This window comes from Python bivittatus, unplaced genomic scaffold (assembly GCF_059951505.1).
Source record: "Python bivittatus isolate LINGU-HERP-01145 unplaced genomic scaffold, Pbiv_v1 ctg000020_np1212, whole genome shotgun sequence".
Taxonomy (NCBI): Eukaryota; Metazoa; Chordata; class Lepidosauria; order Squamata; family Pythonidae; genus Python; species Python bivittatus.
This window is the reverse complement of record NW_028277030.1, coordinates 5,324,056-5,468,234: the sequence shown is the minus strand read 5'-3', so window position 1 is coordinate 5,468,234 and position 144,179 is coordinate 5,324,056. Positions and strand designations below refer to the sequence as shown.

General features: G+C 39.4%; 4 protein-coding genes and 1 long non-coding RNA gene across 7 annotated transcripts; 4 read left to right on the top strand and 1 right to left on the bottom strand.

Annotated features, from left to right (window-relative positions):
- The first annotated feature begins 30,159 nt into the window (after positions 1 to 30,159).
- Positions 30,160 to 49,154, top strand: RHAG (Rh associated glycoprotein). Its single transcript, XM_007430750.4, has 10 exons — positions 30,160 to 30,399; positions 33,847 to 34,030; positions 37,063 to 37,213; positions 40,320 to 40,467; positions 41,423 to 41,589; positions 43,894 to 44,031; positions 44,801 to 44,922; positions 45,672 to 45,745; positions 46,142 to 46,215; positions 48,657 to 49,154. The coding sequence occupies exons 1-10, from the start codon at positions 30,240 to 30,242 to the stop codon at positions 48,735 to 48,737; spliced, it is 1,299 nt and encodes a 432-aa protein (XP_007430812.1). The 5' UTR covers positions 30,160 to 30,239; the 3' UTR covers positions 48,738 to 49,154.
- A 225-nt stretch (positions 49,155 to 49,379) lies between these two features.
- LOC103060627 (cytochrome P450 2K1-like) lies at positions 49,380 to 71,356 on the top strand. Of its 2 annotated transcripts, XM_007430754.4 has the most exons (10): positions 49,380 to 51,774; positions 54,474 to 54,687; positions 56,465 to 56,627; positions 60,630 to 60,779; positions 62,477 to 62,637; positions 63,587 to 63,760; positions 66,995 to 67,139; positions 68,145 to 68,329; positions 69,570 to 69,711; positions 70,082 to 71,356. In XM_007430754.4, exons 2-10 carry the CDS (start codon positions 54,505 to 54,507, stop codon positions 70,273 to 70,275), a joined length of 1,497 nt encoding a protein of 498 aa, XP_007430816.2. In that variant the 5' UTR covers positions 49,380 to 51,774; positions 54,474 to 54,504; the 3' UTR covers positions 70,276 to 71,356. The 2 variants fall into 2 exon arrangements, with proteins under 2 accessions (XP_007430816.2, XP_087989944.1); XM_088133818.1 differs by lacking the exon at positions 49,380 to 51,774 and having other exon boundaries at positions 53,100 to 54,687.
- A 1,491-nt stretch (positions 71,357 to 72,847) lies between these two features.
- Positions 72,848 to 77,381, bottom strand: LOC112540944 (uncharacterized). Its single transcript, XR_003084976.2, has 3 exons — positions 77,259 to 77,381; positions 76,915 to 77,014; positions 72,848 to 73,704 (listed from the first exon to the last, which is right to left on the bottom strand). It is a non-coding gene; the product is annotated as an uncharacterized LOC112540944 (long non-coding RNA).
- A 257-nt stretch (positions 77,382 to 77,638) lies between these two features.
- On the top strand, positions 77,639 to 88,686 carry LOC148216972 (cytochrome P450 2K4-like). Of its 2 annotated transcripts, XM_088133876.1 has the most exons (9): positions 77,642 to 77,963; positions 80,065 to 80,227; positions 80,717 to 80,866; positions 81,179 to 81,339; positions 81,606 to 81,779; positions 83,069 to 83,213; positions 86,592 to 86,776; positions 87,065 to 87,206; positions 87,575 to 88,422. In XM_088133876.1, the coding sequence occupies exons 1-9, from the start codon at positions 77,781 to 77,783 to the stop codon at positions 87,760 to 87,762; spliced, it is 1,491 nt and encodes a 496-aa protein (XP_087990002.1). In that variant the 5' UTR covers positions 77,642 to 77,780; the 3' UTR covers positions 87,763 to 88,422. The 2 variants fall into 2 exon arrangements, with proteins under 2 accessions (XP_087990003.1, XP_087990002.1); XM_088133877.1 differs by lacking the exons at positions 80,065 to 80,227; positions 80,717 to 80,866; positions 81,179 to 81,339 and having other exon boundaries at positions 77,639 to 77,963; positions 87,575 to 88,686.
- Positions 88,687 to 121,486: 32,800 nt separating this feature from the next.
- On the top strand, positions 121,487 to 140,610 carry LOC148216971 (cytochrome P450 2K1-like). The gene is made up of 9 exons (XM_088133859.1): positions 121,487 to 121,786; positions 122,565 to 122,727; positions 123,582 to 123,731; positions 127,028 to 127,188; positions 128,794 to 128,967; positions 129,540 to 129,684; positions 134,346 to 134,530; positions 134,833 to 134,974; positions 136,850 to 140,610. Exons 1-9 carry the CDS (start codon positions 121,604 to 121,606, stop codon positions 137,035 to 137,037), a joined length of 1,491 nt encoding a protein of 496 aa, XP_087989985.1. The 5' UTR covers positions 121,487 to 121,603; the 3' UTR covers positions 137,038 to 140,610.
- Positions 140,611 to 144,179: the final 3,569 nt, after the last annotated feature.

Below are 144,179 nucleotides of genomic sequence, written 5' to 3'. Positions count from 1 at the left end.
AACCACAGTTTCTATTAGCCTCTGTATATGAAAAGGTGAGGGAGATTACCTTGACCTTCAGCACAAGAAGCAAAATGTCCTATTTTTGATGGCCCCATACACTAACCTTCAGTTTGGTTTGAGTAATATGTTGTTGAATAGAAACTTTGGTTGGTTATCACAGTTTTGGAATTAAGCAGCTACAACTATCATAGGGTGGAGAAAACCACTGCTGAGGTTGGACAGCACACAAATAACTGATTCAGTTACTTCTGATGAAATAACTAAAAGTCACAGGCTAATGGAAACTTGGAAGTTTAAAAACTTATACATTAGTACCTGAGGCCTACTTTTAAATTGGTCAATGGAACTTCCTTTTTAATAGCTTTTTGGTTACAATAACTACCAGTTGATTATTTAATCCATGGTACTGTTGATGAACTACAACTCCCAGAATCCTTTACCACTGGCTATGGTAGTCCCTATGTTGCCAAGGTCTGCTCTAATTCGGGAACATTTGGAAGGCCACAAATTCTCCACCCTGGTTTAATGTCATCATGGGAAAATCTCCCATACAAAAAATATGTGAAATGACCAGTCAAGCTGGCAATCCTTTAGAGGCTGCATCATGCTACTGATGGCTTAGCACAATGCCCTTTGTATGTGCTGAACTTCAGCTCACAGAATTCCCAGCCAACACAGCCTTTAATAGTGAGATCTGAAGTCCTTTCAAGGGCACCAGGCTGGGGAAGACTGGTTTAAATATACAGAGGTTCTTGCTGTCCTTGGTTCTGAGGGTATGCCAGCATGTTTTCAAAGGAAATATTACTCATGAAGCAAGAGCTTGTTTGTGGGAACTTGTTTCAACAAAGTGGCTTAGTAGGAATGTCTCAGCTGGCTTCCAGATTACTTAGACTGAAGTATATGACAGAATGTATGCCTATGGATATACATCTGTTGATGAAATAAGGTAAAACTTGATTCATGGAAAAAGAAATATACAATTGTGGAGAGATTCAAAAATATTCTTTTTCAGCCATTGGAAAGTAGGAAAATGGGGAGTGAACATTCTAGAACAAATGAGTGACTGCTTGTAACTAAGTGTGAAAGTGTCCTTTATGAATTTTATTGATAAATAAAAAGCAACTTATTTCACATATGACAAAATCTCTTTTCTTGTATTTCCTTTCTACCTCTCTTCCTGTATTTGGTGATTATACAGCCAAGTCCTCTTTATTTCTACTCACTAGTAAGTCCCAATGAATTTAGTGGGACCTCCTCACAAATAGCTTCTCAGCAGATTTCACTGACTAAATAGCTTCTAACAGTTGGAAAATTGTGGTGGGTAATTTCCAGTTTGGTTTGCACCCAACATAGTCATTCCCTATATCCAGATCATAGCAAGCACACACACCACTCAGTTCAGCTAGCAAAAGATATAACTTGATATTTATTTATTTTTATTTTAATAAAATTATTTATTAAATATCAGCAAACATTAAAAACAGTTAATTGACAAAACCTAAAGGCAGGTGAAAACAGGGAGAGACAAGAACAACAGGCAACAATTTACATTATTCTATCTACCTATCTCTGTATATCAAAAGGCTTTGCAGAGTAGCTTTTGGTTGTTCCAACTTTAAGTACATAGCAGTAGCAGAACAGAGATGGAAAGTAGGACACCAGGTCATCTCTCCTATATTCTATACCATTAAAGAAAGAATTTGATGGATGGACATGAAATATCCAACACCAAATGTATTAGGAGTACAATTCTCATCATCCCGTTCATCAAGGCCAACTATGCTAGCTTATAATGATGGCACTTATAATCCAGTGTATCTGAGAATCCTAAAACATCTTTGGACAATTCCTAAGGAGCACCATCAAAAGCAATTAAATTCAGTGGGGTAATACCTTATTTATTTATGAATCTTTACCTGGTTTTTTTCGTTTTCTTTTTTTCCTTGATGATGAGTCTATAATAATAGGCTGTTCCCCAGCAACATGGAATTGGAGTCGTTGTGGTATTTATAAAAATATATTCCCACCCTTCAACAGCAGCCACCAGCTTCTGCCACTAGCCTGTTTGGCCTCCGCTGGGTACAGAATAGAACCCTCATACAGCAGCCCTGTGACGTCATCATTTGTGACATTCCAGCCGAGGCTTTAAAGTCTCTCTCTGGCTACTCTCACTAGTGGCTTTGCTCATCTGAATGTTATATATTTAACCTTTATTTATAATGCAAAGGACATGGAAAATAGCTAGTAATTATTCTAACAGATAGAGGATACTATAGAGGGAGATCCCCTAAGGAAACCATCTTCTACAATATTCAGTTGTACTTGGCTTTGGACCAAATATAATTACCCATGATGGTGTTCCCATAGACCCTGGGAATATTATCAGATGCGCCTTTCCTTTTGTGCTTCTAGTTTTGGAGGTCAACCAGGATATTGTAAGCATTGGGCTTTATTAGAAATGTCCATGGGGAGCTTGAAACTTCAGATGTTTGATGAATGAGAACTTCCAAACTCTGTCATTATTGGTCATATTGGCTACAGCTGCCAAATTTTGTAATACTACAGTATCTGATAGGTTAGAGATTGCCCCTGCTTAGGGAGGGGTTTCATTCCCTTCCCTTGTCTCTGCAGCATCACTGGTGGAAGAGGTACTGTACAGCAGTAGTCTTGTCAGGCCTAGCCCAAGGAACTCCAAGAGACCATGTAGATTCAGTTCAGCAATGTTTATTAGCTACAACCTCTAGCAAGAATCTTCCCAGACTGAAACCCCAGTTCCCAAAGTCAGCCAGTCACAACAGTGTGAATTCCTCAGGGAGGTGCCAGCCTCATCCTCTTATCTCTCCCTCGTTCCTCAGGAGATGAAAGAGCATGTTTTCCTCCCGGAGTTTGACCTTCATAATTCCATTCCATCACAAGTCTGGAGAATAGGAGAAATAGTCCTTGTGTCCTTGCAGAGACCGTGTTATCTAAAACATCTAATCAAAGAAAGCCAAGATATTTGATTTTGCTACATCACTTCCTCTAGGTATGTTAAGTATGATGCATTAGAAAAAGGGGAAGTGTAAAAGAAATGGTAAAGGCTGAGACAGGCCCCAGGATAAAGATAATCAGAGAAGAGGCTTTAATAGCTTTCTTCTCAGCCTGGGGTGGGGGGAGGGCTTGCTCCTCCAGAGATCTCTTTGCTTAGTGGTGGAATATAAACGTACTTGCTCCCTTCCTATGATCAGATGAAAGGAGGCCACTGGAGCAAGAAGAAGCCAAGCACCATGTTCTTTGCATTAAAAAGGCTTGCAGGCTTTGTCAGCCTTGAGTGAGCCAAAGGAAGAAATTGCTATGAACCTTTAATGAAAACAGTCCACCTGGAATTTACATTAAATTTAACATTACGACGACAATTTGAAATGGTAAAATATGATAAAAATTCTTTTAACCTCAGTACATAGGTAGTCGGGTGGGGGGTGGGTTGTAAAGCAAAAGCCTCTAGCATCACCTTTAGTTGCAACTATGGTTTGTGGTCTCAGCATTGTGAGGAGCATTGTGAGCATTGTGGGGAATGAACTCACCTCTAGCAAATGGAAATTTTATCATTGGCCATGCCTCCCATGAAAACCATTTTGTGAGTATGCCCACTACAAGCTTTCTAACTACAGATGTGGCCCCAGCCATGGCCCCCTTCCCCCAGTTCTTCATTCAGAACTATTCAGCACTTTTGCTAGAAAGTTTGCAGTAATCAGTATACAATTACAGCTAGGTTGCAGTTTGTGTGAGTTCGAATAATGTGATATTCGATTTAGTGCGAATTGTAAATTGATACCAGGTTGCATTTAATGCGACCCAAAATTCAGTTAATGCGAGGCTAGAGCATGGGCAATTGAGGCTAGTCCACGCACAGTTCGGTTGGGGTTTTAGGTGCTGCTAATCTTTGTGTGTACAAAATGGAGAAGAGGAAATTCCATCAGAGGAAAACTACAAGTTTAAAAAAGAAGTTTTTATTATCTTAGAGCAGAAACTGATATAATTGAAAAACATGAATGTGTCGTTAGCAATGCTAAAATAGGAGCAGATGTTGGAATGCCTGAATCTATGGTAGAATTTATTTGTTTTTATTTTGCTTTCTATAACTACTCTGTGACTTTGTTAACCATGAATTTAAATTATAAGTATATTCTTTTTATCCTTTACTCTAATATTTCATTAATATACATATAAACATTTATATTTAAAATTTTTCTTTGCCTATTTCCATTGAGCTGCAACCAATTAGCATATTTTCCATAGAAATATTACTTGGAATATTGTGAATTTGAATAATGTGACCATTAAGTGGGATTCATTAACTGCACTACTCAAGACCTACCTGTACATAGTAATTGGCAAGGTGGTTGTAATCTTCCATAAACCAAAGGAAGAATTATGTCTCAATAAGGAGTGAAAGCTAACACCCTAAGCAGGGTTTGGTACCCTAAGAACAGTTTTTCTCCAGGCTATATAATATATTGAAATAATAAATGAGAGGTTATTCATCCATGTGCTTGATTTTATTTTATGTTTCTTTTAAAAAATACTGTCCTGGTGGAGGGCTCCTAACATTTCCAATCAGGAGATGCTACAGTATATTTTTTCAACTAATTTTTTGTGGTAAGAAAAAAGATGAAAAATGTCATAAGAAATGTACAAATGAAAGACGGTACCCATCACATTTTGATTAGCACACTAATTAAATGTGGGTTGGATGCCATGATAATTAAGAGGATACATAACTGGTGTAAAAACTCTACTCAAAGAGTACTCATTAATGGTTCCTTATAGTGAAGGAAAGTATCAAGTGGGTAGCTTAAGTTTTAGTTCTGGGACCTATTTTCCTCAACATTTTTGTTACAGTAGTATCTTCAACAAGGAGGAAGAAGTAATGCTGCTGAGATTTACACATGGCACAAGACCACCAGAACATCCCAGACTATGCAGTATGACACAAAATTGGGTGGGATAGCCAATATCCTGGAATACATAAATAAAATTCAAAAGTTTTTTGATAGGTTGGAGAAATGGGCTGTAAACAACCAAATGAAATTTAACAGCGATACAAACATACAAAAAATTATCATTATATCAGAAATGTGATAGTGCTTATGACTAACATGTTCTGATCTTTCCAAGACTACCTCAGTTTTCACATGGATTTTCCCATGGGATGGATGGCCTCAGTTTAGAAGGAGGCAACTGTGGTGTTAAGCTTTATTTCCTTCTAGCAACCTATGAAGCTTAAAGATGGGGAGAAGAGGGTAAACCAAAAAGGAAATACGTTTCTAATCATTCTCAGGCAAACCAACACTGTGGTCTTTATTATAGAGGGTTTGATTGCATGTCAGGTGATTGGCTGATCTTTCATCCTTCTCTTCTGACTTCTCCCAGATGGCCTGATTTCCCCTAGAGAACTACCTAGCAAGAGTTCTACCTCCCCAGCCAGGGAGCACTATCTGTGGAAATGCCCAGGCTTGACAAAGTTTTTTCCAACAAGAAGTCCAAAATCTTTGGTTCTTTCCTGAATATGCATGCCTCTGAGCTGGAATGCAAATCCATGGAACGTCCTCCAAGTTAAGCAGAAGTCATGGGTTTTGCTTCTTTTCCTTAAAGCACTGTTGTCCAAACTTGGCCACTTTAAGATGAGTGGACTTCAACTCCCAGAATTCCCCAGCCAGCCATGCTGGCTGGGGAATTCTGGGAGTTGAAGTCCACTTATCTTAAAGTGGCAAAGTTTGGACAACAGTGCCTTAAAGGACTATTGTTCTTAAAGGAAATCAATAGTCCTAAGGCAAACATTGGACTAGCTTCTCTGGAAGGGGGACTTGGTTTCCCTCAGAGCTCTCCATGCCATACATTCAGAAGAGTAATCAGTGGTTGGTTTTTCCACTGGGTGGTGAGGCTGGCTGGGAGGGTAAAGGATGGCACAGAATCCACCAACCACTGAGATAAAAACCTTACACTTTTCTAGGCTGGGTCCTGAATCAGAGAGGTTTTTGATGGCCTTTCCAATATTTTCATAATCTATATGATTTCCTCTGGGACTACAGCATGTAATTGAATCTTTCTGAGAATCTTCAAGGATGACAAATGCAGTGCAGAACCTGCCATTTTTATCATGTTCTCAACAAATCACCTGAAATTTCTGAGCACAGCTCTTTTGGAAAGCATCTGTGGTCTCTTTTCCAATGACATGGATACAGTTTTTTGTGTGTGGGCATGCATGTGTTGTAACTGTTTCAACTGTTCAGCAACAATCTGCTTACAAGTTTATTAAAGTTATTATTCACCGCAAATGGCAAATGGTACAGTGTTAAAAAATGTTCTGCATTCACTACTCTATCCTTGGGTTCTGTGAACTGGATGAAGAACTCATCAGTGCTCAGGAGGACTTTAAACTCATTTGGCTTTCTACATTAGTCCTCTATGCCCCTTTTTCGATTCCTTTCATAGGATATTGAGAAATCACAAGCACATGTTTCACGGAAGACATAGACATTTCCTTTCTGGAATTGCAAATCTTATACTTTTTCTGGAATATGAGGAACTGGGGGTAGTTCTTCTGGAACCTCTGATTAGGCATAGTGGAATAGTATGTTCTGATTTTTCTTTCTTTTTTCCTATATAAAGGTGGACCATGCTACTGACTTCCATAATTGTTTCAGTCCCAGTTGTTTGTTTGACTTATATCTCATCTTTAATTCAAGAGTATGACAACAGCCCTTGAGATAGGGTGGACTGAGAGGGAGAGTGACTGACTGTCCCAAAGGTAGCCAATGAGTTTTCATCACTGACTAGGGTGGACTAGAATCAGTTACTAATGACCTAATCTGTTGGACCTATCTCTATCTTTGTGTCTTAGGAGACCAACAGCAGCCTGGAGGATGGGGGTGGGGTGGGGGAAAGGAACAGAAAGAAAAGCAAAATCTTCGGGTGTTGCCTGCATACTGAAAGAACCGTCTCCCTATTTCTAAATTTAAATTTGCCAGCTTAGAGTCCCTAAAACAATGTGACTTCTCCTCCCAGGCTGCAAATTCCTTTCCCCCCTTTTCCCATCATTTTATTTTATAAAAAGATTAGAAAAGATAAAGATTACAAAAAGTAAACAAACAATGAAATACAGAAAACAAGTAATTAACTTGTTAAAAACTCTAAATGAATAAAGGATAGAAGAAAAAAATATATAAAACTTCTAAATATATCATATATTAGACATTGTATCGCTGGTTTACAAAAAATACCTTATACAGTGGTACCTCGGTTCATGAACTTAATTCGTTCCACAATTCTGGTCGCGAACCGAATTGGTCGTGAACCGAATCAAATTTCCCCATAAGGTTCAATGTAAATAAGGTTAATCCATTCTGACCCCTACGAATGTGGTCGCCAACTGATTTTGGTCGCCAACTGAATCAAATTTTCCCATAAGGTTCAGTGTAAATAAGGTTAATCCGTTCTGAACCATATGTATTTTTTTAAAAAACCACAAAAATATGACACAAAGTACAGTACTGTACAGTATGAAGAGAGAGAACACTAACCTTGCTTGAGGTGACTTCTGGCGTGGAGGACAGGAAGGCGGGTGGGGAGGCGGTTATTGTTTGGAGGGAGAGTCCCCCTCCAAAAGGACATCGGGGAGATCTCCTTCAGGGGTTTCCTCTCTTCTTTGTCTCTTAGCTGCAGGCTGAGTTTTGGTGAAAAATCTGTCTAATGTCACTTGTTTTTTCCTGCGCTGCATAACCCTCTGGAAATGAAAGACCAGTAGTGGCTTAATCTTCAGCTCGGCGCTTGTGTTCACACACAGCAAAAGGGTCGATCTGTCCTTCATGGGCTTGTGCCCCGGCAGTGCGTGATATAGATTCTGTTCGGCATCTTCTTCCAGAAGAGCCCTGTTTCATCGCAGTTGAACACTTGCTGAGCGACGTATCCTTCCGCCTTCATGAATTCCGCGAATTCTTTCTTGTAGGCTTCTGCAGCGGCCTTGTCAGAATTGGAAGCCTCACCATGTCTTGTCACACTGTGGATGCCACTTCTCTTGCGGAATTTATCAAACCAGCCTCTACTGGCTTTAAATTCTTCACTTGCTGCGCTTGTAGACGAGTTTTTTTTGCAGTAAATCACTGTGCAATTTCCTGGCTTTTTCACAGATCATAGCTTCACTAACGCTATCACCTGCCAGCTGTTTCTCATTCAACCACACTAACAAAAGTTTTCCCACCTCTTCCAGCACTTGTGTCCTCTGCTTGGTTAACATCGTTACTCCTTTTGTCACATCAGCTCCTTTGATGGCATTTTTATTCTTCAAAATAGTGGAGATTGTCGACTTCGCCATCTTGTACTCCGAGGCCAGATCAGTCACACGAATACCACGCTCATGCTTTTCTACAATTTCCTTCTTCAGTTCAATGGTTATTTTCTTCAAAACCTTATTCTTACCATTCTTGCTCTGCACTTTCTTTTTACCACCATGCTTGCTCTGCACTTTCTTTGGAGCCATGCTAAAAAGGACACCAAAAAGCTTCACAGCCAGTGTCTGTCTGCGACCACGATCTCGCCTACAGGAAGCCATGACCACGTGTCAGAGCAGGGAAGATGGCTGCGGGTCGTGTTTGTCACCCGATGCGGAGTTCGCGAACGGAAGCAAAATTTTGTGAATGCTGCTGTTCGTGAACCAAATTGTTCGTGAACAGAAGCATTTGTGAACCGAGGTATTACTGTAATACTCTATGCTCGAATAGAAAAAAAATGAACATGATGATGACTATTGTCTTACTGTAAAATATCATGAAATCTATGCCAAAGAAAAATACATTGTTTCATCTTCTGAAAAAGATGCCTTTCCAAAAACAGATAAATTAGACATTTCCAAAATCCAGTCCTTAATACGTGGAATAATGTCATTTTTCCAATTTCTCAAAATAATTCTGCTGTGAATTCCTTTTAGAATTTGGAACCATAATCATTCAGGACTGCTCTGCTTCCATTTTCTCTCCTTCTTCATCAGAAGGGTAACATCACAACGGGGCTATCCTTTGACACAGCTCTAGGTATAATTACAGTACATACTGGAGTACTTTAGTCCATGGTTGTTAAACGTTAGACGTTTGCATTATATTGGAAAGAACATTAAAGTTTGTGGTTATCATTAGATTGGCCATTAGATGGTGGTATCACTTCTCACTTTGATGATCAAAACAGTCAAGATGGAGTACAACGCATTGGCAAAATTGCCTGATTGTACATACTGACCCACCAGACAGAGAAGCTCAACTAATGGATTTGAGCCAGGCATTCTGATCAAACGTGACTATCTCCTAATTTAAAAAGGAGATGAAGCATTTGCGAGAGTGAAGACGTGGGAGAAAACAAAACTGACAGTGCAAATCTGCCCCTTGAGAGCTTGCTTTGTCCCTGTGTGTTATGCAGCTGTGCCTGAGGAGCTGGAGTGAGGCAGTGGTGTCTCTTTTTTTCAGTAGCCTTTTTCAGACTTAACAGATTCAGGTAAACATGGCCTAAAACCAGAGCAATTCTTATTGAGTCTGGCCACTGCAGATTGGTAAGAATATTTGTTGGTTTGAGTTTTTAAAGTGTACATTTTCCCAAGTCCACAACATACCTTAGAAACAAGATTTTAAAAAGTGTTCTGAGATTTGAAAACATGAATCTGGAGGAAAGCAAAATTGATAGATTTGGCCATTTCTAACTTACTCTTTCTTCCCACTGAAGTCACTGTTTCCATGCTAGGCAGACGAAGAGTTGACTCCTTCCTTGTCTTCTTGGAGCCCATCAATCACCTGCTACTTGACAGAAAAGACGTAGAAAAGGAGCTCATTTTATTGATCTGCTTTCTCCTGTTTCTTATTCCTTTTCTTAGTCTGTTGAAATTCTTGCAAAAGGCAGGTGAAATAAAAGAGGGAGTTTGGATCCTTTGGGAAACATGTCCCAGTAGCCCTGCAATCTCTTTCCCTGCTGCTTTGCTGAATATTCTTCAGTGAAGCCAAACTGATGGGTGGAAATGCACTGAATACCACATTTTCATGGTGCAATACTTCAGCTTATCTTCCTAATTGTTGCACTCATTAGTCTTTGGTCATTTTTAATTCCATTGGCTGTGGTCGGTCATACGAACATTAATGATGTCATTCAAACAGATGTAACACCATGAACACCCAGTTAGGTGGACACAGCTAGCCAACATTGGCTGATCTCAGAAAGCTAAGCAGAATCAGGCCTGGTTAATTTGTAGTTCGAAGATGACCAGGAAATTCCAAGTCTGTAGGCTAGACTGGGAAGTCAAAACAATATTGCAGAAGATAGTCACAAACTGTACATGGTCAAGAAGACTACATGGATTTCTATAAAGTCACCATGAACTTTAAAGAAGTTTTTTTTTCACTGTGACATCATCAACAAAAACCATGTCAGCTTCCATAAACCAGAGTTATAATTTGGCCAAATAAGAACAAGGTCTAAGAGTATGGAGGAAGAGAAAATAATGTCAGAAGAGCCGCATCAACCTCTTATAATTCTTTTACACAGAATTAGTAGGAAAGAGTTGTTTGTTCCTTAACAGAGGAACTCAACTTGGCTTTGAGAAGCAATCAGGGATCAGTTGTGGAACAAGCAAACATGGTGAAGCCCTCACTAGTCAACAGAAATAAATTTAAATCAGACTTTCCTTACATGGACAAGGAGGGAGGGTTAGATGCTTGGTTATTGCAAATAACAGTAACCCACCACCTGGGACTTTGCATTCTAGAATAGCCTAAAATTACGATTATGATTATTGTTAATAAGCATTAGCCTTATTATCAATAGGAGAAAGTGGACAAGTTTGAAATCAAAACAATTTGTGGCATAACTATTTTTTTTTTAATTTCTCAAATACCCAGGCTTAGCAAGCAATCACTCAGAAGAGCTACAAAAAGAAATAATTTATAATAACTAATAATTTATTTTACTGACAGATTTAATAACTTTAGGAGGAAGATAGAACCAAATGCCAGCAATATGCTGAAAATGGTAAGATAATATAAATGTTGTTAGTAGATATTGCTAAAGGTGTCCCCTTCAACAAACCTGTTTCCTTCATAACTCTCAAGATCACAATGTTTGGGACATTTGGACAGTGTAGGCTGCAGTCTTATAGCATCTAGGGCAGTATCCCCAACTTCAGAAGGCAGTCAGGTTGCTCTTCTTGCTTTCCCTCTTGGCTTCTAAGGGTACTACTTTAATCAGAAAATTTGGACTTCCAAAAGCCTTAAAACAGATGTGCAGCAGGGCTTGGGACAAAGAAGAGGCTGGAAGGCCCAAGAGGCTTGAACTCCCAATACTTGGCAGTTCAAGCCCACCCACCCCCACCCCCCGATACCAATTAGAAGAAGTTTTGTACCAGCTCTTCAGCATAATGAAATGAAAGCTGTTTTGAAAAGCAGGAAGTGGGTGGAGAGCTACACATATCTCATATTTCATTCTTCCAGTCTGCAGCTGACAGGATTTTGAATTATTTGCAATGCTATGATGTCAATGCTAGAACTGAAGATTTGTTCTTAGCTTGGCATTCCTATATTTTATCTGATTTATATCTCATTATACTTTAAGGGATCACTGCAGCTTTGGGTAGATCTTTTGTGGGCCTTTCTGAACTGCTGAGTTGAAGTGTTCTCTACCCATCCTTGAATCCGCAAAAAAATATACTGCCATGAAATCTGCTGCTGCCTCTATGGCCTCTGTTTTGATCCATTACCGAGTGGTGCTGTCTTAATTATGTATGTGCAGTTCATAATAAGCAAACCAACTAATGGATTCCTGCTGCCCTTCCTCTTTAACATGTCACCCGCTGGTGGGAAAAACAGACCACAGCACCTCAGCAGGAATGGGGTGAATCTGTCAGCAGGACTCCACCCACCATTTCCAGGTTCCTTCCTGGGCCTCTTCATTTACACCCCATTTGGTTGTAACCCAGTTGAATAAAATAGTATTTTTAAGAAGCAGTTTGGAGTCAGAGTCACATTCACAAGGAGCACTTTCATTTAGAATGTATCTTTTTTTCTTTATATATGCATCAAATGCTGACATACAGATACTTCAGTGTTCTGGTACGTAGGTAGGGAATGGGTCCTATCATGTCGTGCTATTTCACTATTATGCCATTTAAATGTTACACTATCTCATATCCTGGCAAATAGTTTCACATGCCAATGTCCAGCTCTTTAGATAGACCAGAGTAGAATGGGAGCAGAGAAGGCTGTCCAAGGGCCAGAGCGGGTTTGGGGGTCCACATCAGCTTGAAACTCCCTGAATTCCCTGGCCAACGGTGACCATTGCTAAGAATTCTAAGAGTTGAGATTCACAAATCTGCAGGATGGTGCAAACTGGTTCAAGGGATAAAGGAGGCTAAACAAATAGAATGTATATTATAAATAGACCTCTGTTTAAAAAATACATCACAAATAACTTGTCCAAAAAGCCACCCAAGAATCAGTGCTTATTTCACGTTTCATACAGAAATCTCTCCCACTGAAAAGATTGAGAACTTATTAAATGTATTATAAAGTAGAACAGATGAAGCAATATATATCTAAAATACAGACCCTGTGTGTGTGTATACACACACACACGCACACACACATTCAATTATCTGTTTAATTGATGGAAATGTGCATGAGGCTATCATACCTGAAACCATAATATAACATGCAACCATGCATATCAATAAATGTTATCAATATAGTATCCCTCTTAGCTGTTGAAACTGGGGTTCTAGAGCCTTTTCTTGAAAGTTAAACTCATGTCAGTTGCCGTAGGAAGGGAAAATAAGGACCTAAATTTAGACTCCTGCCAAATATCTGGTGGCATGTTATTTATTTATTTATTTACATTCAGGGCTAGGGTTTTAGTTGTTGTTTGTGAACTTCATTGTATAGTTCTATCATGACTTAGCTAAAGCGTTAATCCTTTCCCTTTTGTTTGCTTTAAAAAAATATAGTGGGAAATCTTCCCATAACACTAAAAAAGAAGCTCTAAAAATGTAGGCCAAAAACCAGTCACAGAGAAAAGTGAGCAATGAATAGTAAGTGAAGAACAGATAAACAGATGTTGCACACATGATACAGTAAGATGTGGACGACTAACCAGGCAGAAAAGTACCGTACATGCTGGATGTTGAAAAGGAAAATAGTTTGAAGCAGGGAAACAGATACTGTAATTACTCTGTCCTGTTTGTTCAAGTGACTGATTTATTTATTATTAACATTTTGGTAGCCTGTGATCCTATGTACAACAGAGCACTAGTTCTCAAATACCTCTGGATCCATAGATGTCCTCTTTAAGAGGGGCTGCCCCATTGCCTTTTTCAAGAAAGAAAAAAAACCCTTGAATGGGGTAACCTGAACTCACCCTGTCAACCTCCCTTATCTTAATTAATTAATTAATATCTTAATACAGTAGCCAAGATGGACAAGGACTAAGCCTATGTGCAGTTGACCAAATACATTTTATTTCTCAAGCCCACATCCTCAGGTTTGAGAAATAAAAACTGATCTGCAAAAACATAACCAGACAATACTTTGAACCAGGTATTGCAACAAGTCTGGCATCACGCTCAACATGGATGTGAGTGATTTTCCCTTTGAAGTGCTTAGCAAATTCTTCATAGGAGATGTTTGAGGGCTCAGGAATAAACATTTCTGGGCCACTACCCAGGATGATCTTCCTACCCAGAACAATTCTTATGCTTAACTCACGGACTTTTCAACTTTTCAATTCAGAACAGAACAAAATAAGAACTTTTCTGTCATATTGTAGGTATTTTAACCCACACCAAATGTTAAAATAAAATAACTGATTGTGGTTAACTGGTATTGAGAACATTGGGACATGCTTTTGAACAGGACAGTGCCAACCAGACCCTGAAACAAACCCAGATGTCTACTTTGCCCCCGCAATCTACACCCACAGCACCACCATAGGCCCCAACAAGCACATATACAAGATTAGAGATGCCTTCACACACTCTTCTAATGTGATATATGCCATCATCTGCCACCAATGCCCTTCTGGATTCTATGTAGAACAAACAAGACAAACTCTGCAAAATAATTAATGGGCACAAGTTTGACATCAGGACTCAGAACAAGGACAAAGTAATATAAGAACATTTTAACCTTCCATTTTAACCTCTATGGCAGAAATTTGTTTTGGAAAAATGCGACTTCAACAGCACTATTAAGTGACAAATTGTTAAATTCACATATATTGAAGTATTTTCAGACAATATCCAAAGGTCTCAAAAAACAAAAACACAATGGGTTTAAAAAAATTATAATGGTTAATTAATAAGGCACAGTACTTGTAATTTGTCTCACATGTAACCTGCATCTGTATAACCAGCCTGTCTACCCTGCCCTTCACCCCTTCCACCTCACCCCAGTTTAAATCCTACATCAGTCTAGTCTGGGTCTCTGATGAAGTGAGCTGCTGCTCACAAAGTTTTATGGTTTTAAATAAAATTTGTAATTTGGAAAAGGTGCTACCAGACTCCTGATTTTTTGACAATATAGACTGACATGGCTTTCCTCTTACAATGCTTTTGAAATTTCTTTGATTTACACTCTTAATAGTATTTAATTACGTATCTAACTTTCACTTAAAAAGAGGTTATTTTGTTTAATTCTGAGACAGCAAGGGCACCACCATTTCTACCACAATAACTCTTTTGGATGGTTAATTGTCTTTCCTACAGGAATTCATTTAAATATGATTGGGGCTCAAAAGCTTGCTCTATAGCCAATTTGTACTTTACATTTGTTGTAGTTGCCTTATTTATGAGTAATGGAGATGATTGGAACTTCTGTCACTATGAAGCATTTCAGCTATATTGTAATTATCTCCAGACTAGAGTTCTACAACGTATTTTTTATGGAGCTGCCTCTGAAAGTAATTCATACAGTAAATATTAACTCAGTTGGTACAGAATGAAGCCACCCAGATGGTACCCGGAACTAGAAAGTCTGATTTTTGTGACATAATTTGTCCTGGTTATCATTGCATTCCAAGGTCAAAATGCAATACTGGATCAACCTTTAAGTCCTAAAAGCGTATTACTTTAAATATTTTTCACATCTACCCATAAGCTTTGTCAGAAGTCTTTCTTACTGTCTGCCAATAAAGTAAGGATGAGTAGTGGAGGCTGAGTCCCTTCCCTGGGGGCCCGGGGGCCTAGAGTTCTGGGACTCTCTTTTACTTAACATTTGCTTAACCTTTTTAATGCTAGAAACCAAGAAGACCTTCAAAATTTACCTTTCTACTCTTGCATTTCAAATCCACCCCTCACATGCACACACTTTTGGGATGCCTATACATAATGGTCAAGAGTGTGAGAACATATTCCAGGTAAGAGACAATAAATATTAGCACCCTGTTTTAGTTCATTCTTCATGCATATAACTGCAAATCTAAATGCAATATTTGATCAAGTGATAACGGTGTAATATTGTTCCACTGCAGTGGTAAAATTGTTTATATTGGTGAGCTCCATAAGTACCACAACAAAAAAATAAGGATGATGACTTCAGTGAATCAAGTGCATGAATTCAGATCATCCTGAACCTGGATATTTTACAAACAGTGTAATTTATTTTGAATCCAGAGTAGATTTCACATACTTCATCCCTTTACAGGTTACTGTTGAAATGTTCTACTACTAAATTGCAGTTCTGCTTGCATCAAAAACACTCTTTGACTTCTTTACCCAACAAGTAGATTAGTAGAAATGTCTTAGTTAACACCATAAATGCCTCTCTGAGGAAGGGCTTTAATTGTCCACTCACAACCACCATCCTGACCCTGTTGATCTCTTCATGTGGATGCTGCTGGCAGGGGTATTACCAAATACCTGCCTTAGTATTAGCATATATTTTCATTTTCCTTCCTTTCAGGCATACCTGAAATCTCTAAGATGTCTTGGCTTGACCCTGCCTGAGATCTCTCAGTATGGAATCAAGAGTTTCTTATTTTGTCTTGTGCCGCATTAACCTGGCCCAGGTTGCCTACTCATTTTATTGGTCACTGTACAAGGGGATAAGCAGCACTATTGTTGTGTAGTTTTGATAAATCCTGTATGGCTTAATTCCTGAGACAATGATACCTTTGTATGGAATGGAATATTATTTGTATAGAATGGAATACTATTGTCATTTAGGGCTTTCATATCATTATGTGGTCCTTATTATAGGCAACAATGCTTGTATTTAGGATTCATTTTAGAAGTGATTCCTAGTTCTTCACCAAGACAAGACAATAGAAGAGCTGCTTCTGGGTGTGTACTTTATTCCAAATGGGTTTACAGAACAGCAAACTGTTTATAAAATTGGAATGAGGGTCATCAGATATAATATCAGTTGTTCTTGCAGTTTCTAGAGGATAAGTGGCACCATATTAATCTATTGTGTCAAAACCTATAAACTTCTGACATCTGAAAGACTAACATTTTTATGATAATGTGAGTTTTGGTGGACTGAAGATTGTGGTCAAAAGCTAACACATGCTTCACCTGTTCTTTTTTCCAAAATAGGATTCAGCTTTTCAAGTCTCCAATGGAATTTATTTTATCCCATAGCAATACAGGGCTGCCGAATACTGGCAGGTCATTAAATTACATGGAGTCTTGCATTCCACTTCGGTTGTTCATAGAAACATGAGAAAGTAGCTGGGATATGCATTCACCCATAAGGATCTTTAACTCTGAGATGCTGTAAATAAAATGTAATAATCATGGAGCAATATCCAATACTCTCTTACCCAGCTTGTGTATATAATAGCAAGAGTAACCGAGCAATCCAATTCTCTTAAAGCACTCAGTTTTGAAGGCTGTAATGTATAAATTGGTGCCTTTGAATCAGTGTTGACTCCTGATGACTGTCTGGACAAGTCCCTGCAGTTTTCTTGGCAAGATTTCAGGAGTGGCTTATCACTACCTTCTTCCTAGGGCTGAGAGAGAGTGACCCGCCCAAGGTCACCCAGCTGGCTTTGTGCCCAAGGCAGGATTAGAACTCACAGTCTCCCGGTTTCTAACCTGATACCTTAACTGTTGGCCTTTTTATGCCATTAGGACTGCCAGTTTGAAAGTAGCTCTAAATCTTTGAGAGCCCATGATACTGTTCAGCAAGTGAGCAGATTTCTTTTTGGCTCAGCTGAAAGAACTCACTTTAAGACTCCTCCGTTGTTGTTGTTGTTGTTAATGCTGTAGCTTTAGGGGAACATGTAAGTGGTCCATTTCTCCATTTTTGCTCCACTAGTTTCCCAGTTCTTGGGCTTCTGATTTTTCAAGTGGAAAGGTCACTTGATGGCTTTTCAGCTCCCCCACACAGCAACAAATCTAATGGGTGGGTGAGTTAATTAGTTATTTACTTATTTTTTTATTTGCCTGCCAGACAAATGCCCACAATGTGAAGTAAGGTTGTGTGTGGGCTGTGTGTGTCTGTGCATACAAGCAATGTACAGGTAGCCTCTGGGTTAAGAACGCCCGGGTTGCAGACAATCCATAGTTAATAATGGAGCTTATTGTAGCAAAATCCGAGTTAAATACACAATGATTCAAGTTAAATACACAATGGTTCAAGTTCATTACACAATACTACTTATAAGTATTATACAATAATACTCTTCCAGCTTATGTACAAATTCGACTTAAGGAAAACCCTGGGAATGGAACTCATCCTTAAACTGGGGACTATTTGTGTTTCATTTTCCTTTTAATGAAGTTGAGGAGAGGGGATTTTTGTCACTGCAGGACCTGGGGCAGCTCAGGGCAGGGCAGTGATATTTGCTCTTTGTTCTCAGCATTTTGTGGTTGGTTCTCTTCAAAATGCTTTTAAGAAATTGGGGAGTAAAAGCAATGGCAGTGTAGAGGTAGCGCCGGTGGCTTCTAATGGAGCAAGGTCAGATGGAGGCTGGATCACTTGCATCAGGTTTATACACATTTGCTAAGACAAGCTGCATTTGCTACTCCAGTCTTCACCTCTCACGTTAGTGATAGGCCATTTTTATCTATTAAGATGCAGCCAAAGCCATCTGTATGCAAAACTGATTGGCTAGCTTTCTCCTCCCTCCTTGAAATAGTTTCTGAACTTTTTATTTTTAATATTGTATATGCATGTGTGTGTTTAATAAATCAAGAACAAAACAGTAAACTGAGAGACTGTATACTCGGCTTTTAAGAATTCTATAAAAGGCCGACAGCCTGACTGAATTATGAGGAAGCAAGACAATGCACCCAGTCAGCATTCAATTTGGCAATTAATATGCCTGTCATGGGGAGGAAGTTGACTTAATGCCACAGGGGAAATTCTGCTTTGTTTTGTGGCATATTTGTACACAGCCTAAATATTCTTTCATCTTCCTATCATTATACCATTACTTGCAGAAGCCCTCCTGAATAATAAAACTGACCTGAAGAGGGGACTAATCCCACTGGGTGTAGTCACAATAGTGAGTGGAATATCTCTTTCATTGTCGAACACAAACTTTTGAAAGTGAGAACCAAACTGTACACACACACACATTTATATATAACATGGACTAAAGTGTATTCGGATATTGTTACTGATTAAGCATGGCTGTGATCTGGTAATGTTGCTTGGTTACCTTGGGCTGTCCATAGACCGGGAAGTCCACAGAAGCTGGAGGTTCCATTAGAACGACAAAGCAGGCATTATGACATCACAAGGCAATTTCCACCCTTTAGGTCTGCGCGTGCAACTTCTCAACGCAGGTACAAAAGTCTTGGAGTTTGTGTTAATGTCTCAATGCACATCTTGCTGTTTCTTCCCCTTGTCTCCTCATGGATGCCAATGCCTGTATCTGTTGTGATTCTTGCAGACTCCATGGAGTTAGTTCTTCCTGAAATTTCAGTCATGCAGAAAAACCTGCTCCTGACTCAAGTATCTTTTATTTGATCAGTAAAAAGACCACAACACTAATCAAGGATGTAAAGGTAACATTTTATTAGCTATGTTTAAAATCAAACCATGTTAGCTTGCCAAACACCAAAAAAGCATGTTTAAAATTACTTTTAAGTTAAAATCTAAAACTATTTACTTTTAATTCAACCAACATTAAATTGAAATGAAATGTCAATGCGTCACTTTATTCTTTATTTAAATTAATTCGCCCAAGCTTTTGAATAATTTTCAAAGATGCTTACACTTATCAGAAAATAGTAAGAACTTGGGTAAAATATTGGCTGAAAGACAGAGACTCTTCTCTGCAAAATGTTTCCAGTGAGTATAATGCCTCAGAAGGTGACAGCACCTAACTGACTTGTGCTGATTTCAGAAGATCATCTGTCCCTAGGTGATACATCTAGGACTGCCTTCTTCTAAGATTTTATTTTATTTTATTCCCTGTCTAGCCAATTGCCCTGGAATTCCCAGATGGTTTCCCCATGCAAGTATTTAATAGGGCCTACCTGCTTAGGGCTGCCAGTTTGGTCTAGTGGTTAAGGTACCAGGCTAGAACCCAGGAGACCGTGAGTTCCAGTCCCGCCTTGGGCATGAAGACAGCTGGGTGACTTTGAGCCAGTCTCTCTCTCTCAACCCTAGGAAGAGGAAGACAGTGACAAACTATTTCTGAAATCTTGCCAAGAAAACTGCAGGGACTTATCCCGGCAGTTGCCAGGAGTCAACACTGACTTGAAAACACAACAAACAAACAAACAAACAAACAAACCCTCCCCCAACCTTGCTTAGATTCTGGATCAGCGAAATTTGGGAATTGCTGTCAAGGGAGTCTTTACCTTTTATGGGATATTTTAAAAATAGTGATTTGTTTTAAAATGTTGTTGAAATGAATACGGCTAGGTAATATGTGTGAACATTTTTAAAATACATTGTGAAAGAAATGGCTCAGATATGGCACAAATTCCAGCAATGAATGAAACTAACTAGCATATTTTATTCCCCTGCACCAGAACATATATATTGAAGAAATGTTTATCCCCCCAAAGCATGAATTTTGCGGGGAAAAAAATACACACTTGAAAACTTACTAGGAATGGTTATATTTAAAAAGTATATATTATGGGTAGCTATGTCTTAAAAAATCTACATTGGTTATATACAAAACTCTATAGATGAGGCAAAATTGCAAACAATAGTAAAATACAGGCTTTCAACATATTTTTAAAAAACAACAAAATTTGATAGAACAAAATAATACATAGTATTGTGTTCAGAACATATTTAGACATCTTCAGATTCTTCATCCTAATTAATAACACTTCAGTCTTGTCTTAATTATTTCATGTATGCCTTTCAGTACATTCTAAATGAAACCAGATGTTAGAAAGAATATGTAATCCTAAAGGCAATTTTTTTTTCTGTTGTTCAAATACCCTCAGAAAACAAAACCGGCTGCGAGAAAGGAGGCAGCCTGGATTCCCAGCTCCAGTTTTCACTGAAACAGCCTACCGTTTCAGAATACACTTTTTTCTACAAACTTTAGCTGTGACCAACAGAGCGAGGAAGGAATTTCTGTGTTCACAGTTGCTTTCAGCAGTGTGGTTCCCCCCACCTCTTGGCCTTCTGTAGACAGATAAGAAAGACTGGCAGCTCTTCAGTTTGCTCACAGCAATGTTTGTGAGCAAACACAAAGTTTGTGTGCTTTAAACCCACCATAATGTTTGTAGTGCCAGAGTCATTTGGTTAAATGTATAGGAAAAGAAGGCCTATCATTGAGAGTTTTCTGTGACAGACTTGGTTTTAAAGCCCTACCACAATTCAGGAGCTGGCACACATCCAAACCACACTCCCGGGTCACATGAAGTGACTACAATTGGTGTGTAATATGGAAGTCCCAAGACTCTTGTCAGTCCTTTCAGTGTCGTGCCAGCATGTACAGTAGGAAGACAGTATATACTTCCTGGATCCTTCTCATTTTAAACTCTTTAACCAGTAACCAACAAACATTTTGGCCATTTGTAACCCACTTCAGCTTACATATACTGTATATAGGTTCTGTGTTCTCTTACTGTGTGATACTAAGTAGTATGTTGCCTATTCTGTTAATATCCAGTTGGTTCAATTAAATCTTTCTTAGTCCAGGAAACCTTATTTATTTGTTTGTTTGCAGTATTTTCATGTCATCAAAACCTCACATCTCTAGGGTGTTAATAAAACAAAAACCAGAAAAGCCACCATCATCATAACTTCCATGAAACAATAGTAAAATCAAAATGAGTTCCCTCCCTATCTGATAAGAAGTAAAGTCTAGATGCTAGTCTCCAGTTGGAAAAGCCACATATTAACTGCTTTCCAAAAGGGGATTAAAGTTGGGGCAAGCTGGACCCTGGAGGGAACCATTCCAGAAAGTCAGGGCAGCACCGGAGTTCTGGCCCCAACTCCCTTCACCTCCTGAACCAAAGGAATGTGGAGGATCCTGTCTCAAGCACAATGGGTAGGCCAGCCAGATTCAGATTGGAAGAAATGGTCCATAGGTATCTTGGGTCCATACTCATGTAGACAGAAAAAAAAAAAGGAGGGGTGGGGGAGATTTAATAAATAAATAACTTTATCTAGATTTGAATGTTTCATGGCCTTCCATAGACCCTGAGCTTGTGCATCCTTCTTCTACGTTTTTCCCATTCCTGCCTTTATCCCTACTCTGCTTTCTTTCACATTTTCTATTATGCTCCACTTTCTTTGGCATATAGGCTAAATTCAAATTTCATAAAAGGAAAACTGCCAATATCATAAGTTTCTGATAGTTTCCAAGTCACATTTCTGCCCATTGCTTTAGACAGGAATACCCTGTAAGAAGTTTTCAATCATTTTTTCTTTCAAAATTGCATATATGGCAAGACTGAAAGCATAGCAATTCAGCTTTCATCCTGGCTTCTGGAAAAGGAGGTTGCAAAAAATGAAACTACTCCTGCCAAAATCCCACCCAATCTAACAGTTCTGGGAGTTACTCTCCCCACATGTCAAAGTTGGTGAAGTTGTCCTAGAAGTGATGTCTTCTCTAGCTCTGTGAAGCAGAGGAAGAATGCCCTTATCAGCCCAGAGCAGCTCTCTGTGGGTTGTTCAATCATGATGCTGTGCAGTAGGAGGAGTACTGGCACAATCATCACAAAATTGTTGCAGACATTCTCCTTTGCAGTACACATCTGACCTTTCTATTTAATATTGTTTGAGAGGTAGGACACTCCTGTGGACAGTTCTGAAAGTTCATCAGAGCAACCTGGGTTTCAAACTCTTAAGTATCCACTGAATGCTTTCCAGAACTAAGTGAGTTAGACTGGATTATTTTTATCTAGGTTTTATCTAGTTTTATGTAGCTGCCAGTTCCCTCCCAGAAAATGAGAAAAATGCCCAAATAACAGATTTCACTTTCCTGAGATGGACCTTTCATCCTGAAACACCACTACCACCACTGTCACACCTTTTTTTTTTGGTCTTCTCTGGATGAGAACTGTACATGGCCTATAGAAATCTGGGGATTTAATTTAATTATGATGGTTTACACCAGAAACAAATGTGTTTATCATAAATGCATTTTTGTTACCTTTCTATCAATGATGCCCAAGAAGGCTGTCAACAGTTCAATACTAACAGGTTAAAAGCTAGTAGCAAGAAAAGAAATAACAATAAAAACAGACTTGCTTCTGCCTGGATTCAAACCAGAAAACGTTTGCTACTTGTGCTCCTGGAACCTCCAAAGGCAATGGGCTACAGCAGAGATTAGGGAGCCAAAGCTGGGAAAAAGCAAGAAAGGAACTGTGGCTGTAAAGCTGGTTATTGTGTCTGCATATAACTTCACTTCAATGCTTTAACTTGGTACACAGCATTAAGTTTTTGAAAAATTATATATAAGAAATAAAAGTAAAAGTTTATTTTGACAATAAGTAACCACCAGTATGAAGAAGAGGCTGTATTCATTCCATATGCATAACCAGGTCAGTTAACCATCTAGCAAGTTATGTGAACTTGTTTACCTTGGGTAGTTAGTGGTTCAACGGTTCAGTGCATTTCTTCCAAGGAGGGTAATCGATGGAACAGCCCAAAATAAAACAGCTATGGAGGGCAATGACCAAGGACTGAAAGGAAGGGGTTGTTCCTACCGCAGTGCATACTTGCCAGTTGGAGCAGAGGCATTTACCAACAATGCCATGAAGCACAGTAGGCAAACTAGTTGCCATCTATTCTTCCACCACAAAGTGGAAAACCATTAGCTTTGAGGCAATGCAAGAAAATACAGGTGGAGGTTGCATTTGCTGCAGGCTGGGGAAGAGCTGAGGATGTTGTGCATTCCTGCTATCCAGAAAGGGTAAGTGACTTGTGCTCATGCTGGAGCAAGCAACAAGTGCCACCCAGCCTGCTATGAGGACTAGAATGTGGAAGCATCCCTGAAAACAGGACTGAAAAGAAACTATAAATAGAATTAACTCAAAAGTAGCTTTGGGATTTAGAGCTAGTTTGGTGATGTGATGGAATAGGAGTGAGGAGGTCTGAGTTCTAGTCCTACCTTAGGCATGGAAGCCAGTGGGGTGACTTTGGGCCAGTCCCTCTCTCTCAGCCCTAAGAAGGCAAGAGCAAACTACTTTCAAAAATGTTGCCAGGAAAATCACATGAACCTTTCCATATAGTCACTAGGAATGAAGATTGATTTGAAAGGGAGAGGTGGGAGGGAAACCTTTGGGATTATTACACAAATAGCAGCAGAAAAGCCCTTGACCTGGTATTTCATTCAGCTTCTGCTAGCCTGTGGATGAACTGGCAGACAAAGAAGTCTTGTGAAATATATGAAGGATTAGAATGTGAATTCAGTTATTATATGCCACTCCCAAGGCAGCTGCAAGCTTTGCAGTTTTATTGATCCTATTAAAAGAGAAGCTGAAGCCAAGAGGCCTATGTAACTGGCAAGTCATTAAATGTGTGGGTCTTCAGACAAGGAATGCAGAAAACAGGTGAATCCAGAGAGTTATGTTATATTTCAGTTCTCCATTAATTCATTTCACAAGAGTAAGTGTACCCCTTTCAAAGCAGTAGAAACCTTGGTTGGTCAGTCAAAGATGAGGCTTTATTTTTGACCCATCCACACTCCAGAGATATAAGACTTGTTAGTTACTCTGAGCTTTAGCAAAGATCACCTATCAGAATGGGGCTTAGTGGTTGGCTATGTGAAATTGAAAGCCCATGGTGCAAAAACCCTCTACATACACATCCCGCATTTGAATTCAATCATCCCAGATTGAGGCTAATGTTACTACTCCTTACTCTCCTACCCAATTGGTGGTAGTGGTGGAAATCTTTACTCTGGGGAGGTGGAAGAATATTAGAAGCCAATTGGCAAAAGAGATCTCAACAACATTTGTGAGAAATGACAGGTTTTGCAAACAAATCATTTCATTTCCTGAGGCTTTAATTCATTGCTATCAAGAAATTATGTATAGCGTATACATAGCACATCATTGACTGTTTGGTTACAAATAATTGTCTAGATATGGATGTCTTTGGTGAGAGCAATGCGTTACAATGCAAATTCTGCCCCTTTTGTATGGGTGTTGCAACATTGCATGCAAGCACATAAAGATTGGAGCTTGCATCACAATGTTACGTTGAACATTTTGTCACTGTGATGAAACATCCAGATTTAGTGCATGTCTCTGTGCCTAGATGCAGGTTTGGTAATATAATATGAGTAAGAATGCAAGCAACAGACAGCTTGCTAATAAGGAAGAATACTCCACCCTTTCTAATGCCGTCTGTGACCCACCTTTCTTTTCTCTGAGGAAGGAGGGTTTTCAGAGACGAAGTGAAACGAATGAGGACAGTTGGAGAAGGAAGGGAACTGGCTTCTAAATTCTGACAAAACAAAGAGTGATCAGGAAAAAAGTGTATAGAATTATAACTTGAGAAGTTAGAACAAGGAGAAAATACCAAGGGCCTAAGAAGAGGAGCACAGGTCCTCTAGGCCTGGAACAGAACCAAATGTTAGTTATTGGCTACATCAACAGATAATGCAAAAGCATAATTTAGCACTGCATGCTTTAGCAGAAAGGAGACTGAGCTGATCCTGCTTTGTCATGAAATGTGCACCAGGAATTGCACTTTACAATAAATTCTAATTGTAAAGCACCCCCACAAAACAATACATGTTTTTTTTAATAGCTAGTCAAACATTTGACTAGAGTCCCTTTTAAACTACAATTCCTAGATTGCATATAATTTCAAGCCAGAAATCTGCTATAACAAAATTAAAGTTTATTCTGCTGCCCCCTCTCATGGAAGTAAGAGATAGGGGCCCTTAACCTCGACTTCTTATAACCTTCTTTCATGTACATAGCTACTTCTTTGTGTAGAAAACATTTATACTTTGGAATAGACTCCCAGATGAATTTGAAGGATCCCTACCCTTTTAGCCTTTCAGAAGGCTGTGAAGACTTGACTCTTCCCCCACATATTGGGCTAGGATGGGGGGTTGAGTCAGGAGTCTGATTGGTCTGGTACCTGGTGGGAAGGTTGGTTTAGTATTTGTTCCTGTTTTTATGGGTTGTGAGCCACCAAAGATGATTATATGAAGTAGGCAGCCATACAAGTTCTTTTATTTCTTTTATTTCTTTTATTTATTTATTGGATTTCTCTCCCGCCCATCTCCCCTACAGTATGTACATACATACATACATACCTGGTGCTGTTCAGAGGTGTTGGACTATAGCTCCCAGTGTTCTGACCCATATTGGCTGGAAATTCCATGTGTTGAAATATTTGAATTCGTCTGGAGGGCAACAGGTCAGGGAAAGCTAGCTTAAAGTTATACCTGAGGACTTTCTCTTAGCAGGCTTCCTGTCCCGAACAGAAAGGTGAGATAGAATTCATCTGGATGGCCTGGAAAATTACTAAAAGGGGCATACGGTTATAATCATGTCACAAAGTTCCCAATAGAATTCACACTTCAGCAAGACATGCTCAGGTGTGCTCTTCATAAGATGTCCTAGTAAGCCTATGCTCCAGCAAAGCAGATGGGAGGATTATTAAGCTTGAGAGAAGGCTCTGCAATCATTAGACAGTTCCAAGGTGGCAAGATATTCTGTTGGCTGCGGACTCAGATTCAGGGCATATCCTCACTGCACCCTTAAGGTGCTATTGTCCTGTGTTCATGACCGCTCGACTGTAAGGTGACGTAAGAAAATCTTGTTTGGACTGAGATACTTTGCAACCAGGCAGAGTCTCCAGGACCTTATTTATTTTGCTATTCAGAACTCACTGATTAAGAAGCATCCTAGTCTGAACATAGCCCATAGACAGCAAAAAATCTGGGAGAGGCCATAACTCATCTGTTCATCCAGTAGGGTCTGCTTCCAGGTCAATTTAAATTTAGCAAGAATATTAAAGAACCCATTGCAGACTCCACCTTAGTTACACCAACCTCCAGCTGCAAAGCAGCTTTAGAGATGCACTCAAGAATCTGAAATACAGTACTGCTTTCAGGAATGTAGGTTGTCTTGTTTCTGAAGATATAGCTGGGGTATGGCCCTGAGCTCCATATAAAATTGAGCCTATGACTTAGGCTCTAATAGTTCGATGGCAGTAGGCACAAAACTGTTTCCTTTTGAATAGAAGACAATAAAATATTTGCAGCACTTCTCTCTCAGACCTTAATTAGGGGTACAACTCAGATTCAGCTATCCCAAACAGTTCTGGATGACTGAATTGATTTAGTGTTGGCCTGAATCAAAGTGGGATTCCTTTCAAACAGGCTAATTATCAGTTTTCCTGAAACCGCAGTAGTGTTTTGTTGAATTGTATGAAAGCAAAGATGAAGGAAAGGAGGTTTTTCCATATATGTCACAGGAGTATTCTAGAGTTAGTTCACTTTTTGTTAGTTTTGTTTGCCTGAGTCTGTGAGGATCCGTGAAAGTGTAGCACTGGCTGCTTAGCTAGGAAGTACTGTATGTTCACATTCTTTTTTCTTTGCCAAAGTATGTTCCACATCTGTTTTCCACTTAGGTCCTATTGTAATTCTATGAAGAAATAAATTAAGAAAACAGTTTTACACTGTTTTCATTACTCATCAATCTGTAACCTCTTTACCTGTTTTTCTGAAAACACACAAGTTTCTTATTTATGATGTGGATCATTTTCCAAAAGACTCCCTTCACAAAACCATCACTTTTGCTAAGCATTGAAATGTTGTTGGCAGCAGCAAAATGGTCTCCTTTTCAGTGGAAGACTACAACTTATAGCTGCAGCACTGTTGACTTCTATTTATGACAATTTATTACTAACATTATTTTCTGTTCATTCTGACTTTATTCCCTATGCCTCATTCCCAATGCTTTATTCCAGAATTCAAAAACAATTAAGGGATAGAATAAATATGGAAAACCTTTGTATTGTTTCATAAATTCCAATCCAAGATCCTAAGAGTCTTTCCATTCACTTGAACAGGAACTGATTTGTCCAGGCTGTTCTTGCAACACTCATGAATCATTAAAAAATGGAAAGGTTGACCCTCCAAATTATGTTCTAGGTCAAAGGGAAGCACTAGAATTGGCCTTGAGACTTTACATGTAGCATTTATTGTGTCATTCTGCCAACAACTATGCAACTTATATTTGGGGTATCTAGAGACTCATATCCTGTCAGTTGTGTGTGTGTGTGTGTAAAAATTACTAACAACTGGACAACTTATATATTTTTAAAAAATATTTAAAGCCCAACTATACTGACAGATCCACAACGGCCCTACAACATTAGGTAGAATCATTTTCTCATCCTATGTCTACTAGAGAGATTGCTGCTCCTCATCTCTAGATCTTACTGTTAAAATGTAGAAACCAAGAATGGGTTCTTGTGTGGCAAGACTATGAAAGCCATTCATTGTGATAATCAAAACAAATTCTTATATTTTCAGGATCACATCAATTGATTTCATAGATATTTAAGAAAGGTACCACCTCGTATTAAGAGCAGTAGATATGGAACTCATGCAAGAGGCTCTCTTACATAAAACAGATTAAGATTTGTAGTTTTAGTGTTTACCATTACAGTTTGAAAATCCTTCTTATTTTCCTTGTGAATGAAACAGCTCCGACGTTCAGTACACTTTGGGTCCCATCAATTAAAAAATAACATCTAGCAGGACCCAGGAAGTGTGCCTTCTCTGTCATGGCACTTCCCCTCAGAGATCCAGATGACTCCTACCCTGATGGCATTCAGGAAGCTATTGAAGATCTGGTTGTTCTCTTAAGCCTTGGGGCAAGTTGTTAGTTGAAACCCTGTTGGATTTTTTGTTTCTTTTTTTATATATCTATTTGTGGGCCACTGATGAATTCTTTTTCTTTTACCATATTGTTCTTACTTTTTAACTGTAAGTTGCTCAGAGTCATTAGGACTCAGGTAGCCTCTAAATTGATTAAATAAATAAATAACCACATTTTAATTCAAATTTGGTAATCCTACCAGCATGATGAAAGGTGCACATCAAATTCAGCTAAATTGTTAACCATTCTGGATGGCTTTGGATAGATTTGGTGCTGGCCTGAAACAATGAGTTTCCTTTGAAAATACAAGTATTATGAATCTTTTTGAAACTACATTAATGATTTGTAAAGGTATAGGAAGACCAAGATGGAGAGTTCTCCATATATATTACAGGACTGTTCTAAACTTAGTTTGCTTTTTATTCAATTTGTCTTCCAGGAGTAGAAATATTAAAAGAGTGTTGCTTGAGTTATAGAGATCTGTGACAGTGTAACACTGATTGTTTAAGGTAGGAAATGGGAATATTCAAATCCTTGTTTCTCTGCCAATGTTCATTCCACATCTGAATTCTACTCTTGTTCTGTATTAATTTCTATAAAGAAATAAATTAAGAAAACTGCCTTACACTGCTTTCCATCATTGTAGCCATGTTGTCAGGAAACATGCAAATTTCTTACTTAAAGTGTGTGTCATTTCCAAAGTAATTCTCTTTACTTGCTAACACTCTGAAATTGTACAGGCTTTTTAGCTTTGGGCAACTTTTTATGCAGTGTGCCATTTTCATAATAATTAACCCTCCCGTGTTGAAACAAAGAGGTTTTATTTGGGACCCCCCCCCCATAAATACTGTTCTTGTGTAGTCCCACATTTGACCCATTAATCTGAACCTTCATCTCTTGAGATAAGTCAGCTGTATGAAAAAAAGGAAACTTATCAACACTTGTTTTAAAACAAAGGAATTTGAATACCTAGAACAGCGTTTCTCAACCTCTGCAACTTTAAGCTGTGCGGACTTCAACTCCCAGAATTCCCCCAGCCAGCATGGTTAAAGTTGCAGAGGCTGAGAAACGCTGACCTAGAATAAAAAAATCCCACCTCCTATTTATTTGAAATTTATCATGTTTCATCCATAAGGCTACTTGATTTCCAGTTACTATCTATTTGAGAACTAGACTTCTGATTCTAACTGAATTCAGACCTGTCAAATGGGGCAGCTTCAAAATAACCCGAGTTAAAGCAGGGTGCTATTCAAATTGAATAAATTCATAGAGTCTTTGCTCAGCTATATTATAAAAGCTTATTTTATTCTAAAACATTTCATAAAATATTTTTTAAAAATTTGCTCAAAAATTATTTCCACTTTAATAAGTCTTGTTTTATATTTATGAGTATATTTCTATACACTTGTATATTAGAAAGTAAAAAGAGGGAAGCCTAAATTTTTAAAAAGTGTTATCTGTCATTTGTAGTGCTTCTAATTTGGAAAAAACAACAACTTATTTTTGTCTTATCTGTGAAAACATACGGTTGTGGATAAAATGTGTAGCTTTAACACTGTGGGAAAACCTTTTGGACCTTGCACTTAGACACAAATCCATAAATTAATTTACTTCAATTTGTTATATATTTTAAACCAAATGCATGAGAAAGTAGTCAGACATAATATGATATTAAAACAATACAAGTAGGAGTCATTTGATTTCTCTGATCATTTCCTTGTATTATATAGCTATAAAAATTGCTTTCCTGGGAAAGTTTTGAAGGAATGGATATAAATCTTAAAGATGAATAAAAGGGAGGTTTCTAAGCAGAAACCATTTAGTAAAGTTAAGTACCTCCTTCAGTAGGCTTGACGTTTAACAAGCCAGACCTTATGCTATGTCATTATGATGCAACACAACTTAGAGCAAACAACGAGTTGTCATTATCATTCTTTGACAAACTCCTGCAAGGATGCCCAGCTCAAATTCTTTCTCCACCAATATGCGGATCAGATTCCCTGTACTTGCCATTCTTTTGCAGGTGATCATTATCATTTTATTTGGAATATTTGTAAGATATGAGACAAAGAGCAACTGGAGCAATCCATCAGATGGTATGGAGTTATACCCAAGTAAGTACTGTTATTTGGTTAATAAACTATAGCTTTCTGGTGAAAGTTAGCTCTTCTTTGGCTTGCTGTAACATTGTGCATAATTTAATTAGGAAGCATCTTGCACTCTCTTCCACTGTGTACTTTGTACATCATAAACTGGAGGCACAAGTCTCATTCAAGCGCCAAAGTTTCCTTCTAAAGGAAGTACCTTGTTCTGAATATGGGGCATAGTACAAAATAATGCATAGATGCAAACATGAAATGCTCTAATGGGGAAAATTCGGGGAAAGATGTAATGCTTCTAATAATTACTGTTGTTAGCCAGCTAGCCACTTGACATATTCTGTCTGAATATGGCTTAACTTCCCATTTCTAGGAAGTTTCCCAAGTTTGGAGAGTATGTATCTCTTGGAATTTGAATTTCTCTGACTTCTCATAAACTGCCAGACTCCTATCTTCTACCTACTCAGACATCTGCTGACTTGCAGATTAAAACAGCAAAGATATCTTACAATGAAGTGAGTGTCCCACGGGTTTCTGGCATTATTGGAGAGGGGACTTTTTTTTTTTCTGAAACTGTAAAATCCACAGATGTATTATGAAAAATTATAGTGAAGGAGCTTCATTTTACTGTAGCCTGGTAACATGTCTATGTATTATCATAAGCCATTAGTCATTAAATATGGTAGGACATATATGTACCCACATTTTAATATTTTGGGCTAATGTTCCAGGATGCTGTCAGGTTCAGCCCAAGAACTACAATGAGGTAATCCAGTACAGTTCAGATACTTTATTAGCTTGTACCTAATAGACAGAATCTTGCCAGACTAAAGTTATCTACAGCTATTATAGAATACACTCCATGAGGCTCTATGGAGGAGCCAGCCTCATCCTCTTCGTTTTCCCAAAGTCTTCTTGCAGGATGAGGCGGTGCTTGCCCTGGAATGTCTCTCCCCCCTCCTGACAACCTCTAAGCTCCATTCCAGAATCTTCCCTGCTCATGCTATCCATCACAGATGCTTTGCAAATGTTTCATAAACTATTATTTCATTGTTGTTGGTTGCACAGTCAGTCAGATGTTTAGACTGGATTTGGCATTTCTATCCACCTATCGAGTCCTTCCCAAGGACCTGGGATAGGCAGATGTTGTTGTCTGATGGTGTTAAAGGTATCGTCCCAGGATATAAGCTGTTCCAAGTAAAGCTGCCTTTTGCAATTGACTGATGGTGATTTTGTCAATGCCGATGGTGTTCAAGTGGTGCTCCAGATGTTTTGGGATTGCATCCAAGGCACCTATTACTATTGGTACTATATTTGCTTTATTGTTGTTGTTGTTGTTCGCACAGTCAGCTAGATGTTTAGACTGGATTTGGGATTTTTATCCATTTATCAAGTCTTTTCCAAGGACCTGAGATAGGTAGATGTTGTTGTTTGATGATGATAATGATGATGATGATTCCCTTTGTGAATGGGGATTCATCATGTGAAGAAATGTGAATCTACTTATGGTTGGTACAATTCTCTTTTGAAGGAACAGCACTTAAGCCATATGTAGGTAAATTGTCCTTCGAGTCAAGCTACATGGCCATGTAGTTTGCTTGGTAGCAGGGCATAAATAGTTTGCCACTATCTTCATCTAAGATGTTTTTTCAGTTTCCCAGTCTAGCCCACAATCATAGGATGTCCTAGTGGTTTGTATTATTTATTTATTTATTTATATTTATCAAATTCGTCACCGCCCATCTCATTGAAACGACTCTGGGCGGTTTACAACAGAGATAAAATTCATTAAAATACAATATAAAAACAGTCCTAATAATAAATAGCTTCTAAGAAAGATGGAGGGTTGGCAAATAATTCAAGGGAGCGTCATCAGGGCGCTAACCACCCCTTAGGATGGTTAGAGCCCATATTGCCCCAATTTGCTTTGAATTTGGTTTCCCATTCAAATTCTAAGCAAGTCTGACCCTGCTTAGTTTTTCGGCCAAAGTTGGCCAAGTTTAATTAATTAAACCAAAGCATTAGTGTAGCTAGGACATTTATCCTGAACATGCTCTCATTGACCCAGGAACACAGAAAAAACTATCATATTTTTAGAGGAATATTTCTCAACTCCCCCACCCTCACATGTGATACGGTAGCTTCAGACATCCCTAGTCAACACTGGAATAATAAGGCTTATGCATCTAACACACCTAGATAGAGACATTAGGTTGCAATTTTTCTAAGAAGCTACCTTATATGAAGTGAGCATTTCATGTATCAAACCCAGAACTATTTTTTTTCCGACTGATAGTGGATGACCAGGATTTCAAGCCCAAACCTTTTTTTAAATCTCTTGCTCTTTGATCCTTCTAATTGGAGAAGCCAAAGACAGAACCTAGGCTCTTCTGTTTTCAAAACACATGTTCTGTCATTGATTTATAGACCTCTCTAATTCACCATTTTTTAAAAAAAGTTGTTACATCATGGAAGGGTTATTTTTGCATTAATGTATTATGACTCTTACAAGAACCAGATGGCCTCAGATCTGGATGAGTTTCCCTATATGTGGTAACTATTTCTTAAGACTTGCCTTTTCATCAAAACTTTATCTACAAAACATCTTGTAATTTCCTGAAATATTATCACACACACACACACACACACACACACAAACACACACACATCACCATTTGCTACTTTCTGATAGAGAAAACTCCCATAAACGTTTTGCACAAGAGGTCATGAAATAGTATTAAGGCATATTCTGCTTCCATTCATGGTTCTTTAAACTGAATCCATTGCATCCATCTCCCTCTCTTTCTCTTTCTCTTTAAATATAATAAACTTTGCTTGTTCTTCTGTGGTGTTTACAATATACATAGTAGTCTCTTCAATTAGCTTATTTGCCAAGGGAGAGGGGAGAGTTGGATTGTTTAAACATATACTGGCCTTTAAAAATGTTCTGCTCTTTAATAACTTAAGTAAAAGCTGTAAAAAGTTCTCACTTGGAGGTGGGATTTTTTTTTTTCTTACTCAGTACCCCCAGAAGGTGGAGAAATTGTTCTTGTTGGTGAAAAGTTTCTGCCAGCTAAGAACACCTACCCTTTTCCAGGATAATCCATTCCATTCTATTCCCCTTTCCTTTGCCCCTGAAACCATCAGCACTTCATGGCCACTGAATGTATCTGTTTCTCATGAGGGTTTTTTTTTCTTAATGGATGAGGGAAAGGGCTTTATGAAAATTTGAGCTACATAAGCAACAAGTCCATTCATTCATTCATTCATTCATTCATTCATTCATTCATTCATTCATTCATTCATTATAGAGGAGAGGACATGTGATAATGTTTCCAGAAATAATTAACTGTTCCTTTTAAAACTTGCCTTGGGAAGGAAAAATTGGAACTAACTTGAGAAGAGGATCTTCTTTACTGATGCTGCCTATCACATACCTTTTTGTTTTAATTGTCTTTTTAGTGTTTCAGGATGTTCATGTGATGATATTTATTGGGTTTGGTTTCCTGATGACTTTCCTGAAAAAATATGGCTTCAGCAGCGTTGGCATCAACTTGCTCATTGCTGCCTTGGGCATCCAGTGGGGCATCCTCTTACAAGGATTTTGGCACATGAAATCAAATACTATCTATAATAGCATTGAAAGGTAAGGAGAACACCCTGACAAGCACCAGTGACTTTAGATGTGAAGACTGGTTACCAAGAGCTTCTTCCAAGTGAATTCCTACTAGAATTCCCAGAAAGTGCTGTGTTAAAGGTAATACTGTGGTATAAACCATAGTGAGCTAGAGATGGTGAATGGTGGTAAGACTGGCCAATATATTTGCCTTAAAAAACACTATGTCCCATACCAACTTCTTCAGACGTTCAGACCTTTTAAGGATTTTTAGACCCATTTCCTCCATCTGAGATAAAGCCTGTGGCACCTAGAGAAGCTTAGGCACCCTAGTTAAGGAATACATTCTCTAAAGAAACGTTCCTTCAACTTCTTGGCTTTTAGCAAGGGTAGGAACCTCTGACTCCACAGACATAGAAGGATCACTGTGAGTTATATCTCTGTAATATCTGAAAGGCCTTAAAATTCACCATCCTTGATTTAAATGCTAAGTCAGTCAGTCAGTCAGTCAGTCAGTCAGTCAGTCAGTCAGTCAATAAATAAATACATAAATAAATACATAAATAAATAAATAAATAAATCCTTTAAAAACAATGCTAGCATTGTGTAGCACATTTTAAGACTTTCATTGGTTTGGCTATGGCTCAATTGTTTCACTGGACTTTATTGTTTAGAAATTTCAATGGTGAATGAAACCACCTATATCCTGAGTATGCCCATGGGCAGAGAATTTCTATTGGCAATTTGGCAGCTGATGTCTTACTGATTTCAGCTTATCCTTCCTCCTTCTTAAGTCAATGCCCGCCCCGCACTAGGCCCATCATCCCAACCTTTCACTTTTGTGGGGTGGACAAATTATTCTGTTAAAATCTGTAATGGTCTGTGGGAATGACTTGGGAGATGGGAGGAAGGGCCGCAGACTAGACAACTGTTATTCAAGAGGTATCTCAGCCCACAGAATCTTGCAAGTCTGAAAGTCTTTCTCCCTTCTACTTTTATTTTCCAGAAGATGAGGGAGGGTCCCTCCTGAAACACTTCCCGTGCCTCTTTTGTTTCTGTGGGCTGGGATACCTCTTGCATGACAGTTGTCTAGACTGTAGCTCTTCCTTCTGCCTCCCAAGGTCATTCCCACAGACCATTAGGGGAGGTGGTTCAGTCCGCAGTGTGGCTTTTAAGTCCTGTAATGTTTTGGAAAAAATCAAAATGTTTTTCCATCATTTTACATGAGCCTTCACAATAACCTTAGAGAGTAAATAGGTCTCCCAGCATTGGTTCATATGTTAATTCTTTATAATGGTCTAAGCATAGTTTTGTGCAATAGCATGGAATTCTATTTTTTTAAAGTATAAAATATATGAGAGAGTATATTTTTTCAAACTGCAGGTAAAATTAGCTTCACTCGGGGGTATCTATTATGTATTTTAACTTGATTTCCAGAACTTCCTGAAATGTTGGTCCTTTTTTATTTTTGCTGTCCAAATCTATCACTGTTGAAAGGAGTCTAAGTGGTATCGTTCCACAAGGGGGTGCTATGTTCATTGAATTGCTGAAGTGAATTCAGTGTTTTTGCTAAAAGAGAAGCAAATCTGTTGCCAGGAAAAATTATTTTCCCAAACTGAAAATGCAGGGTGCAGTTCCCTCTAGCTATTAATTTCATTGTTATGACTACCACAAACATTAGCAACGGGCATTGATACACACCAATTTCTTATCTATAGTTATTTTGTGCACTTTTTAAAAGCAAGATATTAACGTTATTTTCTAAATTTAGAAATAAAGTGTTGTATTGTAATCATCAAATGTAGTAATGATATTGTCACATCAGATATGAACAAACTTGTCTAATTTTCTAAATTAAAAACATCAGCCAAGCCTTTCTTCATGTTCAGATGAGTGCCTCCTTACTTTATACAAAACCTCTCCTGAAGTTAATTGTTAGAAGATACTGCACACTATTTTCTATACAGTATTCTGCAGTAAATTTCCAGTGAATAAAAGGAGTTGCAGACATTAAAGGGTCCCATTTTTAGAAGAAGAAAATGAAATTGAGAAGCTTCTGCACCAGATTCTGCAGGATTATCAAAAAGCGGTTTTGATAAAGCATTAGAGTCCTGTCATCACTCATTGATAAGCCAGTATATATATTTTAATCTATATTCACTGCTTTTCTTTCAAGACATTCAGGAGCAGGTTTTGTTTTGTTTTCCCCTGCTGCTACTCCCCTTCATTTGTTTTCCAAGTCTTCCTGTAACATATTCTGCAGTACAGTACTCAGATGTAAATTCTGATGCAATGAAGCACTTTATTTTACTGATTATAAGAACAATACAGAAAGAGAATAAAAAGAGAAAGAAAGCAATTCTTTACTTCTTATAACAACTAGCTTGGCATTCAAAGCCTCTTAGGGTCAAGCTACACATAATATTATCCAGAAGGTACAGTACGTTTTACACATTTTCTCATGGCCTGGCCTGAAGAGCACCTCTCTGATGACGAATAGGAGCAAGAGCGCTCATCCTCTGCTCCTTACCCAGCAACGAGTCAACAACTGCTTTCAACCCGGATCCAGACTAGGAACCTCCTTCATCTAGTTCTTGAGAAAGACAAACCAGTATAGAGCCAGCTTGAGCCAGCAAGGCTCTACTTAAGAGTATCCTGCTAATTGAAGTCACAGCAGATATTTAGGATGTAACCTCGGCTTGGTAAAGTAACTAGAATAGTGCTGTCCCATCAAAGTTTTCATGATTTCCTGTCTTAGAACCCACAACTGCAAACCTTTTGTGAAAGCTGACTCCATTCATTATGTTTTAGCTCCTCTACTCTCTCCTTCTGTCTCCTGTTGAGTTTGCTTATCTGAAATTTATGACTTTGAGAAAATACTAATGGATTTACTATGACCTTAACACAGATAAAAGCTGTAATTCATGAAGCCAGGATAACTTCTTTTTTTAAAAAAAACCATGAATAAATAACATTTATTTTACATCATTATGTGCTTTATTGATTTCACTATCCTAATGCATGTATAATTTAGTTTTTATTTTCCTTCATTAAATCAAAAGTATGATAAATGCAGACTTCAGCACAGCAGCTGTCCTTATCACATTTGGAGCTGTCCTGGGGAAAACAAGTCCAGTTCAGATGCTGATTCTGACAATTTTTGAAATTGCTATCTTTGTTTGCAATGAACATCTTGTGGTGAATGTGCTAAAGGTAGGAATGTTTTGGCTTCTATTTATTAAGATCTTCATGCCATTTTATAGGGGATCCTGTCTTCTAGATCACTTTTATATTTTTGGTTTGTTGAGCTTCAAGACCTTCTGTGACAATGACTACTTTCTTGTCTATCTTGCTTCTGAAGAACATTTTTATTTCAGTGCTGCATTATAGTTCCCTGTAAAGGAAATACTTAATTCTGAGAAATTATTTGGGTCTTGTGTTTTTTTCCCCATGGAGAAAAAATCAACTTTAGTGAAAAAACACTGGGTAAAAGATAATCAGCAAGAGGGAGAAAAAGATTAAAAGCCCACCAGATCTGTTCCACTCTGGATTAGGGATCACCAGACAGATTTTATATCCAGGTTCTATTCCCATACCATAATGGAATGCATTAAAAATCAATCAAGCATTTCTGCAGCTAAATTAAAGAAACAGATGAGTGCCAATCTCTTCTTTAGAAATCTGCTCTATCCATGCCAAGTAAGTGTTTTCAGCAGGAGAAGGCACTTCCAACAAATGGAAGTGATGGAAGATCTAGAGCTTGCTAAGTAATTCCTAGCCCACCTTCTCTCAGGAATAGCCAACCAATACTTCTCCCAGTTTATTTGCTTATCAAATGTATATAGCTGTCCATTTCACAAAAGTGACTCTAGGGAGCATAGAATAAAACAAACAATTAAAACAAATCTATAATAACCATTTAAAACAATTAAACATAAATATAAATAAGACCACAGGAGAATGGACCAACATCCTATACATAATACAACAATCTCATGGTTGCCAGTTGCCAGTTCCATCCATGAAAACCCCTCCTGTTTGGTTTTCCAATTCTAAATGGAAATATCAAGTTCAGAAGTAATGTGTGACTGAACACCCAAAGCTATATACAGGCAGAATTTGATTGCCCTCCTGTCTACTTTGTAACTTTTCAGAGGGCATTCAGGTGACCATCTTTAAAACAGAATGCAACAGGAGATTGGGACAAATGTTTGCCCAAGTCCATGAACCAAACAAAAATCAGAGACTTGGGATTTGAGTTCCAGACACCAAACACGATCATCACATCTATATTACCACACTGTATTCTTCTCCTCAAACTCACAACTTCCCATGACTATAAAGATAGGATACTCTAAAGATGGCTGTTTACAATAATATTAGAAAGAATGCCTGTTTGGAAGAATTTGATTCTCTTTGCAGTTTTGAGCGGTAGAAGACCTGAAAAAAAAATTAAAGCTTGTACTGTTTTTAAAGAGTACAATTTATCTAATTTAAGTTACACATTTTACATCTTGTAATTTATATATTATAAGATTCATATACATGTTAAAATTGACAGTTGAGAGAAAAATATGATTAAATGCCATGCCAAGGAAACCCATGAGATTAAAGTCATATTTAGAATAAGGAATCAGCTGGAGTTTTTAAGTAAATTAGTGCTGAATTTTAAAATTATCTGGCCAAGATTTATATTTACTAGAGGAAGTAGAGTAAAGTAGTAGTAAATTTATATTTACTAGATTACTAGTAAATTTATTTTAGTAAATTTATAATTACTAGTAAATTTATATTTAGTATATTTACTAGTAGTAAATGTATATCTACTAGAGGAAGTAAAGTTAAACAATAAAAAAGTAGAGGAAGTTGTATGTAGCTGTTGTCTCCAGAAAGCTAAACTGCATCAGAAAGTAGTGAGTAGATTTTTCCCATGGAGAGTTCTTTTAATGCTGAGTAAATTAAATGAATTGCTTCAATGTGGAAAGCCAAATCAAATATTTCAAAATCATTTCAGTTTGATTTCAATTAATCTCCAATATGATAATTTCTGGCTAATTTATATCCACTCGAAGTAGAAATGAAGGTCTGAGGTTTAAGGTATTCCAGTAATTTCAGTAGTGACCCGAAGATGGCGCCAGTGTTTCTATCATGAATCCACTCAGGACGTTTTTGGGACTACAACTCCCAGACTTCCCAGGCATTATGGATCACCCATTCATCTGGCAAACACCGAATTGGGCAAAGCTATATGTAATAGATGGATCTTAATGAAAAAGAATGAAGGCTTATAGGAGGCTCTGAGTGATTCAGCAGGCGCTCTCGTGGTCTTCTAATGCAACAACCAAACTTTGAGTTATCATCATATCAATTTGTCATAAATATTTTCCCCATTTCCCCAAATCCTCCTTTTCATGATTTATTTAATTTTACTACCTAAAATTACTTTTGCTTTCTGTTTCCATACACGCTTTGCTTTTCTAATCCATTCCATTCTTCCAGGAAATGCACACACACATACACACACACACTTATTTTTCCTCACTCAAATCTAGGTGTTTTTCAACTTTTAATTTCAGAAGCCCAATATAACAAAACATAAATGCCTCTCAGTTGCTCCGCTTAAACAACAAAAAAAGTATTCACTGTACAAAAGGGAAGTAAGTAAGAAGGGAAAAAAAGTCCTGGAAATTATGTTATTAATAGAACAACTCCAGAAACATGGATCATACTGCTCAGAACTCTGTCTGTATGGTAGTTAGAAAAGAACTCTGAAATCTCAAGAATCTATTCCTGCAAATCAGGTATTGATTTCTCCTTCTAATATTGTATAATACTTACTTTAACCAATTGCCATGCCTGAAAAGTCCATCATTCTTGAGATCATGATAGACTCCAAATACTGAGAGAAGAACATATTACATGCCTTTAAGATGCAGGGACTGATCCAGAAAAAAATTCCCAATTGAACAGATTAAAGAAGACAACTGTAAACAGTATACATATAATCTAATATTCACAATCAGCCCCTTGGCGTTAAGCACAGGAACAGAAAGAGAAGCAAATTCTGCAGACCTTTTGTATAATTCCTCTGGTACAGTGGCATCGCTGCTTCAGACATGGACACACAGATAAAAAGACACGTCTGTTTATTAAAATCCATATATGCTTTAATTTGCATTTATTTATTTGTTTTAAATTAAAATCTGAATTGCTGTTTGCCTGTTTGTTTGAAAGGGTATGGTGGAATGCCCCTAAGAGAGTGATTCATTTTGCTACCTGTTTGTAGCTAAGTGTTGAAGCTCACACTGACATTTTGCAGGCCACAGATATTGGGGCATCCATGACCATTCATGCTTTCGGAGCTTATTTTGGTTTGGCTGTGGCCAGAATCCTCTACCGGCCAGGCCTGAAAAATGGACATCTTAACGAAGGTTCTGTTTACCATTCAGACTTATTTGCTATGATTGGTGAGTGAGCACATCATTGTACACTAAAGGTTTTTATTCATTTTATTTATTTATTATTAAATTTGTATGCCGCCCATCTCCCCCAACGGGTGACTCTGGGCGGCTAGATAATAAATCTAAAGATAAATTCCATGGAGCTTTTTAATTAATTAACTTGTTTTTAATAACATTTCTAATGTAATCATCTTGAACTAATTGACAAATAACAAAATAAAAACGACTGCAATATAAATGATCAAACGTCAAGTGGAATATACAGCCCCTTGTGTTCAAAAGCAGGTAGAAAGGAGGGAAGAGGGAAGGAGAACTCCACATCCATCCACTGGCCTCAGATGCTACTTCTGTGGAGTATTGCCTCCTTGTGAGGATGACCAAGCACTCTGTACATTTGTGTATATAGGTCATGTTTTTCTGAGCTTTATCTGTTTTCTGACAGGTTCTTCATTCTTCTAGTAGATGCTTTTTGACCTAAATGAGACATCAGCACTTAATAAGTGATCTCACAGTAACTTTGACTCAGATTCATTATTCTTTTCACATGGATGTTGTATTAAAGATAAAAAGAATGACTTATACTGTATGCAGCAAAATCTCCCCCAAAGCTGTAAAAGTTAAATACTACCCTGAATGTTTATATTTATAGCAGGAACTGAAAGCTGGTTCACCTCTCCATCTAACCCTGACATGCCCAATTCCAATACAGATATATGAACCTGTAGCATCAGCCAGAGAGCCAGTCTGGTGTAGTGGTTAAGGCATCAGGCTAGAAACCAGGAGACTGTGAATTCTGGTCCCACCTTAGGCAGGAAGCCAGCTGGGTGACCTCGGACCAGTCCCTCTCTCTCAGCTCTAGGAAGCAGGCAAGACAAACCACTTCTGAAATCTTGCCCAAAAAACTGCAGGGACTTGTCCAGGCAGTCACCAGGAATCAACACTGACAAATTTCCTTTTCCAGGTACTCTTTTCCTTTGGCTCTTTTGGCCCAGTTTTAACTCAGCCATTGCGAAACCAGGAGAGGACCAACAGAGGGCAATCATGAACACATACTTCTCTTTAGCAGCATGCACCCTCACCACATTTGCTTTCTCTATTCTGCTTGAACACCGAGGCAAACTGGACATGGTAAGCATTGTCTTAGACTCTGGTGATCCACTTAATTGATGGACATTTACCTGAACTAACCAAAATGTTTTACAGCAGTATAACAGAGTTTCTCAAAAGATCACTACATCTTATTAATCCAAGCCAGGACTGTTCCATGAATTTTGTATATATGTCTTCTACAAAAGAACCGTTCATGAGGACACAGTAGACTCAAAAGGTAATTAGCTATATAGTAAAGATGTGCTACTGTGTGATAGAGCTCTGTGCACTTGGAAGATTATTTGGAAGAAGTGCTACAGATCTCGCCCACGGACAGCACCTCTCTTCTTGTCAGCCTGAAAATAAAGGTGGCTGCTCTAAACGTGGCCTTAGTGATGCGTTATTTTAATAATTTGAACAATTAAAGCAGCACTATTTTTTCACACTTCGTGCAAGCTTGGGGGAAAAAGCGTGCTTTAACAACTAGCAGACAGGTACTCAGCTTGCATGTGGTTTAAAGCATTTCTTCTGAAACATTTTTGCAGTGTGCCCAGCTTGTGGGCTGTGCCTCTGAGGTTTTAGCCCCAACTGGATAATCATATGTATTTGTAGATATTCTAGATTACAAATATCTAGGATGAAATTCTGCAGGAGGTTATTTTAAAGATAATTTAGAAACTCCAATTTAAAAACTTCTCTCTGGATGCTGGTAGGAGGAGGGTGACAGTGAATTTTACACTGATCAAGGTGACTAGTATTTTTCCAGGTTCCATTAAAAAAAAATAGTGTTAGTTTGTGAAAACCATAAAAAACTGGAGATCGAGGAGTGATCATTTCTTGTTTGTGGCATTTTGCACAAGTCACGTTTAAACAACTTTTCACTCCCTCACCTCCACCCCAAGATCTCTTTCTAAATATATTTTCTCTCAAAACACTAATTTCTGGAAGCATCATCTTCAAAATAGGCTAACTTGAGGCTGAATATTTGAGAAGTGCGAGAAAACAACAAAAACAAACCAAAAAACCTGCCTGAGCAAGTAAGTTTCAGTCTGCACATTGGATCAGGATGTGCATTACAAAATCATAATGACAAAACTCCTTAAGGATCCTTATTGAGGATCAATTTTTGTAAAAGATTGCCATTGCCAATATGAATCTACTCAGTCCTTAAGATTGGCCTATGGGGATGCTTCTGTAGTACATCACGTGCAGGGTCTTTGTGATGGCACCTTAATTCTTGAATGCTTTCTGAATGAAGTTTGAGAAGCTCTTTGTGCTCTTGCTTTGAGATTCCTGAACTTCAAGTTGAAGATATTTTCTGCTGTTTTAATTTGTCATTTCTGATTTTATTGCTACTATATTTTTGCATTTGTTTTCTATGCTATTTATTTGAACCAGTGTTTTTATTGCTATTTTATGGTGGTCCTTTTGTTTTCAAGCCCCTTTGGAAAAGAATGAGCTTATAGAATATAAATAACTAAAAAGGAAAGGATTTAGCCACATTTTGGATATCTCACCATGTAGTGCTCTTGTACTGTAATAACAGGGATCATAGTAGTAGCTACCCTGCAATTACCTACATTTGATTGATTGATTGATTGATTGATTGATTGATTGATTATGTGCCATCAAGTCTGGGTCAACTCTTAGTGACCACATAGATATCACAGGCATAGGAATATTTGATGTGTGATATCACAGGCATAGGAATAACCAAATTCCAACACCACAGATTCCAAATTGACAGGCATGTTATTATGATAGTGTCATTTGGATGACAAAATTTCCAAAATATAGGGTTTTTGTCCATTCCACTGTTATTTGGCAAGCATTTCTTGTCATGGAGGAATGAGAAACACTGAACAGGGTGAAATTATTTCTTTACCCAACAATTAAAAGTGTAGTGGCGCTGCCTTTCATTATAGTGTGCATATCTAACATATATGAAGCTCCCAAGTTTCAGTTATAAAAGTTAAATCACAAAACAAACAGTATGAACTTGGTGGACCACTGCCAAGAAGAGATATGTGTTCATGGATTTTAAATTAGTGGCAGGTCATATATCTTGTATAGATAAGTTCCAGATTGTTTCTCTAATAAATGAATCCTGGTTAGTAGAAACACAGATTTTTGTTCTGGAGACCTGTGGGATGGTCTGGTTCTTGTAAGGCAGCTTTTTAAATGTATCTTATTTCACAGGTCATGTGCAGATGCCACCATGAGCCGCTACGCAATTCCTCTCAGATAATTTAATGCAAATAGATATCCTTTGCTTCAACAGAAAGCCCTGTCTCTTGGTGTTAGAGATATCCTCTCACTTGTCATATTTTATGCCTCAAACAGGTACACATTCAAAATGCTACCTTGGCAGGCGGTGTTGCTGTGGGTTCATGTGCTGACCTGAACATCTTGCCCTTTGGGGCTATGTTAATTGGTAGCATAGCAGGAATCATCTCAGTTATTGGATACAAATACTTATCTGTGAGTATTTTTTGTAAGGAAAAGTAATTCTAATACAGCCTAGCAACCTCCATATTCTATAATTCCAGTATTCTAAGCCATGTTCATTAGAATTCTGAGAGTTGTAGTTTAGTACTAGGACACCTTCTTAGAGAAGGCTTACCTAATGGATACTAGCATTGATATTTCTTGTTGCACATGGTACTAAGGAATCTGTCCTGCAACTTCATTTCTCCCTCCTCCCAGTTCCCAGGGTCTGCCAGACTTCCATCACAGGAAGTGACCTTGCCTCCTGAGGTTGCTTCTTCAGCAAGCATTCTCTGCACCCTTGGCTTGGATGGGCAAAAACTATATAGGATCGGCAATCTAAAATGGTACCCAGGCCCTGAGTTACATAGGGCTTTGTAGATAATAATCTGCAGCTGGAATTGCATTCAGAAACATACTAGTAGCCAGTGCAGCCGGTATCCTTGTATTACAGATATTCAGAATTATACTATGTGCTTTCAATCAGAAGGAGGCCTGTGGAAAGCCATGAATCATATCTGTTCAAGTGAGACTGTATTGGGTTCTGAGTCTGCTCTATTATTCCAGTGAAAGTCAGAATACTTGCACCCCATCCCATCTGTTTGCAGGACAGCAGACTCAAATGAATCTTTAAAGGAGCTATATCACAGAATACATATGTTTTATAAAGCATGCTATGTAGAATGGAAAGGGAAAAAGAAGAACAAGCAAACTTCATTTTCTTTTTAAAGCAATTCCAAAATAACCTTTTGTTCTCTTCTAGCCACTTCTGGCCTCCAACTTGAAAATTCAAGACACCTGTGGCGTCCATAATCTACATGGCTTACCTGGACTATTGGGAGGCATTGCAAGTATCATTGCAGCTGCTGTGCAGGTTAACAGCACGTGAGTTTTTGCTGTTGTATTTTACTATCATTTAATTTACTGGACAGATTTATAGACCACCTTTAAGAGGTAAGCTCTGACCAAGTAGATTGCAAAAATATTTCACCTGGCAATAGGATCTTAGACAGTTTTTCTCTGCTGGTAAAACCATCCTTTTAACAAGACCGATAGCGATGACTTGCCAGAACCAAAGACAAAAGCCCAAAGTATCCAACCTCTTCAACGACAAAAGAATAAATAATTTATTGTTCAAGCTGATCTGCCAGTCAGGGATAGTGGCGGCTGACCATGGATTAAGCCCTAGGCCATTAATTATTCGGTAATATCAGCACAGCAGTGGCTGACAGTCCTTCTGGTATGAGGGTAATAGGGGAACTGCAACCACATGAGGCCCTGGGGAATAAAAATAATAGGAAGGGGAAAGTAGAGATGGAAGCAAGTCGTTTGGGATTTGCATTCTCTGCCTTGCTCATTCAGCATGCTCTTAGAGGAGTACAAAGCATTTGAATGGGCTGCTTTGCAAAACACACTAGCACAAGCAAAGCACCCCTCTGCAAGGTGTTGAAGCAGCTGCATCCTCAAAGGCTTTCACCAGTTGTCTGCATGTGGTAGGCACGTTCACAACTGCTTCGCTGGTGGGCCAGCTAAACTTTGTGTGTGTGTGTGTACACATACATTTTGACAACCAGAAATAGTCTTCCAAGAAGCCTGCTTCCAGATGACACGGAGTTCATTTGTTCTTTTCACAGAATATCTGCTGGGATGCAGGCTGCTGCTCTAGGATGCTCTGTTGCAATTGCTCTGGTAGGAGGAGCATTCACAGGTCAGTAAAAGAAAGCCACCTCCAGGAAACTGTGAACTTCACGCAGATGACAAACTCTGGTAGATGAATGGATGGATGGATGGATGGATGGATACAGTATAGACAGATAGAAATGCAGATGTATAACGCCTTTTAAAAAACTGAATAATAATTTGCAAAACATTCCTTCTTAGGTGTTTACTTAATGAAATAACATGCTGTTGCAATCAATGTAGGAGGCCTTTTTTTTTTTTTAAATAGAAAAATTCAGTCTGCTTTGGCAGTGGAACACCATTTGCAAGAATAGGAGAATACAATTGCTCCTCTGTTCTCAGTATTCTATTCAATCTTTATGTCTCTTATTATAGGAAATGTTCCCATTGATAACCTATGCTCTGTTTTCTCCTCATGATACAGGATTAATTCTCAATTTGCCCTTCCTGGGACAGCCACCTGATCAGAACTGCTATGATGACTCTGTATATTGGGAGGTAGGATACATTTCAGACACAGAGAAGAACTGCAATTTGTGGGAACATATACCCATTTTTTTTCCGTCAGGACAAATCCTGTTAGCTTCTGATTTTTAACACGTAGACCTGATTCTTAGTATCTATTCCACATTTCATTCTGCTGAATGGAGAATTGAAAAGTTAAAGAGGATCGACTGTGTGGTTCTATTCACTTCACAGCTTTGTTAAGGTTACTCTGTCTGGGCTGAAAAAAATCCAGATGAGTTGATTTTTTTTTTATGTCTGCTGTAATCTCATGTTCATCCAGACTTTGGCAGCCCAGATGTGGTAGATCTATTCTAATCTATGCTTTTCTTTTTCTATCTCTCTCTTTTTCTCTGCTCTGGAACATGTTTTCACCCAATCTCCCAGTCTTTTTTTTATTTTCATTATTATTCTGTCCCGCTTGGCACTTCATAGTTATTGCAATGATGTTCTCCTCTCTTTCCCATTGTCTTTCTTTTTTCCCTTTTCTCTCTGAAGCCCATTTCTTAATATACTTTTTCTTAAGTCCATTTCTCACAGAACTCTACTTCAGAGCAGGTGCATAATCTCATTTGTAGACACGCATACAAAGGCAGGAATAAACAAACACGCTGGATTCCCTACACCACAATTTACCACTTTTACATTTCAAATGTAGCATGTAAGGGAATTGAACTTTCCTTCTCTTTACACCAAGTGCCATGTCAGATACTTTTTCCCCCCCCTACTGCTGCTAGTATTCTTCTCCCTCCTTCTCCTTCTTCTTAGATACAGAGACATCAAATGAAATGATGTGGATAACAGGATATGGAGTTTGTTGTCTTTCAGCCTTCTTGCTCTCCTTTTTCCCCCTCCCTCCCTCCCTCCCTCCCTCCCTCCCTCCCTCCATCTATCTTTCTTGACCTTGCTGAATTTAGCAGCGATGGCACATGAGGCTTGATCAGGGGTTCTGGGAATTTTTTTTTTAACTAATAGGTTCTGTGGCATGAAAAGGTTTGAAAAACCCTGCTCTAGATGTTAGCCAGCTGTTTTTCTCTAGATGGAACAGTCTTACAACACCAGTAGTGTGATATTACCAGACATTGGGATGGGGGAAAATTTTAGCCTGTTTTTTAATAAATATTTTGGAAATTGGGCTGTATCTATCTATATACAGAAAATAGCTTAATTATATCTCCTGGGGACTTAACATATCTGTTTGCAGTTTAAACTGTACGTGTATGTGTGTTTTAAATCACAGCTTTTCAACAATGTGATCTTGACAGACCCACGAAGATGTAAACATGAGCCAGGGGACTGGTGCATGTAGTACAACAATTGTCCATCTCTTCTTGAGATGTTTCCAAAAATTGTTTAAGTTAATTTATATTTCTAATGCTAACAATGTTCCTACAGATGGATGGAAAAGGGGGAAAATACAGCAGGTATTTGGAAAAGAAATAGTCAAAGAGGGGGTGATTATTAGTTTATTCCATCACTGTGGGAGACACTTCTATATGTTATATATACAAAAGGAAACTAAATAATACTAGAAGTCCATGGGAGTGGGAAGCTTGATTATGAAAGATCCTCCTCCTATTGAGAGTTGTAAGTACATATCCAAACATAACTACCATATGGAGAAGGTGAAAGACTATAGCATCTGCCACTCTCTTGCATTTTAAAAACTCCTCTAGAAGGCCTTTATTCCACTGAAGTTAAGGAAATACAGTCTAATGCATTTATTTCATTGGTTGACAAACGATCAAAACGTATACAGCAGAAAAGTATATATATATTCAAACTATTCATATATATATATATGAATAAAATTCCCCTCTCACCCCTATGGGTGGTATGTGTCTTCCTCAATCTCGGGTCCTCTACCAGAGGCCTGGAAGTTTGAGGGTTCTGCGCAGTATCTTAGCTGTTCCTAGCACTTCACTCTTCTGCACAGAGAGCTCTGATGTTGTTCCTGGGATCTGTTGGAGCCACTCTCCCAGCTTAGGAGTCACGGCCCGAGTGCTCCTACCACCACTGGGACCACTTTGGCCTTTACTTTCCACATCCTCTCTATTTCCTCCTTCAGGCCCTGGTACTTCTCCAGCTTCTCATGCTCCTTCTTCCTGATGTTGCTGTCACTTGGCATTATATATATAATGCTGGAACTATGGTTACTTTGATATAGAAACCTATTAAACCAATAACTTGGTATAAAGAGAGGTACAATCCTACTGGGACATCTGGGACATTTCCTCTGCAAATTCCCATTCAGTTAATTTGGGTTTATAAGATAGGAGAATGCCAATTCCCAATGGATTATGCCCAGAGATTTAGTAATGCATCGAGAGAGGGACTCAAAAGCCTCAGTTAAATTCAGCTGGGGTGAAATCAAGTCAAGTAGGTTAAAAGTCACCTACTTGAATAAATCTCTATTTGTGTGCTATTCCTTCTAGATTCCCACTGAAGGAGGAGCACCTCTGGAAGGCAATATGCATTACGAAGAAGATTCCAACAAACTCAATGTAGAAGTATAGAAAGAATTATACACATGCACTTTTTTCCATATGATGTTTTCAATTTCTGATGACATATCCATCACATATGTTGTTTTTTCCTACCTATTTCTATTATCCTGCTGAAAAATAAAGCCAGAACAAACCCTTTGTGGACTTTTTGATGAAAACAGAAAAAATGTACTTGTGATTTATGAGTTTGATGATTAGAAAGGGTAGATTATGGAAAGAAGGGAGCCACAATGTAATCTTAGAGAGAGAGAGGATAAAATTTGAATGCATTTATAACTGCTGTAAAGAAGATCGGAAGTCATTTCTTTATATTTTGTCTTTTTCTCTTTTTCTCTTTCCTTTCTCTTTCCTTTATTCTTTTCTCACCACTTTTCTTTTCTTTTCTTTTCTTTTCTTTTCTTTTCTTTTCTTTTCTTTTCTTTTCTTTTCTTTTCTTTTCCTTTCCTTTATTTTATTTTTCCTTTAAATGTTTTTATTAAGTAAAAATTTCTTCAATAAAAATAAAAAAGAAAGAAAGAAAACTAAAGCCAGAACAAACTGTAATCCTGTTTTTTTCCATGCAAACATTCTGAAAATTATTTTGCAGGTCACAGTGCATAACTCACTTGATGTATATTGTGCTAATGTATTCATATCCAGAGTGTAAAATCCAGTTTTATTGCTAGGAAACTTTCTGCACCACCTTCCATTTCAAAACCTGACCTTTAATCCATAGGAGTTACAATGGCACTGAACAAATGGTACTTATGAGTCCTCGTAGTTCCGGCTGTCACAGTGTCCCTGTGGTTACATGATTGCAATTTGCCTGTTGGCTTCCCACAGGGTCAATGGGGAAGCCAACAGGAAATTGGAAATCATGGTCACGAGAGGTTCTCACTTAACAACCCTCATGGTCCTCACTTAATAAGGGCAACCAGGATGCGACATCATGCTTTATGACCACATCAGTTAGCAATGGCAATTCTGGGCCCAACTGTCATTGTAAGCTGAGGATAACCTGTATGGTACAATCTTCAGCAGCATGGCAAAGTGGGAACTGAGTGGAAGGAAAAATCTCTCCACCATCCCTCACTTTTGCGGCTATCACTACCATAGGGAAGTGAATTCCAAATACTTTATTCATCAGTTATGCTACCCAGTGAAATGTAGATAGGAGGAGAGAGAAAAACCAGTCCTATCACTCTTCTGAACAAAGTTTACTTCCTATGATTCCTTGAAGGAACCCATGTCAATTTTAACTGGTAGAAAGCCAGCAGGATTGTGGCATTGAACTGTCTTTAGAATTAAATATTACACTACCTGTAACAAGGAAGCAGGAGAGTTTGCATAAATATCTTTGGACTTATTCAAATAGAAATAGACAGTTTTTAAGAAGTTATGCAACAGTAAGCAGAATATTAAAAAGTTTGGGATAAACAGAGTAAAAAAATCACTCCATACTTATCACCTCTTGCCTTGTTATTAAGCATTTGTTTTCATGAAGAGGAAAGCAGAGAGAAATTTACTCAGTGGATAGAGAAACATTTATAGGCTGCAAGATTTAATTAATAAGATGAAGATAAATTATGTTGAGCTCCTTTCTTTGAAATGGCCAGAACTACCTGACCAGTTGAAATATTTTCAAATAAGTAGTATATTTTTAAAAGAATTGCAAAAAACAAAGAGTTAGAGAATTGACTGAAATTGAAAACGTCATGTCACAAAATCTGCAGTATTTGCTAAGCCATATTTATAAACTATTGGTGAAATATGACTCAGCAAGTGAACAAGTTAAAGATTGTATGATTAAATGGATGCAGAATGTAGACACAATAATTGATATGCAACAACAGAAATTTCAAGAGCAGAATAAATTAAATTCTGTAAATAATGTACTGTGTTCTTACAGAAAACTGGTATGTTCTACTGCTGGTATATTACTTCACTATTGATGGTTATAATGGACAGTTCACGTACCAAAAATTGTTGGAAATGTAATGATTGGGTTGGATCATTTTTCATATTTGGTAGCAATGTTGCAAAGCCCAACAATTGTGCAAACTGATTTATAATAGAATGAAATAAATTCTAAAACCTTAATTTCAACCTATTTTTTAAAAAAATAAATATTACTAAAGTTGACATCCACACAAAGTAACTAGTTTTGTGCATGAAATAAATAGAAACTTTCCAACAAAACCCACAAAATTTGATATTCTGCTAAATGTTCATTCCACATCAATGTAGCCAATAAAATATATGTCCAATAATATTTTTGAACATCTGGTAAATGAAAACCACCATCCTCAAAAGATAATCTCAGTTTAGCTAATAAAAACCTAGGTGGTCTATTTTTCCTTATAACTTTCCTCAATAACTTAGCTATCAAGAGAAAATAATCATTTGGGATTAACACTGAGATGCCTCTTAAAACATAAATTAACTGTGGAGGGTTATTCATTTTAATAACATTAATTTTACTCCACCAAGTTAATGGAATTATAATCCATCTATTAATATCTAAGGCAACCTCCTCTAGAATTTTGACACATTTAATTTCATATATTTAAACATAAAATATAGATATATTTTAGGCATAGACATATTTAGACACATATCTAAAAATACATATTTTCTAAAATATAGATAAAATATATAAAATACGTATTTTATATAGGTATTTTACATAAATACATATTTTACCTAAAAAGTCCTAAATAATATAATCTGTAACAATTGCAAGTCCTAAACCTTTACATCGTGCTATTGATACTTCAGAACCTAAAGGAAATAAAAAAGGCTTATCCCAATTAATTTTGTATCCTTATATCTTCTTGGCATTGATATTTATATATTACTTTATGGCTTATTTTTCTTTTTTCTTTTCCTCTTTTCTCGTTTGCCTTTTTCTTTTCCTTTTTCAAAAACGTTTAATAAAAAATATTAAAGGGGGAAAAAAAGTATGTGCACGAGACAGAGCTGAATCAAGCAACCATTCTCTGAGTTTTCCTGACAGCCACCCATGCTGCTCTTCAAATCTCAAATTAGCATTGAAATATCAGTACAGGTAGGTTGCGAGTGCAAGTTCGAATAATGCGATATTTGATTTAGTGTGAATTGTAAACTGATACCAGGTTGTGTTTAATGCAACCCAAAATTAAGCTAATATGAGGCTAGCACATGCGCAATTGAGGTTGGGGCTTTAGATGCTGCTAATTTTCGTGTGTGCAAAATGGAGAAAAGGAAGATCCCATCAGAGGAAAATAGTAAAAATGTAAAAAAGAACAGGCTTGTTATTACATTAGAGCAAAAATTTGATGTAGTTGAACCATATGAACATGGTCACAGCATAGAACGTGGTCGTTAAAATAGGACCAGATGTTGGAATGCCTGAACCTATGATAGAATTTTTTTTTGCTTTTGTTTTGCTTTCTATAACTACTCTGTGAATTTGTTACCCATAAATTTAAATTGTAAGTATATTATTTTTATCCTTTACTGTAATATTTCATTAACATATACATAAAAATTTATAATTAATTTTTAATCGCTTATTTCCATTAAGCTTGGACCAATTACCGTATTTTTTATAGAAATATCCCTTTGAATAGTGTGAATTTGAATAAAGCAACCATTTTGTGGGATTCATTAACCACACTAATCAAAACCTACCTGTGCCTTTAATACTCTTTATTTGGCTCTGTTGACAAGGGCTGCTAGAACATTTGCTGAGCAAGCCAACTAACCTGAAGGATCCTTGCTGCTTTTTAAGCTGATGAATCAATGATTATCCTGGCTGAATACTGCATTTACAGTTCTCTGCCCTCTTGCATCTGACCATATGCAAATGCTGGGCTAACATTTAAAACCTTTTTGGCTCCCTCCTCAGAAATAACATTTTAAAAAAGTTGAATAAGTGACTGAATTTATTCTACCACATAGAAGCCTGCTGAACCCAGCTGAGTTGGGGATTTTAAGGGATAGCGGATAAATCTGATCAGTTGAGTGACTGAGTGAATAAACTCTTTGGAGGTCAGAAATGAGATGACAAGGACTCATAGGGGTCTAAAGAAACTTAGAGGGACATTGAAAATCTCCCCTAGAAGAATATATGAATGATATGTGAATGATGTTCTACTAGGGGAGCATTTTCAATGTCTCTCTAATTTTCTTTAGACCTCTTATGAGCCCTTGCTAACTTATTTGTGGTGAGGCTGATTATATATATACATACATACATACATACATACATACACACACACACACACACACACACACACACACACACATATATATATATATATATATATATATATATATATATATTTCAATCTGCACTATATATATGGAGAAGTGTGGTGAATGGTCAATGGATTTGAATGATAAAAGCAGGTTTTTTGCAGAATGATAAAACAGTAACACTCTCATCAGGATGAGCAGTAAAAAATTATATAAATAGGCCATTCTGTTGCTATGGTAAAATAAGAATCCAAAAGCCTCCCAAGGCAAAACAGGATTACTTACCAATTTAAAATATTTGTATACTGCCTATGATACAATACATCCCAGACAGTTTGAATTCTTTTAAAAAACACATTAAATATAGAATAAAGTGCAACAAAGTAAAAGTACATAAAATACAATAACAAACTGTACAAATTAGTATTAAATGGCCATCTGGTATTGAGACTAATTCAAGGGGCGGCACATTTTGACATTTTGAGGGTGTGTCACAGAAGACTAAAAAATGGCTGCCACTGAGGACATGACTGATTGTGACTGTGCTCTCCTGGCGTCCAGGATGCTTCTTACTGTCCAAATTTGCCTTGGTCTTTTTCCTGGGCAAGTGCCAATGAAAGCAAAGAATTTCAGTCATCCACCATTTTTATATTAAACCATGTTTATGGAGCTCATGTGCGGCCCAGGGGCCTTTACATAAATATGTATAATTGGACAGTTTTCTCTAACACCCCACCTCTGATAATTCTGTGGTAATTCTGGTTAGGAGACTCTGGAAACTGAAGACTAAACACATGGAGAGTGACTAAATTGGACCACCAATGAGATCCATAGATACCTTCCTCTCAGCAGGCACTAAACTGGCAATCTCTTGTATAAGGGAAGGGATCTTTATTGGATAAACCAAGTAGCTACTAAAGATATATGCAGCAAAGTTGAGTTGTTACTGGGTAACTCTGAAGTTTATGTGAAAATATATAGCCACACAGAGAGCATGTGAGTGCCTATGTGTCTAGGAATAAATCAGAGAAAGTTAACTGCAGAGGAAATGGGTTTAAAATGGCTCAAGTACAAAAATATTTTTCCCCCTCATCCCTTTCCCTGGACTTAGTGGTGAGGAGAAAACTCCATGCATTCTCAGTTCCATACCTGTAAAGAGTCCAATGAGGGAAATTCTCAGAAACTTCTGATAAGTGTTCAAAATTCCTTACTAACTACAGTTTCAATCATTGCCCAAGGATAACTGTGAAAGACCCTTTCTGCCTTTCTGACAGTCTTGCAATTAATCTTAGCCTTCAACTAGGTTAAAGAGTTTAAACTTGTTTTGAAAAGAAAAATGATTCTCTCTCCCTCCCTCCCTCCCTCCCTCCCTCAGGAGGAGGACAATGGACAAATTCCATAAATTGGATGGCTCAGGGATAGGCTTGACACATCACCTAGACCCTGCCTAATGCTTCTGTCCTTTTTAGATCTTTTCAATTGGCAGACATTGTCCTTGATCAAATTGTGTTGCAAACTTTTCATTAGAACCACCAAAGAACCTGCCTACTAAAAAGAAATGGATTGGATCGTTCCTATTTCAATACTGTTCCTATATTCTCTTATGATTATGCTCCTTTTGAAAATGGGCAACATCTGGAAGAACAGCTCTAAAGATTTTCCACCAGGACCTAGGCCTTTACCTGTTGTTGGAAACCTCCACATAATGGATCTGAAGAAACTTTACCATACAATGTTAAAGGTAACATTTCTCATTCTTTCCATTGCAAGGCAAAGATTGCAGCATTTGATTACTTTGTAGACTAGCGAAATGACAGTTGGCTCCAACCAAAGAGATGCAGAAGAAGAATGGAACGCTCTCAAGCTAGATGACTCACATCATTCCCTACAGATATATCCTAGATCAGGGACAGTGAACCTGAGTCTGCCACTTTTTTGGTAATCAAATGCATATGGTAATCAAATGTAACAATAATAAAGCAAAGCATAGTTTTCATAAAATCTCGCATTTGTTGCCCTCCTAGTTTGTTTTTAAGCAAAATTTTATTGTAAACTGCCCAGTAAGTCCATAGTTTTTTCATTTGATAAGCTTATACTGAAAATAGCTGGGTGTGTTGAGAGATTTTATTTGGAAGGGTCATAAAAATGTCTTGTAAGTGATTTTTTTTATTTTTTTTTTTTGGTACCTTCAAGTCATTATTGACTCCTGGCAGCTGCCTGGACTACTATAGTCCCTGCAGTTTTCTTGGTAAGGTGTTTTTTTGTTTTTGTTTTTGTTTTTGTTTTTTTGAAGCGGCTTGCTCTTGCCTGCTGCCTAGGACTGAGAGAGAGTCTGGCTCAAGGTCACCCAGCTGGCTTTGAGCCTAAGGTGGGACTAGAACTCACGGTCTCCCAGTTTCTAGCCTGGTGCCTTAACCGCTACACCAAACTGGCTCTTTCAATCCTTTGAAGTACTTGTTCAAAATTTGCAGTTCACTAGTCAAAAAATAAAAGTATATTAGAAAGATTTCTGTAAACAACTGCATATATTCATATAAATAATGTGTAAATACATTATAAGGAAAAAAACATGTTTCCCAAAGTGTTTATTAGGGGTAAACCTAAACAAAAATGCATCTGTTTGGAGAAAGATACACAAAAATGAACTGCACTGAGAATATAGTTGGACATGAAAACTTTAAGACTGGTCAAATGAGAGAAACCCAAATGAATCCATTTATTCATTCTTCAGAGGAATAAAAGAGTCGCATAAATGAAGGCAAGTGATCAAATCCTACCCTCTGCCTTAGCTTTCTAAAAGAAGGGGGGGTAACAAAAGGGGTCAGCAGCCCTGCCCACTAGAATTCAAGCACAACATTTCAAATACTTGTAACTCCCCAGTCCTCTCCTCTTTACCCTTGGCTTTCTTGTACTCTCTTTAGTATCACCCACAATCCTCCCTCCCTCCCTCTCTCTCCCTCTCTCCTTCTCATTTTACATAGAAAATTCCATCCTCTCTTCTCAGTCATTCTCCCACCACCTTCTTGGCCTCACTCTCCCTCATTCTTGGCTTCCAAAGTAGTGATTTTCTGGAAGCAGATATTTCTCTGTTGAGTAAACTAGTGGGAAACTTTCATCAAAGAACTGCAGGGAAAAGGTTGAAGGTACTGATGCATTATTTCAACATTTACTGCTGATAGAAGGAAATGAATATGGTGCTGAACTACAATGGCCCACTAATATTCCAGTTCTGTTTTCCTTACTAATTTAGAACATATTTTTAATAACATATTTTCAGTTCAGTTCAAGGCACAGTTACTTGGTATTGTATATTACTGAAATCTAGAATCTGCAACCATGTCTTACTACTTGGCCGTGTACATTTCATAAATGGTCTTTTCTCTTAGGTAAATATGTTTATTATTATAAATTTGTATCTTAGATCTCTGAGGTGTAAGTTACATACTCCTTACTCTTTGTAAATGGTCAATTTTTGTCCAGAACTGTCTCTCTCTCTCTCTCTCTTTCTTTTTTTTCAGCTATCAAAACAGTATGGACCTGTCTTCAAAATCCAGCTGGGAACCCAGAAAATAGTGGTGCTAGCAGGATATGAGACTGTAAAAGAAGCTCTGGTGAATAAGGCTGATGTGTTTGCTGAGAGGGCCCATGTCCCCATATTTGAGGAGTTTTCAAAGGGTTTTGGTGAGGATCTTTATTCCATGTCAATATAATTTGCAAATGTGTAACTGTACAATGGAGAGTCTGTAACAAATTTATCACAGGAGCAATACAGATTAGAATTGATGGAAACTATATAACTAGCTTCTCATTTAGAAATAACTTAGAAATGTCTTTTCCTGAAACTTGTTTTGATTTGCACTACAGAAAAATTGTAAAGATCAGTCTAAATGCCTTCCATTTCAGATTGGTATCTATTCAATCTAAGTCCATTGTGTCAAACCTCCCTATATTCTGCATTAATGTAAGATATATTTGCATCTGACACACACATACACACACACACACACACACACACACACAAATCCCCTCTCGCCCCTATGTATGGTATGTGTCTTCTTCAATCTCAGGTCCTCTACCAGAGGCCTGGGAGTTTGAGGGTTCTGTGCAATATTTCAGCTGTTCCTAACACTGCACTCTTCTGGACAGAGAGCTCTGATGTTATTTCTGGGATCTTTGGAGCCACTCTCCCAGCTTAGGAGTCACAGCCCCAAGTGCTTCTACCACCACCAGGACCATTTTGGCCTTTATTTTCCACATTCTCCTTCAGGCCCTGGTACTTCTCCAGGTTCTCATGCTCCTTCTTCCTGCTGTTGCTGTCACTTGGCACTGCTACATCTATCACTACTGATGTCTTCGGGTCCTTGTCTACTATGATGATGTCTGGTTGATTGGCCAGTACCTGCCTGTCTCTCTGGATCTGGAAGTCCCACAGGATCTTAGCCCTGTTATTCTCCACCACCTTCTGTGAATCTCCCATCTGAACTTGGGAGGGTCTAGCCCATACACTGTGCAGATGTTCCTGTACACAGTGCCCGCTATTTGGTTGTGCTGTTCAGTATATGCTGTTCCTGCCTGCATCTTACACCCAGCCACTATGTGTTGGACTGTCTCTGAGGCCTCTCTGCACAGCCTGTACCTGGGTCCTCTCTAGTGTGGTAGACCCCTGCTTTTATGGATCTGGTCTTAGTGCTTGTTCTTGTGCTGCTATGATCAGTGCCTCAGTGCTGTCTTCTAGTCCAGCCCTTTCCAGCCGCTGACAGGATTTCCCAAGGTCAGCCACCTCAGCTATTTGTCAGTGGTATATCCCATGCAGGGTCTTGTCTTGCCATGGTATTTCCTCTGCTTGTGCTGCCTCCCACGTCTGCTGCTGCCTCAGGCATCCTCTCAGCCACTCATCTTTGGGTGCCATCTTACTGATGTATTCCTGGATGCAGCTTTTTATTTCTGTACACCACTGTATTAAGCCAGGGAAAGAAAACCCTTTAGATAGAATGGCACTAATGTTAATTACACAGAATTTGACCTCAGTGGCTCTCTCACACCCTGCTGCATGCTTAAGAAAGAATTTAGAATGCTTTGTGGTACACAAGAAGATTCCAATCCATTTTGAGAGATTCCAAGATTATGGTAACACCTAAATGAGAAACAAAGAAATAGCTTTTATTAATTATACCTTACCCACTGATCTGCATGGGAGCACTTAGTACCCTGATATGTGGGCTGCTCGGGCCAGGCAACATCCACTATAGAGCCTTTGCGTGAGTCCCAGTATCCCAAAGACTGGAGTAGAATTGTATAGGTCTATGTGACCCCAAACCGTATTTCTTATAATCACTATTTATAAGACATATCTAACATACGCAGACTCTGTGATTACCTGTGTGTGTGTGTGTGCCTGAGATGTTGATAGTTTGCTCCCAATCCTCCAGGAATCATATTTTCGGGAGAGTTCCCTAACACTACAACAATTTTTCCCAGTATACCCAAGACTTGCAACCCAAAGTCAGGGAAATATGGAAACTAATTGACAACGACATACCTTTTAACAAAATAAACTAAGAAGGGCATATTACATCTGTTTGCTTTAAAATGTGGATCAAATAAAATTATGCAATATCCGAAAATAAGATTTTAGTTAAGATAAGATTTTACTGGGTTTATCAGAACAATTATCAGAACAATTGCTTCTCCAGACTGCTTTCAAAGTCTCAGCTAAGTATGATTACAATTCACTAATTATTATTACAATAAATTAGCTCGGATATGAAGGTAGCAGAAACAAGTCCGCTAGGTGGGAAAGGGAAGTGCCATTATTTATTTAAATATGGTTTAGGTTGCCTTGCAGTCCAAGCCCTCCCTAGGGACTTTCACATAAAAATGCAAATTTGCTATAGCTTGTTCCATAATAACAACTGAGACGTTTGAGGGAATGCCAGAAAGAGTGAAAGCTGGAAAAAAAAGAGCTGTGGGTAGCAACTGAAAAAACAAAAAACATGACAGAAGGTAAATATTTATTTATTTATTTATTTATTTATTTATTTATTTATTCGGCTTGTATGCCGCCCATCTCCCCCACGGGTGACTCTGGGCGGCTCACAATAAAAAAGAAGAAATACAATTCTCTCCAAGATGGCTAAAAACTATAAATAATTAAAAAACATATTAAAAATACCCTAAAAAACCTCCTCTAATTTTGGCCCTATAAAAATCTGTAAGATGCTGGGGGGGGGGCAACCCATCACCCCACCAGCCATCTCCACAGGCGCGGGCCCCCCTCTGGCCCCCAGGCCTTCTGGCAGAGCCAGGATTTGATCCCTTTCCTGAAGGCCATGCGGGAGGGGGCACACCGGACCTCGGGAGGCAAGATGTTCCATAGGGCGGGCGCTGCAGCAGAAAAGGCTCTCTGCCTAGACCCCACCAATCGAAATTCCCTGACCGGAATTTAGGAAGAAACTACAGAAAAAGAAAGGGAAGATCATTCTTACTAAGATTTAATGCTGTTAGTTAGTTAATTGAATATTCTGGAATGAATGATCCCATGGGATGGGTTTTTTAAAGGTAAGATATATTTCTTCACTTTCTTTAAAAAGTGACAAGCCAGTTCTCTGCATTGGGAGAGTCTTTGTAATTGTTCTGTTAAGTGGGGCCATAAGCTTTCCTCTAATGTTTATCAACATACTTTTGTGCAGAGATACTTGGCTCTCTCCCATGCATAATTTAGAATTGGCCCCCATGCATGATTTGGAATTGGCTGGGGAATTCTGGGAGTTGACTGAGAAATTCTGGGAGGTGAAGTCCATATATCTTAAAATTGCTAAGTTTGAGAAGCACTGATTTAGACAAACACTGAGGCAGCAAAACTAGGAAATTCAACTGAATGTTTAAGAAATGTTCTTTTGTATGATGGAAGAGCCAAAGGGATGATCACAGAGAGTGCCTTTCTTCTCTGTAGATGCCATTGAGTTCTATGTGACAAAGTAAACCTACTATAATTTGGAACAGAGGGCAAAATCCCAATCCTTTAAGAATTAAAAAAAAAAATTCAGGAATAAACAACCTCTTAGCGATTAAGCCTGTACTGTGAAAGATCATGAAGAATATCTAAAGCAGCTTTCCCCAATGACCATGTTCACTAGGAAATTCTAGAACTTGAAGTCCACACATCTGAAGGGCAGCAAGGTTGGGAAGGCTGGCATAATGGGTGTTAGCACATAAATTATACCAAAATGCACTGGATTGCTTTTTCAAGGCATTTGCAACCATTTAAGCATTAGACAGAGATTTATAAAATATAAATGCTTTATTTAAACTAGATTTTTTTCACCACTACATGCAGTATTGCCTGTGTTTTTATGTTATATGCTAAGTCACTTTCCAAGTAGTATTTTCTCCAATCTAAGAGGCTGAACTGTCCTTCTTATCTGCTATCCTAACTCTCTTACTTAATTCTGTATGCATTGTAGAAGTCTCTTTATTGGGGTATCTCAAATATACAAGACCTTCCCTTACAGATATCCAAGCCGCTGTAATGAGTCTGATGGCATGTATAGTTAGATAGTATCTAATCAAGGCATGGTCTAAAAATAGCAAGGTCTATCCTTAGGCTCATGGAATAAATAAATAAATAAATACATCATAAACAGTCACAATCAGTTGAAATTTTGCTTACTGTTTTTTTTTTAGGAGTAGCTTTTTCCCATGGTGAGAACTGGAAGGTGATGAGGCGATTTATGTTAACCACATTACGGGACTATGGAATGGGTAAGCGGTCTATGGAGAGCAGAATAGCTGAAGAGTGCAGTTTCCTGATAAAGAAGTTTGAATCCTATAGAGGTGAGTTGGTGTTTCTTCTAGGGGTTCAAGAGCTTATCTATCCTATGGTACCTTGAAGGGTTGAGATTCCTTTGTGACATATTCCAGACTTTCAGAACTGTAGTTATCTTTTTTATAAGAAATACTTTTTATTAAAGAGTTTTACAATGCTAAAAGATAATACAAATTGAATTCAGAAAAAAAGAAAGGAACAGAAAAAAGAAGAAAAAAGAAGAGAGAGATATTTTTTTAAAAAAAAGAATAAAGAAGCAACTCCCGATCTTCCTTGCAACCAGTACAGGCAAATTAATAGTTCCCCATTCCCTATGAGATTAGATACATGGTTCACTTCTTCCCATACCCCTCCCATCTACCCACAAATCCAAAAATTGTTTCAAATTGTCCAAATGTTGGCAAAATTTCCATAAAGGTTTTCCAGAATTTTATAAAAATATTCCATATTTTAGCCCTGATCAAACAAGTCAGCTTTATATTCCTTTCTTTTGCTTCTACAGTCTTAATCTTTAATTCATCAAGTTGCTGTTGTAGGACTGAATCTCCATTCAGACTTTCTTTCTCCCATCTCAAAGATTTTTTCAAGGTTCTAGAAACCCTCTTTTGTAAATCCAAAAATAAGTCCTTGCCCAGGTCCTTTTTCATTTCTTGGTTTGTCATTTGTCTTTCCACTCTGACTATCATCTCTGTTTTATAATCCTCAATTTCTTTATTTTCCAATATTTCTCTATCAGCTAGGATTTGTATCTCCTCTTCATCCTGTCTATCCATAAATTACTCCATATTTTTGTTTGTCACATCTTTCAATTCTTAATAATTGTCTTCAAAAATTACATTTGTAGGTGCAGAGATTATTGCTGTCAAATTGGTTATAGATTTCTCTTCCAGTTCTTCAAAAATCATTTGAAATGTCTCAAGTGTTATACCTTTATTTGTCATTTTGCAGATTGCATGTTTCTTTTTCCTGTCTGGAACTTTAGACCCCTTTAGTGGCCCATTCCTATATTCACAAATTCTCAGGTTTTATCATTGCTTTGTTTTCAACTTTCAGCCAATGATCTCTTTCCTGATAGACTAAACAATTTGTATTCCCACGAAAATATTGTTTTGTTTACTCAATTTTTCAAAAATCTTAGCAATATTCCAAATTCCAATATTCCTAATATTCCAAATTTGCTTAGTCCCTTAATTGACTCAAAACTTTCTTAAATTAAATTCTTATTCAGCTTTTTGCCATTTATTTTATATTCGTATATTTATGTAAGTTCTTTAAGTTGCTAGTTAGCCTTTCTTCTATTTTGGGATGAAGTTTTACTCACCAGGTAGTTTTTAAAACTTGTTGTTTGGAAGACCTGCTTTAACTGTAAAATAATTGTAAATCCAAAGGTGATTAGAAAATGAGGTGATAGAACCCAGTGTCCTTAAAGGCTCTGCCATGATTGACAGCCTGATGGCTTTCCTCATCTCCTGGCACTCAGTGCAGGCAATTTAATAATTCCCTGCCCCCTATGAAATTATATACACAGTTCGCTTCTTCCTATCCCCCCTTATCCATTCACATAAACCAATGCAAAGCACTGATTTCTAAGACAATATACTCTACAATTCAGTGCTAGAATCAGGGCAATGAAATACAACTTTAATACTTATGGTAATTTTATATTATATTAATATTTTGATGAAATTCCATATTTGTTGTCTAGGAAAACCATTTGAATTCAGAGCAATTATGACTGCAGCTGTTGGCAATATCATTGTATCCATTTTACTTGGGAAGCGATATGAATATGAAGATCCAAGATTTATTAAATTATTGAGCTTGGCAACAGAAAATGCCCGGCTTATGGGAATCCCCCCAATTCTGGTAATATTATTCATCTGAAAAGCATTAACAGCTCATTTAGTGTATGGGCAAAGTAGTGTGCATTATTCAGAATTCACTGCAAAATGCTGAATATACTGACTGACATTGAAAAGCTTTGTGATAATTCAAAATATATTTTTTAAAAAGTGGCACAATCTTCCCATCATTCTTCCATGTGAGTATGCAAATATGCATAGAGGTATGTCCAACATGTATGTCCTATGTCAAATACCTCTTGCACTGGAAAATGTCTGCAACTTTGGTTCCATTTTCCAGTCAGCTACAGGAAAGGAATAAGAAATATTAGAATCTAAATCCACTTGAAAAGATGTACAGTAGAGTCTCGCTTATCCGACATAAACGGGCCGGCAGAACGTCGGAGAAGCGAAAATGTCGGATAACACACAGTAACGATTGAGTGCGGTAAAAAAAAAAAAAACCGATCCGCTGCGCCTATTGCAATCGATTTTTGTGTTGCGGCGCCACCATCAGGAGCAACAAGAACAACAAGAACCACTCATGCTTGCAAAAAGGCGGCACACTTTCCTCGTCGCCGATTTATGTGTGTTCTCGTTTTTTTTAGGGGCGTCGGATAAGACGGAATGTCGGATAAGCGGTTAAACGAGACTCTACTGTATTTCAATCACTAACAATAGATGAATGAAAAATATATAAGTTAATGAGAACAACACAATATCAATTAGAGCTGTGTATGACGGGGCCTCCAAAATTCTCCACCAAATTTGTGGTGGAGAAATTTCTATGCAGTTTCATTGCATACTGCAGGCTCTATTTTTAAGGAAACTAAAAAGAATCCATCTCTATGTTGTAACTGCTCTGTATTATGTTTTCCACTGTAATATATGGACAGGCATCATTTGGCAGGTCTATCTGAAACTATATTCTAGGTATGTGACTTCTTTAATATCTGTTATTTTATATGTTTCAGCTATATAACATGTTTCCCATCCTTGGCTTCCTTATTGGGGCTCGTAAGAAAGTCCTGAATAACAGAAAGGAATTGCATGCTTTCATAAATGAAAGCTTCATCAAATGTCTCAACAATCTAGATGAAAATGACACCAGAAACTTTATTGATTCATATCTTGTACAACAACAACAGGTAATGTAATATGCCAGCAATTGCAGCTTGACGTTTTGCACCAAGTTGTAGAAATGAGTTTGCAAATGGAAGTATGCGCAAGAATCCTTACTATATAAGAAAATAAACCTAAAAGTTTGGCAATGGTCTCCAAAGGTTCAGCAATCATTAATTTTGCTTGGGCTTCAGCACTCTAATTTTGAAAGGTTTGTTTATGGTCACTAACCAGCATTATTATGGTCACTGATCACCACTTACCCTAACCTTCTGAGCACTTGAGAACCCTAGGATAATAATAGACCAGAAACTTTTTAATATATTTCTTGTACATCAGAATGCTGTGATCCCCATCATGAATTCTGTTGCTGTATGGAAAGCAGCAATGAACAGTCTGCTTTGAATACCTACAAGTTGGCACAAATTGGAGTAACGTTATATTTAATTATGATGAGGCTAAGCTGTTTTAGTACTAAGAAAATTTGCACAGGAGAAAATTAGAGATAGCTGCATATACAAAGTGTATTACTGGGGTAGTTATAGCTATTGCATAGAAAATAATATGTTTCAGGAAAAAATACATTCAAAGCCTGTTACAGTAACAACTACATATTTTCAAGGTGTTTCTTTTAAAAAATGATTTAAAACATGATGAATAAATTGTGAATATATTAAATGTGGACCAGATTTAGATTAATCCATCTTAACTGAGAGATTCAGGCCTTTGTACTGCATTCCATTTCTTTAGGAAAGGTCACTGGAGAGGTATGGTGTTTTGGGGATGTTAGAGTTTTTTGCATTCATATACCAGCTGAGCACATAAAATGGATTCACACAGTTAAATTCAACAGTTATTGGATTGTCATGAAGAACAGATCAAGCTTTTCTCTTTCAGACTTCTAAAATCAGAAAAAAGTACAGGTGTGAGGGGTTTTTTGTCCTCTTGCTTACATCATGACTCCATAATAGAATAGTTGTCACCTATACTTATTTGGCAATATTGTGTTTACAATGTTAATTCAAACACAGAGACTATTACTCTAAGGGAAATGGAGGAGACACCATCTTTTAAAATCATATCATTAAGGAGGAAGAGACCTTAGTTTAACAGAGTCCAATGAATCAAGACATTATGTTTGATGCATTAACTTACTTACACTTTGTATCTGTGTCTGTGTGTGTGTTTGTGTATGTGCCTTCAAGTCAGTCTTGACTCCTGGTGACTGCCTGAACTAGTCCCTGTAGTTTTCTTGGCAAGATTTCAGAAGTGGTTTGCTATTGCTGCCTTCCCAGGGCTGAGAGAGAGGGACTGGCCGAAGGTCACCCAGCTGGCTTCATGCCTAAGGCAGGACTAGAACTCACAGTCTCCCAGTTTCTAGCCTGATGCCTTAACCACTACACCAAACTGGAGCTCTACTTACACATACAGATACACATACTTATACACTAATTTATTTACCTACACACATACAATCCAGGTACAGATACTGATACACTCACTCACTCAACATAGAGAAGGGTGGAATCAATCTTTTCCAATGATGGTTATGAGATTGAAGATAACAAAAAAGCCAGAAATGTGTGTGGAATTGTAGCCTCCTGGATAATAACTTTCATGTAGATAATTATTTATAAAATGTATAGCAACTTTTCATTAAAAGTAGTAACCACGAAGGTGGCGGGGGGCGGGGGAGGAAGGTACGAAGTAGGAATAAAACTATAAAACCGCAACATTTTACAATAAAAAAGACACCTGTATTGAGAATGTCATCTTTGGGGAGTGCTATAGAGAAAGTTCTGTCGAGGCAATCTCCATCTGATCTTAATGACCAGCAGATAAGATTATCCACTGGTATTCAGGTCTAAACCTTGGGGAGCTTTATATGCCAATACTTGGCCATATAGAAGATTGGCCAGCCAATGTAGCTCCTTCAAAATAAGTGTAATAAGTTGTTTGCCTAACTGCAGCATTGTAAACCAGCTGCAGCATCCTGGCCAAACTGCACTGCAAATGGTAATGCAACCACCCAGTCCTAAGGTTACCAGTGTAGAGATGATTGTGGCCAGTATAGGCTTATAGACTCTAAACTTCATGCCTACTCTTTCAGAGGGAGGGAGGGAGGGAGGGAGGAAGGAAGGAGGACACAGCCTCCTTTTTCCAAGCAACCTCCCCAGTTTCTAGAAAGGGAGAACTACCACCATGCCTCTCTCTTTTTAGGATTCTACTTAAATTTCCTAGCCCCCATTTCATCTGCCCTCGATCCAGACACAGACAAGAGGGCTGCCAATTTTTTTCTGACTCAAATGATAAAATGAAAAGAGCTCGGTTTTGGCATTATACTGCTGACATTTTGTTTCTGATTTTCTAATGAATGCAATGAAAGCTTCACACAGACATTGAATAGCATTAGGATAGTATGGAGCTTAACTGTACAGTATTTCAGTGCTATTCTCTGAGCCCAGCCCTATAAGTAGGAGAGAAACTATAACAATATTGTCCTCTAAATAACCAACCACAGTACCATTCTGGAAGCAAACAAACAAATGCTCCCCAAATGCTATTAAGGAGAACTAGCAAAAATTGGGCTCTTAATGTATCTGTTGCAATAAGAGTTTGGGGTAATTCAGTCTCCTACCGGATCTGAATCTATATCGGAATTTTTTTCAATCAGCTTCTTATAAATGTAATTGAACCAGTACTGGCAATACTTTGTCAATCACTTTCCCTGAAGAAGGGTATGAGTAAATAGTTTGTAGTTTTTAAGAATTTTAAAGTCCAATGTGGGTTTCTTGAGAAGTGGGTTATACTAACCTTTCTTTCAATGCATTTGGCATTCACCCCTCCTGTCAAACTTTGCATAGCATACTCTGTACCCATATAGTAAATCCCCTCAAACTAGTAGGGATGTGTAGACTAAGTTTGTACAAAACATTGCAAATTCAGAATGGCCTGAGTTTGAAACATCTTCAGAATGGTTGAAAAACTTCAGGTAAAGTCAGAACATTTTGGACTCAAAATGGACTGTTTTAAGCTTGAAACATTTTGCATACTACTTAGTGCAGATCATTTTACTACTTCTTTGACAAGGCAGATTTCCACTCTGGGAGAAATCTGGATTTTATCTGGACATAAAGCTGTTGATCTGCATAGGTACAACTAGAGAGTGTTCTAGAGAAGGCTGCTTTTTCTTTGCAATGTGTCCTGGAGTGCTCCCTTTTAAAACCAGTTTTTAAACCAGTTCTTTCTTTTAACTGTAGGAAAGGAAGACGCGGAACAATGGATATTTCCATGTTAAAAATCTAGAAGAGTCTGTGACGAATCTATTTGTTGCTGGTGTGGAAACAACTTCAAGCACTCTGTTCTGGGCCTTCACTCTAATGATAAAATACCCTTTAATTCAGAGTAAGTACTTTACAATTCGTTGGCTTCCATTATTTTAGTACATCTTGATTTCAGTTATATGATGTTAGACCTGGAGTAATTAAGAAATGACTTTGGGTAATACCTGAATGTAGGGGAAAAAAGAACCAAGGAATTATATTTCCTAGTTTCTATACCGGCTTGAATCATGCAGAAGTACGAATGGAGCACCTGCCTGCAGTACCTTAAAGCAACTGCTCCTTTTCCTGGGATTGCATCCTTCTGCATGTTCCAGAGCATGTTTTGGAAGCCAAATCCAAAGCATGGTATAGCCCTAGCATTTAGTGAGCACAAGTTATTAGTCACTGGAAAACTACGATGATGCAAGATGTTGACATCTAAGCTCCAAATACATGACTGTTATGTTATATGATTACAAATATGTATAGTCCACTCGACCCAACAGGCAGGGTACAACAAAGTCATACATAAGAGGGAGAGAGAGAAAACGCACAGTTATTAAAACCTCCCCTACACAGTAAAAACCTGATAGGTACCCAACGGCTTAAGGCACCTGAAAATCCAAATGCCTGCTGAAACAGTGCTGCTTTGGCTATTGTATGGCAGTAGGATAGGTGGCATTTGTACCTCCAAGGGGGCTTCTTCCATAGAGTGGGGTCTGCCACTGAGAAGGCTTGCTACCTGGTTCATCCTCCAGGCACCTGTTGAAGAGAGGGGAACCTGCAACAGGCTGTCTCTTGATAACCAAACTGGATAGGCACATTCAGTTTTGGCAAGCTGTTGTCTGATATATCGCAGTCTTGTGCGTAAAAAGCACAGGTAATAACCAGCAATCATATGTACACTTAGAGGTCCTGTGCTGCTTTTCTCTGCATATATGTTCTTGGACTACTCGTGCTCAGTTTCCAGAGGAAATCTGCATCTCATGTCAACTGTAAGCAACGGGATTTAATATTTCCAAGCATTAGCACCATGTCCAACAACCCTGAGATGCTCTTACTGGATATTATTGTTTTACTATCTCAGAAAAGATCCAGGAAGAAATAGCAAACGTTGCTGGGTCTGCTCAGCCCAGAGCTGAACACCGAACAAAAATGCCATACACAGATGCTGTACTTCATGAAGTTCAAAGATATGCTGATATTCTTCCCTTAAACTTGCCACATGCAACTACAACGGACGTTACCTTTAAGGGCTACTTCATTGCAAAGGTGATATATCTGTGTTGTTCACTTTCTCGTCTCAGCTAGTCAGCTGGTTACTATCAGTCTACTTATTGTAGTATAGCAGGAAGCAATCTTTAAAAGCTTTCATTAACACTTCCCACCACACTTCGTTAAACCCAGGACTACGGTAATCTGGCAAATTTGATTTTATTCAGATTCGATGGAGGCACAAGCTTGCACCCAGATACAAGTGTGCATTATAGGAGGAGAGCTACGTTAGTCTATAGTAACCAAAAATCAGAAAGAGTCTATATTACCGTAATTCTCAAATAGGAATACAAGCTATTTTTAGAAATAATGATGTCATGATGTTCTCATATATTCTCTGAGAACATGTATGCATGCGTGCCCTGCCCTTTTTGCCATCCGCATGTAACATGTGAGAATATGCTATGGAAAAACTCTCCGTCCGTGGAGGAAATCCACAGGAATGAAGACACTGGATTCCTAAGGTTCGGAAAGTTTCCATGGATCAAGAGGCTTTCCATTGCAGATACCTCTTTCTCCATACATAGATGGGGACACATGGAGAATGAGGGTAGCGTATTGTTTGAACAGGGTTAAAAGTCCTGGGCCTACCGCCCTAAGACTAGGAAGTAGGGAATTAGCAGGATTTACTACAAAGCAAGCCCATGTCGTTTTTTTGTGCTTGCAGTCCAGCAGAAAGGCCTTTTACAAGTCCATTGTATTGTTGCCAGCAGAAACAAAGTCACAAAGAAGTTCAGCAATTCAAGGATCTCTTCTACGCAGTCCAGCACTTTCTCTTGGGACTGAGTGGCTGCCATACAGTCTTGGGGAGAATGTGCATGGTTTGAAGGTCTCCCAACAGATGCTGTCTGTGTTTACATGGACCAACTCCTGTTTTGCCTTTGAATCTGGACCTTTTGCCTAGCCCTATGCAAAATGAACTGAGATAAACAGTTCGTAATCTTTGGGATTAAGGACTATGGAACTAGATGGGATTTATGCATGCTCAGTCTGCATAGGTTATGTTTACTACACCCTAATTTCCACAAGCACGCTCTGTGAGAATATGTGTATCTACTTATGTGCATGCGCATAACAATAATTGGGTTGAGCATAACATTTGGCAGGGTGCCTGAGGTTAGGTATCTGGGCACATTGGTGCCAGGGGTAGCACACTGGGAATCTCAGGATTATACCATAACTCTGTGCATTATATACCGTCTCTATTTTTAAATCACCCATTGCTTTCTCTCCGTAGGGCACCCATGTCATTCCGTTGCTGACTTCTGTGCTCCACGATGAATCTCAGTGGGAGAAGCCATATGCTTTCTACCCTGAACATTTTCTCAACGCTGAAGGAAAATTTGTAAAAAGAGACGCATTTATGCCTTTCTCTGCAGGTAGCAGCTCGTTTTTTCTTAAAAGAATGTATTAAAATGATATTCAGCTTTTCTCCCTGATTAAAAGTTCCCAAAGTGGCTAGCAGTGTAAGAGTTAATCCACAGTAGTTTCTTCTCTTTCACGTTGCTGCTAACTTAGAAATGCTCTATGAGGAACAGAATAAAAATAGTAATGATAACAATAATTTATTAAATTATGTGCCACCCAATTTAGAAAGAAATGTATCCCCAGGCATTAAATTCTTGGGTTGGATTTGTTATTCTCATTTTAACGGTGAACTCACAACCAGTATGTCATGAAAAGGTGGAATAAAATATTATTAACAAAACTAATAATCCCAAATCGTCTGCTCTCTATACCTTGTTACAGGTCGGAGAGTATGTCCAGGTGAGACCCTTGCCAGAACAGAAATGTTCATGTTCTTCACGAGCCTTCTGCAGAGATTCACCTTCCAGCCAGCTCCTGGATTATCAAAAGAAGACCTGGACCTGACCCGTGCAGTTGGGTTTACAACGCCGCCCAAGACTTACACGTTATGTGCTTTACCACGTTCCTCCATCTAGGAACCTTGTCAGGATCTACGCAAGCTAAAAACCATAGTTTCATTTAATTTAGACTAGCAATGCATACTAAACAGTTAAATGATTAAAGTGTTAATTGCAGGCCCGCTTGCTTGTTCCTGCCAACTTTGAGAATGAGTGTGCAGACTCTGACAAACATTCAGAGACTCATGAGTCTGGATTGCTTAGCTGCATCTGTCTTTCTTGGAGCCTTTTTTACAACATCTACTTTTTGGGTGTTGTCTTTTGGTGGCCTTGACCTATGCATTCTCTTAAACATTAGTAGTAGACAAGGGATATATCAAAATTGGCCCTTAGTTATTGTATCAATCACTACATAAAGAACAATCAACAAACTGGCCTCTTGTTTTTATATAATTTTTACTTATCTTTAAAACACTAAAAACCCTGCTTGCAGCTAAATCTCTGTGTGTTCAGATGAAAACCAGTGATGATCTGACTTGGACACAACATCAATGCACCAGCTGTATAGACAATGCACCAGCTGCATAGACAAAATATATTTTAGTTTTTAATGAGTAAGGTATGAACATCTATTTCCAAGAAGAAAAACTGGTTCCCAAATAAGCAAGAGAATTGGATCCATTCCTTGCTTTTACCCTTCTTTCTGAGCAGCACTATCACCCTTTCACTCTCATTTATGAAATAGTTATGGATGGCTACATTTTCATATTGTTAGTAAACAATCTACCAGTCATAAATAGAAATTACAGTACCACAGGACATGCTGAACATCCTCTCCAGTGTGGGAGTCACAGAGGCAAAGTTGTTTGTGGAAGGGAATTTTTTGATGTTTGCCATCAATAACTGCTGAAGGAAGTGCATTGAAGCTAATCTTTTGCAACTGTAAATATACACACATTCATGTCCTCAATCAACATTCTCTAATGTCACAAGTGTTCCTGATACTTTTATTGACTGCTTTGTCCAGTGACTACATGAGACATTACATCCCCTCACCTTCTTTCCCTATACTGTAGCTGCAGCAATAATGGAGGAAGGGGTGGCTGTTTATTAAGTATGAGGATGTGATTTGTGAGTGTAGGGGGAGGCAAGGGGAGACAATAAATGTGAAGTAACCTCAACTCAGTTTTTTGCTTCTGACCCACTTATTGTTGCTGGCGAAGCAGTATCTCCCTGCTTCACTAAAGATTAACCATGAGCCTTAGAGAGAAATGTGTGTCCCCACATACCGGTTAATTACAAAGGAGAAAAAGAGAAAGAAAGGATGATGCCTCAGGGGCGAGCACCCGCTGCCTAAGCCCTCCCCACCAATGGTCTGTAGCCCCAACAGATTACTTTTGGTGTAATACGATCCTTAAAACAGGACTATTCCCTGCTTCTGTTCCAGAGGCCTCTGTGAAATGAAATGATGGCCACCAAGGGGAATGCATTCAACAGAAAGACAACCGAGATGCCATTTTCATTCATCCTGAAAGAGGAGAGGACCATCTCCAAATCAAACCAGTGGCTTACACAGGAATGTAGTTCCCACATGTCCCCCATTCATATCTGAACATTAACATGTATGTACGCATGTCAGAATGGATACAGGAATGAAGATGGAGTGCACAAAGTACAGATTTATATACTGTATTTTAGGGAAGCAGGGAATAACAACTTTAAATGGGGGGAAATGGCTCAAGAAACTCATGTCAAATAATATTTTAGAATCATGTCTTCGATTTAGAAATGGAAAGGAAAATCAGTAGAGTCAATGCGTTTATCGTTACCTTCTTCCTGAGTAAGGTGCACAAGATCTCACTTCTCGAATGATCATTGACACACTGGGAAACATTCCAGGGGTTTTTTGCCTTTGAAACAAATATAATAGTCTTATGCTATCTTAAAACCTAATTGGTTTGTTATTCAGGGGGTTTCATGGCTCACAGCCCACTTCACCAGATGCCTGGAATATAGTCCTGAGGACAGGATTTTCAGTCACCCCTGCCCTAGTTACTTCTTGTTTGGACTACTGCAATGCTTTCTATGTGGAGTTGTAATTGTTGTTAACCATGTTTAGTTAATCAATAATAGAATCCTATGCAACAGCAATGCTCTTTGCTCAGTCTTGACCTCTCACTTAGTTTATCATGTCCACAGTTAAGCTGCTCCTGATTAGACACTGAGTCTGTTGTTTCTGTGAAGGCATCAATCTGCTGGAGATATTGTGTGTGCGTCTGTGTTTAATGATCATCCCACACATGGCTTTTCTTCCTCTTAAGTATTTGAGACTACATTGCAGGATAAAAACAAGATTTGTGGTGATTTTCATAATGGAACCCTCACCAATGTTATGATTAACTCATTCAGGGCTTGCATGAAAACGGCTTCAACCATTCTGAGATGGATCATTCTGTTAAATGATAAAGGATCCTGAAATCCAGAAGAAGTACTTTTCCTCTGGTTGGACTTCAGGACTCTAATCATTCTTGATTTTAAGTAAAGAAAATTAAGTAAGAAGAACTGGAAGAAGAAAGAGGTGAACTATGGCTGTTACTTGAATTATGGTAAGTGTCCAGTCCTAGGTCAAGCACACAGAAGCACACAGAGAGGTGGTTGCAAACTTTACTGATACATTTTGTGAAATAAATAATCAAACAGCAAAGGAAATGTGAGTGCAAGTGCACATACATGTACAGTAGAGAAACAAGTCCCCTAAAGTTTAGCAAGGTTGCCTCAAAAGAGTTCCAATCCAAAACGGTGGGCACAAAAGTGGTCAAGCCAAGTCCAAGGGCCCAAAGGTTGCAGAGGTTCATCAGCCGGTCCAGGTCCAGAGTCAAAGTCATGAGGTTTCAAACTGGGAGTCAGGCACACGGCATCTGGTAAACGAACAGTTGTTGCTAATGGAGAGGCTTAAGCTTGCCGTTCTTCTTAAAGAATTAAGAAGATGGAAATGTTTAAATGGAAGCAGCCCCAGTATTGTGATGGAATGGACTTATGAAGGCCATGCTCAGGGAGGGAAACATGCTGTTTTGTCTCCTGAGGGGCGAGGAAGAGATAAGAGGATGAGGCTGGCACCTCCCTGAGGAATTCACTCTATTTTGACTGGCTGACTTTGGGAATTGAGTTTCAGTCTGGGAAGATTCTTGCTAGAGGTTGTAGCTAATAAACATTGCTGAACTGATCTGCATGGTCTCCTGGAGTTCCTTGGGCTAGGCCTGACAAGTATTGCTCAGTTGGAAGGGCACAGCTGCTTTCTCGCCAGGAGCCTCGCAGAGCGCCTTTGCCCTGGTCTCCTCTCCGCATGGCGAGCCCTTGCCCAGGGAGGGGGTGACAGCAGGCTCCTCATCTTCAGAGACCGGCGGCAGCTGTGCCTGCCGGTGACCGGACAGTCCCACCGCCTCTGCCTGCCGCTCCTCAGGCAGCAGCTCCTGCTCTTTGCCAGCCTCCTCATCATCAGAGTCTGAGCTGGCCATGGCAGCAAGATGGGAAAGAAAAGAGAATTACGTTTCATGTTTCTAGACAGCTGCGGCTAAGGAATTCAGAACATCCGGGAATGAGCAGGGGGTGATGCAAGCTGCTTCCACATTTAAGATTTGCATGCAAGCATCACTCAATTCATGTTTGGATGCTACACCAGCTATAATTGCAATAATATGCATTATTGCTGTTTGATGAAAGTGAAGAGGACATCCCAATATGGGGCAATAGTGAAGAAAACTGGCTGATAAAGAAAAGCACAGCAGTCGCCTCCTCTCCCCCCCCCCCTGTTTTTTAATGCAGACCACTGGATCATCATAAAACAAACTTCTTAGGCTACCATATAAGCCAGGAATTAGCAGTGAGGCACCTGGGCTGCTCCAGATGGTAACATCAAGAACTTCTTTTTTTTTTTTTTGAGAGAGAGAGAGAGAGAGAGAGAGAGAGAGAGAGATTGCCGTTTTGCTGAACAACAAGGCAGGTTTTGGCCACAACCCATGATGAAGGGTCTGTAGGATTCCATCACTTGGCCAGCCAACCTGCTGGGCAACTTGACTCTTAGCTGCTCATGCGATGTTATCCTGCCAGTCGGTCATACAGCTGGGCTGAAGCCCTGAGGTCTAACCCTCTGGTCTTCCAGTTCCTAATTCCCAGGGCATTCAATGCTTGCTAAACCCAAAAAAGGGAATCCAAATCTTCAATTGGCTCCCAGGTGGCAACACTACTTTTTGAGCCTGAGACAGATACCTTCCTCTTCCACTCTTCCATACCGTACCTGCTGTATTTCTCTCAGTTAACCTGGGTCATGCCTTCTCTCCCATGTGAGATCATCATGGAAACAGATCTTGAAAGCTACAGAAAACTTCCAGATTACAGCAGCAGTGCAACAATGAGTAAAGGGAGGTATTGTGCCCCCTTTGTTGATGTAGTCAAGCAAAGACTGGACAGCCATGTTTTCGGGATGCCTTTGCCCAATGCTTTGGGTTTTGTAAAACTATGACAGCCTTCAGATTTCCACATCAGTGGTACAGCTATGTTTTCTAGTCCAGGGTTCTCTTTGTTTTCCTATGGAAACCCTGATCGAGCTGTTTGCAAATAGTGTTGTTATTGTTGTTAAAATTTGTTGTTTTGGGGAAAACAGGAGTCAGGAACATTATGTATACTCCTTTGAGTTGTACAAATAAAGGAGAGATACAAATCAAACAAACAAACTCCTGAATAGCACTCAGAGGAATCCAGAAGTCAGCATTTCTTGTCTAAAGCGGAAGAAGCAGAGAGAAATCCCCATTATATATAAGAGATGACACTGGGAGCTAGAGTTTCTCAGGGCAGGACTGCCAATTATGCCAACATAAAGTAACTGCTTGCACCTGTAACTGCTTGTATATTATGGGAAATATATCTGAGAGACAGAGTAAGGTATGCTTAAGGAACCCAGCCATCCCAAAAATAGGCAGAGGAAAAGATGGTAATACTGTAATTGAGCCCCCTTTTGGATATTTGGGAGGATTATAAATCTGCATGGTGGCCTCCACACACTTGCAAGCCTAACTTCTTCCCAGGTATATGTTCATAAATGCGTGCTCATCTTTAAGTAAATAAAGTCTTGCTCTGAGAATATAATGCCAAGGATTATAACCAGGTCTCCTGGTTCCTTGCTTTTATCACTGTTACTGTGTTCTTCCTGCCAAATTCTCATTTTGTCATCTAGGTAATTATCTGGTTTACTTCACAGAAGATGCTCAGAGCAGCACCATAGCTCTTGGCTGACATCAAGAAATGTTAATTTATCTAGAACTTTCCTAGAATTGATAGTAACGGAGTTAAAGCTGGGAGTGAAATCACACTCAAAATACATAAAGATATCGTTCCCAGCATATTCATGAGAATGTTGAACAATTTGTTTATTTAATGGAAAATCCCTTCTTCACTACTGATGGACTTTAGGCAGTTTACATATGCTAATAACATTAGAGCAACAACAGTAATAAGCAATACATTACATTAATCCATTATAGGTGCCAATGGCTCCACAATCAGTCCCCAAAGACCATTTTGTATGGACACCCAAGCTGCCAGTTGTGACTCTGGGTGGCCGATGTAGGATTAAAATCAAAAGCATACTGGGCAAAATAAATAAATAAAATACAAAACAAACAAACCACTCAATAACAAAAAGCTATCTGGAAGAATCAGGTATTCATCAGCTTCTGGAAAGCCATGAGAATGGAGGGCATTCTTGCCTTGGGAACCAGGCTGCTCATAGGAGAGGAGATCCCACCAACAATGCCCACTGTTAACCCCCTTTCTTAATGCACTTCCTGGTAGATGGAGACCCTTAAGAGGTGCACCCTGGCTGTCCACATACCCATGCCCTACAGGATCTGGGACGTTCTAAATGGTGCAGCTGGACGACATTCTGCAGATGCAATAAGAGCAGAGAAATACCATGACTGCCACAGAATAGGCTTCAATTAAACTTTGGACCATATCCAATTATATTACCTTCTCATTTACCACCACAGTTATTCCAGGCATTTCTTCCCTTGTTTCATTTCATTTACTCTGAGAGTAAAAGAGCTGCCTGGGATTGGTGGACTTGGGGGGATCTCTGAGGAGCTTTCTTATTTATCACTCCGGTCACTAGCATATTCCAGGGGGTGATGAGGCAACCAACAGAACAGCCATTCAGATTGCTGGGAAAGTCTCCAAGTGGTATCTAGAAACTATCCAGATCCATCAAAATTTAGGGCAAGCCATCATAACCGACACACCCTTCCTGCAGAATTTGGCAGTTCTGCTTGACCCCATAATGAGGAAGTGATCTGTCTATGAGAAAGAAATGGTGAAAACATTCCCCAGAACCAAATTACATATCATTACTCCAAGGATAAAGGCCAATCTAGTGTGATTGGGTTCGGCCAGGGACTATATGCTGGGACTAAGTCATTGTTGTCATGGTGGTCATGAATTCCTAAGTCCAATTCTTCAAGTTCAAAGACAAAGGTTAAAACTGCTCAGTACTAACAGTCTGGGTGACTTCATAATCATCCCTGCAAAGAGATAAAGCAGATCAGGAAGAGATGCTGCCATGTAGCCAAGAGGACGGTACCAAGAGTCCTCATGATACTGAAAATTATCGGTAGTAGGGAAAAAGGAGGGGGAGAAAGCAACAGCTTGACGTTAATAGAATCCTACCATTCAATTTTGGAGATAGCTGGAACTGGGGTTGAGATCCATCTGAAAGCCAAACTCAGCAGCTGGTAGACAAGTGATGCCTTTGCAGGTTGTGCTACTCCTGGAGAAGAAAGGCAAATGCTTTATCCAATATGGCTGGAGAAGTAAAACCGTGGCTTGGCCAATTGGCTGGGCCAAGAGGCTGAAGCCTTGGGACTGTGGACATGATACACAGGCAGACCAAAAAGAGCCTCCAAGACTGTCATTAAGATTGGTGCTTGCATCCCATTAGATTGTTTGGTGGCTTCTCTTATTGGAGGAAGAGAAGAGCTGAGAATGCAGGGTTAGGAGAACTGCCATGTTACCTGAGTAAGGAAGTAGAGGACATGATAGAAGCAGAGGAACATTGAAAGGAGGATTCACTATATAATCTATTTGCTATATAATCCAGAACATGGTATTCCACAAACAAAGTGCAGCTCCATCATGAAAACTTATTTGGTTCAAAATAAGTACTGATGTACTTTCAAAAATCTCTCGCAAGCTGCAGTTCAATAATTACCCAACTGAATTTCACAATGTTCCCTTTACTCAGCAAGATTAATTATAACTGAATATTGTCACTAGTCCAGGGAAGAATGTAGATACCACCCACCTCAATTATTGATTAATCACATTGAAGAAAAGTAAAACAAATAAAAATAAACCAGGAAGATAGCTCATTATGTTAGGCAAGATAATGATTCACTGGAAACATATTTAAGCTGTGTCTAGGGTAATGCAACACTTTTAGATTTCTATGCAGGTCATTGTACAAGAACTTTCCTTGATCAAATTATATTGCATTTTTCATTTTAAGTACTACAGAAACGATTTTCTGAAAGGAAATGGATTGGACTGGACTTGTTTCCATATCACTCCTCTTTATTCTTCTGACTGTGTTCATTTTGAAAATGAGCAGTTCCTGGAATAACAACTCCCCAAATCTTCCACCAGGACCAAGTATTTTACCCCTCTTTGGAAATCTCCACATTATGGATCTGAAAAGGCCCCACAGAACAATGTTAAAGGTAACACACTGAAATGGTGACTGAAAGCAATTAAAACAACTAGACATTTCTTGAATACTACCAAATGTCAACAAAATGGGTCAAGAGAGTTTGGAGCTGTTCTGATTTTATTTTGTTGTTTAACAGTCATTGTAACCGTGCTATGTTATGTGCAGAACTGCAAGATCTTGGCAGGATTAGTTAGGCCTTTTGTGGACATAATCCTTCAAGGGGCAGATAAATTGAGAGGTTTTTAGTTGTTTTCAGAGTGGGGGGGGGGGCAGGATTAATGTATATTTCCCTCAGGTCAATATTGGTGGATTGCAAGAGGTGGTAGAATAGGGCTCTCACTCCACTGCCTTATATTGTGTCAACATCTACCTGGTTCCCTACCTTAAGAATACCATGATTTCGAAGCAGAGATCTCTGGGAGGGAATGGATAGGAAGCATTTTATTCCAACAATTTTTATGGCCATTAGAAATGAACAAATGCACTGCAACAAATATCCAGCTGCCTTCTTTTTAGTGTATCTGTGTTGGTTCTTGGCAAAGGACTTTTCCACAGCAATTTGGCTGGAAGGTCTCATCATGTCCATTAAGAATGCCACAAGCTCAGGAGAGTGCAAGGAATTGAGGTGTTATGGAGCTGATGGAGCACAGTATAGTACTCCTGCTGATCGATCCATTCGAGGGATATAAATTTTATATAAAAACTCTTTATTTCATCCCTGAATTGCTGAGTAAGTGAAGGGAAACGTATATCTGAATCTGGAACATGAGAAGAAGCGGGTTCTCTCATTAGAGTCCACCCTTGCATTGAGGTCACCAGTTACAATTACATCAGTAAACCTTACTTTGTAGGAAGCAAGTGGCTTTTGCTCTTCCCATTATGGGCCATATGGGAAATTTCCTTTCAGACTGAAAGGTGGAATGCTAACCATGATGGCTGCTGATGCATTTGGGCTTGTGCTAACATTGCAGTTTTTGGGAGAGCACCAAGAACAATGGTTCTCCAGGGATTAGAAGATCATTTGATTCCAATCCTACTCTCCGTTTAGATAAGTTATTCTCTTACCTACATAAAAGGAAGTTCACTTCCAAAACTAGAGATGCTTGATGTGTTGATAATAGAAATCACGAGAATTCAAACAGGAATTGATATAGTGTTTTGTTTTCCCTCTTCTTATGATCTGGGGTACCAGAAGACCATTAGATGGAAGCAAAGAGATACAGAAAATGAACTCATCTGGATTTTTATTGCCCCAGTAGCTCTATTTATAATTCCACAACTGAGCTATGGTAGTTGAAGAGAACCACAAAGGCATAAATTGAATCCACATCACTCTCAAATACACATACCTCTTTCACCTTACAATAAAAAATCTCTGAATGGGGAGGTTTATGAACAAAACAAAGCTTTTAACATTGAACATGCATTTTCAGTACATGCAATTACTTGTCCTAGTTTCAGTTTGCAAACTTATACACGCTTAGGAATACAGAATATGTTTTGTTCTGGAAAAATATGCAAACTGTTGATTACAGATGAATTGCTATTTCAAAATATCAATTAACTGCATTTTCTCGGAAAGACATGAGTTGAGAATTGAATGAAATAGTTCCTGCTATTAAATACGTTTTATATAAAGCTCTCAAGTTCTGTCATCTGGCAATTAAGAATATCTGGAAGATTACATAATCTCAGAAAGATTACCTCTCCCTATACCTCCATTGTGCTCATGTTCTCCACCATTCTCCCCAGCTTCCCTCTTCAACTCCTGCTGGGCTCCTTGCCTCAACTTTGTGTAGGGTAGGGTTAGGGTGTGAGTTCCTTTGGGATCAATGCATTTTTGCCACTTCCCGCTCTGCTTTCAACAAAGATGCCTCCCTCAGGCAATTCTGCCATCTTTACCAGGTTCCAGCAGGTCTTTAGTTTCTGGTCCCTGAACAGCAAGTGCAGCATCACAGTGTGCTTTCAGACAATAAGAGAAAGAGCATGATTTTACTCTTAGGTCTATGAAACATGATTGGCATCTAGGTTTGTTATTGTGCATAAAGGGGTTTACATGGTGATCAGAACGACTTCTTTCTTTTCTATTTTTCCCTTGTGTTCAATTCTAGTTGTCAAAAGTATATGGCCCAATCTTCAGGATTCAAATGGGATTCCAGAAAATGGTGGTACTGACTGGGTACAACACAGTAAAGGAAGCTCTGGTGAATCAAGCTGATGCATTTGCAGAGAGGCCACATATCCAGCTTTCTGAAGAAATTGCAGAGGGCTTCGGTACATTTTTTTCACTCTATGTATTGGGCAGTATTCCTTGTCAGTATCTGCCCAGAGCTATGGAAACTCCTTACTAAATTTAGTATGGAGATGACATAGGAGAATGGGGTTGGAGAACGTAGGAGACAAGATAGAAACTAAGATCCTGCCTGCCATATGATAGGACTGAAGAGGAGAGAAAGATAATTGAAGTCAATTCTGCAATGTTTCAAGCTATATTTCTCCTGATTTCCAATAAGGCAATCAACTACCCCTGGACAATTTGATCTCCAAGCTGGATAACTGGAGAGGCAGAGTTTGTAAATGATGGAAAGTTTGTAATTTTCTGAGTTGCAGAAAAGATTCACACAAAATTTCACATGCATTTCCCACATTGGCTTCCTGATTCTGTACAGTAGTAAAACAACTTCCACATACATTCTCTTCATTATAATGGTAGACATTTTCAGTAGTGCAAATATGCCTTTCGGTTCTGCACCTTCTCTTTAGGTATCCTTTTTTCTCATGGGGAGAACTGGAAAGTGATGCGGCGGTTTACATTATCTGCATTACGGGACTATGGAATGGGCAAGAGAACTATAGAGGATAAAATAATTGAAGAGTGCAGCTTCCTGATAAAGACATTTCAATCTCATGAAGGTGGGTTAATGTTTCCATCTGATGGAAATCAGAACCTTGAGCTGGATCTCCAGGGACTTCCTGTGGAAAAGTCAATAGTCTCTAGAGCTACCCATGAAGTTCCTCACACACTCAACTCCCATTTAAGATTTCCTTGCCCAATATCTCCATGGTCTCCGGCACTGGCTATCGGTTTCCTAGAGAAATGTGCTGTGGGTGTAGGTGGAAAGGATTTGGAGTCTTAGGGCAGTAAAGAGCCCTTAAAAACTGGTGTTCTTTCACAGTTGCAATTCATTTTAATGGCTTTGTTTAATTTTAATATTTGCTAAATAGGACAACCATTTGAGAATACAGCCATTATGAATTCCGCTGTTGGCAATATCATAGTGTCCATTCTACTTGGCAAGCGATATGAGTATGAAGACCCCACATTTCAAAGACTATTAAAGTTAGTCAATGAAAACGTGCAGCTTTTAGGAAGTCCTTCTGCCTTGGTAATTATTTTTCCATTTTAAAAAGAGTTCACTGTGTGTTCACTGTGTTATCTTCAATGTAGTGTAAGATTTGCTATAAGTATTCCATGTGTTTCAAGATTCATTATGACAGATAAAAACTGATGGCTTATGCATGCAAAACAACCTTTTCCCACTGTGGAATATGAACAGTTTTAATAAAAATGCTTTGCATGATCCACATGAAAAGGTCTTGAAAGGTATTGGGGGTTTCTTCATAACTCTTTTTATCCTTCTGTATTTTTCAGCTCTATAATATGTTCCCCATGTTCGGCTTCCTTTTTGGTGCTCGGAACAGAGTCCTGAATAACAGAAAGGAGCTGCATGCTTTCATACAGGCCACTTTCATAGAACACCTCAAAGCTCTGGATAAAAATGACCAGAGGAGTTTTATCGACTCGTTTCTTGTCCGACAGCAAGAGGTAAGGAAATGTTTTAAGTATGCCAGCAATTCCTAGTGAGCTTTTTATGTCACATTGATACTTTTAAACTAGTAGCTTTACTGGTACAAACTTAAATATGGGAAATAAAACCTCATTCTTTCACAAACAATTGAAGCTTCTAAAGTGAAAACCAAGGGAGTTTCCTGAAAATAATGTCCAAAAAAGTACACTTTGAAGATTATATTAAAATCCTACACGCAGTATAAATTACCTGTAGCAAAGCATCTGTCTAAAGCAGTGTTTCTCAGCCTTGGCAAATGTAAGATATGTGGGCTTCAACTACGGTTGGCTGGGGAATTCTGGGAGTTGAAATCCACATATCTTAAAATCACTAAGGTTGAGAAAAACGTGGTCTAAAGTATTAATTTGCTTAATTTAAATAGAGCCCATCTGAACAACATCTCTTGCTATTTATAATAATAATAATAATATATTTAAATTTGGCGTAATCATCTGAGTTGTTAAGCCTGCTACTGTACCTTGATTGAGATACAATGGAAATTTTGAAAATTTCCTCCCAAGTCATGTCTCTTTTTCAAGACATCTTTTAAAAAGTGCCAAGTAGTAGTAAAAGTCTTATCTAATGAAATCCTTGTTTACACACTAATAGAATATTAGAAAATATTGCTGAATAATTCATTTGGCTTGGTTTTTCATGTCTGAAGAAGCTTCAATATGATGGAGAGATTTTTTTTTTTAATGCTCACCTCAGATATTTTTCTCCCTCTGAGAGTATTTCATTTATCTACTTCCTATGCTTTTGAGACTTCATAGCAGAGAGAGAAGAAGGAAGGAGATATCTTCCATCAGGCGACTGGAAGAATTTCTATCCCAGAAGCTTGTCATTCTAGGATCTCCATCTCTTAGAAACTGGGGGGAGGGTGGGGGGTTGGTTGTTGCCCCCTTTGCCTTTAATTTATTTTTAGATAATTAGGCTGAAAGCAAAGACTCTCTGACCCACCTCTGTCAGCTAGTCTTGGGACTTTCAGGCAAAAGAGGGAAGAAAATAAGAATTTCCAGATGACTTTCTCTAGAACTTCATGCTCATTATTTCCATTCCTATGAATGTCTGAATCACAGGGAACTCAGTGCTCTATGGCTTTTTTGGACTGCAATTCCCACAATCCTTTGCCATTGATTTAGAAGGCTGGGGACTGAAATCCAATACTCTGGGAGACTCTCCTGCTGTGAAGTGTCCTCCAGCCCTCTGCTATTTAGTTGATATGAGCACCCTGAATGTGCTTAGGCAGACTGTTTATATATTGCAGGAGAAGAAAAATGAGATGAAAAGGTATTTTCATAATGAAAACCTAACTGCTGTTGTTACTAACTTACTTGCTGCTGGCACAGAGACAACTTCAACCACTTTGCGCTGGGCCATGCTACTAATGATGAAGTATCCTGACATTCAGAGTAAGCACTTTTCATCTGGTTGGATTTCACTATTCGAATATTTAGTTAAATGACAGCATAACTCAGTGAAATAAGCAAACCACAAAAGTGAACTTTTCATGGCTGACTCTTGTTGTCAAACAGGGAGAAATGTGCTAAATGGTGTGGAATCTCTTTGCACAGTCCCTATAGGTGCTTGTATCATTCATTCAGCTAAGCCATTTCCTCAAGGATGGTGGTACAAGCTCAAATAAGGTTTTTGTCCACCAATTCAACTAAAATAAATGCAAAATTGTTCTCAGAATTAATAGTTGCAGGCAGGTCAAAAGCTGTGACTATATGGTGTCATGCTGCATTTGATTTTTGTATTGGCACTACTTCATTTTGAGAAGGAATCTACCATAATCAAGCTGTTCCTCTCATAAAAATGTTCCACAAAATCAGTATGTGACTTTTTGATCAATCCCCAAAGGTAGGAATGCTTAGTGGATCATGCTGACTAGCCTAGCAAATGCCATAGTCATTTATTTGTTCTCTTTCAATATTTATCAAAAGATGTAGCTAGCAGCCAATTCTTTTATGCAAATAATTTCTGGATGTGGAACAAAGTGTCAAATGATTTTTTTCAAATAACAATGTCATTTTTCCATAAAAAGAATCCCTTGTTTCTCTATTAGATTCATGTCCCATTGTTCCTCAGCAGAAGGCATAAGGGTCTCCTTTCACTTCATTCAGTAGGAAGGATGGAAGGTTTCCGTTCATTGCAATGCACAAAGACATGGAAAGCATCATTGTGTTACTGAGTCCAACATCAAAGAATTCCTTTTTCAAGTAGGAAAGCCAATTAACAAGAGACATTATTGCTGATGCATGCTGGATAATTGAGAAAGTTAAAAAATACCAAAAGAAATCATTATATGCGTTTGACTGCAGAAGGGCCTTTCATTGTGCTGACCATGTCAAGCTATAGAGCACCCTGAGAAAAATGGAAATCGCAGACCATCTCATTGTCCTCATGAAAAACCTATACATCATGAAACAGACTGGCTCCAGGCCAGCAAAAGAGTGAGACAAGACTATATACTCTCCCCTTATCTATTCTACCTACTGTATATCCTGAATAAATATTAAGGAAGGCTGGATTGGAAGAAGATGAGTGTGTTTTTAAAATTGGAGGAAGAAACATGGGCTATGATTCAATACCAAGAAGACCAAACTGATGACAACAGGTACAGTAGCCACCTTGAAGTTGACAATAAAGTTATTGAAGTGATGGATAGCTTCTGCCTTTTAGAATCAACTGTCAACATTAAAGAAAACAGCAGTCAATAAATGCAACATAGAGTAGTGCTTGGTAGGATAGCAATGAAGGCCTTGGAAAAGATATTCAAATACAGTAATGTGTCTATACTTATAAAGGTCAGGCAATGGTTTTTCCTACGATACTTTATGGAAGTGGAAGTTGGACTTGAAGAAACCAGATAGAACTTTGGTGTTGGAGAAGATTCCTGAGGATACCATGGATAACCAAGGGAAAACACACACACACACACACACATGGATCATAGAACAAATCAATTCAGAGTTTTCACTTGAGGCACAAATTATCAGACTCAAATTATCATAGTTTGGACACATTATGTGAAGACCTAGCTCTTTTGAGAAATTTATAAACTGGGAAAGGTGGAAGGAAAGAGAACCAGAGAATCATAGAGTTGAGATGGACCTAAGAGGTCATCAAGTCCAACCCCTTGCACACTGCAGAATTCACTACGCCATAGTCAGTAGATGAATATCCAGCCTCTGTTTGAAAACCTCAGTGAAGGGGAAGAAACTACTCCATGCAGCAACCTATTTTACAGATTGACAGTTCATATAGTTAAGAAGTTCTTCCTAACGTCTAATCTGTGTCTACGTCCTTGAAGTTTCATCCCATTAGTTCTAGTCTTACCCTCTGGAGCAAGTGAGAACAATTCTGAATCCTCTACAATGTGACAGCCCTTCGGATATTTGAAGAGAGCCATCATGTCCCCTCTCAACCTTCTCCTCTGCAAGCTAAACATACCTAAGTCTTTTAACCATTTCTTGTAGGACCTGGTACACTGGTAACTGGAACACTGTGGCTGATGCATTTAACTTTGCCAGAAGGATAAAATGTGATCTTAAAAATGAGGGAGGGACAAGAAAAATGGCAAAAATCAAAATGCTTATAACATTTGTTAGGGTGCATATACAAACTCCTAATAAGATATGACACAGAGGCAGAACAAATAAAAAATGTACGATATAGTGGATGCAAAACTTTAAAGAAACATTTACAAAATAACAATGGGAAGAAATTATGGATCAATTTAATAAAATTTACTCCAAGCTACAATCTAAAAGAAAATTGGTACAAAATGTTTTACAGATGGTCAATAATCTCCAAGATAGAAAAATCGTATAGTAATAATTATTGGAAATGCCATGAAACAGAGCGAACATTTTACCACACATGGTGGACATGTAAAAAACCTCAAAAGTGCAAGAAAGATATAGACAATACACTGCAGGGAATTTTGAAAATTACATTTGAAATGAAATCAGAAGTTTTCTTATTAGGTATAATCCCAGAAAACGTCAACAAGAAATCTCATACTTTGCTTTGATACATGCTCACGGCAGTGAGAAAAAATTTTGCCCAACACCAGAAGACAGAATTCCGACAATAGCGGACTAGGAATTTAAACTTGGAGAATATGCAGCAATGGCAAAATTAACAGCATATGTTCATAACAGAAGTTTAACCAAATTCAAGCAAGAGTGGTTCCTATATATAGAATACATTATGCAGCATAGTTAATTTTTTTAACCTTGGGTGATGATGTCACATTTTTAGGGTTTTCCTATCTTTGGTCATTACAGAAATTGCATTTCTTTCTATGGCCTGAAGATGTAAATTCAAAGGTAAATCAGTCATTAACTATCAAGAAAGAAAGCATTTAAAAAGGGAAATACTAGCATATAAAAGGCCATAACTATGCAATATTAGACTTGCAATACGAAATACATATGTGTGCAATGGATTTTAAATTAAATTAAACTTTAATTTAAAATTTCTTAGTCATTTCTTATTTTTAAAAAAAGTGCAAGGGTGAAGGATATTAGAGTTGCATTGACTGAATCTAGAGTCCACATCAGTGCTCAGCTAGATCTCCGATTCACTTTACATATGAGTCTGTGCTGCGAAAAGTGTTCCCTGGATTGATAAATGTATGCATATGGAAGTCCCATGTACGTTTGGGCCTCTGTTCTCCAATTTGAATGGATATCTGAATTCATGATACTCTATCCTTCACAGCTAATGTTTCCAGCATTTAATGCAAAATTAAAACAATAACATACATCTTATTTTCCTAGATAAAGTCCATGAAGAAATTTCAAGGGTCATTGGGTCTGCTCAGCCAAGAATAGAACATCGAACAAAAATGCCCTATACCGATGCAGTAATCCATGAAGTTCAAAGATTTGCTGACATTGTTCCAGCAAATGTAGCACATGCAACTACAGTGGATATAACTTTCAAAGGCTTTTTCATTCCCAAGGTGATTAGTCTGAAATAAATGCTTTGTTCTGTCAGCGTAGCTTAGTATACACCCTTCTAATTATCATGTCCAACCAGATAATCATATCATCTGGTCCTCTTGACACTTTTGATCTCTTTGCCATAAAAGCTATCAGCGTTCAACATTTCTATATGCCTGAAATTGAAATCACATTTCCATCACTCTGGAAAATTCATGTATTTGGGATGGCTTTTTGAAATTTCGTATTAATGAATGTACCAAAGAGGGCTGTTAATTGTTTAATAACATGTTAATTTGGATTTCCAGGGTATGCACATTGTTCCGTTGCTGTCATCGGTGCTCCATGATGAATCTCAGTGGGAGAAACCTTATGAATTCTATCCTGAGCATTTCCTTGACTCTGAAGAAAGATTTGTGAAAAAAGATGCGTTCCTGCCTTTCTCTGCAGGTAACATCTTCTATCATACTTGCATATAGTGAAAGGAAGTTTCAGTAACAGACTCTTCCTTAGAACATTAGTTGTAAGGAAATCATCAAAATAATCCATTCACCACCCTAAAAACTGGCAAAACCTGTAACTATAGTGGGATGCTCAAACTATTTTCAGGGATTCAGTGCAGAAGGTATCTATTGGCAGTTCCTCTTTGAAAACTGCCATGATTCCTATACAATTAAATCCCCATTTTATGCTTTCATTTTAGTTTGTTTTCATGCATGTGATTTGTCATCTCTGAGCCACCATTTCATGGCAGGAAGTGCAGAAGGTTATTGAAGAACCACTGAACCCAGTTTCCCTCTCTCTGTGCACTGTTGCAGGTCGGAGAGTATGTTTGGGTGAGACGCTTGCCAAAATGGAGCTCTTCCTGTTCTTTACCAGCCTCCTGCAGAGGTTCACTTTCCAACCACCTCCTGGAATGTCAAAAGAAGATCTGGACTTGACCCCTGCAATTGGGGTTACAACTCCTCCCCTGCCTTATATGTTGTGTGCTCTGCCTCGTTCATAAGATAAATCATAACCCAGTTTCTAGATTCCTTCATTTCCATATCTGTATTTGTGAGGCTTTCCAGTCTTCTCTACCAAGCATATTTTGGTGTAGGCTCTTGGTAGAAAAGCGCTATGATTATTCATACATTTTAAAGCTTACATGCTGCTTTGCAAAGCACAACAAAAGTGGAATTGAGATAAAAGCTAGCTTAAAAACGGACTGTCCATAAGAACTGCTTATGACGTTCTCTGTATAATAATAACAGTAATAATAATAATAATAGTAGTTGTCATCATCATCATCATCATCATCATCAACCAAACCGTGTCTTTGAGTCAATAAAAACACCAGGTTAGGTGACAAACTGCTCATTATGTAAAAAAATGTAAGTAGTAAAAAAGAGACAGACAAAATGTGTAAGTTCAATATATAACACTTCTCTATACTTCTGTGATGGAATGGAATTATGAAGGCCAGGGTCAGGGTGGAAAACATTTTCTTTCATCTCCTGAGGAGCATGGGAGAGACAAGAGGATGAGACTGGCACCTCCCTGAGGAATTCACAATGGTGTAGCTGGCTGACTTGGGAACTGGGGTTTCCGTCTGGGAAGATTTTTGCTGGAGGTTGTGGCTAGTAAACATGGCTGGACTGAATCTGCATTGTCTCTTGGAGTTCCTTGTGCGGGGCCTGACATCTTCCAAGCCATTAATGTTGTGATTTTCATGGAAAAGGTTATTTAAAAAACAGTAAGGAAATCCATTCATCTTTGATTAGCTGACTGATCTAGCTCATGAATCCAAATAACAATATTACCTGAATTGAATATTATTTGGAAAAAAAATATGAAAGAGAGAGGAGTATGTACTGTGAAATAGTTTATATTAATGGGCCTAAGTCCAAGAGGGCCTCAAGTCGCCCCATGCTCTCTCAGAGGTGGACCCACCCCATCAGAGACATCCCTGGATGTGTTGGATGACCTGATTCTGCAAACAGGCAGCTGTGCCTTGCTGGGATTTAACTTCATGCCCTCTGGTTCCTGACAGCCTCCAGATACTGGGTCAAGACATCAAGGGGATCTCTTGTATATCCTGGGATGGCAATGTCTAACTGGGCATCATCAACACACTGATGATCCTGTACACTAAGCAAATGGAAGGCCTCTTCCAATAGCTTCATCTAAGTGTTAAGCCATAGGGGAGAGAGAACCATACTGTCTGCACCTTCACAACCGCCAACTGGAACTACCCACTAAGGTAAGGGTGGAATCACTGTAAAGCTGTACCTTCAGTTCCCTGGCCTCATAGGCAGTAAGGAAAGGACCATGGCCAATGTATCAAAGGCTGCTGAGAGGTCTAACAGGACCAGGAGGGGAGGAGTACTTCTCTCCTGATCACAAGAATGTTCAAATGCAAAAGCAACCAGAGCCGTCCAAGTCCAGGTCAAAAGCATCAAGATAAGCAGCTTGCTAGGAGTGCTTTGTAGTTGCTGACAGATCACGATGTCAACAGACAAAAAGAGGAGATTAGGGAATGGGTGATAGTGGTCCAAATTGAGTCTTAAAGAGGGATGTATGACAGCATTTTTCAGGGCCCCCTGCCCTAGAGCGACATTGATATACTTCCAGATCTAGCTTCTCATAGCCCTTAGTATCACACATCAGAGCCAAGAGGGGTATGGATCTAGTCCACAAGTGGCCAAGCAAACCCCAGAAGGCACCCTATGAACTTGCTTGGATTCCACAGACCAACAGAAATCTGAGATCACTTGGCAAGATTCAGCTCCACTCATCATATTGGATTCTGCCTACCAAGAGTCAACAGATGGTTGAAGCTATTTGAAAGCACTGAGCAAACTGGTTACAAAAGCCAGGTGGAAGATCTACCTATTGCCATCTTTGTAGCATGCAATAGTCCATTCTAAACAACAGCCAACAGCCTGCTCATGCAGTTAAAAGGAGGAACAATGCTTCTCTCCCCAGGTGTTTGGTGAAGTTTGTTTCAGGGGTTCTCCAGATGTTGCTCTTTCTGCTTCATTTCCTGAGGCTTCTCGGCAAACCGGAGCCACTGAGGATTGGCCAACTGAGATAAACTGCTCAGGAGCAATCATGTGAAGCTCCCATGTTATCTCTTGATGGTAACAGGTGGCCAAGCTGTCAGAGTCTGCACACTCAGTTCCCAAGTTCAGTAAACCCTCTGGAGACTATTTGGTTCCATCAAGGATTTCTTTGTTGAGAAGCAGCATACAGCACACTATAGGTTGTTGAGTCTGATTTTCCCTAGCCTAAAGCTTTCCTTTTAACCCCCTTTTCCCCTCCTCTTCTCTACTGTTCCTGCTTGAATTTGTTCGTGCCTGTTCCCAGGTCTCATGGCCACTTGACCTTGTTGGCGCTTCCAACCAAGATAACGGTTGCACCTGGCTCTTATTGTTTTATTTCCCCCTTCCTCCTGACTTTTAAGGAGGAACCAGCAAGTGGTTATACAAATCATAGTCTTATCTTTAACTAACATTTAACCCTACTAACTATACATCACTATTCTACATTCTTAACATGCTTTCTACTGTCTTTGAATAATAGCTTGTGCAGGTCCTGACATGCTGCCCTCCAACAAGACGAATGTCATTACATTCGAAAAAGAATCTGTAAAAAAAACAACAATACATATATATAATAGTTGTACTGTTGATAAATTGTACAAAAGGATATGTAAAGAAAACAATATACATTATAGAATATATACATAAGATTTATAGCAATGGTTTTGCTTATTTAGGTTTGCTTGGATATTTGGTATGGAAATCTTTAATAAGTTTGGGTGCTTTAATATGTGCAGTATCTGCCCATTCTTGATGTGATTTGGGAAAATGTTTCCATTACACTGAATACTGTAGTTTGCCTTTATGTTTTCTAGAGTCCAATATGGCTTGTATTTCAAAATGTCTTTCCCCTTCAATCATAATTGGTTTGGGAGGCTGCTTGGTTGGATGCCAAGTGCTGGAGTCTTTGAATGGTTTTAATAAATTCACATGAAAAACTGGGTGAACTTTTCTATAATTTTTTGGAAGATTTAATTTAAAAGCCACAGGACTGATGACTTTTTCAATAGAGAATGATCCAATATATTTTGGGCCTAGTTTTTTACATGGTTGAGTGCTTTTTAAGTTTTTTGTGGAAAGCCATACTTTGTCTCCCACCTTCCAGGGTGGTTGTTCAGAGTGTTTTTGATCAGAATATTTTTTTGGGTTGTTCTCTGGCATTCTGAAGGGATTTGACAATTAAAGGCCATAGATTGGTGATGTTAGTGATCCGTTCATCAGCAGATAGTTCTGGGAAATCTTTCAATGGTAATTCAGGAATTGGCATAAAATCTTGACCTGTAGCTATTTTATATGGTGTAAATCCAGTGCTTTGGTGAACAGTATTGTTATAAGCAACCTCAGCAAAAGGCAGAAGCTCTGTCCTTATCTTATCTTGCTGGTGATTGGTGAAACATCTTAAATATTGTTTAAGTAAAGAGTTCAATTTCTCAGAAGCCCCATCAGTCTGGGGATGAAAACTGGAACTCAGGTCTTGTGTGGAACCAATCATTTTAATAAATTCCTTCCAAAATTTGGAGGTAAACTGTGGGCTGCGATCTGAAATTACCCTCTGGGGGGCGCCATGGAGGCGGTATATATGTTGGAGGAGGTAAACTGTGGGCTGCGATCTGAAATTACCCTTTGGGGGGCGCCATGGAGGCGGTATATATGTTGAATGAATAACTGGGCTAGTTTCTTAGCAGTTGGAATGGAGGCACAGGGAATAAAATGTGCCTGTTTGGAGAATAAGTCTATGACTACCCATATGACTGTGTTGTGATTATTTTCTGGTAAATCAACAATAAAGTCCATGGCAATTTCCTTCCAGGGTTGGTGAGGGGTAGCTACTGGTTGTAATAATCCCAAAGGTTCCCCCCCCTTTTTTTGCCATAGCACATGTGGGACATATGTTAACATATTCAGAAATGTCTTTTCTCATGGCAGGCCACCAGAACTGTCTACATAATAAATGTAAAGTTTTTACAAATCCAAAATGTCCGGATGTTTTGTCATCATGACCTCTTTGCAAAATGTCTTGGTGTAGTTTAGATGGCACATATAATTTGTCTTCCATCCACCATGCTTCTTGCTCTTTTATTAGAGCATTTTTATTTGTCTGAAACCATTCATCTGTTTCTAATGCTGAGTTTATTTTTTGAAGTACAGTGGTACCTCGGGATACGAACTTAATCCGTTCCGTGACTCTGGGCGTATCCCGAGTTGGTCGTAACCCGAAGGAAATTTCCCCATAGGGTTCAATGTAAATCCGGTTAATCCGTTCCGCCCTCCGAATTTGGTCGCACCCCGAGGCAAATTTCCCCATAGGGTTCAATGTAAATCCGGTTAATCCGTTCCGCCCTCTGCCCGAATTTGGTCGCAAACCGAGGCAATTTCCCATAAGGTTCAATGTAATTACCGTTAATCCGTTCTGGCGTCCATGGACCACACGTCGGGCGGGAAAGCGGCCGGGTGCGGCGTGGTGTGGCGCGAAAACGGCCAGGCGCGGTGCGGCGCGGTGCGGCGCGGCGCGGCGCGGCGCGAAAACGGCCCGGTGCGAAAACGGCCTGGCGCGGCGCGGTGCAAAAACGGCCCAGCACGGCGCGGCGCAGCGTGAAAACAGTGCGGCGCGGCGCGAAAACGGCCGCGGACCACGCGGCAGGGCCGGAAAAACAGCCGCGGACCACGTGGCACGGGCGGAAAAATGGCCGCGGACCACGTGGCACGGGCAGAAAATGGCCACGGACCACGTGTCATGGTGGAAAATGGCCGCCAATCCGGTTCGTACCCCGAGGCGGAGTTCGCAAACCGAGGTAAATTTTTGGGGCCGGAGCTGGTCGTAACCCGAAAAATTCGCAAGCAGAGGCGTTCGTATCCCGAGGTATCACTGTAGTTCACTTGTTGGAACAAGTTTTGTTTTTTGAGCCTGGGTTCTAGTGACTGCCACCAAGCCAGTTTGGGCTTTTGGAATCACTGGTGCTACAATTTGTTCTCGCTGGCTGTTGTGTTGGGGAAGTCTTGACAAAGCATCAGCCAGAAAGGTTTTTCCTCCTGGGATAAACTTTAGTGTGAATTTGAAGTGACTGAAAAATTGGGCCCATCGAACTTGTTTGGGGGAGTGTTTTCGGGGTGTTGTCAGGGCTTCCAAATTTTTATGATCAGTCCACACCTCAAATGGATGGGATGAACCCTTTAGGAGGTGTCACCAAGTCAATAAAGCCCACCGAACTGCAAAAGCCTCTTTTTCCCACACCAGCCAACGCCTTTTGGTTTCAGTGAATTTACGAGAGATATAGGCACAGGGTTTGAGTACCCCTCCCTCGTATTTTTGGAGTAGCACAGCTCCTATTGCTACATCTGAGGCATCAGCTTGAATTACAAAAGGCTGGTCAGGATCTGGGTGTTTGAGAATTGGTTCAGCTGTGAATAAGGCTTTGAGTGCTTCAAATGCCTTTTGGCACTCTGTGGACCATTTCAATGGGGCCCCAGGCTTTTGAGCCTTAGTTGTTCCCTTGCCTTTGGTTTTTAATAAATCTGTTAGTGGTAGCGCCACTTGTGCAAAGTTGGGAATGAACTGCCTGTAAAAGTTAGTAAATCCCAAAAAACTTTGCAGTTGTCTCCTGGTTTTGGGAGTTTCCCAACCGATTACATCTTTTACTTTGGATGGATCCATTTCAATTCCTGTGTGGGATATACGATACCCTGAGTAATCCACTTGGGTTTTATGGAACTCACATTTTGATAATTTGGCATATAACTGTGTGTCTAGCAATTTTTTTAACACTTTATGTACTAGTTTTATATGGTCTCTTAAATTGTTCGAGTAAATCAGGATGTCATCCAGGTAAACCAGTACTCCCTGATACAAAAATTCATGTAGGACCTCATTGATTAGTTGCATAAAGAACCCAGGGGCCCCTGAAAGCCAGAAGGGCATGACCTTGTACACATAACAACCAAATGGGGTACTGAATGAGGTTTTCCACTCATCCCCTGCCTTTATGCGCACCCTAAAATAAGCGCCTCTTAGATCCAGTTTTGTAAAAAAAATTCCCTTAGATAAATGTGCCAACAAATCTTTGATAAGTGGTAATGAGTACTTATTCTTCTTGCAGATGGCATTGAGGCCCCTATAGTCAGTGCAGAGTCTCAAACTCCCATCTTTTTTCTCACGGAAAAGTACTGGTGCTGCCATCTGTGATTTGGCTGGTTGTATAAATCCTCTAGCCAGATTTGTGTCTATGAATTCCCTCAGGGCTGCAAGTTCTCTTTGAGTCGTAGAATATGTTTTCTTCTTTGGGAATTTAGCCCCGGGTTCAATTTCAATGGCCCAGTCAGTGTCTCTATGAGGAGGCAGTGTGTCTGACTCCTTTTGGCTGAATACTGCTTTTAGGTCCCGATAGGATTTTGGAACGCTGTTGGTTAAATTAGAGTCATCAGTTGGTGGCTGCAAGTTGCTGCTTGCAGCTGTCGCCATAACACCTCCCCCTTTTGGGGTTTTGGAGCCCAAATAAGTTCCATCTGTGAACTCCATTCGCCCTGTTTTCCAATACACTCTGGGGTCCCAGCATTTCAGCCAGTTCACCCCTAAAATTAGGGCATAACCCCCCAAGGGGGCTACCAGACATCTAAGAGTCTCTCGGTGTGTCCCTATTTGCAGTTCAAATTTCTCTGTGAGGTACTGCACGGCTCCCCCTGCTGCTGGAGAACCATCCAGCTGGTTAAACACTATGGGGGTTTTGAGTTTCTCCACCCTCAGTTCTAACCCATTCACCAGGATGGGGCTGATCAAACAGCACGAGCAACCTGTGTCCATTAACGCTGTTAGAGTAGCTCTGCGCTCTGTTTTAGGGGCGGATATAGTCACTTTTACGGTGGTAACACTCACCCCTTCCTCCTCGTCGGTGTCGTTGTCCTCGTTGGCCTGCGGGCCATTCGTTTTGTCGGGGTCGTGGGTGGAGTGGTCTGCATCTTCTGCCTGCGCTTCTACCAATCCCTTTTTGTAGATTATGGGATCCCGGAATTGCGCGTCCGTTCCCCCAGCCATGGTGCTCCTTTTCCCCTTGCGAGGGGAGTTTTTTGGTGCAGGTTCTGGGGCTCTTCTTGATTCTGCCACCCGTACGGGGCTGGGCTTAGAGCAATTGGCTGCGAAATGCCCTGTTTCTCCACAGTGGAAGCAGGCATGCGAACTTGCCGGTCTAGGAAAAATCTCCTCTCCTCCTCTTGCTGGCAGTCTCTGTGGTGCTGGCGCGGGCGTGCTGATTTGCCGTTTGAATGCTGGGTCTATGGACATTGAATCGGCTTCCATTTGCATGGTGTGTGCCACCCATTCCTCAACAGTATCTGGATTTCCTCATGAGTAAGAGAGTTGCCACAGGTCGCGGCGCAGCCCCTTCTGAAAGCAGGAAACTTTAAACTCCTCAGGCCAGTTGCGGAGCTTTCCCACAAGGCTCCAGAACTCCAAGGCGTAGTTGCCGACGGCACGGGTGCCTTGTCTCAGGTTAACCAAGGCGGTTTGGGCTCTCGTGGCCACTCCTGCATCTTCAAACCTCCTCCTCAGGGCCTGCATGAATCAGGCGAGGTTTGTGAGCTCAGGCACTCAGGCTTCATGCATTTCGATGAGCCACTCTGCCGCCCTCCTGGACAGTGCTCTGCACACGTAGGTCACCTGCTGCATCTCGGTGGTGAACAGATGACCGCATTCCTCCATGCAAATGGTAATTTGCATTAGGAAATTGACCAGCTCCTTCGGATTGCCCCCGTACTTCTCCGTCAGACCCCAGCATCTCAGGAGATCTTCTTGGTGGCCTCACAGTAGGGCGGGCAGCGGTTGCACAGCCAGTGCAGCAGGGGCAGATGGGGGCCCCGGGGCTGCTGGACCCGCTGGAGCTGGAATTTCTGGGAGAGGGGGGCAGATGGCCGGTCCCACGGCTCCCAGCATCTCCTCTCCATAGACCTGCTCCTCCTTCAGTCCCCGGAGCGCAGCCGGGTGCCGAAGTAGGTCGGTGAATCCACTCATCTCCCTCATCTCTTAGCAGAGTGTGGTGAGATTGGCTTGCAACATACTCATGTTGCCCTCCAGGGCTCACATCCGGGTGGATTCTATTCGGCTGGTAGCCAGGGGCCAACGCTCCTCGGGCTCCAACCCCAAGAATGACATTTCCCTGACCACCTCATTCTGGTGCCAGGCTTGAGCTTTGGACCGCTCGTGGTCGCCCGCCAAGGTGAGATGAGCCAGGTGTCAGGATAGGGTCTCCAATTCCTCCTCGATCCCTCTGGTGGCTCTGCGTTCAGTGCTCTCCTCTTCCATCCTGGGTGGCGGTGGTGTGTCCCGGGCGTTCAGTGCGAGAGATTTCCATGGCGGGTTTCCTACGGGTAAACTGCTCTCCAGCTATTGTGAGACTCAACAAAATGTCAGAGTCTGCACACTCAATTCCCAAGTTCACTAAACCCTCTGGAGACTATTTGGTTCCATCAAGGATTTCTTTGTTGAGAAGCAGCATATAGCACACTATAGGTTGTTGAGTCTGATTTTCCCTAGCCTAAAGCTTTCCTTTTAACCCCCTTCCCGCTCCCCCGCTCTTCTCTACTACTCCCGCTTGAATTTCTTCGCACCTGTCCCCGGGTCTCATGGCTGCTTGACATTGTTGGCGCCTCCAACCAAGATAATGGTTGCACCTGGCTCTTGTTGTCTTATTTCCCCCCTCCTCCTGACTTTTATGGCAGGAACCAGCAGACGGTTATCCAAATCATAGTCTTATCTTTAACTAACATTTAACCCTACTAACTATACATCACTATTCTACATTCTTAACATGCTTTCTACTGCCTTTGAATAATAGCTTGTGTAGGTCCTGACACAAGCACTCTTGGGAGGGGGGAAGCATAGAGGACTTTTCCCTCCTTCTCACAATCCTTGTCTCCAGTGGGCACCATCACCACAAGAAACAAGAGTATACAGTAAAACAGTTACATGGGTTTATTGAATCACAGCTGATCCTAAGTATGCACACATGCAATTATTGTTCAGGTTTAATGCCAGGGAAAAGGGATTAGGCTAGAGAATTTGGAAAACTAGATGAGTATACTCTAGTCCTTATTGATTAGAACATGCAAGACGGTGGGATCTCTATGAGTTATTTGATCGTGTTTCTACCAGATTCCTTAATGGAGACACTGGTGCCTCACTTAAGAGATAAGACTGAAATGTCTCCTCTATCATGCTTTGGAAACCTCCCCTTTATCACTTGACTCCAAGAACCCCTTACAGTAATGTATAGATGTGCACATCACAGGCAAGGTGTCTCTAAAGAACAACACTAATAGTCTCTCCCCAATCTTATGATCTAGGCCTCTGAAGGGCTTCAAACCTCAGATGATAGATCTTTGAGATGGCAACATTACTGCCCTCATCCAGCCATCTCAGAAGTACATCCCATGTCCCATGTTTAGCCACTACCATTTCACAGATAAATGGTGTCTTATTGCATACAGAGCAAGAATTTACCATCAGCAGCTTGAGGCCTGGATCGCCAATCATCTGACCACAAGGATCTAGATGTAAGGCAACTGAGTCAGAAGCAGATTGTTCCTCTTCCTTTCCCTGTAATGGCCACCCCAGTGTCTTATACCCTTGTCACAATCAGTCTATACCTGCCAGTCCCCCAACAATGTAATCTAAATGTTCCAATATGTTAATAATTTATAAGTTGTTTCATAACTAATAATCCCTGGATATCAGCGATTTGCCCAGCCACTCATACTGCCAACCCCCAACCAGTCAACCCTCCTTCCATCTTTTACATCCAAACAACCTCAAAAACCAATACCATAGGGAAATCATAGTCTAGGGTATTATCCCACCAGCACACCCATCTCAGAATTCTCCATAACTTTCATGTGGGATCCATCAGGGGCCACCTGATCTCACCATCGTTAGCTGCACCCATCTAGTAATACAACTTACTCCCCAAACCATAACCATCCTGGAGCACCTTAAAGATGAATTTCTCACAAGGGGGCCTGGCTTACTTGGCTCCCCTTGTATGGTCCATCATGATACCCATGATGGTGTCGTTAACAGAGTTGGAACAAGCCCATTCTAGTCTAAATGATGATCACATCCAGCTGTACTTTCCAGGTCATCAAATAGTTCAAACAAATGTATTAGGGTCCCAACAAAAATCCTCACCTGAGGCTGAATGTCTTCAGAAGCCTTCCGTTCTTACTGTTTCATCTTCCTCTCAGCAGGCTGCTCTGCTGGCAAATTTATTTATTTATTTATTTATTTATTTATTTATTGGATTTCCCCCCCCCCATCTCCCCCACAATAGTGGCTGTCACTTGGTTCTGATACTTCTCAATCTTTAGGTAGGCTGTAGCATTCTGCCAGCAATTGTATTTGCTACCACCATATTACAAAGGGGGCACCCAACCATTGAGAAAGAGAGTCTGCAGAGCTCAGATGATCCTTTGTCATGGTAAACTGAATCACCAAACAGGCCATCTTCTTCCTCCTCTACTCGCTGACTTTCCAGTTTCCACTCAGTTCTACAATCTGATCTGATCTTCAGTGGTCTCCATGCAACCGGGTATCAGTCTGCCACAATCAACAGAAATAGCACATCTAGCACTCCTGTTTTTATTGTTAAAAAAGAAAAATAAGTTCCAGAAATGAAGATTGAAAGAATCTCTCAGGGAAAGTTGCCATAAGCAAACATGCTTTGAAGGGAGAAACATGTTTAAGATCATGTGTGAGAGTACAAGGCTATGATCAGAAGTCCACTAGCATGGGTATTTAAGAGCAACGTTGCCAGAAGGACCAGCTCCACCATAATGCAATGCTTCCAAGACCTTTTCTGGCCAATTATATTAATTGATGTCAAGCAACTCAACAGAATTGACAAGGAATAATTCTTTACTCAAGTTCCAAATATGGATAATTTCTTATGGATATTTAAAAGTGAGTTGAAACCAATATAGAGTTAATCTGTTTCAAACAAAAGCCCTTGAACTACAGCAGCAGTTGCAAAGTATTCTTTTTATTCTTAAGGGAAAAGTCAAATGCTCTACTTTTTATTTTGGTTTTATCTGTAAGGTGCCCAGAGTATGCTTGTTGATAGGCAGACCAATAACTTTAATCAATAATCAATCAGATCAATTTCAAAATACAAAATAATACTTAATCCTAATTAGGTTATTGCACTTGGCAAAAGCAGGATATAAAAGAGGTTGAACTGTGGTGTTGAAGAAGATTGCTGAGAATGCCATGGATAGTTAAGGCAAAAAACAAACAAACAAACAAACAAAAAACCTAGATTATAGAATAAATCAGTCCAGAATTCTCTTTATTAAAAAAAACAAAAAACAATCGCCTCTCACCCTTATGGGTGGTACGTGTCTTCCTCAATCTTGGGTCCTCTACCAGAAGCTTGGGAGTTTGAGGGTTCTATGCAGTGTCTTAGCTGTTCCTAGCACTGCATTCTTCTGGGTCGGGAGCTCTGATGTTGTTCCTGAGATGTGTTGGAGCATTCTCCCAGCTTAGGAATCCCAGTTCCAAGTGCTCCTACTGTAATGAATTTAAGCCTTATATATATATATAAAAATCTATATAATCATATCCCCTTCATGGATCACTGCCTTGTCGTGGCGAAGGGGCTTGCGTAACTCAGTGAAGCCATGAGCTATACCATGCAGGGCCACCCACGACGGACAGGTCATGACAGAGACTTCTGACAAAATGTGGTCCACTGGAGAAGGAAATGGCAACCCACTCCAGTATCCTTGCCAAGAAAACCCCATGGACAGTGTCAAAAGGCTAAAAGATATGATGCTGGAAGATGAGCCCCTCAGGTCGGAAGGTGTCCAATATGCTACTGGGGAAGAGCGGAGGGCAATTCCAAGTAGCTCCAGAAAGAGTGAAGCGGCTGGGCCAAAGCCGAAAGGACGTTCAGCTGTGGATGTATCTGGAAGCAAAAAGGTCCGATGCTGTAAAGAACAATATTGTATAGGTACCTGGAATGTAAGATCTATGAACCAAGGCAAGCTGGATGTGGTCAAACATGAGATGACAAGACTGAACATCGACATCTTGGGAATCAGCGAACTGAAATGGACGGGAATGGGTGAATTTAATTCGGGTGACCATTATATCTACTACTGTGGGCAAGAAACCCTTAGAAGAAATGGAGTTGCACTCATAGTCAATAAGAGAGTGGGAAAGGCAGTAATGGGGTACAACCTCAAAAATGACAGAATGATCTCAGTGCGTATCCAAGGCAAACCATTCAATATCACAGTCATCCAAGTCTATGCCCCAACCACTGATGCTGAAGAAGCTGAGGTTGACCGCTTCTATGAAGACCTACAACATCTTCTAGAACTAGCACCAAAAAAAGATGTCCTTTTCATCATAGGGGATTGGAATGCTAAAGTAGGAAGTCAAGGAGTAATCGGAATAACAGGCAAGTTTGACCTTGGAGTACAAAATGAAGCAGGGCAAAGGCTACTAGAGTTCTGTCAAGAGAACAAGCTAGTCATAGCAAACACTCTTTTCCAACAACACAAGAGACGACTCTACACATGGACATCACCAGATGGTCAATACCGAAACCAGATTGATTATATACTTTGCAGCCAAAGATGGAGAAGCTCTATACAGACAGCAAAAACAAGACCAGGAGCTGACTGTGGCTCGGATCATGAGCTTCTTACTGCAAAATTTAGGCTTAAATTGAAGAATGTAGGGAAAACCACTAGACCACTCAGGTATGACTTAGATCATATTCCTTGTGAGTACACAGTGAAGGTGATGAATAGATTTAGAGGATTAGATTTGGTAGACAGAGTGCCTGAAGAACTATGGACGGAGGTCCGTAACATTGTACAGGAGGCAGCAACTAAAACCATCCCAAGGAAAAAGAAATGCAAGAAAGCAAAATGGCTGTCTGATGAGGCTTTACAAATAGTGTGGAAAGAAGGAATGTGAAAAGCAAGGGTGAAAGGGAAAGATATAAGCAACTGAATGCAGATTTCCAGAGAATAGCAAGGAGAGATAAGAAGGCCTTCTTAAATGAACAATGCAAAGAAATCGAGGAAAACAATAGAATGGGGAAGACTAGAGATCTCTACAAGAAAATTGGAGATATGAAAGGAACGTTTAGTGCAAAGATGGGCATGATAAAGGACAAAAAAGGCAGGGACCTAACAGAAGCAGAAGAGATTAAGAAGAGGTGGCAAGAATACACAGAAGAACTATACAAGAAAGATCTTAATGTCCCCGATGTCCATACTGGTGTGGTCACTGACCTTGAGCCAGACATCCTAGAGAATGAAGTCAAGTGGGCCTTAGGAAGCATTGCTAACAACAAAGCTAGTGGAGATGACAGTATTCCAGCTGAGTTATTTAAAATACTAAAAGATGATGGTGTTAAAGTGCTGCACTCAATATGCCAGCAAGTTTGGAAAACGCAACAGTGGCCATGGGATTGGAAAAGGTCAGTTTATGTTCCAATTCCAAAGAAGGGCAATGCCAAAGAATGCTCAAACTATCGCACAATTGCACTCATTTCACATGCTAGCAAAGTTATGCTCAAAATCCTACAAGCTAGGCTTCAGCAATACATGAACCGAGAACTACCGGATGTACAAGCTGGGTTTCGAAGAGGCAGAGGAACTAGAGATCAAATCGCCAACATTCGCTGGATCATGGAGAAAGCACGAGAGTTCCAGAAAAATATCTACTTCTGCTTCATTGACTATGCAAAAGCCTTTGATTGTGTGGATCACAACAAACTGTGGCAAATTCTTAAAGAGATGGGAGTACTAGACCACCTTACCTGTCTCCTGAGAAATCTGTATGCGGGACAAGAAGCAACAGTTAGAACCGGTGATGGAACAACCAATTGGTTCAAAATAGGGAAAGGTGTACGACAAGGCTGTATACTGTCACCCTGCTTATTTAACCTATATGCAGAGTACATCATGAGAAATGCCAGGCTGGAAGAATCACAAGCCGGAATTAAGATTGCAGGGAGAATCATCAACAACCTCAGATATGTGGACGATACCACCCTAATGGCAGAAAGTGAAGAAGAACTAAAGAGCCTCTTGATGAGGGTGAAAGAGGAGAGTGCGAAAGCTGGCTTGAAACTCAACATTAAAAAAACTAAGATCATGGCATCTGGACCCATCAATTCCTGGCAAATAGAAGGGGTAGAAATGGAAGCAGTAACAGACTTCATTTATTTGGGCTCCAAGATCACCGCAGATGGAGACTGCAGCCATGAAATTAAAAGATGCTTGCTCCTTGGGAGGAAAGCTATGGCAAGCCTAGATAGCATATTAAAAAGCAGAGACGTCACCTTGCCGACAAAGATCCGCATAGTCAAAGCTATGGTTTTTCCAGTAGTAATGTATGGCTGTGAGAGCTGGACCATAAAGAAGGCTGAGCGCCGAAGAATTGATGCCTTTGAACTGTGGTGCTGGAGAAGACTCTTGAGAGTCCCCTGGACTGCTAGGAGGTCAAACCAATCAATCTTAAAGGAAATCAACCTTGATTGCTCATTGGAAGGATCGTTAATGAAGCTCAAGCTCAGATACTTTGGTCACCTAATGCGAAGAGAGATCTCTTTGGAGAAGACCCTGATGCTGGGAAAGATTGAAGGCAAAAGGAGAAGAGGACGGCAGAGGATGAGATGGTTAGATAGCATCACTGAAGCAAGGAGCATGAAACTGAGCAAACTCAGGGAGGAAGTGAAGGACAGGAAGGCCTGGCGCAATATGGTTCATGGGGTCACGAAGAGTCGGACACGACTTAATGACTAAACAACAACAATATAATCATATAGCCATAGAACAGCCATGTTTATCCTATTCATGAACTTTACTAGGAAACTCACGTTGCTGGCATGAAGGAATGATGGAATGTATGCTAGATGCCTTGTACGAATGAGTTCTCAACATTGTTAAGGCTGGAACGCTGGTGGGTGTAAGGAATAAAGTGACACATCATAAATTTATAAGAAAACAGGACGAGAGGTACCATTGTAACAAGCTACCCAGCTGTACCAAACACCAACTGTTCCTGGCATGTACCATACCTGGATGAGAATGGATGGAGATGACTTAGATGAATTCTAAGTAAACAAGTTGGGTATAAAAGGAAGTATGGAAACCATACTTCCCTGGAAGTGTGAGATGACTCTTGTTGGAGCAGGGGACGCCCTGAGTCTGATTCCCAACCCACTCTAGCACAGCCTGATCAACTGTGTTGAGAGTGAATGTAAGTATTCTGTGTGAATGTGTAGCCTTGTTGGGCAAGAATACTTACAGCAACTTGGGTAGCCTTGTTGGGCAATTGATTATTGATACACTGTTGTTAGCCTAGTCGGGCACTTACATTTATTGCTAGCCTTGTTCGGCAATTGAGTATTGATACACTGTTGTTAGCCTAGTCGGGCACTTACATTTATTGCTAGCCTTGTTGGGCAATTGATTATTGATACACTGTTGTTAGCCTAGTCGGGCACTTACATTTATTGCTAGCCTTGGTGGGCATATATTTTACTGTAATACATATTACAGGAAACTAAAGAAATTGTATGTATTAATCAACTTTGATTAAACACTGATTAAACGCTTGCTTTGCTTTCTGTCCAAATAACACAAGAATAAAAGAACTAATTTTGAACTCTATTTTGAGTGGATTCAATCAATCATTTTGTAACACTACCACCACTTTGGCCTTTACTTTCCACATCCTCTCTATTTCCTCCTTCAGGCCTGGTACTTTTAAAGCTTCTCATAGTCCTTTTTCCTGATGTTGCTCTCACCTGGCACTGCTACATCTGTCACCATCATTGTCTTCTGGTCCTTCTCTACCACACAATGTCTGCTTGATTGGCACCTATATGTAGCATCTGCCTGTCTGTCTGGATCTGAAAGTCCCACAGGATCTTAGCTCTGTTATTCTCCAGAACCTTCTATAGAAACTCCCATCTGGACTTGGTAGGATGTTGCCCATACATTGTGCAGAGGTTCCTGTACACAATGCCAGCTACTTGGTTACAGCATTCAGTGTATGCTGCTCCTGCCTGCATCTTATACCCTGCCACTATGTGTTGGACTGTCTCTGAGGCCTCTTTGCACAATCTGCACCTTGGGTCCTGTCTAGTGTGGTAGACCTCTGCTTCTATGGATCTGGTGCTTAGGGCCTGTTCTTGTGCTGCTATGATCAGTGCCTCAGTGCTGTCTTTTAGTCCATCCCTTTCCAGCCACTGACAGGATTTCTGAAGGTCAGCCACCTCAGCTATCTGTCAATGGCACATCCCATGCATGGTCTTGTCTTGTCATGGTACTTCCTCTGGTTGAACTTCCTCCCATGTCTGCTGCTGCCTTAGGCATTCTCTCAGCATCTCATCTTTGGGTGCCATCTCAGTGATGTACTCCTTCATGCTCTGGGTTTCATCCAGGACATTGACTTTGACACTCACCAGATCCTGCCCGCCTTCTTTCCAGCTGGTGTACATATAGATGATGTGGATTTTGTTCTTCCCATTGAGCTGGCTCTTCAGGATGTGTCTTATCCTTTGGTGGTACTTGGATGTTGCTGTCTAAGAACCACAGTACTCAGTTCCCAATGAAAGCAACTCTCATTGAAACCTATGCAGGTTGAAAGGACAGTTCATTTATTGGAAAGTAGTGTATAGCTCTAGAAGCATAGCTGGAACTGAGTCCCGCACACGCCAAAACTTAGTTTTACCTCACTCCCATTTCACCCCCCCCCCTTCTGTCTTTGAATCTCTCTTGCACATGTCGAAGATCTTCTCAGGTTCCCATGTTGGTATGACCTTGGGCACTCCTAAGAGCCAGATAATGGCCCATCTGCACCTAACGGTTAACATTTCAATCTTCTCTCCCTTCCTCCCCCTCTACTATGATGGCAGAAATGAAGCAAGCAAACTAGCAGTGCAAGTGATTGGTTGTGAGGATTCTGACATGCCGCCCTTCTGGGAAAAAAAAGAAAAATCAGTTTTGGTCTTCATGGAAGGAGACCTATAGAGGGACTAGAGAGAGAGAAGTAAAACATATGCACATTTTTACAACATGAATGAATTTGTTATTTTGGCTTGTCAGGGTATTGCTTGTAGAAGTCCTTAATCAACTGTGGTGCTCGCACATGTTTCTTTGCTACCCACTCGCATTACGACTTGGGAAAATGCTTCCATTGAATGAGGAGTTGTATTTCTCCTCTGTGTTTTCTGGCATCTAAAATGTCTTTTACTTCATAGTGCTGCTTGCCTTCAATCATTATAGGGTCGGGTGAGGGTTGTGTCATGTGCCACGCTGGTGACTTTTTGTAAGGTTTTAAGAGTCTGCAATGGAATACCGGGTGAATTCTCTTAAGCTTCTTAGGCAACTGTAGTTGAACTGTAACTGGGTTAATGACTCTCTCTATTATAAAAGGTCCCACAAACTTGGGTCCCAATTTCTTCGATGGTTGTAGTGTTCTGAGGTACTTATTTGATAAATACACTTTGTCTCCCGCTCTCCATTCCTTTTCAGGGGACCACTTGCGATCTGCATGTTTTTTGTAATCCTCCCTGGCATCTTGCAATGCCACTTTAATTATCGGCCATGTATCCGTCATTTGTTTGATCCATTTGTCTACTGAGGCCACTTGAGTGGATTCCTGGGGAAATTCTGGGATAGGCACAAAATCCTGTCCAGTAGCCACTTTGAATGGGGTAAACCCAGTGCTCTGATGCACAGCGTTGTTCAAAACTACTTCAGCAAATGACAGGACTTCTGCCCAATTGTCCTGCTGATCATTTATAAAAACATCTTAAATACTGTTCTAATATGGAGTTCAAATGTTCAGAAGCACCATCTGTCTGGGTGTGGTTACTTGAACTCAAGGTTTGACGACCCAATTAGCTTCACAAACGCCTTCCAGAGCCTTGAAGTGAATTGGACTCTGCGATTGCTAATGATCCCATCAGGGGCCCCACGCAATCTATAGATATGCTATATAAACATTTTAGCCAACTTCCCCGCAGTGGCAATAGTTGCAAATGCCACAAAAAATAGCCTTGTTTTGAAAACAGGTCAGTTGCTACCCACATCACTGTTTTTTTCTCACTTTCAGGTAGCTCAACAATAAAATCCATAGCAATTTGTTTCCAAGGTTTCTCAGGGCTTGCTACTGGTTGTAAAAGGCCCATTGGTTCCCCCACCCCCCTTGTCTTTTTGCCATAGCACATGTTGGGCAACTGGCTACATACTCTGCTATGTCTAGCCACCAGAATTGACTTCATAGGAGGTATAAAGTCTTCACAAACCCATAATGTCCTGCTGTTTTACTGTCATGGCCTTGTTCCAGGACCATTTTTCTGGACTTAGTTGGGACATACACTTTCCCACCTAATTACCACATTCCGTCTTTATTTGTCAAAGACCCTTTATTATTCTGAAACCACTCATCTATTTGTAATTTGCAGTTTAACTCATTCAACAAATCTCCCTCTGGTTTGCACTCCCATTGTTTACCTTGAGCTCTAGTACCAGCTACTATTCCCATTTGGGAACATGGAACAACTGTGGCAACTACCTCTTCTCTCTGACTGTTGTGCTGCAGTAACCTGGACAGTGCGTCAGCCAGGAAGCTTTTTCCCCTGGTATATATCTCCAAGTAAAATTGAACCAACTGAAAAACTGAGCCCATCTGACTTGCTTTGGTGATAATTTCCTTGGAGACTTTAAAGCCTCTAAATCTTTATGATCAGTCCAGACTTCAAAAGGATGAGATGACCCTTCTAACAAATGCCTCCATACCATTAGTGCCCACTGCACTGCAAAAGCTTCCTTTTCCCACATTAACCAGTGTTTCTCAGTCTCAGTAAACTTTTGAAAAATGTAGGCACAAGGATGCAACACCCCATTCTCAGTCTTTTGTAGTAAAACAGCCCCTATAGCCACATCTGATGCATCTGATTGGATTATAAAAGGTTTCTCAGGATTGGGGTGTTTTAAGGTTGGTTCTGCAGTAAACAGTCTCTTTAATTGCTCAAATGCTGACTGGCACTCTTCTGTCCAATTTAAAGGTGTCCCTGGTCTTTGGGCTTTCACCTTATCATTTTTCCCTTTCGTTTTTAATAGGTCAGTGAGAGGGAGGGCAACTTGAGCAAAGTTTGGAATGAATTGGCAGTAAAAATTTGCAAATGCTGGAAAACTTTGTAGCTGCCTATGAGTTTTTGGTGCCTCCCATCCAACTACATCACACACTTTACTCAGATCCATCTCAATCCCTCTACTGGATATCTGATATCCCAGATAATCAATGTGCTCTTTGTGAAATTCACATTTGGAAAGTTTTGCATATAACTAGGCATTTAGCAACTTTTTAAATACTTTCCTCACCAATTCCACATGCTCTTCCATCATTTCTGTGTAAATTAGAATATCATCCAGATATACTAACACTCCCCTGCATAAAAATTTCATGTAGCACTTCATTTATCAGTTGCATGAATATACCAGGCGCTTCTGATAACGCAAACAGCATTACCAGATATTGAAAGCAACCAAGGGGGCAGATGAATGCTGTCTTCCATTCATCTCCCCTCTAATCCGCACTCTAAAATACACCTCCCTCAAATTCAACTCGGTAAAAATCTTCCCTTTTCACAGATGGGCTAACAAGTCCTTCATCAAAGGGAGAGGGTATTTATTTTCCTTACAGATACCATTTAAACCTTAACAGTCTGTGCAGAGTCTTAATGAACCATATTTCTTTTCTTTGAAGAGTACAGGTGCCGCCAATGAAGATTTTGCAGGCTATATATATGTGATGGAATGGACTTATGAAGGCCATGTTCAGGGAGATAAGCATGTTCTTTGTCCCCAACAGGAGTGTGGGAAGTTCAAGAAGATGAGGCTGACACTTCCCTAAGGAATTCATAGTGTTATGGCTGGCTGGCTTGGGAACCTGGGTTCAGTCTGGTAAGATCTCTGTCTTGAGGTTGAAGCTAATAAATGCAACAGAACTGTATTTGCATTGTCTCTTGGAGTTCTTTAGGCTGAACTTGATATCAATCTCACCAGACTCCTACTACCTTCAAGAAGAGGGAGTTTGAATCATGGCAACGGATCCCCAGGGAGCAAATTTGACACCACGGTTACTGGCAGCAGCCCTGCTACAACATCAACAGCAAGTGGATGCACAAATTAATAACCTACAAGCAGCTGTGGGGCAGTTAATACAGCAGCTCGGGCCAGGAGACCAGCAACCACCTCCCCTGCCGCCGATGTTGCTACGTTCACCTGGTAGCATGCCTGAGAAGTATGGAGGTGAGGTGGAGCAGATGAGAACCTTCCTGGCACAATGCGAGTTGTTCATGGATGGCAGACCAGGAGAGTTTCCTACGGATCGAACAAGAGTGGCTTTTGTGATGAGTTTATTGAAGGGTGCTGCAGCCAAGTGGGTGACTCCCCTCATAGAGACAGGGGATCCAATGCTCAACAACTACCAGAATTTCGTCATGGCCTTCAGGGGGCATTTTGGAGATCCAGTGAGAAGATTAACTGCCTGTCGGGACATTTGTAAGCTCAGGCAAGGTGTCAGACCGGTAAGGTTATTCATTGCAGAATTCAAGTTGTTGGCAGGGGATGTCGAGTGGAATGAAGTGGCTCTTATGGACCAGTTTAGAGAGGGGTTGGACCCTGAGCTCCGGTCTGAGCTGATAAAACAAGGCATTCCAAATACTCTGGATGACCTGTATCAGCTTTGTATAGTAATTGATGCCAGGCTGCTGGAATTATGCTCCATCTACTCCTCTTGCTGCTCTTTAACCTTCCTTGGCCCCCCTTCCCTCCCCTCGTACTGTGACAAGTGAGTTTGCAGAGGGAAAACCGGTGCAGTTTGGAGCTGCTTGGAGAACAGTTTTGGGAGAGGAAAGGCAGAGGAGAAGAGATTTCAACTTGTGTTTCTATTGTGGAGCCCCAGGGCATATGGTAAGAGCTTGCCTGGCGAGAAGTATACCAGTGGGATCCAAACACACGCAGTAGGAACCCCCCAAGAGAGCAGGTTCTGTTCCAGAGCAGCAGCAGGGAAACTGGCAGAGCCCCCCTCCTCAGAGCTCATGCATCAGCATCAAGCAATTAAGGAGAGCTCACTCCAGAGATGGCAGCCAGGCCTTCATGCTAGTACCTCTCACAGTGACATTCTGGCTCCAAGATTAAGTTGGAGGTTCTCATAGATTCAGGCACTACCACGAGTTTCATAGATGTTCAAACTGCACAGAAATGGCAATTACTTATGATGGATTTGAAGAAACCCATGGACGTAGAGACTATAGATGCCCAACCATTGAGGGTGGGTCCGGTGATGCAGTTGACAGTCCCTCTGCAGGTGACCATTAACGATCACACGGAGTTATTACCCCTGCATGTTACGGCATCTTTACAGGTGCCAGTGGTCTTGGGCACTTTGTGGCTTAAGTTGCACAACCCTGACATTGACTGGTCAGCGAGGACCCATCAGATGTTGCAACAGTATTTAAGGTGCTATGCTACCTACAGCCAGGACAATTGGACTGATCTAATTCCCTTGGCAGAGTTCTCCTACAACAATTCACTGCACTCTTCAATTGGAATGTCCCTGTTTCTAGCACTCTACGGATGGGCCCCCCAGGTTTTGCCACAGACTGTGTCACAGGGAGGGGTCCCGGGGCAGCGCATTTTCTGAAAGAACAGCAAGCAGCTCAGCAACTGTTGCAGGATCAGTTAGCAAGGGCAAAGGATGCGTACAAGAGAACTGCTGATACCCGCAGGCAGACAGGTCCACAGATTTCTGTGGAGGACAAGGTGTGGTTATCTACCAGGTTTTTAACTTCCATCAGGCCATCCAAAAAATTGTATGACCGGTTTGTCGGATCCTTTAAAGTCTTGCAGCAGGTGAATCAGTTAGCTTTTCGATTGCAGCTGCCACCTTCCATGAAGGTCCATCCGGTCTTTCACCACTTACTAGTTAAGGAGGCCCCACCAAGTCCCTTGAGAATGCACTCTTCCCCACCCCCTCCAGGAGTGGTCGAAGGAGAGGAGGAATATGAGGTGGAGGCAATCCTGGACTCTCACAGGAGAGGAAAGGGAATTCAGTATTTGATTCATTGGAGGGGCTATCCTGAAGCGGAGCATTCTTGGGAGAATGCAAGGAATGTTCATGCCCCAGAGCTGGTCATTGACTTCCATAGGCATTTCCCCAGTAAACCGAAGCCTCGAGCGCTGCCCGGCGCGCCAGCAGTTAATCAGCAAGAAGAGGCCGGGGGCAGCGTGCTGGAAGAAGTTTTGGTGGGGGATTTAGAGGAGGAGTGGACTCAAGCAAGCAGTCCACAGCCTTCCACTTCGGGTTTGCATGTGGTAGGAGGGAGGGGGGCTGATTCTGCTAATGTTGTAGCTGTTTTTCAGGACCAATCGAATGGCTGGACAGAGGAGCCAGGAGGTACCAAGAGAGCATCATCCCCTGACCTTTCATCTCTCCTGCCTTTGCCCAGTTCTGATGAGAACTCCAAGGGGGAGGATGGAGATGGAGGGAGGGGTGATGTGATGGAATGGACTTATGAAGACCATGCTCAGGGAGATAAGTGTGTTCTTAGTCCCCAACAGGAGCGTGGGAAGTTCAAGAAGATGAGGCTGGCACCTCCCTAAGGAATTCACGGTGTTGTGGCTGGCTGGCTTGGGAACTTGGGTTCAGTCCTGTGAGATTTCTGTCTTGAGGTTGAAGCTAATAAACACAACAGAACTGTATTTGCATTGTCTCTTGCAGTTCTTTGGGTTGAACCTGACAATAAACCTCCTTTTAAGGTTTTTCTCAATGAATTCTCTCAGTGCTCCCAATTCCTTGGGGGTCATAGAATACATTTTCAGTTTAGGAAATTTTGCCCCAGGTTCAATTTCAATCGCACAGTGTGTTGCTCTGTGAGGGGGGAGCTGTTCCAACTCTGCTTTACTAAATACATCTATTAAGTCTTTATACTGTTCTGGGATTGAGCAGGTATTTTCGGTGTCACCCTGTCTTGGAAACTCCACACTCGCTACCACTAGTACCGACACTGGTGTGTCACAAATTTCCTTTAGGACTCTGTAACCACCATCCTGAAATGTCAGGCTCCCCACCTTCCAATCCACCTTGGGATTCCTCTGCTTTAGCCAGGATAGACGCAGTATTAGAGCATGGCCAGCAATCGGAGCTACTAGGAAACTTAAGGTTTCTTGGTGAGCCCAAATTCTCATCTTGATTTCTTCAGTATACAATTTTACTGGCCCCCCTCCCACTTGCGACCCATCCAGTTATGTAAAAATAACAGGGTTTATTAGCTTCCACACCCTTCCTATGTGACTGTGGGATACCCAGGTGCTTGTAGCTGGTCTGTATATCATTCCTCTCTTTACTACCTTCTGGCCACACTTCTCCAGTCTGAACGACATCCCAATGTCCTCACTTTATATCTGTGTCAGTTAGATCAGCAAGTTGATGTCTTGTTCAGTCTTAGCATACAGCTTGATGTCATCCATGTAGAAGAGGTGGCTGATGGTAATTTCTCTCTCTCAGGAAAATTTTAACAAGATAAATGCAATACAAGTATTAGAAAAGAAACGAAGAAAGTAAAGAAGAATAGTGGAAAAGTTAAAAAGAAAAAGAGAGAAAAGGTTATAAAAAAGTGGCTTCCAATATTTTTGACAGTGGTTATAAATGCATTTATATTTTACCCTCTCTCTCTGAGCTTACATCATAATTTCCTACTTCCATAAGCTATCCTATCTGTTCATCAAACCCATACATCACAAATTCATTTTTTCCTTTCTACAGCAAAAAGTTCATAAGGGGTGGGTGGGTGGGTTTCTTTCTTTCTCACTCTCGCTCTTTTTTTCTCTTACTTCCAGTAATGCCAGATTGTCTAAATCCTTCTCCATCTCTCCGTTTATTTTTTATTTTTTACTTTTTAAAGTTTCCACTTTGTCATTAATTGATTTAACTTCTTCCTTAAGTTGTCCTATAGATCCTTCCTCTTTTGTGGGGGACCTTCTTCTTTCATCTCCTCTTTCATCTATACAAACCTTTCTTCCATTCTCACTTCAAAAGCAACCAGCTCACTTTTAATAGATTTGACAGATTCAGATACCTGCTTCCCTATCCCTTCAGACATTTTCTGGAATATTTCTGGAGTAATCCCCTTTTCTGTCAGTTGCTCCAGCAAACCTCTCCTTCCCTCACCAAGCCTTGCAGCTTTGCTGGTGGTCGCCATTCTGTTATTTATAATCCAAAAGTAAAAGTACATCAATTATGAAGATGAAAGTAGAAGGATTACTTCTCCCTTTTTTTCCTCCTCTTTTGCCTTTTCTATACACTTAAGGCTTTAGTCCAACCTGTTTTTCCATAGTTCTAAGGACATAGTCGATCTCATGTTACACTTACTTTCTTGTTTTGTAAATTCCACTATTTGTCTTCCCTTTGATGTCAAACAATCAACATTCCCACAAAGGCTTGATCTACTTATTTAATTAATTCCAAAGGGCATCAAAAGCATTTTCACCAAAATATTCATCTTTTAGATTTGTACAGTCCCCTTGATTTGTTTATAACTTTCTTAGTCAAAATCTTGTTAAGCTCTTTGTTAGTGTTTCAAAGTCTTTTAAAAATATTATTTTCCTCTTTGTTTTAGGTTCTGTAATTTGGAAGGGAGGTTGACTCACCAAAAGGCTATTTTCTTTGTCCCACTGTTTTTTTTTATTTCTTTTTTTTTTTATTATTATTTATTTATTTATGTATCAATACTCAGAAAGACATCATGTCAGCTGGTTCCCTTCTCAGGTAAACAAATCATTCACCCTATTTTAACAACAACAACAACAACAATAATAATAATATGTCAGAGTATTGCTCCTAGCATTAATTTATCTCACATCATGACAGTTCATCTTTTACTTACAATATTTAAAGTATCAAAGTAGTTCCTCGTATAAATCATTAATCCACTCATAACGATAATACTAAGATTAACATAGTCTAGTAGTGCTTCTATAGTTAATAATCCTACCTGCTCATCTATCAATATTGATCATTTACCATCTTTTAACCACAATTGTAATAATGCTTAAGCTGTCAAGATGATTCATGTATTACTCATATATAGTAGTCATCTTCTAACTACTAACTTCCACCTCTTTTATCGAGCCATTGATAAAATCTATCCCACATCAAATAATATTCTGTATCATCTTTATCTTTTATCTTTAAAGTCAATCTGTCCATCTCCCCACAGTCCAATATTTTCTGAATAACATTTTCATCTGCATGGGGTGTCTTCATTTTTCCAGTATTGCGCGAATACAATTCTTGCTGCTGTCAATATATGCAATATTGTCAGGCCTAGCCCAAGGAACTCCTGGAGACCGTGTAGGTTCAATCAGCAAGGTTTATTAGCTAGCGCTTATTTACAGAATCTTCTCTGACTGATCACTAGTTCCCAGGCACAACTCTCTACTATCTTCTGGAATGTTTAGGGATGCGCCAGCTTTCTCCGCTTATCTCCAGAGCGTTGCTCTGGAGACGAGAGCACCGTTTTCACCCCCCTTCCTCCATTCCAGTCCATCACAAATATTAAATATACAATTGTTTTATCATAATTTCCCGGGATTACTCCCAGTAGAAATGTCTCTGGTTTTAAGTCTATATGTTGCTCTATCATTTTTTCTAACCAAGTATGTATATGTATCCAAAACTTTTTTGCTTTGGTGCATGTCCACCACATATGATAATAGGTACCTGGTATTTGCTTACATTTCCAGCACTTGGCAGACATGTCTTTGAACATCTTTGCCAGTCTTGCCGGTGGCAAGTGCCATCTGTAAAACATTTTATATAGATTCTCTTTATATGCCGTGGCCATCGTTAATTTATGGTTTCTCTCCCAGAGGTTTTGCCACTTATCTAAATCAATATTGTAACCAAAGTTTTTGGCCCAGACAACCATTGTTTCTTTCACTTGTTCATCTTCCACTTTAATATTTAACAAATAGCCATATAACTTCTTAATCAGTTTTTCTTCTATAGCCAGTAAGATTTGATCAAGTGATGTTAGCTCCTTATAGAAACCCCATTCCTTTGCATCTTTCACATATCTAGATTGTATTTGCGCATACAGCCACCATGCTACGTCTACCCCTTGATTTTGTAGTTCCTGTCTGCTTTTTAATTCCCCTATCTCATTCAAAATATCCCTGTAAGTTACAATTCTTTCCAAATTAACCAGATTTGGATGTGTTAATGCTTCCATAGTCAATAGCCAAATTGGTGTTTTCCTATAGCTTTTTACCTTTATTTTTTCCCAAGTCCTAAGTAAAGCATTTCTCATGTAGTGTCTTTGGAAGTATCTATGTACAGTGTTTTTCCCATACCATAGGAAAGCATGCCATCCCAATAGCAAGTCATGTCCCTCCAGCACCAATAATCTTTTGTGCCTCAAAGTTATCCAATCTTTCACCCAAGTTAATACTGCTGCTTGGTAATACAACTCCCAGTCTGGTAGCCCAAGCCCCCCATTATTTTCAGAATCTTGCAATAGCTTCAATCTTATCCTTGCTTTTTTCCCTTGCCAAATGAATTTTAAAACAATTCTATTTAATTCATCAAAGAAGTTTTTATCTAGCTTTATTGGAACTATTTGAAACAAAAAAAGCAGTTTTGGTAATATATTCATTTTGACTGAAGCTATTCTTCCTAGCAGTGATAATTGCAGGTTTTTCCATTTCTCCAGATCCATTTTAATTTGATGCAATAATTTTGTATAGTTATCCAGTCATGGAACAACCGATTGGTTCAAAATAGGGAAAGGAGTACGACAAGGCTGTATACTGTCACCCTGCTTATTTAACCTATATGCAGAGTACGTCATGAGAAATGCCAGGCTGGAAGAATCACAAGCCGGAATTAAGATTGCAGGGAGAATCATCAATAACCTCAGATATGCAGACGATACCACCCTAATGGCAGAAAGTGAAGAAGAACTAAAGAGCCTCTTGATGAGGGTGAAAGAGGAGAGTACGAAAGCTGGCTTGAAACTCAACATTAAAAAAACTAAGATCATGGCATCTGGACCCATCAATTCCTGGCAAATAGATGGGGTAGAAATGGAAGCAGTAACAGACTTCATTTATTTGGGCTCCAAGATCACCGCAGACGGAGACTGCAGCCATGAAATTAAAAGACGCTTGCTCCTTGGGAGGAAAGCTATGGCAAGCCTAGATAGCATATTAAAAAGCAGAGACGTCACCTTGCCGACAAAGATCCGCATAGTCAAAGCTATGGTTTTTCCAGTAGTAATGTATGGCTGTGAGAGCTGGACCATAAAGAAGGCTGAGCGCCGAAGAATTGATGCCTTTGAACTGTGGTGCTGGAGAAGACTCTTAAGAGTCCCCTGGACTGCTAGGAGGTCAAACCAGTCAATCTTAAAGGAAATCAACCCTGATTGCTCATTGGAAGGACTGATAATGAAGCTCAAGCTCAGATACTTTGGTCACCTAATGCGAAGAGAGGAGTCTTTGGAAAAGACCCTGATGCTGGGAAAGATTGAAGGCAAAAGGAGAAGAGGACGGCAGAGGATGAGATGGTTAGATAGCATCACTGAAGCAAGGAGCATGAAACTGAGCAAACTCAGGGAGGCAGTGAAGGACAGGAAGGCCTGGCGCAATATGGTTCATGGGGTCACGAAGAGTCGGACACGACTTAATGACTGAACAACAGCAACAACATCCTCTTTCATTGTAGTGCATCTTGCTGTGAGGTACACTCCCAAATGCTTCACTTTCTTGGCTATTTGGAGACCCATCTTTTCTGTCAATTTATTTTTCTGCTTCGCTGTTAGATTTTTCACTAATATCTTGTTTTCTCTTTATTTATTTTTAGTCCTGTTATTTCCCCATATTCTTCTATTTTCTCCAGTAGCCTAGGGCCGGACTCTAACGGCTCCTGTAAGATAAATATCAGATCGTCTGCAAAGGCTTGCAGTTTATACTCTTCTTCTTTTATTTTTAGCCCTTTTATTCCAGAATTTTCTCTGATATTTCTATTTAGAACTTCTAACGTTAATATAAATAATAAGGGGGACAACGGGCATCCTTGCCTTGTACCCTTCTTTATATAAAAGTTCTCTGTTGCATCTCCATTTACCATCACTTTAGCCACTTGAATACTATATATAGTCTTAATCATATTTATAAATTCATCACCAAAATCCATACACTTTAGCTGCTGTATCATAAACTGCCAATTCACATTATCAAATGCTTTCTGAGTATGTAAAAAAATCAATGCTAATTGTTTTCCCGAATGGATTTCATAAAATTCCAGCGTATCTAAAATTATTCTTACGTTGTTTTTAATTTGTTGTTTCGGCAAAAATCCATTTTGATCTGGATGTACAAATTCATTCAAGAATCTTTTGAGTCTTTCAGCTATTATTGAGGCAAATATTTTATAATCCGCATTTAATAAAGATATTGGCCTATAGTTCTTTATCTGTGTTTTATCTGAATCTTCTTTTAGAATCAATGTAATATTTGCTTCCTGCCATGTAATTGGCATTTTGGCTTTGAACATTACCTCATTACAGAACTCTAACACAATTTTTGATTTTGTTTCTGTTTCCTATTCTTTGCTGTGTAGGTTATAGCCAACCCTCTAATATATGCTTTTGCTGTGTCCCAAAGTTTTTGTAATGAGGTCTCCTCTTTCTTATTCTCTTTAAAAAAGAAATCCATTTCTTTTTCCATCATTTGTATAAAGTCTTTGTCTTTCATTATAGATTGATTCAGAGACCATCTTACCCTCTTTCTTTGTCCCTTCCAGGTAATTTTTACTGGATTGTGATCAGCCCAGGTGCTAGTTTCTATCTCAATTTCTTGTATGTTTAACCCTAGTTCTGTTGAGAGCCATACCATATCTATTCTGGACCATGATAGATGTCTATTGGAATAAAAAGTATACTGGTTTTTCCCTGGGTTTATTTCTCGCCATATGTCCTGAATACCTAATCCTTCTATCACCTTAAAAAAAGTTCCAGGTAGTGTTTTCCTTGCCTTGTTATTCACTTTAACACTTTTATAGTCCGCTTTAACATCCACAATTGCGTTAAAGTCCCCAAGAAGACAGATATTCTCATATTCAACCTCCAATATCTTTTTATGAAGTTTCTTATAGAATTCTTCCTGCTTATTATTTGGTGCATAAATTGCTACTATTAATGTCTGTTTCTGGTTGATTATTGCTTCCACCATCAAAATTCTCCCCTCTTCATCTACAAAAATTTGTTTAGCATTCAATGTTTCCTTAATACATAGCACCACACCTCTTTTCTTTTGATGTGCTAATGAAAAGTATAGTTTCCCTAGTTTAGAGTTTTCCAATAGTTTTACATGGTCCTTTTTGATGTGCACCTCTTGTAAACAAATTATGTCTAAGTTTTGTCTTTGAAGTCTTGTAAAAAATTTTTTCTTTTCATAGGAGAGTTTAGTCCATTTATATTCATTGATACCATCTTAATTTCTTCTTCCATTTTTTCACTTATAAATAGGTCTTATCCTCCTAGTTGATCTGACTTCCCTTTGATCTTTGGATCTTGCTTCTACGTGTTCTGTCATTTTCTCCCTCTCCGCTCTTGCTTCCAGTTGCATAGTCTTTCCTTCCACTGCGATTTTTTCTTGGCTTCTACGTTCTATTTCTCCCTGTATCTCCTGTCTTTCATCTATAGTAAATTGTGCTTCATAAAATTCCATTGCTTTGTCTGAGGAGTCCAATCTATATATTTTTTCATTCCAATCCACAAGTAATCCCTCAGGTGTCAACCATCTAAAGTTTACATTGTTTTTTATCAGTAATATAGTTAAGAAATGATATTTCTTCCTTATTTCCCTCACTCTTCTTGGGATTTGCTTCAAAACCACCAATTCTTTCCCTTTGTATTGCAATGGTTCATCTCTAGCCCTCTTCAAGATTTCATCTCTTGTGGTTTTTTTCAGAAACCTGACATGAACTTCTCTAGGTAGTTTATATTTCCTTGCATAGCTCGTATGGATTCTATAAATTTCATCGATTTCCAAATCTATCTCTTGCTTCTGAATCTTTAACACATTTGGTAAAAGCTCTATCATAATCTCAGACAGGCCTTTCTCCTCAATTATGTTCTGAAATCTTAGATAGAAGGCTACTTTTTCTGTTTCTAACATTATCACTGTTCTTTCCAGCTCCTTATTTGCTTGGGTTAGCCTATATGTTGTTTCATCAACTTTCTTGTCAAACTGTTTAGTCTTCTCCTTCATTTTCTGAATTCTTTGCTCATTTTTTTCTATCATTTGTTGAAAGTCCTCTAGTTTCACCTTTATTTTCTGTGTATCTTCTTTCATCTCCCCCATGTCCTTTTTCATGTCATTTCTCATTTCCTCCATATCTTTTCTCATTTCTTTATGATTTTGGATCATAGTCTCTTGCATGGATTGGAGTAGCAAATACATATCTTTTGAAACCGGGTCTGGTTTTCCTTGTTGCAGCATAGTTTCTATCGATCTTTGATTAGATGGACTTGAGGCAGTAGATGATGGATTGGATGCCGCCTTCCTTCCTATTTTCGTCAAGTTTGGGACGCTCATCCTAGAGTCTAATCACTATTCCCTTATTTTTATACAAATCAGGTGAATAACAATCCACCAATCTTAACAACCAAAGATTCTGCCCACCAGACCCTCAAAATTTTCTCTTGCCCCCTAACTATTATAGATCAGAATAAAGCCAGATCAGAAATACATATCTCTCTACACTACTAAATGTGTAGTCTGTATAACTTATAGTCCATTACGTTAGTCCAATCAATCAGTTCTTTAGAAAGTATATAAGTCCTTAATAGAGATGCTTATTCTATTTGTCCCTTAGAAGGAAGGAAACAAACTAAAAGAGAAAATGTTCTTTCTCTGAGCACAACTATTGTTTATCTTACAAAGTCTGTTATCAGTATCTGTTGCCTTAAAAAGTCAAAATCTCTTTTCTTTATTTGCCGTCTTTGGCCAGTAGGTGTCTCTCTCCATCTGTTTTCTATCCTTTTGAGTCCGGAAGTAAAGGTAAAATAAAAAATGTAACAAGTTCCACAATATAGAAGAGAAAAACTGAGTAGAGCAAGTTTCTTCAACTTTATCTATTCAGAGATAAACGTTATCTATGTTTCAAAGAGTAATAATTCTTAGGAGGTCCCTCGCCTTTCCATAAAGTTCAGCTTCCCTCTTTTCTCTACTCCTTTCGTGTAAATCTATCAAGGCTCAACCTTCCGCTTGCCGCTTTTCTTTGGGGGCGGGGAGAATCCCACCCCTCTTCTTTCAGAGTCTCACTTTCTCTCAGAATGGTCTAGGGGAATTCTTCCTGGTTAGAGGTTAGATATCTTAACCCAGTCTGTTCACACTGTTTCCCACCACAATCTTAAAACTCCTCTGTCTGAGCTGCCATAGCCTTGGAGCAGCCAAGATGGTCGTTCTCTTCAACGCCAGTTTGGAAGACTTTCTCCGGATCCAACAAGGGGGCTGCCACCCCCCTTGGGATCGACGGAGAGCCCTTCCTTGATTTCGTTACCCCTACAGGGTAACTTTGGACCCCGGGGGGCCTCCAGGCGGCTGAAAATCGACGAGGCTTCGCGGAGGTCCGCTCACCTGCATCGTACTACTGAGACATCAGCCCCCCCTGTCCCACTGTTTTCAAAGACCTCTTTTCAACTGTACATTGATTGTATCCAAAAGTGATTAAGAAAGTGATGGTTTGGTCAAACTTAGCATCCTTTAAAACACTGCACTTGTGTGTGGGAGTGTACAGTTTCTTCCCTGACCATTTGCCTCTCTACTCATGAGAAGATCCCGTGGTCTTCTCATGAGGAGGGGCAGTCCAGGGTGTAGGTGGGCAATCTCTTAGTCTTTCTTTTATCTGGAAAGACGTAAATGGGCAGAAATCAATTCTGGCTGCTGTTCACTGCTGCAGGTTGGGGAGAGATCATCCTATGTGGTTGCTAAGAGTCAACGTCAGCTCGATGGCACATAACCAGATCGAATCTATTGGATTCGATGGCTCTTGGAGAACTTGGGAACCCAAAGCAATCATAATGGGGAGAAAACCAACCCTCTTGATAGATCCCACTCAGAATATTTTCTGGAGCTTGCTGGAACAAAGAGGTAAGGTAGACAGCTGATGGGGTCAATCAGTGAACAAAGGAACAGCAATAGTCACAAGCCAACATATTTCCTCAGCCTGCAAGGTGGAGGAAACTACAAGAATCAATTTGCAGCCATTTATGATGTCCACAATGCATCACCACCACTTTGCTGCCACCCCTGGGCAAATGCCAAGGCAGTTACCAATAGAAATGTGTTTTCTGATCTACAACATCTCTTCCACATACTGATAAGCTTACATAACCTTCCAAGACCACAGTGGCAGAAGCAAAGAGGAAATACTTCACAGAAACCTGTTTGTCCAAACTAAGAGATCATACAGAATATGAAAAATATTCCCTGCTCCCTATTCAGATGACCACAGAGTCAAGGAAAATTCTTTAACACTTTATAAAAAGATTGATTGAGTAATTATTCAGGAAGGCATGTCTTTGTTGTTCTAAATAGTGAAACATTTACCCTTGAAGGCTCTATTAAATATTATTTCAAGCATGAGGATTTCACAATCTACTGTGTATTCAGTAAAAGCAATTATAACAGATTATTAACATCTGTCTAAAAGATTGGAACACTGTACAGTTAAAATGAGTTGAAACTGTTTGCAAAGGTTTTGTAGACCCCACATAGACATGTATCACAGGAAAGTATAGATCAAATTCATGGGGAAGAAACAGAAAACTAGGGCAAAGTTTGGAGGTTAGGTAAGTCAGGGTGATGATTCAGTAAAAATTGTAGCTGGGATGTGTCTTGTGGAATGCTTTGAAATTCATATTTGTTTCATTTCAGTTTATAGATGTCATTGCAATTGCTACTGAAAACTGCTTTTTGAAAGGAAATGGATTGGATTGGACCAATTTTAATATTATTACTATTTATTCTTGCAATTATGTCCCCTTTTCTTGTTGTTCTTTTCTTAGCTAATTAATAACAAAACCAGGGGGTGGGTGAGTTGCCCTTCACACCCAATTATGAGGCAAGAGGAAAGTGACTTTCTGTTAAGAATAATGTATTTCAATCATGATCAGACTTTGACACATCTCTGTGTGCTCCACTTTACAGTTCATTCTTTCTGTGGGTCGAAACTATAAGCTGATAGCCAATCATTAGCTCATCTGTTCTCTGGATGGAAATATTCATAAAAGAAGGAGAACATAGAGAATCAATATTTCATCATTCCTTAACTGAATAATAAAATATTGATTCCTAAAGGATTTCATGAGGATTTCACAACTCATTCTGTATTACATAATTATAATAGCTTATATACATCTGTCTTAAAAGCTGGATTGTTGTGCAATACAAATGCTGTGAAACAGGTTTGCAAAGTTTTCATACATCCCACATGTATGTGTATCACAGATAAGCTCAGATCAACTTCCTGGGGTGGAGAGACAAAACAAGGGCAAGGTTGAAGGTTTGATGATTCAGTAGAAAGAGTAGCTGGCCTATGCCTCAAGCAATGCTTTGAAAGAGAGGCTGTTGTTACTTCGGTTTGCAGAATTACTACTGAAAACTGTTTACTACAAGGAAATGGATTGGACTGGAGCAATTTTAATATTATTACTGTTCATTCTTGCAATTATGTTCCTTTTGAAGAAGGGCAGTTCCATAAACGACAGCTCCCCAAATCTTCCCCCAAGACCCAGGACCATACCCATTTTGGGAAATCTGCACCTGATGGATATGAAGAGGCCTTACAGAACAATGATTGAGGTAAAGCCTGATGATTAACAAGCCCGAGTGTTCTTTGCCATAATTTATTGATATAGCACAAAAGTTTGCTAACACTGAATTAAGTCATATGTGCTCCCTGTTGATTCTAAAGTATCTATGGAAATTTATGTACCAGGTGCTTGAATTCATTTAAATTCTCTGGTAGGATTATTCCAAGAAAAGCATTTTTGTTAGTCTGTTTAAATTTTTCTAATAATTTACTCAAACTGGAAGAGATGGTTAAAAAGCCCCATGAGCTTTTGGGGAAATATAAATGAGCGTATATTTTAAGTTCTTTCTTTACGAAATTCACATAATCACCTTCAAAAACTCCTAGGGGCACAATTGGAAAGTTTCTATGTGATCCCTTCAACAACGTGGCAGAGGCTCAGTTTCTCTTTCAGTGAAAATTCCACTATGTCCAGTCTTAAAGGCTCCAAGGCAGCTTTGAAAAATGCTGGAATATATCTGTTATGCAGGCTTCATACTCAGACAGTCCTGCACAGTTGATCCCCTTAGAATTTATGAGAAACATTTATCTGTTTGGCATGGTGATCAAGGATCATTTTATTCCATAAGGGTTCTTTTTGTGTTAAATATATATAACACGGAAATTAAATGCACTAATAAAAATAACAGCATCATAATGTCTCAGTCAAGGAAAATAACCTGGCCTCCACCTGGAATTGTGAGACATCATTTTTTAAACAAACTTCTGCATATGTGAGTCTAATTATTGATCAAAAGGGTCTTTTGTTTTTCATCTGCTGAATTCCAGTTGTCAAAAGAATATGGTCCCATTTTCCGCATCAAACTGGGATTCCAGGAATCGGTGGTGCTGATTGGCTATGAGACGGTCAAAGAGGCGCTGGTGAACTGGGCGGATGCATTCGGAGACAGGCCCTCCTTCCCCATGTTTGAGGATCTAATGAAAGGGTTTGGTGAGTTATTTCACTCTGGATCATAGCTGGCATTCCTTGCAGAGGTGTGATCAGTGCCATGGAGACATTTTCATAGGTAGTAAGAGAACTAGGAAACGTGTGGAAATCCAATCTGGAGAGAGATGCAGATAATTTTTTTCTTATTTGACTATATCCCTGCATGCCAACACTCTAGGTGGCACTAGAGAATAAAAAGATAAGACAGCATTGTAATAACAGCTTGAGTCATACACATAGACACACACCTAACAGATTTGGTTCTGTTTCTTTTGCAGATGTGGGATGTAGAGAGTCTTGGTGTTTTATATGCATTTTTCTATAAATGTCTACTCAGATACATAATTTTGCCAGTCTCTGTTCCCTGATTTGCATTTTTGTCCATTCCCCAAGGAGCATTTCTCCATTACATACGTACAATGTGTGCAACACAGACATGCACTGCCACAGAATCCATTAAAAAGATACAATGAAAATATTAGCCTCAAGCTAGAGAACTGAGAATTTGCAAGGCCTACTCCTGAGTGTTGGAATTGGCTGGTCCGTTGTCTATGGAAGGAAGTGTGTCTGTGTATGTGTGTTTTTCTCCCAAAGCCCCACTTGGTTCATCTCCAGCCTTCACTCCTGGCAAGAGGCACCTGGGTATTGTACACACTGGATTGTAACACTGACTCCTATAGGCAGCATATATATTTTTTTAAAGCATACCTTCAGAGGAAAGCGTGTACATTGCATTTCCAGTGCTTCTGGAAAGAGATGAATCAATCTTTTGGTGTAAAGATCACATACTGCTTTCTGCACCCTTCATTTCTGATACCCTAACAATCCTGGAAATAACTTCAGGTATTATTCTTCAGGTATTATTTTTTCTTGTGGTGAGAACTGGAAAGTGATGCGACGGTTCACATTATCCACATTACGGGACTACGGAATGGGCAGGAGGACCATTGAAGACAAAATCATTGAAGAGTGCACGGTCTTAATGAAGACAATTAAGACTTACGCAGGTGGGTTGGCATTTCCTCCTAAGGCTCTACTGGAGCATCTTCCAGGACGAACGTAGAATGCGAAATAACATCATCAGATTATATCAAATGAACAAGGAGTGCTTTTGGAGTACCTTCTCTCCAACAATTCTTAAATCCATTTTTTCCTTATAAATATGCTTAGTTGTCTAATGTATGCTAAATACATTTTAATTAATAATTTAGTAATTATAATATAATAATAATAATAATAATAATAATAATAATAATAATAATAATAATAGAGAAGCCTGACTTAATAGATGTCAAAATCCTTCTGGTAGTGTTCATACTGGAAACAATTTCTAATTCTGCTCTCTTGAATAATTTAGTGTACTCTAACACTCTCTTTTTAATAATAGTTCTAGGCTTAATTTTTGGTAAAATAAAGAGAGGAGTGTTAGGGCAGCCACCCAGTACCTAAACATGAAAATGTGTTGTACATTAGAGATATTGCTCCTCCCTGTTTGGGTCAATGGTAATCATTTTGCAGTTTCTCAAAGAACAAAAAGACATAATCTAAATTTATTAAGTGATGTAGAGTACATACTTCATATCCTACCAAATTCACCAACAAAAGTATTACCTTCCAATTGTCAATATTGGATTCCCTATTATCATCCGTTTAACACAGTCAAAAGGATCAAACTGGAGTTGGTGCACTTATTCAGCATCACACCTCCTTGGCAGTCAGTATAGCAGGAGAAAGAATTCCATATTTTCCAAAATATTGGTCCCTAAATCATTTCAGTTTATAAGACTTGTTATATGCCTAGCACCAGTATCTGGGCTGCAAAAATCTGTATGACTATGGGACAGCAGCAAAGAGGGACACAGAGCTCTAACCGCTGGAATTATGGTTCTCTGCATTTTCCAATCCAGAAAGGATATGGATAAAACTTACCATCCATTCACTAAGGTGAGGAATAAGAAAAAAGAGATTCCCTGTGAAATAAAATTAATCTAGAAAATTAAAGCTTCTTTATTGGCAAATGAGGTTCCATTTCGGGAGCATTCCTACACCCTACAAACTCATCATGCTATTTGCTTTTTGGTAAGCCAGTTGCAGTAAAGAAAGGCCTGAGAGCATTAAAAAAAGAAGAAAAAAAGCAAGGTCTCGTTTACACAAACACTGTTCAGCCTACCTCCCCATACCTTCCTAGCCTCCTAGCCTTGCAAACCATACTTTCTATTGCCAGGTCCACACAGAGCTTCCTATATTGTCTTTTGTCCCTTAATTGCCTCATCTCCTTCTTCCTGAGGATCTCATTTATTCCATCCAACCACAATGTACTTGGTCTTTCATTTCCTCTCGATCCATTCACTTTTCTTAATAAATTAGTTCAGTGATTTGATCCTCTTTCATTCTTTCTGTATGACCAAACTGCCTCAGTGTATTTCTTTCATTTCCCACTCCATTCATCTAATTTTTCTGCTTCTTCTGATGTATGAATTTCCATATACCCAAGTGGGCAGAAGCATTCTCTTATATCCAGCGAATGTGACACTCCCTGCTCAGTGTTGAACCTTTTGCTGCACATTCCATGTATTCTCATGCATGTTTTCAACTCATCATGAACCACTCAGTGCATTCAGCAATCAGTTGTCAACTCATGGAAAATGAGGCATAAATCAGTTTTCTTCACACTCTCTTCATATCAGTAATGTACAATAAACTTACCTGCTGATGTCCACTTATGTCTCAATTAATTTAATTTAATTTATTCAGGTACATGCTATGTACTGACAGATTCTCACTTGGAGAGGGTTTCTCTAAATAAATCAACAAACAGGTTTGTCATATTTCTGAAAATATAATGTAAAAAATATAGAGGAAGATGCTGAATTGTACCACAGATATTAAATCTGTGTAAAGTTCATCTATGAAAATTTGTTTCCATTTCTGTTAGGAACATATTTAAGTGCAATGACCTGAAATACAAGTTATAGGGCATGGTTATTTGAAGGACTGCCTGTCTCCCACAGTTTCTGCCTAGCCAGTTTGTGCTGGCAGAGCTAGTTAGCTCCAGGTTCCTTCAGTGGAACAGTGCCATCCATCAGGACCCAGGAGGTGAGCCTTCTTTGTGGTGGCTCCTGTCCTCTGGAACAAGATCTTCCTTGAAATCCATGCAGGTTCCACCCTGCTGGTGTTCCATAATGCCTTGAAGACATCATTGTTTGTTCTCTCAGACCTTGGATTAAAGTGGACGGAGCCTCTTGTTGGATGTCTTTTTGCCTATGTTTTTGTACTGAGTGACCAGATCCCATCTTGGATGTGTATGTGTTTGTGTGTGTGTGTGTGTGTCTGTGTTTTATACTGGGTCTATAGTGTGTATTATATGATGAGTTGGTTTGGTGTCAGGATAAACACCTAAATATAAATAAATAAATAAGTGTATAAACAAACCAATCAATCAATCTGTAGAATTTTCAAATGAAATAAAATGCTACCTCTGGGCTCTATCCTAACTGGACCCAGAAAATTATTTTGGCATCTTGAAATTAAATTAGTTGGTTCTGGTTTCGAAAGGATTCTAAGGCAACTGGTTGATTTGTTAGTCTTGGTACAGAAGACTCAGATTACTACGTACACTCAAGTCTCGTTCATATTTGCTGCTATCATGGATCAAATCTTACCTTCTACTTCATTGCACATGATAAAGCCAAGCTTGAATGGAAGTGATGGAATCCTCAAAAAGAAAGAGGTGAGAGATTTAAAAAAAGCAAAAGAGAGTACATGAAATGATGTATGACTGTAGTGGAAAGAAGGATGGTTGGTAAGGATAGAAGGGGACGATTTGGTGTAAACTAGATTTACTTGTATTTCATAAGCATCCCAAATCATTAGAATAACACTCCTATTTCATTCTGCTTTAGTCAATATGCTCATGTATGCCATAAGAAATCTAGTCCAAACCAAACTGAACTGGTTTTGAAGCTGAGTAGCCAGCTGCTGTTTAAAACTGCAATCGTTTAATGAGGAGGCATCCAAATGCCTTTGCCAAGGATTTTATTCCCAAGGACTTCCCATTTGCAACAAAATAATTACTGATTTAGGTTTAGATATTACAACTGTGCCTCTGCAGCAATCAGTTATCATTCGAGTACTTTTTCCTATTTCTTAACCTAAATATTTCCAATTTCATCAGTACTGGCTATAAACGTTTATGATAAATGCTCCTTTTATGTAATCTGACTTTGAGTCTAAATGTCATGAAGAGTAGATTTAATCTGGCACTTTTTCACAGTCCTGTTTTAATTCATTTTTCATTAACCAGGGAAACCATTTGAGATCACAACCATTATGACAACTGCGGTTTCCAATATAATTGTTTCCATTCTATTTGGCAAACGGTATGACTATGAAGACGCCACATTTCTACGGCTACTGAAGTTAATCAATGAAAATATGCAACTTTCAGGAACCTTGGATATATTGGTAATCTCATTTTTCATTTGAAGAAAAAATTCATGGAATATAGGCAGCACACTGTGTGTCATTAGCCCCTCTTTTCACTGCCATAAATAACTCTGTCTGTATACTTAAAGAAGGCTTAACTTCATTGCTTTCCCAACATATAAAAAGGAAATAGGTGGGAGCCTGCTAGTTATCAGCCAATTAGTTTTCTTTTAGTAATTGGCAAACGATAGGATATGTCAGATTTTTATATTATAACCTTTTTGATTGGCTGTGCTCTAATACCATGGTGCCTGAATACTACGGTCTGATGAAAGAGTGCATAATTTTGTAGCTTTCAGCAGGAAAATGTTATAATCTGCCAGATGGAACTGTCCATGTTGCCTTCATAGATCTAAAGGTGGTTTTTGACTCTCTACCCCACGATAAACTCTGAAGAAAATTAGTAGCCGCTACGTTTGATCTCCATTTTCTCAAAGTGATCATACAATTACATTGAGCGGGTTAAGATCTTATGCAGCTTTAAGATCCAAACAGACAGGTATCTTGTTCATAGCATGCCTGATATAACAGCTATGGAAAAAAAGAAAGTCTGGTTCATTGGTGTTACTGTACTGGGTGATGCTAGGATTGAGGAAAAAACAATTGGAAAAAATTAGGAAATATTGGGAGTTGCAGATCGAATTTGAACATCTATGGAAAAAGAAATCCATTGTTATACCAGTCATGACTGGAGCCCTTGGAGCAATACCTAAAGGACTTCTTCAATATCTGTAAATATTGAATTTATCAGTCCTGAACACCCTAATTTTGCAAAAAGGACCCTGCTTAGAACTGCCTATATTCTTAGGCGCTACCTAAATAATTCTTAGGTCCTTGGTTAGGACTTGAATTATTAAGTTTCCACCAGTCTTGGATTGTGAATCTAACTGTAGATTGCCCACTCATCATCATCATCATCATCATCATCATCCATTATTGCAAAGCATGTTACTTGTCGTAGGCATCTGCAGCAAGATTTCATCCAAATGATGACATGAACATGATGATATCAGGATTCAAATTCCCCCCTAACATAGTTACATGCAAACATCTCATGCAAGTACGCAAACCATTTTTTAGCTTCGTCATGCATGCTTTAACTTCATCATGCATGCTTCAAAACTTCCTCTCCCTTCTCCCTACAGGCTTGTGAATGCACTCAAATTAGAGAGGTGAGAGCCTTCATTGAAAATACTTTTTCCATTTTTTTTTTTCTTTATACTGCACAACTCTAAACATACTAAATAGCTCTCTTGACTAGAATTTACATTTCTTATATTGATCATTCTCATTGCTTGTTTGGGAATCAACAGGATGTGAGCAGGAGGAGGTCATTTAATAGTATGTTGGAAAATGAGCGCTCCCTTTCCCAATAATTGTGTGGATTTTAGTCCATAGTATTTGGGCCTTAGTGAATTAGAAATATTGACTATCCACAGCTCCCTCAATCAGGTGTTTTTGCTTACTATTGCTGTTTATTTTTTGTAGACATATGGACCACATGTATTTTTTGGATGTCCACCTGAGAAATGTATTCAAAATATTTACCTTTCTTAATATATTTTTCTTCTATTCTTCTTTCAGATATATCACTTATTTCCCAGATTGGGGTCCCTTTTGGGTTCTTATAAGAGAAGAGTGAAGTATAGAAAAGAACTTCATGATTTCCTACAAGCCATCTTTATAGAGCATCTCAAAGATCTTGATGAAAATGACCAGAGAAGTTTTATTGATTCATTTCTTGTTCAGCAAAAAGAGGTAATGGATTATTTTATGCATGCCTGGAAGTTCTGACGACCTTTTTACATGTTTTAAAAAGATGCCTCCATATAAACTACATACAGGTTGGTAAGACCCTTGCTTTAGGAATGTAGAAGAGAATAATTTTTTAGCAGTTTCATTCCCTCTTCATTACTTTGTTTCAGAATCTGCAGCACTAAAGCTACAGCCAAACTGTTTTTTCCCCATTAAAAATATCATCAATATAGAGCCTGTTCTGAGGGGTGGCTCCACGGAAGTTGCCATTTGGGGATCCTTAGGGTCAACCTTTCAGTGCACTATGTGAATATTTTCTGCCTTTAAATATATGACTTTTCTAGAGTTTCAACTTTTTTTCATTCCAGCAAAATGCCTGAAATGCAATGTCTCTCAATTCCTTTTGGCAGTACAACTTCAATAGCACTTTGTCATTTTGTAAAAGGTAGACAATCTCCCCAGGTCTGGAGGGCAAAATATTGTCCATTCAAGGAAGTGGCCTCTCAGCCTTCTGGAATTTACCTCACATCAATACACTGAGCTTCGTTGCTAGTGCTTTTTCTTGATCACTTCAGGAGAAGAAGACGACGACTGAGGGATATTTCCACTATGAAAACCTTGAAGCTGTTGTGGATGACTTATTTGTTGCTGGTACAGAAACGACTGCGACCACACTGCGCTGGGCCATACTCCTAATGATGAAGTGCCCAGAAATTCAGAGTATGTTTCATTTTAATGTCTTATAAAAGTAACTGAAAGAAAGAAGGATTTGGCAGCTGATAATATTATTTGAATGAGGGGAAGATAGGAAGCAAGAACAAGTTGCCCTTCTCTCTCCCTCTCTCTCTCTGTTGACATTTTTAAAGAAAGTTTAAGTGAACAAAAAGAATGGATAAAAAAAATTACAGGTGACTAAACAGGAAATTTACTAGCATCAGAGAACATAAAGTTTTTCCATATTTCATTCATTAATTGTAAATCACTGTGTATTTTAAAAAAAACCTGTTAATCTATATTAAGTTCTAAAAACAGTAGAAATATCAGGGACAGTAATAACTATTGTATAAAAGATAAAAATTTAGGAAATCTTATAGATCTAAAATGTTAAGATTTTATGTAAAGGGAAACCCAAATTTGGATCTGGTAAATACCCAGATATAAAATTGTAATCTAGAAATGGTTTCCAAACTGAGTTAAATACATTGTCAGATTTACCTTTAAGATACAAAACTATTTTGGGGATCAACACAGGTTCCTACAACTTAAATAGTGATGCTTCTAGAAAGGGGATCAAGCGTCTTTTCAAATAAGAAACATAAAATATTTTGTAGCACTTAACATATACAGAACTAATTCAGAAATCTTTATGGGAATGTATGGCTTAGCAACATTTAATAAAAATATCACAGTTTGAAAAAGAAATTCAACTTTTAAAATATGTTTTATTCTAATATAAACCAGTTAACAGAACTGTTGTGCTTTAGAGCATTGATACCAAATATGGAAGAATGATCTGTTTGATCATTACATTTTGAACAATTTGCAGCAAATGTTCATGTTAGCTATCAAAATTGGAGTATGATGAAACTCCTGTAATAAAACATCATATACCAGGTTCCTCTGAGTATCATATTCGGTGTAAATTTTATGTTCTTTTTCTACTGAAATTTCCATTGTTGCATATCTAAATTCTGCATCCATTTAATCATACAGTCTTTAACTTGTTTGGTTTCTTTTTTTTTCAAATAATTTTATTAAGAATTATAAATGAAAACAATAAAAACCAATACAAACTACAAAAAATACAAACAAAACACACACACACACACACATACAAACATACACAAAAAGGGGGGGAGAGTGTAGAAAAGTAAAAAAGAGGGAAAAAGAAAAAATGAAAATGAAAAAGTAGCTTCCTCCTTCATCCCAGCAAGTAAAGACAATTTTAATAGCTTATCACCATCTCTAAATAAAACAAGCATAACTCTCTTCTCCCCATAATTCATCTCTTAAGTAATGAACGACAACAAAAACAAAAACAAAATCCAAATGTTACATCATTCTTTGTCTGCAAAAGTCCAGTAAGGGCAGTCAGATATAATTAATTTCCTCTTTTAGCCCTGATCAAACAAGCCAACCTCATAAACCTTCCCTGAATTTTTAAAATTATTCTTCAACTCCTTCAAAAAAAGTCCTAGAGGTCATTTCCTGATCATCTGAGCATTCAGACAAAAATCCTTCAGAACTTTAACAGATTTCTTTCACACTTACAGTAGATAAAGTTTATCCTTTTGTTTGTCACTTCTGAAAAAGTCTTCCATGCCTTGGCAAAGCTCTTTTGTATATCCAGAAGAAAAAAGATATCCAAGTGCCCACAGCGGTCCATGAAGTTCCTCACCTATGTGAGGAAATAGGGCAGTTGCTCGGGATCCCCCGAGAATTGGCTCTTGAGGTTCCTGAACCTGAGTGCCTCTGTCACCCGTTGGTCATCTGCTGCAGCTCCCGTGGGTCTAGCCATCGCTGCTAGCCTGGGCATGGACTCTGCGCTGCCTCCCACTCCTCCGCTGACTCCTGGGACCTCCCCAGCTGGAGCTCCAGGTCCGCAAAGCAGTGCCTGCAGCATCCCCAGCATGGCTGCCAACTGCCGTTGGAAATTGCCTTTCATCTGGGATATCCGGTCCTCCAGCTCCCGGTTCCAGGATCCTGAGCCTCAACACTTCATGCGTCCGCATCCCGACGGGCCCCCAGGTCCCAATTCTACACTGACGGACCACCTTGTGTCCTGAGGTGTGGGTGTGGGGCCCTCTCTCCTCCTTTCCTCTCAGACCATCTCTTCCACCACCAGGGTCTTGGGTCTGGATTACTCGCCACCTCGTGAACTCGCCTCCTCGCTGTTGCTTGCCATCGCTGTGTGAGGTTGACCAGGTCCGGTAGGTTGTCGGCAAATGAAAGAACATGAGCGCTCCTCGGTAGGGTTACTCTGGGTAGAGCTCAAGGCGAATCCTGGCTTTATGTAAGGATCGCTGCACTCAGCGCTGAGCAAAAACCCCGTGAGACACAGGCTCGGACAAAAGTTAGTTTACTCAGGTGCAATGCGTAACGGTTACAAAGCCAGGATTGGCTTGGCATGGTTTCTTTTAGTCTTCTTATAGGGTCCCCCCCTTGACCCGCAGTACCCCTCGGTTCCACCCCTTGCCCTTGCCCAGGGCAGCCCATCTGTTCGTGGCCATCTTCCTTCCCCTCGCCTTGATGGCAGATTCAGCCAGTTTCTATTGTGTTCTGATCGGCTTCTTTTCCCTCTCCTGCCCTTGCGTTCCTGGGGCTTTTCTTGTGGTGGTTGTTTTAATCTGGGTTTGAATTGCCCGCTGATTGCTGTGCTTCCGGTGTATCATAAGCCGGAGTTGCCTGGGGCGCCTGGGGCGCCGGCTGCACTAGTGTTGCCGCTTCTTAATTGCCCGCCCTCTGCCAGTAGTTAACTTGTGGTTGCATCGTTTACTTGCCCTGATTACCTTTCTCCTGAGGTGGTGAAATTGATGAACGGCACTGCGCTGCTGCGCTAGGCTGAATCTGACACTTGTAATGTCCAACCTTCAAGGTCTCCTTATCATAAAGAAACAAAAGCAATCACCATTTTCCCATGAGAAGATACCTTCTAATAAATTCAAAAATATAACTCGAAACTTCTGTGGCCCCTTAATCCATTATTAACTTTCCAAAATCCATATACTAAGCACCCTCTTGCTGCATAGTAAAAAAAAAAAAAAAAAAGTCATATATCTTCAAAACTCTTAAGATCAAATTTCCACCATCATCTTTTAAGGAGGTGGAGACTCACCCAATGAATACAGTAAACCTAGCGGGCCCAAAGGGTCTTAATCTCTCCAAAACACAACACATTAAAAATTAATCCAGAAAAGTGATTAAGACATAAGGCTCGGTCGAGCTTAATGTCCATAAGGCTGCTTTGCAAGTGTGAGCTTGATGTAACCCCAGCTCCCAGCCACGCCACTCATAAGCTCACCCTGAAATGACAGTTTCCATAGTCTACTCACGAGCAGCCACTGTCCAGAGTCACCTGGATGATCTCAATGACCTCTCCTTTGATCTGGAGAGATTACACCAGCCCGGATCCAGCATCCAGCCGCAATTTCTCTCAGAAAAGCTGTCTTACTAGCCAGCAAGGCAGTAAGACATCAGCTTGCCAAAGCACTCACAGGGAGTGTCTTTTAACTTGTTTGGTTTTTAAGTCATACTTCAGCAACAATTTGTAGATCAGGCCCAACAGATACTCCAAGTCTTATGTTGTAAGAATTTCAAATTCAGTGAAATCCCAAAGTATTTTCCCTTTATTCTGCTGTTCTTTTAATAGTACATTACTCATTTGAAGATCTTAAAATCAGTCAGGTGGGAATCAGCCCTACATTTGCCTACATCAGGAAATGCAATCTACAAGAAAATGAGAAATATATTGTATTGAAAAAGACTATAGTAACAGGATATTGCAAGTGTGACTGCATTTTCCCTTCCTCCTTTACCCCAGGAAGTATACCTCAAGAGCCAGTCTGAATTTCTTCCCTTTACCCCAGGCTCAGAGTATATTTTGGCACATGTTGTTGCCTTAACAATTTCTCAATAGTTTCTCAAGGTATTTTCCAAAGATCCTTATAAGGGGAAAAACTATTACATAAACTGCCTTTCCTGTTTATATTTTAAGGAACTTGTGGAATGTGAAGCTGAAGAGATAGTGTTGTAAGATGTTTCCATATTAAAGGTTCACACACTTAGACTCTTCAGCCATTTCTGAAAATTATGCTTCCATTACCCCCATTACTATTTCTTAGAGAAATAGCAGATTACACCCTAATATGAACCAGGACTGAGGAGAATTTTCTGTTTACAATAATGTATTCTAACTATGATCAGGCCTTGACTCATCTCTATGTGCCCCACTCAACATTTCATTCTTTCTAGGGCTTGAAAATGTAAACTGATAGCCAATTCCTAGTCCATCTCTCCTGTGGATGAAAGCATTCATTAAAGAAAGGGAAAAGAAAGGAAAGAAAAAATGCAAACACAGATCACAGATTAGTATTACTAGTTCTCTACTACAAATGTACTTGGATTCATAGCCTTCTCTTCTAATGTTGCAGAAGAAATATTTCTAAATGCACTTAAGCAGGTTCAAATACACAAAACTCTTACCATATTTACAAATTGCCACTAACAGTAACATTTTTGCAGCTTTTTATTTCTTCTTTCATATAGGAATTTGTTGTGCCCTTCTAATGTATCGTCAAGTTCCTTTATGTTTTAGTACCAGTTCTCCAAAAATGCTCACAATTCTGGGCATTTCAATACTTAATATTGATTTCTTCTCCCAGGGAAGGTCCAAGAAGAAATTGCAGAGGTGATTGGAGATCTCCAGCCAAGGACAGAACACCGAGCAAGAATGCCTTACACCGATGCAGTAATTCATGAAGTTCAACGGTTTGCTGATATTATTCCAACCAATTTGCCACATGCAACCAGCATGGACATCACTTTCAAAGGCTTCTTCATTCCCAAGGTGATCAGTCTAAAATCACTTCATTATGCAAGATCAAGTCTTTTTTGTACAGTATCAGGTAGAATTTTTTAGTTCAGTAAAATGCAGTTTTAAGAGCTATTGAGCACTGGCCCAGCTGATAATCAAACTGTTTTGCTGTTTTTCCCTTCAAGTTTTTTTGAACATGTGCATTTCTCCATGTCTAGTCTTTACCTGTCATTATTTTAAAAAATCATACCTTTGCAATACCATCAGTAATTTCTATAGCAATGTGTTAAATAGATATACTCTTTTTAATACAGTTTTTCCCTTCCACTTTTTAGGGCACACACATTGTTCCATTGCTGTCATCAGTGCTCCATGATGAAACTCAGTGGGAGAAACCTCATGAATTCTACCCTGAGCATTTTCTTGATTCGGAAGGAAAATTTGTGAAAAAAGATGCATTCCTGCCTTTCTCTGCAGGTAAGGGTCTCCGTACATGTGTCCAGGTGTCCCGAAATAGGCAACCCTTAAACATTCCTTGGAGAGAAACCTTCACAAGAGATCGTGGAACATTTGAAACAACAACAATAAAACTTCAGTTGAATGTTCTTCATTTAATGGTGTTTGATATAACGTTTGTCCCTCTGCCAGGGATATTAAGGCTTTCAGGGGGAAAGGAAGAGTTAGCCTGAGTCCTGAGCAGAAGGAAGACTTGATTGCCAAAGTAGATTGTGGGGTACCTGGGAAAAATATGGTGTGCGAAAACAATCCACATCTGATATTGGCAAAGCGAGAGAGAAACTGAAGATCTGTATCTTCCAATACAATGCTGATCTTATCACCAGAAATTAAGGCAGGAAAGCATAGGAAAAAGGTACAAGAATCATGATGGAAGAAGAAGGGACGAAACGGTATGTGCAGTAGTGTTAGCTGGTGTTAAGGAGTGCGGCATGGAACTGAGATCAGCTACCCAAATGGTAGCCAACTCACGAATGTAAGTTCCATTGAAGAATGCTTTTGGCAATTTAATAAATGCTAAGGTATTGTTAACAAATAAAGCGTTTGTGAAAAGTTGAGTGTACCAGTGGAAGTGATAAAGCCATATAGAAGAAAGTTAAATGAACTTATTTAGGAAGTTTGCATGATACTGCCACAGAATTACAATGCCAATGAGATGAATCAATCCTCCAGCTCATGGACAGGGAATCATTCTGGCCACCAATATTTTACGGAATCGTGGAGTCCTTGGTGCTCTCCGAACTTGGTGGTTTGCTTAGAGACATTTCATTACTGACTAGATAACATCATCAGTGCTAGTGAGTGCGGGGTTTGCTTCCTGTTTATATATAATAGCTTCTTCTGCCAATGTTGGTGGGGGTAATGGTTTTCTCCTTGGTAGTTCCCTGATTAGGGTATTGTTTTCCACTTGACTGTTGGTCTGGTGTAAATCCCTGCTTTTCTGGGTGTTGGCTGCTGGAAACGATGTGTTCTGGTCTTTTTGTTTCCTTCTTAGCTTTTTATGTGTCTCTTTTGGATGGTGTGTAAATGTGGTTTATCTCTATGTGTCTATTGATGGCTGCTTTGTCTGAATGCCAGGCTTCCATGAATTCCCTAGCATTTTTGGATTTTGTTTGGTCCAGGATGCTCACGATTTCCCTGTTGAAACTATGGTTGTGTCTGTCCATGTGTTGTGAGATTAAGGAGATTTCATCGTGTCTTCTGACTGCTAGATGGTGTTCATGGATGCACTCTGCTAGTCTTCTGCCTGTCTATCCTACATAGTGGTTGTTACCATCCTTACAATGTATGTTGTAGATGACTCCTGTTTTTTCTTCTTGGGCGATTGGGTGTTTTGGTTTACTTCAGATGTTTTGGAGGACTTTAGTTAGTTTGTGTGCTATGATGATGCCATGTGGTTGTAATAGTCTGTTGGTTTTTTCTGAGATGTTTTTGATATATGGTAGTGTTATCCTTTTCATAGCTTGTGTTGGTTGTGCTGTAGTGGATTGAGTAGTCAGGCACTTTTTGATAACCTTGACCTCAACCCTGAGCTACCTGTATTCCTGTAGTTGTAGTTACCATCTCTACCTAGAGTGGGATGCTCAATCAGCTTTATTTTTAGGGCATCAGTGTAGAAGGGTACTTATGAAGGTTCATCTTTCTTTTAAGATTAAGATGATTCTGACACAATCCATTTCTATTTTATTGTTGCATTTTAGCTTGTTTCCATAGGAATGTTCTGAAATAACTTTTCTTTTTACTGATCTCTCCATGGCCATATGACAATGGGAAGCTATGTAAAATAGTTTTAAAAACCAATAAACCCAGCTTTTTTCCATGTATGCTTTCTTCCAGGTCGGAGAGTATGCGCTGGTGAGAACCTTGCCAAAATGGAGCTCTTCCTCTTCTTTACAAGCCTCCTGCAGAGATTTACCTTCCAGCCACCCCCAGGGACATCTAAAGATGACCTGGACCTAACCCCTGCATTTGCGTTTACAACCCCTCCTATGCCTTACAAGACCTGTGCCATACCATGTTCATAAGAGACAAGACATTGATAACAGCCCTTTTCTCAGCCTTGGACTATGCAAGTCTGTATGGTCTTGGCTTAATAGGTTGTTTGAAACTGAACTGTAATGTTTTCCATGTACATAAAATCTAGATTCTGAGAGTGAAAAAGTAGGGAAATCATGACATGCTATGTACTTTGTACTCTTATTACTGATTTTTTTTTCTTTTGGAGCCATTTGTTTCCTTTTATCTTTTACTATTTTTTCTGCCCTAAAATTTTCTATTTCTTTTGCTTTTACTTATTTTAATTCATTTTTTAAGCAATATAGATGTTTTTACAATAGTTAAACATACTTATATATTTGTTTGTTTCAACAAGTTATTGATTGGGTTGTAGTAACAGTAACAGTAATAGTAATAGAAAAAGTCCAGTGTCTAGACTGCTTAGCTGGTTTCCAAGTGTATTGTCTCTTCATTAAACATATTTTGGCATAATCCTTAAGTTAAATTGGCCATGCTTTCTCCTAAAACATAAGGGATCCATATCTTCAAATGACAGAAAGACTAAAATAAATAATTTTAGTCTGTGCAGAAGACTTGTGCAGAAAAATTATTAAACAAATTGATTTCTTGTACCAATAAGAGCACACAATGACACAGAATGAAGATGAAATTATGGTGTCATTTGATGTCACAGCACTCTTCATGTCCATAAACACAGAACTAGCGAAAGAATCCATATCAGCGGTACTACACCACACACCCGACTTAACCAAATACACTGAGATCAAAATACACAGAATCATGGACCTCGTTAACGTCTGCCTCACCACCTATTTTCAATTGGATGGACAAATATACCAACAAATCAGAGGCACACCCTTGGGATCACCACTGTCAGGACTCATAGCAGAGATTGTAATGTAACGCTTAGAAGCTATAGCACTGCCACACATACAGCCTAAAATATGGATCCGGTATGTAGATGACACATTTGTTATAATAAAAAAGAAACAACTAGAGAAGACACATGAAACCATTAACAACGTCTTCAAAGGAATAAAATTCACCAGAGAAGAAGAAAACAACAACACACTACCCTTCCTGGATATCCTCATCAGCAGAAGAAACAACAGGAAATTAGAAACCCAAGTTTATCGGAAGACAACCCACACCAATCAAGTACTCCACTACCAAAGCAACAACCCGGCCTCCCACAAGAGGAGCTGTGTAAGAACATTATTCAAGCGAGCACAAATGCATTGCAGCAACCCAGAACAGGAGAAAAAGGAAAAAGACCACCCATACAACATCTTCCAACAAAATGGATACCCACGTAATTTTATCAAAAAGTGCCTGACCACTCAACCTACTACAACACAACCCACACAAGGCATGAAAAGGATCACACTGCCATACATTAGAAATGTCCCAAAAACCACCAACAGATTATTACAACCATATGGCATCTCTGTAGCACACAAACCAACAAAATCACTCCAAAATATCCTAAGTAAACCAAAAGACCCAGTTGCCCAAGAAGAAAAAAGGAGTCATCTACAACATACAGCGTAAGGACTGTAACAAACACTACATAGGACAAACAGGCAGAAGACTAGCAGAACGCATCCATGAGCACCAACTAGCAGTCAGAAGACATAAGGAAAATTCCTTAATTGTACAACACGTGGACAAACTCAACCACAGTTTTAACTGGGAAACTGTCAGCATTTTAGACCAAGCCAAATCCAAATATGCAAGAGAATTCTTGGAAGCCTGGTCTTCAGACAAGGCAGCAATTAACAGACACATAGAGATAAACAGCATCTACATACTATTCAAAAGAGACAAATGACCAGAAGATCATCTCACCAGCATTCAATCACCAGCAATCATCTCCAGCAATCATCACCAAGATAAGCAAAGGTCACCACCAGGCACACAATCAAGCAGTCAACATATGCTGATCAATGAACTACCAAAGAGCAAAACACAACCCCCACCCCCACCAGCACTGGCAAGGCAGGCCACAGCAGATAAATAGAGAGCAAACCTCATCCCATTTTAGCACTGAAGATGTTACCTAGCCGGGTAATGAAACGTTTGCAAAAAAAGAACCAAGCTCAGAGAACCCCAAGGAGTCCACACGACACAGAATTTATCTGAAATAAAAAAGCAGTACCAATGGGAAACAATGACCTTTAACATTACTGGGAATTTATTTCACAAAAAGTGAAAAAATATTTATTTATGGACAATGATTCCCAGATTTGGGGAAATAGAATGGCAGATATTTAAAGATGGAAAAAGCTGTAACTGTTCTGGTTGGGATGAACATCTTGCCAAGGCTCAAGTTTTTGTTCCAAGGGATCCCAGTAAGAACAGAAGACAAGACACTATATCACTGGTGAGATGAGCAACTGATGTCGTACAGTCTAAGAAATGTCCTAGGACATTTCAAGTTCAAAAATGTATAACACTGGAAAGAAGGAGGTGGACAGGTGGCCAATTGTGTTACCAGGCTAGTTGTTTAACTGGGATAAGAGATTGAATTTGCACACATACCTTAGGTCTGCTACAAGTAGAACAATACAACCAATAATGCATCATTCAGTAAAAGGAGTGTCTTAAAAATGTGAGACAAACATAGAAAAGTGTCCATTGCCTCTTACCTCAAGATGAAATATTTACTTTCATATGCAAAGGCAATTGATCAGTAGAGGGATAACAATTTGAATGGACTGCAAGACTTCATTATTAATAAGACAAGGATGAAATCCTTTGAAGCTCTCTCTTCTGAATGGCCAGAATCACCTCATCAGTTGCAATATCTATAAATCAGTAGCAGAGTCCAGAAGGAATTAGAAAAGCCACTTAGAGCCTGACAGGATTTATGAACAACATATTACACAAAATCAGATCAGTATGATTCAGAAAGCGAACTAGTCAAAGACTATATGATTAAATAGATGCAGAATTTAAAGAGAATAATTAATATATAACAATAGGAATGGAAGAAAATTATCAATTTACAGTCAGTGCTACATTCAGAGGAAATTGGTAAAAGATGTTCTACTGATGATATATTACTTCAGTGTTGGTTACCAGAATAGACAGTTCATTCTCTATTGCGTTGTCAGAAATACAATAATCAGGGCTGATGACTTCGGTCATGTTTGGTAGCACTGTTATAAAGCCCAGTAATACTGGAACCTGATTTATAACAGCATGAAATCAATCTTAAAGGAAAGTTTTTCATTTCAGGTGGCTATCATTTTTTTTAAATTAAATGTTACGAACTTTTATATTCCCAGAAAGAATACTCAGCTGGCTTTGCACATGGCAAACATCTTAGATCAGGCAGAAATTACTGCAATTTATAATTTATGATTTGCGCTAGACTGGTGTTGATTACTGCATAATAACTCCATTTAAATAACAGCATGTTAGCACTGACACAAATTTTCAAATTGCAGACTTATATTAACATCCTTTTGAATTTTTAGCTAATTTTACTATGTTTGTAAATTTCATTTTAATCTATTTTTGTTCATTGTGTTTTTTCTAGTTTTTCTTTGTACTTGCAGAAGTAATAAATGAGAAAAGAGGTAATTAAGAGAAAATTTTCATTTATGAAATGATTATGTTCATGTGTTCTGGGTAAGAATACATGCATACACATAGATAAAAAGCTGTAGATTAATATAAAAGGTTTAATGGTTGTATAGCACTCTTACTTTCTCAATACACCGGGTCATCTCTAAGCAGAAGGAGGGAAGGAAGGAAGCATAAGTAAGTTTCACCCTCTTCTTACAATCTGCTTTGCCACAGGGTGACTGCAACAGGGCTTCATGTGCCCACAGACTCTTTCTGTACAGCCAAAGGGGCAATTAACATAGCAAGGATGGGGAAAGTTATTACATTCTTTTCCATTCCACCTCCTCACGCTTAGAAATTCAACTATTCATGAGAACTCATGGGTATGATATATTTTGAAACATATTGGTGTTTCATTTGGTGGGAATCAATGAAAGAAAGAAAGTAACATGATCTAGCTTTTGATCCACCCAATGCTGGTATATAACCTCAGAAGTTTGCCAAGAGGAAAAGTGCCGCTAGGTGAATATTATTGCTCACACTGATCTGGGGCAGAGTTCTCTGATCTTGGGGTTACAAAATCTCTCTTGCTTTCAGTAGAACTTGCATTGTACCAGTCAAGGCCAGGCAATAAAATCAAGAATTGAGAACAAGAGGGAAACCGGTAACAATCAGAGGGCTAAATAACTATGCTTTCCTGAGTAAACTACAGATAGAAGGAGGAGAATGGACTGATTTTCCAAGAGGCATTGAGAGAACTACAGACAGCCTGTCTTCTGAAAGTATTCAGTCTCATAATGATTCCATTCTGCAAAAATGAAAAGAATGTCATTCATGTCCACTTGACTGATAGGCAGATGTTTTAGGATTGCCCATTGGGTGAAAACTTCCAAATTGATTGGAAGCTTTTGTAAGTGCAATTTGTAGTTCTCTCCAGGAAGAGAATTCTGTAAGGATGTGAAGGAGACTGGAAGCTGAAAAGGAGCTTTGGAGTGGGCAAAGGCAGATACATCCTAGTACTTACTGACACCTTCTGAAAGCTGTAACTTTTCCTGGGCTCATCATGTTAGCTGTGCATCCCACGTAAATATTTAAGGAACTGCTGAAAGTCCATTGGTGCCCACTCCAATTATGCACCCTCTTTGAAACCACAGGTCCACAAGCATAGCAAACTTTTCAAGCTTTCACTTAGCTGTTGCAGCAGAGAGGATTGTCTCCCTCTTTATTGGGCAAGATTGATGAACCAAGGAGACCCTTGGGGTTGATGCACAGTGAGAAGCGGCATTGGAGGAATCCAATCCAAGGATTGATGGAAAGATCCTCCACATTCAGATCATATCACAACTGCCCTGAGACAAAACCAGGTCTAATGACCTCCAGTCTGTGTTTGGCTCTCAGTGACCTGGGTCAGGCCCATGGTTGCCAAGATGGCCACGAACTCCTGAATTATCCCAGACTCCATGCTAGTAGGAGGGACACTGAAATTCCCAAGAATCATAAAATTCAGGTCCTCCATTGCCAATTGGCAATGAAATCTAGCAGCTCAGGCAGCAATGTTGCTTTGCAGCAGAGAGGCTGGTACATCAGCAACAATCCCAACAGATCTCCACAGCCAAGTTTCATCCAGAAGCTGCACATGCAGTCATCTGGGTGTCTTGGTTATACGTGCCAGGTCGTCTGCCTCATCCATCATCAGATCATGGATAAGGAGGGATCTTAGTTTAAACTAACCTGGTGTCCAGTAGCAGCAGTCAGAGCCCAGAGCTAGCAAAGATGCAGTAACTTGGCTTCAGAGATGAATCTGGTGTGCTGAATGATAGAACAAGTCTAAACCACTATTCCAGCTATGTGGCCCACACTCCACTTTCTGCCATTTCTCCAACTGCCTGTAACAGTCTTGATTGAACTCTCCTGCCCTCACTTCCTTCATGGACTCACTCACATGCACACCACCTAAGTCAGGGCAACCAGTAATGCATCCATGTGCCCTCAGGGCAACTAAAGCTTCTCCAAACAGACGTGTGCCAAATACTGGCAAAAACTTTCTGACAGGATGCAAGAAAAGAAAGAGATGTAGCAAAGGGCACGGGAAGTGGGAAGGCCCAGTGGTTGACTGAACAGATCCATTCTCTGGAAAGACTCAGAAAGGAAAGTCCAATCTTCAGGCTCTGACCTGCCTGTCTGCCACTTCCTAGGACTTTGCTAGAATCACTTCAGGTTACTGAGGAGGCCCAAAAGTACTGTATTTATCAGCGTATAACACGCACCTTTTCCCTTAAAATTTGGGGCTGAAATCCTAGTTGCGTGTTATACACCAATACTCAAGCAGCAGGGCTGGGAGAGTGGTGCCTTCATTTGAGCCAGGGCTGTAACCTGGGCAGCTCCGGAGGTGAGAGGCGGGCGAGCGAGTGAAAACCGCTGCTCCCCAGTGTTTGTGTGAGCGAAAACCGGTGCTCTCCAGCACTCACTCAAGCCTTTCCTTTCTGCAATGTTTTTGCCAGTTTCTCTTCCCTGATACACATTTTTATCCATCCCTCATGGAACATTTCTCCATAACTTACGTACAATGTGCATAGTACAGAAATCCTCTGCCACAGAATCCATTACCAAAATAAATAAATAAATAAAAATAGTATGACAATATTAACCCCAAGCTATGGGAACTGAGAATTTGCCAATTGTAGTCCAGGTTTCTGGTGAATGTTAGATGCGGCTGGCCTGTGTAAGGAACAACCAGCTTTACCGTTTTCATGGTGGATAACAAAGAACTTGTACACTGGGAAAGATGCCAGGAAAATTACCATTAATAAAAGCTCCTTAATGAAATCCCAATACTTACAGCATTAGAGTGATTCCTCCCCCACCACCTGCAGTGAGCCAAAGTAGTGGCGAGGAGGAAATTCCATGGAATCAATTCACAAAGTGGTTGTTTTTGTTGGGCAAGTCTTAGAGCTGTTCAATCTCCCCCTGGAGTTGCTTAGTTTAAGCATCAGCAAGGGAAGGTTACATATCAGTGTGGATTAGCTACATACGTTGTTATATGTAATAAGTAAATAAGTAGAGCTAGCTTGTCTAACCAGCCTCTCTTCCAGGCATTAATTGAAAAATGCAGGTCACTCAAGGACATCACCCGAAGTCCCATCTTGATCATCTCCTGCCACCTCTCCAGGAAGAGGACCTGGGTGTTTTACATGATGGATGCAACACTTACTCAAAATCCATTGAGGCATCATTTAAAAAACAAACAAAGAAACTAACTTCAGGCCTTTGCAACCACTTGCTCATAATATATCCACAAAATGCCAAGGCTCCTGGAAAGAGGTAAATAAATATTTGGTGGAAAGGTGATATAGAAACAAACTGATTTCCACGTCCTTCATTCCTGATTTTCTAACAAGACTGAGATGAACTTTCCCCCAAATTATATGCAAAATCATGGACCTTTCTTGGTAAAATTACATCTCTCAATCTGACCCCTTTTCTCTATGTTTTCTCTCCAGGTGTTGCTTTTGCTCATGGTGAGAACTGGAAAGTGATGCGACGGTTTGCTTTCTTTGCTTTCTGTCCAAATGCAAAC

What these genes read in the sequence shown, in the direction of transcription:
- LOC148216972 (XM_088133876.1), top strand. Translation starts at nt 77,781, where the DNA reads ATGGATTGGACTGGACTTGTTTCCATATCACTCCTCTTTATTCTTCTG. An exon ending in CCCACAGAACAATGTTAAAG is followed by an intron (nt 77,964 to 80,064) that starts GTAACACACTGA and finishes GTTCAATTCTAG; the next exon opens with TTGTCAAAAGTATATGGCCC. An exon ending in AAGGCTTTTTCATTCCCAAG is followed by an intron (nt 86,777 to 87,064) that starts GTGATTAGTCTG and finishes TTGGATTTCCAG; the next exon opens with GGTATGCACATTGTTCCGTT.
- LOC103060627 (XM_007430754.4), top strand. Translation starts at nt 54,505, where the DNA reads ATGGATTGGATCGTTCCTATTTCAATACTGTTCCTATATTCTCTTATG. An exon ending in ATCTTGTACAACAACAACAG is followed by an intron (nt 63,761 to 66,994) that starts GTAATGTAATAT and finishes TTTTAACTGTAG; the next exon opens with GAAAGGAAGACGCGGAACAA. An exon ending in AGGGCTACTTCATTGCAAAG is followed by an intron (nt 68,330 to 69,569) that starts GTGATATATCTG and finishes TTCTCTCCGTAG; the next exon opens with GGCACCCATGTCATTCCGTT.
- RHAG (XM_007430750.4), top strand. Translation starts at nt 30,240, where the DNA reads ATGCCCAGCTCAAATTCTTTCTCCACCAATATGCGGATCAGATTCCCT. An exon ending in TGGTATGGAGTTATACCCAA is followed by an intron (nt 30,400 to 33,846) that starts GTAAGTACTGTT and finishes TTGTCTTTTTAG; the next exon opens with TGTTTCAGGATGTTCATGTG. An exon ending in GGTAGGAGGAGCATTCACAG is followed by an intron (nt 45,746 to 46,141) that starts GTCAGTAAAAGA and finishes CTCATGATACAG; the next exon opens with GATTAATTCTCAATTTGCCC.
- LOC148216971 (XM_088133859.1), top strand. Translation starts at nt 121,604, where the DNA reads ATGGATTGGACTGGAGCAATTTTAATATTATTACTGTTCATTCTTGCA. An exon ending in GGATCTAATGAAAGGGTTTG is followed by an intron (nt 122,728 to 123,581) that starts GTGAGTTATTTC and finishes ATTATTCTTCAG; the next exon opens with GTATTATTTTTTCTTGTGGT. An exon ending in CAGGAACCTTGGATATATTG is followed by an intron (nt 127,189 to 128,793) that starts GTAATCTCATTT and finishes TTCTTCTTTCAG; the next exon opens with ATATATCACTTATTTCCCAG.